Here is a 144179-nt window from a genome sequence, read left to right on the forward strand (position 1 = left end):
TGAATACATATTGTGGCACTTCATCAAAAAATGTGTTTTCCTGCGCATTTGTCATACAAATGCAATTTCAGATTAGATTTCATTCCCCCATTTGACCATAGTTGAGACAACACGTCCAATAAGTCTGTTTTCTCTTTAAAAATGCATGCACGGCACTGGAGAGGTAGCCCATTTCCTATCATTAAAATTCATTGGAGGCCTATGATTTCCTCATATTGAACATTAGGAGGTTCAATAATTGCAACCTTGTTCCCCTTTTGGGTATAGAGAGCCTGTTAGAGGAAAGTCAAGAAAAAGAAGGAAGAAAGGAACGGGAGAGAAAAAGGAGAACAAACGCGGGTCCCAGTGGGAAGCCAGACTGTTGATCTCACGATTTCAGTCAACAGCTAAACAGCTAAGTCACTAAGAAACATTAAAGTCTCTCCCACGAAAGACTTGTTGTCAAGTGGATTCAACTCTCAAATGAAAAGAGAAATGATATTCTTTTCTCTGCAGACTTTATAAATTCACAACAGCAGGAGCAACTACTGCCACTAAGTAGTTGTAATGGTTATAAATGGTTCCTTGTCTCTCCCACTGGACATCATTGCAACAACTCCGCCTGTAAGATTAAAGTAGAATGGGTCAAGCAAAATCACAGTGATATGTGTGTGTCTTGTAAGCTTTTCCTTTGTTAGCTAAAGTTTTCAAAGTTTCATTCAAAGGGCAGTTGTAGAAAGAATGTGAATAGCATATACTCATCCCTCCATATCTACTGTGCCATTTTTCTTGCTCTCCATATCCAGGAGCAGTCTGCTGGAGGATAATGTTTGTGCTCTTTTTTCTTTCTCTTCTGTTTGCATATGTCAGTGTGGATGTGTGCATGTGCAGATGTGTGCATGTGTGTGTGTTTTTAAGCTACCATGTCAGATACTAGTGGGACCTCACATTTCTCACTAATTATGTTTCTGCAATTCAGTTTTAGGCTGAAAGTACACCCTAAATTGCAGTACTGTTGCCAACAAATATATCCTTATCACAAAGGCATTAAGACTACCTTAATATTACATTCACAGTCTCTTTTTGCAACCATTTCAATGGCTGTCAAATAAAGTGGCTCTGTTTTTTAACAGTGTGTGGTTTTCAGTGAATGTTTTTTCTTTTCATAAGCATTTTAGAGGCATCCGTGACCTACTGTGTGTGTGTGTGTGTGTGTGTGTGTGTGTGTGTGTGTGCGCGCGCACGTTAACTTTATTGACTTAATTCTAATAACCCATGCATTTGACTCGCTCAGAGCTGGAGCCATAATGATGACTCTACTTTTCTCCTCCTGATTGTCATCAGTCAGTCTATTCATGTACTATTAATACTGATTGACCTTGTCAGTGACTCTGTTTTTTGGTTGAGAGTTCTGAAATGTCACTCTTACCATTCGCTTGGTCTTGGGGGCAGGGGCGCAGCTAGAAAATTTGGGCCCTACGACAGACAACAAACCCCCCCCCCCATAGTTAATATTATCGGGCGGGGGGGGGGGGGGTGCTCTCTGGGGGCCCCTTTTCAGTGCTGGGACCTTTGAATTGTCCGGAGGGAGAAGGCCTTGGACTCACTCTGTAAAGTATAAAGTAAAGTACAGTATGCGGTGTTCTGTGAAAGTATTCTTTTCCATATGCATTCTAATGACCCATACAGGCCCATGAGAGAAAATGATCGATGACATTGATCAGTTGAGGAGTTACCATGAGACCGCTTTTCACTTCATGATTGTGTTCATTCAGTCTTTACATAAAAACTATATTAGCTGACTTGTTGGCAGAAAGATAAGTCCACTGTCTAATCCTTTCAAGACTCTACTTCATGAATATGGCAAAAGCACCACCACTACAATATTTGTAGATTTCTAGGATATGGACACTGTTTAAATGATTAATGAAGTACCCCAAACTAATAGAAGCAAAGGGACGTGAAATAATCTCATGGTTACCAAATACCTTTACGGTTGACTGGTTTATTGACAGAAACATCAATGGGAATGATAAAACATTTTGAAACAATGAAATACAAACAGATTTTCATTTAAGCCACGGATCTCCTTTGTAGTGAATTTGACTCCCAAATTAATGCATATTTGGCCTTCGATCCCATTTCTCACAGCTCTCAAATATGATCATCTGTCTTATCCCAACACTCTCAGCCCCTCCAGGCACTGGCTTACTTCAGAGAATGGGGGTAACCTGCAGCCAAGTGTTAATTGCTGGATGTAAATGAGAGTTAAATGAAAACGCAGCTCATGTTTAAGCAATGAAATGAAGATGCCCCAAGGACAAACTACTACAAAAAACTAAAAGGACTATCAACCAGAAGATTATACTACCAGAATACTCCTGAAATAAAAAAAAAAAAAAAAGTTTGCAAGAACTCAGCTCTGGCACTGTTGTGCAGAGCTTGGCTAGGATTTAAGAGGATCTGTCTCCCACACTTTTCAATTGAAAGTGAATTGAGACTCGACAGCCACACCAATACTTGCAGATAGATTCAAGACAGCTGGCAAATGGCTCAATGACTTTTCCATTAAAGCGAATAAATACAATAGGCTCACACTCTATTTTACACAAGTTGCAATCAGCCACTTAATCATGCACCATTAAAGCAGTGTGCTATTGATGGCCCCTAAATGTAGAATTGATTATTTAGGGTTGCTGAGTTGATATGTAACACCGAGATCTTCTAAAGATCTGTCCTGTATGTTTTTAACCTCAAAGCCGAAATAAAAAAAGAGTTGATCAGTAATACAGATGCACTGATTAAACCTATTGTGTATTTCTGAGCTCCACAGGAGATGTTTATGTTCTATTTGTCCCTGAAACACTTTTCCTCTCTCTCTCTTTGTTCTCTCTCACTTTCATCTTCAAAGAGCACACACAGTACATTAAGTTGAAATGAGTATCAAGAACAACACAAATCAGGACTAATGCACATACATGTATACACACAAGGGAAAAAACGTTTTAACCAATCCAGCAGCCCCAAACTATTCACAATTTGCTCATAAACTCCATAATCATGGACCATCAACCCCACCACACACCTTATGAACGTCAGATGACCTCTGGTTATGGCTTCTTCAGTCACTGCAATGAGAATGTACAGAGGCCTTTGAATGCTGATGACGCCTGAAATGGCATGTATTAAAGTTTAATTAGTGCCAAGACCAAAGTTTATTGTTATTCTCTAATTTGCATAGGAGAGGTAACCTTCCCTGGCTGGTCTCCAAGCCGTGTAATTACTTCATTTTGTCTTAATTACCTTTAATATTCATTTGAGATAATCGGCCCTACATTGTTCCATTGTTTTTCGGCAGCCTCTGAGAGAGAAAGAGAGAGAAAGAGCTTTATCAGCGGTGCAATGTGACGGCTTTATTATGACAAATAATGGCATAATGGCAAGTGAGAGAAGCACATTTTCTTGCATACAGCTGTCAGTAGAGAAGTTGCTTGTTGCTTAAAGTGCTTGTTTCTAGGCTACAATGATCACTTTTCACACATAGTCATCACATATGCCATTTTTACTTCACTTACTTTATGTATATGGTTGGCAATTATGTGCATGATATATAGCTGGGTGGTTGTGTGTAGTGTATAATATATGTCTGATATTGACTGTCCTGCTTTGATACTGCCGGAGGAGGTTCAAAGGTTATTGGGTTCTTTTATATCTCACTCACTGCTCTAAGGAATCCCTGCTGGGCCCAGGTGATGTGGAGAAGATTTGAAGGCACAGGTGTTTCAAATATTCTCCCCAGCTAAAGCCAAACTCAAATGTTGCAACAGCCAAGGCAGTTACAAAACTGACTAAATGGACTTTAGAAGCTTACACTTCATTAGCTACATAAAGGACAGTGTCCTTACCTTTAGTCATCTTGCTGATGAGGACAAGTACAGGATCATGTCTATAAAAAGCTTTGGTAAATTTGTTGTTGTATGTTATACTCATGGATACTTATGTTATACTCATGGATACGTATGCTCACTATTGCTCATGCATTGATTAGAGGAAATGGGTGAGGTTCCATGATGCTTATTATGTGTCTAAATGTACTTTATTTCTGATTAATGTTCATGCATTAGTGAATTTTATGAACAGGCTATAAACCAGACACCTAACTGGCACGGGAGAAGAGTCAGTGGAATGATCAAAGAGGATTATGGAAATGGTAATTATAGAAAAGTAAACATCGAGAGGGGCAAAATGGAAATGCTGCCCCCCCATCCCCCACGTAATGAGCAATGTTATACAATATTTTTTATTGCAGCAGATGTTCAAAGCACAAGACCTTCAAACAAATTGTCCTAAGTTTGTAAAAAATAATCAGATACAGTATGTCTCTTAAATAAGGCGTACAAAGGTTTCAAAGCTCCTGAAAAAAACATACATTTTTCCAATCATGTGGCTCTAAAAATAAACCTATTTATTTGCAGGAGTATAAACCAAGCTATAACTGAGTTTATGTTTAGAGGTATTCAAGGTTGGACACCTATGTGTGGTGCCTGTACAAGCCATGCCCATTCCTATAGAAAACCTACAACAAAATTGCATGCCCGTGCAGAGGTTATTCACTAATAAAATAAACAAAATAGTTGGAAAAAACATCATTCCAGCTAAACATTCAATAATTATAATAAAACATTCAGTAAACATAATTTAAGCATCATTGCATTTGACATTTTTCATTGATGAAAATGCCAAGGGCCTAACACTAACTGTCTAGAGTGTTGTGATAAAGAAGATGATGAACACCATTTTGTAGAATGATTCATTGTCATATAAAATTTGCCTAACTTTGTCTTTCTGAGGTCAGACATGATGTCTTTTAAAATTACCTCTCGTATTTCACATCCAAAACTACTCAACACTACACTCACGTGTGCTTCTTTCTGTAGGGGTGCACTGATTGAGTGCAGTGTTATGGGGAGAGAGGTGGCTAGAAGGGCAAGAGTAAATACATTCCTAATGCCTACCTTCTGCATTTCTTATCCAACCAGAGTCAAACTTGACACTGCACTCACTTGTGGCAAGTGTGAATTTGCCAAGTGTGAAGTTGATCAGACAAACAGTTCGACATATAAGTGAAGAACAGATAGTCGGACAGACAAACAGATAAATGTGAAGTTGGTTGTATGAATGGTTCGAGAGATATGCGACGATGAAAGAACAGACAGTCAGACAAACAGACATACGGAGAGACATATCTGTAATTAATTGATTATAAAAGCATTAAAAGTATTATGGCAATAAACTGTAATCCATATCTATCTCCTCCTTATCTATGCGTGGAGGGTATATTTTGTCTATGAAATTATGTCTGAGACTGTTAAAGGCTAGAGGGAGGTGTAACTGAAACCATGTATAGTGATTAAATGTTGCTCCTGCTTTATGTCCCACTAAAACTAATGGTAAAAGAATGGTGTGTATATAGAATATTTATGTTACCTCGTAAAAGAGCCCTTCAGCGCCACTTAGCCTGCTAACAGGTCTCACCTCTTTACACTCCTGGAAACCATAGGCCAATCCTCTGGGTGTGGGAGTGTTCTCATTCACTCACACACAGACACACAGACACGCCTACACACACACACACACACACACACACACACACACAGATGGGCTTTTAAAATGTGTTTTCAAAATAATCTTTGAAAATGGACAGAATGCATTTTTTTGAAGTTGGAAGACTGTGTTTAAACAAGTCTTAATGGCTGTGCAACATTTACAAGGGTTTTAATATATTTTTAGACTGCATCCTAAAAAATGTCAGGTGGCGTAACCAAAAGTAAAAAAAAAAACAACAACTTGTTTATTTTTTTGTAAGTATACCTGTCTACAATGCTTAACACATTATTATTTTGTAGTTGACCTTGATATTAAAAGTAGCTTATTTTATTGTAGAGGGCTGGTATTTTGCTTTTTCAACATCCAACTTTATAAAATGTGAATAAATACTTTTCAAATTAGAAAAAGTTTATTTTTATGCCACCTGACGATGAGGTAGTGCCACCTGATTTTTGCTATTAATTTCAAATTATACAGGCATATTCTTGGACATCTATATAACCTTTTGACTTTGCTAGCAAGTTCATCCATTCAATTTTCCAATAAAATGAAGAGTTTTATATTAAAGGTTGTATCAGCGATTGCAGGCCCAAAAAAGGCCCAAACATAAATGATTCATCTAATGTTTCCTAACGATCCGCTAGTTGCCCGCCCCATAATCAGGCTGTCAAAAAACTGTGTCTCTGTAGGCAGCCTAGGCTCTGAGATGTGCACACAAAAACAATGGCTACCAACAAGTTTTGCCAACCACTCAAAGGCAAAATAAAGTGTTCCAACCAATAACCGACGAGATGCGCGTTTAGGAGAGTTTCAATTGCACGGGAGGGAGGGGGAGGGAGTAGCGAGCTAGCTCTCTGTTTTGTTTGAACATCAACAGAAGTGACGTTACCCTGCCATCGCCTTATACAACCATTAAAATAACTTTTTCTTAGTTTTACATACACCACCTGACATGTAAACTGTACTATGAAGAGAAAGTAGCTATTTTTTAAATCAATATTTGAGAGAGATTTACACAAACTTTTCATTCATCAGTAAAGGTCACTTGGTGTCCTCTTGATGAGGCAATATCCTGTTTACTTTCCCCCCACTTATAATAACCGTTAATAAACGTTCTATGAATGCGGTTGCACCGCCCTGACATTTCAGATATGCAAATTTCCAGACAAAAGTTTTTTTTTTTTTTTTTATTCCTCAAACAATTTAAGAGCTATTAAACTAGTAAAGTTTTATTTGAAAGGTCTTCGACATAAAATTACAACACATAATTGTATACACAAATCTGCATGTCAAGTCATTGTCCCACATACTATAGACACACACACACACACACGTACACGCACATGCACGCACGCATACACACACACACACGCACATACACACACCCATCTACATCCAATAACAACCAAACAATAGCAGTGTTGAGGACACCAGACACTGAATCAACAGCTGCCCATAATAAACAAGTTTTTTAGTTTTTTTACAAATATTTATCTTTGAAATCAGTAGAGCCGTTTGGTGGTGGGTGTGGGTGGTAAGAGACCCGTGGATCTCCAGATCCTCAGAGTTTATGGACCTGACAGCATGCAGTGTTTTAGCTCCTGTCCTTTGAGGTGCTTCTTCTGATATGTGTGGAGGAGAGGCGTCCAGTTGCGGAGGATCAGAAAGCGTCGCCTAGGGTGTCAACCCTGCAGGAGGCCAGAGCAAGACAAAAATGCAAAGTTACTCAGTGCTTTGAAAGTCGGGAGGTGATGCATCAAGTCTCAGACTTCATAGTCATATGCACGTGGGTTTGATGGCGTCTGGAGGCTCAGCTCTGTTGGACGTTTCAACAGAAGCTTGTGGAGCATGTTTATTTATTATGCTCAGGAGTTTGCTGGCTCATCCTGAGCGGTCCTGAAGATTATTTTTCCAGTGTGTGTGTGTGTGTGTGTGTGTGTGTGTTGTGTGTGTGTGTGTGTGTGTGTGTGTGTGTGTGTGTGCAAGGGGGTATATATATATATGGATCTATGGTTAGTCCGGTGTGAAAAAGCGAAATTACTACAAGAAAGTGTTTTGCACATCATCTTGATGGAAGTACCTGCTATAAATGCATGAAATTACTGAAGCAGTTGAGCACTGTGTTCAAAACTCCGAGTGAACTTAAATAGCCTGAAACATTACCCTACCATCACCCAGCAGGATTTGCCAAAGACATGGATGAGTTTCCACACTAGAGCAAGAGAGAGCGTACCAATGATCGCACAAAAGCAATTTGTTTGATTCCGGGTTCAAAGAGGGTGATGTCCAATATGCCTTCAAGGCTTTTGGTGCAAGAAGGGATATACAACCCCAAATCAGAAAAAGTTAGGACATTGTGTAAAATGCAAATAAAAAACAGAATGTGATAATATACAAGTCTTGTAAACCCATATTTAGCAGCAAAATGGACAAAGACAAAATATCAAATGTTGAAAATGAAAACATTTGACCTTTTGACTATTTCATGGAAAATAAAGTGTATACAGAAAGTATTCACACAGCGCTTCACTTTTTCCACATTTCGTTAGCCTATGTTTCAAACTCATCTTGAAATGGATTCAATTGTTTTTTTTTTCCCTCATCAATCTACGAACAATACTCCAATACTCCAATTCTCTCAACCTTGTGTCTTAGTTTTCACTCTGACATACTGTACACCATGTGAGACCTTATAAGAGGTGTGTGCCTCTCCTAATAGGCTAATGTCCAGTAAATTCATTTAGGCACAGGTGGATTCCATTCAAGTTGCAGAAGCATCTCAAGGACCATTGATAGAAGTAGGATGCACCAGAGCTCAATGGCTGTGTCATAATAACAAAAAGTCTGAATACATTTTCAACATTTGATATGTCTGTGTCCTTTTTGTTTTAAGTAGTCCTGGATTTCCCCCTGAAATAGGAATCAGGCCAAGTTTGGTCACACTCCCATCAACCCCCCACTCCCGACGAGAGGGGGCCACTAGAGCTTGAAATCTTTTGGTAATATTTTGTGTATCTCCCCTGTTCAGGTCACCGGGCCCTACACAGTTCCTGCACATTTGTTTGTAAAGACTTTTGATGCAAAATATTATCTCACAGAAACATTAGAGAACATTTATGAAAAGATATCAATAGGCAGTTTTTTCAAGGCTAAAATACCTTATTGTTGTCTTGCTGAAAATTTGCTGCATCTCAATAATTAGATTTTAGTCCTCTTTTAGAGGTAACATTTGCTTTTGATGTTTTCTCCGCCGTAATATTAACAGGCAATCATTATTGTATGAACATCAGTGATTTGTTATGACAGACCAGGATGCTGAATGCTTTCAGATAATTATCTCTGAAGACAGAAAAGATCCAATTTATTGCGTAAAACCAATCCTTTCATTACCAAAAAAAGGAAAGCAGAATGAAGGGGGGAAAAAAGCGATTTTTTTTTGTTTTGTTTTTTGGAGAGGCTTCATTTCCCATCTGCGTTGTTGAACATGTGCTACCGGTACTGCGCCTCCTGTTCTTTCCGTAGACCCCTGCTGTTTTCCTCATTTGGCTCCTCCGGACCAGACCTCTCTTTTGCGTTTACAGTGTGTACAGTAACCCACTTTCCCGACACCGCATACATAAAACATACTTTACATCTGCCCTCCATGTGGGGCATGTGCATTGGCTGGCACCGCGGGTTGTCAATAATGAATGCCAAGCAAATTCCAGGCATGCGGGTATGGTGGCTCACATGGCTGGCGCGGAGGCAAGCGCAAGCTGGATTTGATGATCGCCCGAGGGGTAGGTGGTGGGTGTGAGCCCTCCGTTCCACATCTGTTAGGTCGCATTAACTGCTCAAGGAGCCACAAAGTGGCACCACATCCAGTTAATGTGAAAACACTCCAGCATGTTCCCAAATGAATTACATAAAATCACCATAAAGGCTGGAGAAGAACACTCCTCTTACCCAACCAGTGAGGAGACCCTCTGGAGGACTTTGGCAAAAACGACAACAACATGTCTTGCCTGCACCCAAGAGCTGAAGACTGAGTCTACGCCTGAGGTGTGTTTTCAGAACACAGTGATAGGAACAAGCTTGAAATGATCATTAGGTTAGGAGAAGTCATTAACCCTTATTGAATTATAACGGGGTCTTTACATGGCCATAATGGTGTAACAGTGGACAGTTGACCATGTGGCAGTGTTGTTTTAATTAATGATCACAAATGTCGGCCGTCACTTCATCTTCCCCTCTCACCCCACTAATCTGTGAGGCCCTATGCAGTCAATAGCCAGCCGTGGCCAAAACTGTCCAATTAAAAATCCATCAATAAGGTGGATCCTCATTTGGTTGCTCATTAATGTGACTTGTTTTCATCCCCCCCAACACTCACACTCACACACACACACACACACACACACACACACACACACACACACACACACACACACACCTCCTTGTTGAAGCAACTGTTTTAACAACACGTTCGGTCACCAGTCTCTCATGCTGTCGCCACATCTGAGAAGGGTTGGTTGGAGGAAGGGGCTGTCCAAATCTGTTTTTCTGCCCTTGCATGAACTTTGCGTTTGGAGCTCAATAATATCTTGTCCCCAGCTAGGAGCGTTAAGAAAGAAAAAAAAAAAAAAAAAACTTGCACTTGGACAGGGTGAGTCAGTGGCGTATTGCCTATTCCGAAGACATGCCTTGACATTTCCAGGAGTACCCGGGGAATGGGGGCAATGAAACAAAGAGCATGTTTCGAGAGACAGGACTCCGGAGACACATGAGACGACGGATAATCACACGGCCTCTCAAATCGTTAGTCAGGTGGCGTCGTTAGATATGTATAGATATGTCCTTCTTATTCTCTGAACCGCCAAAAGAGGAGAGGATGCGTTCGAAGGGGACAGTGGGAGGTCCCTCTACATCACCAAGAGCACCAAATAGCCATATTTTGATATTCAGCCTTATCATATTAAAGTCATTAAATAAAAATAAAAAAATGGAATCTTGTTGTCTTCTGAGCGGGGGTGCGTATAACAACATTAATTCCTTCTCTTGGCGCTGATATAATGATTACTCTCATTGTGATTCAGACTTAATTGGGAGACGGCAGCTTCTTTGCCCCTTACTTAATGTGCCTCGTTGATTGAAACTGAATTTAAATTTAGATTTGTGCTTACACTGCACACACATTTAGCCAGTCATGAATGCTAATATATTTCAGAATGCATAAATGACACAAGTCTGCATAATGAGGATTTTATGCTGAACAAAACTAATGACTTTTAAACTGCTTATGGCAATCGCCACTGATGGAGTGAGACTGACACTAAGACACGTTGTTTATTTTTGTAATAAGATAAACAAAAGCATATACAGCAGATAATTGCAGTCATTACTTCCCATACAATTATTTGCATAGGCCTACTATAAATTAGTATAACAAATGCAGTTGTCAGATCAATTGACAGGTAGCATCAGACAAAGAGTTAGCTGTGGCCATCATACAAACCCATAGCATACATCCATAACATAACAATAATAATAAATGAGAACGTGCTACAGTTTGTATGATTCTACATAGTTTTTTATTATTTTTACTATAATAATTATTTTTATTATACTTTAATATGGTGGTTTCTTCACCTCTGCATTACTGTAGTATCACCTTTTAAAAAATGACTCTTTAGATGATGACTTGTGGTGAGTTTTGTGGAAAATATACTTTATATTATATACTTTTAATTACTTTTTCTGCTGTTAGTGAATGTGTGTGTATTGTCTGTATGCTACTGAGACCTTGAATTTCCCCTGGGGATCAATAAAGTATATATCTATCTATCTATCTATCTATCTATCAATCTATCTATCTATCTATCTATGAGAAGGGTGGAGAAGAAGCAACTTCACGCAGAGGCTTGGGCTTCAGGGCCCGAGCTCTTGGGTTCAGTAGGCCCATTTAGTAATCCATTTCTGGACATAGACCTGTTGTATGACTCCATTTGTCCCCAAAATGACAAACTACAGTATCTTTGTTAATCTAGAATGCAATATCTCTTTGACTAATTACTTACCTTTAACCATCTTTAACCATTCTCTTCTGCCTACAGGGTTATTGCGTGCATTTTTCTCTCTAGCCACCATTGCATGCATAATGAATATTATACAAGGTTACTGTGACTTGCTGTACCACTTGCAGACCAGTGGAGTCTTTCATGCATATGTTCAAAGTCAGATGTTAAAAAGCCTGGCTGAAATGTGAAGCTATTGGGCACACATTAGATGATGCATTTCCCCTGAATAAGCAGACCTAATATAACCATGAGATTAACATGAATCCAACTGACATTCAGTTTTTTCTCATTTATATGTCAATCATCTAGAAGGAGAACAATAGGCCGCTCTTGTTTGTTGGATGCCATATTTAATGCACCAGATGATCCATTGATGAGATAGAGCCGACTCTCCACCAAGTAAAGATGTTTATGATGCTTAATGTGTAAATCGGTGTGTTACTGGAAATGTTAAAAGCATGTTATGTGTTGAGATAAATAGAGGATTATGAAAATAAATAGATTACACTCTAAGATTTTCAGTATAGTCCAAATATATTTTTAAATACAATCACTGTGAATATCAAATACCTAAATCCTCTTTAGGTCACATGATGCATGGAAAGACTGTTTACTCCCAGAGAGCTTTACTTTGTGATTGAGTTTAACATGATAGCAATTTGTAAAAATGGGCTCAGAAAAACGTCTGATAACCATTGTCCATGTGCACAGTTTAATGCTCCATTCACAAATGCTATAGTGTAAACTCTACCATGCAAAGTAGAAATTTTATTTAGACATGATACAGAAATGTTACTATTATCTGAGCCTGAGCTCATTTAAAATTGACTGAGGTAAAGTGCACAATGGTCCTGTGGTTACATCATTCAAAGTTTGCAATTCTTTTTGGAAATCATGGACTCATCTGGGCTAAAGAGGAGAGAAACAATTAAATTATCCAGCATATTCAGCTTGTTATAGTGCTCAGTTCAAAACCCAGCATCCATGATGGTGTGGAGATACATTGGTGCCTATGGCTTGTTCATTTTGCACATCTGACAAGGCATAATCAATTCTGGGGCTCGTTTCTAGAAAAGTTAGCAAGACGCTTTCTAGAAACGAGCCCCTGAATGATGTACAGAGGGTTTGAGCAACATATACTGTCATCCAGTCAATGGGCCTCATTCACCAATATCTTCCTAAGAATTTTCTTACATTTGTTCTTAAGAAGGTCCCACAAAAACTCTTAAGCAGATTCACAAATGTGTTCTTAATCCTCAGTAACGTTTGCAGTTTCATTCTTTTCATGCTGAATCCCATTTCTTCTTAAATTGACAGGGTGTGTCAATTGTTCTTAATTAGCATAGGTAAATGCCCTATCAATCCCCATAAAAGGGTATGATACTGCAGGGCCATGTTCACACTTATGTGGCTGATGTGCACACAATTGTGGCTGAGGTGCCAGCTTTTTTACCGTCTATTATACACTACATGAGCAAGACAATTTGATTACCGTATATGACACATGCTTTGAAGTGAAAGCACTGCTGCAGGAATTAAACAGTAAATGAGTCGTGATATTTAGTAGTATGAAAAATGAAAAAGTGACCCCAAACTTTTGGTGTGTAGAATGTTGTTAAATAAAGAGGTGAAGTAACACAGTGGTAAAAGTGCCTCTGTCCCAACTTTTTTGAGACGTATTGCTGGCATTAAATTCAAAATGAACATATTTTTTCCAAAAAACAATAAAATAAAATTCCAGTTGATATGTTCTTTGAACTATTGTCAGTTAAATATAGGGTTGATTTGTAAATCATACCATTCTTTTCTTATTCACATAAGTCCCAACTTATTCAAAATTTGGGTTGTATGAACTGGTTATCTCTTTACTATTGTTTAACACCTAGGCTAGATCTTGCACACTTCTACACTGTAGGCCTTTTTCTACCAACTCTCTGTTTAAAGACGTTCTGAACACCATTGAATTGTACTATTCTACAACACCAAACCACTGGTCCTTCCCTTTTGGACAGTAGATTCCAATTAGCGACAAACCGATGTTGTAAGTGCCAATTTATTCTCTTTAAGTGTGAAAGAGCAGTGTGTGGGTTCGTGTCAGAAGCTTGCTAACTACCTCCTTCTCTTTTCCCCCTCCGCAGAGTTGCACACTCACTTCCTCGTTCAAGGTGACTTACAAGTGGAGCAATTACCAGAGGAGCACAGAGGCTCTGATCAGGTCAGCGAGCGTTTGGTGAATTACACCATAATAAAGCCGAACCTTGTTTCCAGGGCCCTGGAGAGTCTGAGGCTGGTTGCGGTCTCTGTGATATATTAAAAACATAATGGAAGGTTATAGGTTTTAATACTGTGAGAGGACCAATCGAACGTGTCTATCTGTGTGTGATTATGGATGAGATGGAGAATGAGATGGAGAGTCCATGTTGAAACACATCATCTTGTTGAATAATGCATCGAAGACAATGTCCTATGGCACATTTGATTAGTTATTTTATATGATCCCTAAGCCATTGTCATTTGATATAAGTGACAATACCTTGTAAACACAGAATACTTCTCCATCTCAACACGACTCAACACGTTACTTCATACCCCAGGCCTATAGGTGGCACTGTTTCTTTACAGAAATTGACCAAAATTTGCGCTTTACAAACAGACAGAATAGGCTAGATAGATAGATAGATAGGCTACGACCAAATGGCTAGTGCAAGGAAACCAGAATTGTTTGTGTGGACTGATGGTGAACTGTCAACTGTAGTCAACTGTAAAACTAATCAACTTTATTTTACGGTTTGTGAAGGGTGCAGTCCCGTCCTTTATTTGGCTAATGCAGGTAGGCCTACTAATCACCTTTACTTTCTTTGGTTGTAGGATAGTCCGTGATTCACATTAGATTCACCGCAATTAGGCTACTAAACACAAGGCTTACCCAAGTTCTAGGCTATTCTGTCGCCACATTTATACTATTGCTATAAAACCCTCGTTTTTCGTCAATACTTTTGTCTGCATCAAATCGCGCATTCGCATTCAGTGTGCTACCATCGGCTTAACGTGAGTTCTAAGCGTCTTTGTATGCTTATATCTGATTTCACTCGCCTGTGAATGCATGTATATATGTTGTAAGACATGTAAAATAAATGAATGACACTGGCACTACGCACAAATTAATGTAGCCTAAACTTACACCGCACTTTCCTAATAACTTAAGTTCTCTCGCGTCACTGACAGTAGCCTAGCTAGAATGCATTAAAAAAAACACCTGGAAAAACAGTGTTCAGTCCACCAAGTCATAAGCTATCGGCGCTGCGTAGCACCAGTTGTGATATGTATCTTACGGAGTGTAATCGTAGGTAATGTCATGTATGAAAACTAGTATTGTTTGGCAATACTATAAGTGCAAGTCCAGGGCAGCTGAGGTGTGGCAATGACATCATCGATACGCAAACAGGATGTGCGGTTTCGCTGTCTAAACGAATTCAAACGGGCTACGGTTTCAGATTTCTCCACTCTGGGACCAGGTTTCAGAAAGGTGCGGTTTCGGGCAGTGCGTTTACAGGATTCGTTTGGACGCTCGGCCAAGACGAAGCAAAACCTCTGCGTTTAACCTAAAAAGCGTCTCCGTGTGGACGGGCCCTTAGATTGGTCCTAGCAGATGGTTTGATATGAGAATGTGTATTGGGCACAATCAACTAGATGCTTGAAGGTGAACTAACAAAGGGAGCAATGAAAAAAGTGTGGCTACAGCTTATGAGCCAACTCAAATTTTGATGTTGTTATTCTTGCCATCCAAGTAATTCACGTTTAGGCTACTTTGTCAACAACCTATATCTCATTATCAATGTGAGGGCTGGTGAAACAATTAGCATGGAAAAACATAATGTTGTTGTATAAACAGTTAAACACTGAAGTCTGCATCTAATTTAATGTCTGTGAGGTTAAAACATTCCTTACACATCAAATGTTGCCCACTTTTGTCCTTGACTCACAAAGCTTTTCTCTGGAGCCGATCTATTTTGATTTTCCTTTAATCCATCTAGAAGTTACGTGTCACCTGCCTTGAAATCATGTGAACAACCCACCCCCCCAGCCCAACCTCACACTCCCCACCTCGAAAATGAAACTGAATGGAAAATTAAACAGAACCCTACCCATTTGCAGTCTCTGGTGACCACCACTAACAGTGTGAGTCCTGAATCCACTCACCCCCTTCCCAATACCAAAAAAGGAATGCAAAAAATATATTAGTAATTGCTTTCCTTCAACACTCAGTGAATTAATTTGCAGCTCACGCAGACTGCAGGGCTCCATGGGACTCCTCAGGGTGGGTTTGCTCCACTGGGCCTCAGTGCCAAGCAACCAGGGTGGGGACTCAGGAGTGGAAAAAGTATATCCTCTGTTTAGCAGATGACAAAATGCACTGATGTGATGTTAACGTGGCTTAGGTATCAGATAAAATCATTTTCATACCTAATGAAGTTTACCTGAAGTACATTTATGAATTACTTAGTAATACATTGTGTAACCATTTTATTGACAACATCTTTAATGGAAAGTGGCCATGAGTGGTCATCACTTTAAAAGTATATTCGATTAAAAAATTGGTTGGATTATCCCTGCAAATTAATTGCAGCAAAGGGGAGAGAGCAGTCACCCCACGCAGACCCTGGTCTCCATGGTACTAAACCTGCAGCTTGACTGCAACTCCAGAGAGTGGGCATGTTGGTATGGCCATCCCACGTCTGACACCATATGTAGCGAAGGGGAGAGAAGAGTCCCCCCACCTGGCCTTAAACCCATGGTCTCCGGGATACCTGTACCTGTAGCCTGAGCCAGGGATGGAGGCAGCATGGGTACAGTTAGCAAATACATCATTTGTTTGGTGCAGTATCCCAGAACCCATGTCTGGTGCAGTATCCCAGAACCACATTTTCATGTTTGCATTTAAATAATTCAGTGATTTTAGTATGCAGGAAAACATATACAAACATATACAAGGATCCATACGTATAATTATTAATGTGCTTGAATCCATAGTTTTCATGTTGAAACCCTATGTTGCAAGTGGTACACTGCAGATATGAGTAGGGACAGTAATCAGTAAACAGAGTATTACTGTCACTGTCAACCCTGGTGACTGCTTCTCTGTGCAGGCTTAAGTATACTCATACCACTGAATTCACTCATGGGAAAAAGTTATTACCCATAAGTCATTTGAAGCTCTATACTGTACTGTGCAGTAAGTGGCTGCGTGTGAGAGCCTGTGTCCCTGAAGGGTGTTAATAAAACAGGGAAGACAGTCTGATGGAGGAAACCCAATACAGCTTCATGAAGTGACTTCAATTATGCACATCATTTATTCATCGTGAGATGTTGCTTGTGAATTTGGGTACCTGCTCACCGCAACTGGGTCAAACACAGTGGCCACCACAAACAGTGAGGTAAGCACTGTATACATATTTAAACATCAGCTTATGCACTGACTTCTTTTTTAAAGAGTAACTTGTTTGCTCACCAACTTTTTGAGGGAAAGTCACAAGTCTGACACCAGAAAGAAAGAGCAGGCAACAAAGGAGGATTCATTTCTAAGGAAGGTTAAAATTATTTTCAGGCAGTAGGGGACTCATTTCATTTTCCCCTCTCTCTATGCAAAGCATCCAACAGGAGAGAGAGAGACATATTATTTCACGGCCTTGTGGCTGAAGCTACTGGATACTGCCACTTCTCCCTATTCTTACTGTGTATCATTGCTTGCTTAAAAGTGACAGTACACACACCCTTTAGGTGACCTGATGAAACTGCTTTAGATATCTTGCATGTGCTCAGAAACCAACAAGTACTGTCCTAGGGGAGGCCTTCCACAGTCCCACTCAAAAGAAAAATAAGGACAAAAGCTCTTTTAAAGTGATGGATCATGACTATGCTCCATGGCCATGCATGATGTCGTCTCATGCAAAAGAGAACCAGTCAAGTCAGCCTGTTTATGTAAATTGTAAGTGGACGTATGGTGGCATGTACAGATGTGTATGAGCAGTAGGTGTTTGCATATTATGTACGTTTCTGTGTGGGTGTAGCGAAGGGAGAGAGGAGTCACCACACCCGGCTTCGAACTCGGGTCTGCGGAATTCCAAACCAGGTTGACTGAAACGCCATACCATGTTACATGACAGATTAATATGGAAAGCAAAGGAGAACAAACAGTACAGTGTCATCTTATTGCAGAATAAACAACCCTGAATCCTCAACATTTAATGTACAATGATAAACATAATATGAAATGATTGTGATTGTGACCTTCTTTGTCATGACATCACTACATAAATTGGGTATATTGTTTGGATTACTACACAACACATCAAGAAAAACTGTGTAAAACAATGCAGTTGTGTCTATCTGAAGCCGTCTGTCACGTCTAACACTCCGTCTTTCCTCCATTCACAGAACACCTGGTAGGAAGCATAATATGCTGCCAAAATGCTATGATTACCCTGGGGGTAGTACTAAGTAATCTGGATGCATAGCTTTTACTGAACACAAGGAAAAGCAAATGAAGTCAGAGGAACACTTACCTTGGGATATGAGGTTTAATTTAGCGGGGTTTTCACAAAACATTAACTGAAAGAAATTAAGCAAGAGTCTGGGACATTAGACAACAAATTGAATTGTGAGTTTTATGTTGTACTTCAAACACTTAAATAGCTGCCCTAGCATTAACCTGAAATAATTCAATGGAATGGAACTGAAATAACTCAGAGACAACTTTCCCCTGTTGTTATATTGTTATCACTGACTGTCACTTCTTAATTGTGATGATGGTCAGTATTCTTGTCTCTGCCTGTTTTGTCATAAAAAAAAATCTACAAAGTTAATCACATAATATCATAGGCTCTCCTGTTGAATTTGCCTGAATTTGAAAATGATTATACCTGTATAATAGTTTCACATATTTTGCCCTGTTCACCTGTATTGCTGTTTCAGAATATTTTTCCTGTGGATGGTCCAAACTGAAGATATACGAGTAGGCAGCCACAGATTGCCTGACTTATATAATGCCTTTGAGGTGAAGAAAAAAATGACTCCCGTGTCTTTGAAGATCACATTTGTCTGTGTTGTTACAAAGCTATGGGTCAAAGTGTAAATCTTTATCTCGCTTCACTTCAGACTGAAACAATCAGTGTCCCTCAAAAAGAGACAGTTTGGCCACCCGCCTTGTTTATGTTAGACTTCTGGTGAACTTGTGAACCTGCCCATTTAAAAAAAAAAAAAAAAAAAAAAACAAGGCGGCAAAACAAACAAAAAAGGGGAAAAAAATAGATGTCAAGTGTTCCCCACCCATGAAATAGGCTGATATATGCACAGTTTTAAAGCCCTTGTGACATCCTCTCCCACAGCCACCTCTGTTGTCTTTACAGATTAGGACTTTACTGAGGGTGTGTGACCCATAGTCTGGCTTCTTCCTGAGTTCACAAGTCACTTCGTTTCCTTCCTAATGGTCACACAGACAGATGTGAATAAGCATAAGCCACCAAGACAATGGAGAAAGACTGATTCAGACATGTAGCCTGATCTTAACCTAGGCTAATCGTTCTGAAATGCTGAACATGTAAGGTTTTTTGAAAGCTGATTGGTTGTATTTACAAAGTCTGGATGTGTAATATATACAAATAAAACTGTAGAACAGCAATAGCCATACATTTTGCTGATAGCCATCAGCTTCATTTGGTAGGTAAACTTACTAAAAGGCAGTGCGCTGAAAATGAACTAGTCGAGTAGCCTAGAAGGTTTTTCAATCAGTTTTCAGTTGAGAAAATTGTTACTGTTTAAAGGTAACTGTAACGTACAGTTCCACTATTATTGGATAGGGGTGGGAGAAACCATCCGTAAGTGACCACCCTGCGGCCCCTAATTGGCCGGACGATTTACTCATCCAAAGGATGAGGGCGTGTCTTCGGTGGAAGAGCTCCAAGCCCACAGATGCAGTCAATTCGAACTTCAGCTGCCCACTGGTGTGTTGTGCGGTGTCGGTGACTTTTGTTGACAGAAGATAAACATTTACCCGACAAAACAACGGATAACCCTCTTGTCACACCTCTCCGCATCGGGACAACTGGATTACAAATTCTTCTAAAACGTTTTTCTTCACACAAAACCAGGAGACAAGGTAAGACTGGACAGCAGCATCGGTTGGCCGCTCAAAAACGGTATTGTATTGCATTGTGCCGCGTAGCTTCCTTCCCCCAGTTTGAAGTTATTGTTGAATGGTGGTCAACGTTGCCTCTGTATTTTAAATGTTACTGCTGTGTGGAAGTGGAGCTCTGCTTTCGAATTGCCTTCTATTCCAGAGCGAAGTTCTGACTGAGTGCAATGTGCTCCAACACAGCAAAAGTCGGACCACTGTGGCTATTGCGGCACTAGCTTTGAGGTATCAGTCAACGACTTGACACGTGAAAATAGGTTTGACATTAACAAAAACTGCAGTACGGAGAAATGTACACCTGCAAGAGGTTTCGAGGACGTTACATGTAAAGACAATCATATTCATCAGCTCACCACCTTCCATGGTCTGCATGCATACAGCATTTTAGGGCATTGTTTCTAGACCAATTTTCAGTCAAATGATTAGTCCTCGCACCGCGATTTCTAAAACAAAAGGAAATGTTCAGAAGAGAACTTCTGTTTACGCAAAGCTTTTTATGTTCTTTTGCACGGAAAAAACTTCGTATGTTTCACCCAAGCAGTCGTGGATGAAGGCAGTTCCAAAATGTTGTGTTGTGAATTGCGCGTGTGTTTCTGAACCCGCTGTGATCTTATCGGTTTCATACAATGCGATTCATCTGTCACCTTTAAGGTGTGTGCTTCTGTGCGGGCGTCAAATAAGGACAATGTTAAATATTCTGCAATCGATTACAGTGAGGAGAAAAGTGTTGTTCCCCCCCTTTGTGTTAAACATGTCATTATATTCATTTCATTGTAGGCTAAATAGCCTAATCTACCATTGCCTCTGACCAACATCAGCTGTCTCAATGTGTCCCCCCTACCACCACATGCCGTAGCCTGCATGTGGCAGTGACAATAATTTAGACACAACAAGAAACTGAGAAAAATGAACACCTCATGATTTATTCTACGCCTACCACGCATATCATGACTTTAAATGAAGTAGGCCTAGTCTAAAGCCCAGCCCTGTTTGATTAATCTGTGAAGAGGATTTCAGCTACGGACGGCTTTTATGATATCACTCTTATTTTGCGTCATGAACAACATGGATAGGGCCCCTGCTGTTGTTTTACATTGCTTTAAGACTTTTATGTCAGATGAGTTTGACATTTTCCTTAAATAAAGTTTTCTCAAGAAATTGTCTTAAAGTCCCGGCTTGGGTGTTCTTTATTGATCATCAGACCCAATGTTATCTGAGCGAATGGCTAGAACAAAGCTAAACCACTTACACCGAAGTGACTGGGATCCCCATTATTTCCTCAAAAATCGCTATCCCGGGACTCGCCTTTGTCTTAATCTTTTGCCTCAATGCGCAGTTCGCAATCAAAGGGCGGATTTAAAGGCGATTTAATGTTGAGCGTCTGGCCATCTGTAAGAGGCTGGAGAAAACAATGGCTTCAATTACTCGCGTAGATGGCTACTGGGAGTGCGAACAGGGCATTTTATGCCGAATACTGTCCTGCGGCGTTTCATTTATCCAGGGCGCGCAGAAGTGTGACAAAAGCCATTCGTCACTGTTTAATTTGTTACTTTGCATAAATACATTTTATGTCATCCTTTGTGAAGCTGCAATAGATATATAGATAGATAGATAGATACTTTATTGATCCCCGAGGGGAAATTCAATAGTTGTGATAAGAGACACGGAGTAAAAAAGGTGAGTGGCTTTGCCATCTCTACCCTAAGTTTAAACCCTATATGGTAGTTTCACTGCCATCCATACACAACTGTAGCCTACAATATGTCTGAGCTGCCTGATTTTTCGACTTCACTGTAGTGCCGCTTGGTTATTAAATGATGGTGGGTCACTGTTTGATCAGCTGTCACTGCCACCTGTCAAGTCTTTTCTTCATCCTTTTGGCAAAGCTTTACATGTTGTCAAAATACCATGATGCAAAACAAATCCGTCAGTATTTTGCGTACTTTGTTCTTTTTTATGTAACATTGTCATTTGTGAGTTACATTGGTGCACAGAGGCCTGATACAAATACAGTGCATAATGCCACACCTTCTTTAATATTATTTACACCCTGACAGCGACCCATTTCAAATGGTCATATTGTAATATGAAATCCTCACCAACAGCACCTTTAAGACAAAACAATGAACAATTGCCTGTCAGTTAAATGTCTGGGCTTCGTATTTCATCCTCAGATCCGTTACCATGGGGGGGTATCTCCCGATTAGCTGAAGCTGGGTGACAAATATGGCACAGTCTGACAGGTATAGTGGGCGATCATAAACTAGGATAGCTACAGGTTGTGTCCATTTAGGTTGTGAGCAACAAGCCCTTTTCTGTCATCTGTTAGCTTAAATCCCAACCATTTTCTCCTACACAGTGAAAGTGCAATCCATTAATAGTGTCAGATGACTACAAAGTCCTTTGGGGATACTAGGTGTCACTGGAAAATTTTTAGTCCAGAACCTCCATGGAGACTGCAAGATGTGGAGTGATGATGAAACACTAGGTCAGTTCTGAATGGTCCATGTATAGACTGCACCATTGTGACAACGGAGGACATCTGGTTTGGAAATCAACATTTTTATCTCAAGCCATATGAACTACAACTCATAGTTTCTTAAAACCTCAAGTCAATAAACATTAATTAAAATGAACTTCCAGTTGTTGCCTAGTGTCAAAATGATTATTGAGTTTTAAAGCAGTTCTCAGATAGATCAATAAGAAGATGGAAGTGTTGTGTCTGCAACATAACTTGGCATACATCAGGAGACTGTTAAAGATTCTCACTGTTAAATCAACTCAAAAGACTAGCGAGACTACATAGACATGTAGTAGCATGACTTTATATAATAGCAAAAAGTGCCTATAAGCTAAATATGTCTATTACAGTGTCAGTAATATGTAATGAAAACATTTTGGACAAAAGATTAACATCTTAACACAACGCCTCGGGCTACTGTAGAGTCTCCATATCCACTTTTTCCCCTAAGACTCTTCAGGCCAAACTAACACAACAGTCCTGCCAAACTCTACAAGGGCAACACTGGCTTTCATGAACTTGAGATTTCCTGCCAAACAGCCTCTCATTCACTTAATGATAGTGTATCTCTTCCTGCTCTATTGATTTGTTGTTGGCAAATAAACAGCTTAGAGGATGCAAGGCTGCACAGTTTTGGAAAGAAAAAGAAGACATATTAGGTTCATAACTTATTGTGTATTGTGTATACTTGTTTGGAGCATGAATAATATCTTTTTTTGGCTGAGATGAGGCTCTTAATAAAAGACAAAACCAACATAAAAATGATACAAAATGCCCTAGATAGTTGCTAAAAAGTTGACCAGGGTAGATGTTGGTTTAGAGTCCATGCATACAATACATACTACCCCCCATGCCACTCGTGGCCCACTGATCCGTGCAGCTTAGTAAAGTTGACAGATGTAATGCAAAGAGGAAGTTGTACCAAACAATCAGTGTCAAAAAAGTGGACCACATTCCGTGGAGGAAAGGAGGCATTTCCTTGAACAGTGTTAAAATAATCCTATCTGTGGTTGTAATTACTTTAGTTTACATTGCTGCCAACTGCTAGCACAACAGCTGCACTGTTCACAGCTTTGTATTAGCATGGGCGACGTTCTGGTCTTCCTTGTCTTTTATATGGCTCATTGGCTCATTTCCACATATGTTTTTCTTTTCCGCCTATTTGCTGATTTTCTAGCTGAGGGGCTGAAAGTGCCTTTGCAGGGCAACTGCGTCGGAACGAAGCGTTCCAAGTGTGTGAGGAATGTTTGAGTAGGAGCAGTGAGAGATGGTGGGGGTCAGCTCGTTGGCCGAGAGATCCCACAGAATTCCAGAGAGTCCTGAACTTACTAACTGAGCGTGCTCCGCAGAGAACAGAGCGAGGGAGGGAACAACTAGGGGAAGAAGGAGAAGAGGAGGAAAGACGAATGAGAGAATGAAAAAGAGCATTCTGTGAAAGAACACTGGTAATTCTGGCAAAAAATGTACAGAGGAATTCATCCATGTAAACAGATTTTCAAACAGTATGTCCAACCACATACATAAGCATTCACTGTCTGTTTTGTACTCCCATGCACAAATACTTTTAGTCTCTAGACTGGTAAAACCTGTGTTTTTTGTATGTGACTGAATCTGTTTAAGCAACATGTTTTTGAAAATGTAATCCTTGTATTAAGGATCAATTTCTGAAACTGGAATATGTTTGCTGCAGAAGCAAACGAACCAGTGTTCAAAGCAGAACTATTGCACTCTATCCATACTCTACATGGACCCCCCCCCCCCAAAGATGTGGTACCACATGCTGGTTAAGCCAACGAGCTATAAGCACAGGTATGAACAAAGGCAATGAAATTACTAATGAAGAGAAAGTAGGTGTTGGTCTTTGTTACGGACCTGACCCAAACATCTGGTTTGTATTCCAATCTGAGGGGGGCGGAGGGAATAAGTCACATTCATGTTCCTGATAGCCCGGTGGGGCTATTTTTAACCCTGTTGGCGTGAGATGGGTGACAAGGGTCAGAGGATCTTTGAGAACCTCCACAGAAGCTTGCCACAGCCTCCAAACAAACATGTTGTTGTAGGCAGTTGGTATTCACTCAAAACCACAGTCCGTACAGGAAGTAAAGCATACATAAAGAGTAGGGAAGGAAGTAAGACACATTTTAAATATGCACTGGTTATAAATGTGAATGTATGCAAAGATATTTTAGGGAATTCAGGACAACAGTCACTCAAAAAAGAAAAGGCGGCCTAGCTCAATGAACAGATGTCTGCGGGAAGTGTTGAGAATTGCCAGAAAAATTGCAATTCACTCAGCTGTGTGTGTGTGTGTGTGTGTGTGTCCGTCCCTCCCTCTGCCACAGCCACACACTGTGCCTTTCGATTGATTCATAATGTATGATCTGGATTAGCCAACACATCACAAGTCCATAGATTGTTTCAGAAAGCAACATCTCCACATGTTGTGCTGTTGTTGGTGTTTGAACCTAGTTTCATGAACTTTTATATTAAAGCAGTGAGTGAACTGGTGGGGGAGGAGAGAGAGAGAGAGAGAGAGATATCAGGCATTGTCTTTGGTGGAAGGTTCGGCTTCAATCTCAGCCTCTCTTGCCCCTGGGTCTGTCTGAGGTCATTCATCGTGGAGGCCTGCTGATGGCGGGCATCAGTCATTCTGGCGCTGTGCTGGTGTGGAGTTCTAATGGCCCCTATCTGTGTGATCATCTGCCTGCAAGATTGCTCCCTGAAGGCCCAACTATTACCGATCAGATCTGATGTATGCACACAGCCCCCGAGAGACGGGATGAGATATGAGGCAGGAAAAGGGCGAGAGACAGAGAGAGAGAGAGGGAGGGAGGGAGAGAGAGAGAGCCCAGGGAGTGAGATGATTTTCCTCTTGAGAACGTCTCACTTTAGAGACATCTCATTTATTTTCACACTGAATCTATGCCTGTGCTTTGTATGCATGTGATGGTTTTGGCAGTGCTTGGAATCTAGTTTTCTTTTAGTTTTGGCAAAGATTCGATGACGCACAGAAGAATTGGGACACAAAAATATAACAGCATTGTACATTTTGTTGAAATCCTTCTGCACATATGTGTATCTTATTCTCTCTATGTCAACAATCCTTAACATATGAAAGCCCAAGACACACCGACATACACCTTGTCTGCTGACCACTACATCTGAGTGCCCCTCTCCCCTCGCTTCCAGCTTGTAAAGCTGAACTGTATTAAATGTCGCCAGTATCTGAGATATATCCTCTGGGGCTCAGTCGGTGTCAGTGTGGTTTGATTGAGCTGTGCCTCCTGCACTGAGGTGAGATGAACAGCCTGTCACTTTCCTCCGACCCCGACCATCTTAGGAGGTCACAGAGGTGGCACTAAAATAAGAATCGGGAGGATTTTGTTCCTGGATGGAATGTTAAAAACAAGTCTTCCTCCCTAAGGTGTCAATTTGAAGATATCTTTGATAGCGTCTCCTTGCCCTCATTAAATATATGGGAGCTTGTCATTGCCTCTTGCTGTTCCAATCAGGTATCATAACGGTTAATGGACATGGACACATGGACACATACCAGAAATACAAAGACAGTGGGAATAATTAATCCATGTGTGTTAAACCACATTGTATAAACTATGTGATATGGAGTTTATTGAAGTGACTGAAAGAACACTATTAAGTATTTGTTGTGTCTTTCCTCTTAGGCCCAAATCAGTTGTAAACAGTGTCTTTTCAGAAAAAAAAAACATTGCTTTACTGTTGCTCTGATGATGACCTTTACATACCAATCCTCATAGCACAATTGCAATCCGTCTACCGTTGAAGCTAGAGTTGATGAATTGATGCCCTTTGCTAGAACAGCCAGATAAACTGAGCACTTGGGCTTTCCCTGGCTGTGGTAAGGTCATTAGGTGGCAGGGGTAAAGCAAGGTGAGTTTGGCAGCAGAGGGAGAGAGAGGCAGCTTTAATCTCAGGCCAGGGCTCCCGCCTGTGTCAGATGGTGGGCTCACCGAGCTGGGACAAGATCAGAAAAGTGGGGGGATATATAGTTCATTATCTCGTGCTGGATAGGGCCAGGAGAAAGGATGGTACCAAAAAAGCACTGTAGTCTGAAACAGACTATGGTTCCTTGATCAAGCGTGGAGAAATCGATTCTCCGTTGCTCTTTCAGTGGCTTTCATTGTCTTTCTCTCCCTCAGTCATTCTCAATCACATTCCTTTTCTTACTCTCTCTCTCTCTTTCTCTCTCTCTCTCTCTCTCTCTCTTTCTCTCCTTATCTGTTCAGATTTGCCAAGTCCCCAAAGGGACTTTGTAGCCCTGCCAATGGTATTATATATATAATCATGAAATCCCCAGGACAGGCCCCCAGGATAGGGACCTCAACCAAAGATCTTGAACGTGTTTTTGCAACATGTGGACAGAGGAAAGATTACATTTGTGCTGGGCTTCTTACAAAGAAAAATAACATCTGCCAGAGATGCAAACATAAACCATGCCACTTTCATGTGCAGAAGTGTTGATAGACAACAAATGCACTTTAAAATGTTGAGTGTTTTCCCTTTCAACTGGACCTCAGACGGCACAGAGACTTTGTGTTTCCAGACTGCCTCAAGGCTAAATGGAACACCTGCTGATGTCTATGGTTATCTGAGGACAAGATACCCTCTTTGGCTTTTACTACGGGTGAATCAGGGTGCCACCCACAGACACCCTCTCTTTCTTTGTTCTCAGGTCATTCGGTATGTGTAGTTGATTAATCGTCCATGTCCGAAGTGGGCAGACTTAGCCGGTCATCATCCAGGATCAAGCAACAGGAGACTGGATCAGTGCTGGGAATTAGGCCTAAAGACTACTATAAAATTAGTGCAATCAGGAGCCAGTTCCAGCATCTCATTGTAATGCAAGAGTAGCAACGGTTTGTTTTCTTGGCTGTCCATTGTTCCAGTTGGAAGGTCTTATTTTCTTTAATGAGGATGAGACACAGGATGTCTCCCAGTCAGAATAGATTTTTATGAGGATTTCCTTCTCAATGAAGTGAAATCCAAGCGTGAACCTGAACTGCACTTCTCTTGTTCACATGCCATTATCCTCAGTTGCGAAACAAAGCAGACATTTCTCAGTTGAAATCTCAATTATCGTTCACATTTGAAAAATATTGGAATAATGTGTGATATGAGTAGCCTTTTGCATCTGTAGTGGAGGAATAACTTGAAAGGTATGCATGGTCCAATTCCATAATTGGTCATGATTCCTTTGTGGCACAGACCCATTTTTGTGGCTTTGTCATGGTTGTAATGGGGATGGTTCTATACACTGTTCTAATGTTAATGTGCGTGTCTGCTTTTGTGTGTGTGTGTGTGTGTGTGTGTGTGTGTGTGTGTGTGTGTGTGTGTGTGTGTGTGTGTGTGTGTGTGTGTGGTAAATAATAATGTGATTTGGATGTTAGAGATTAGTCACATATTTGGCTTTGCTCAGATCTGACCCTGAGTGAGCACACCTACGAGCCAGCAGCAAGCTTAATCAGAACATTCCAGAAGCTTGGCTAATTGTGAATTACGAGACCCCTCACTGTTCTCCGATGCACAGATATGGGCTTTCACCAGGAGGAAGCAGGAAAAGACTCTGTCGTGGAAACAGAGCCACAATCCTGTAGTCTTTTATAACCCATCAGACCAGATCCCAAGAGAAAGGCTAGGATGGTTCCATTGTGAGGGTTGTTAACCTGCTCACCCTAGACATGCACCTTAGGTGAAAATCACAGATGTTAAATACCACATCTTGAAAGCAGGACAGACCAAAATCCAGCACATTGCCTCCCAATGGACTCTAGGCTGCTATATATTTACAGAAAGATATTTTCTGCTTTGCGGAAATTTCTGTATATTTAAAGAAACCTTTCTCAGGTTTGACATGTAAGACTGCTTCTACAGGCAGCAGGGTGCTGCTCCATCCTGCTCAAACAGATACCCTTCTTTTCTAAATCCAGTGAGGCAAAAAATTATGAAGCTTTTGAAAACGAGAATGCTTCTTGGTTGAGGAACTTCTGAAGACAGACTCAAAGGGAAATGATAGCCAGGGCACTAAAATCAAAACACTTAATTAGCACATGGACGGGATTGACCACTGAGTCAAGCAGTGCAGAGCTCAAATTGGATGCATGCAATACGTGTACCCTTACAGAAAAAATACGCTCTTTGTACCACAGAGAACAGCTATAGAAATAGATGTGAAACAAAGATTGAAAGAGGCACACAGCAATTAATCCTATGTAACCTTTAAATTGCTGGAAGCAATGAGTTTTCTCCTTATCTTCCTTAGTGTGCTGATGCAGTGTCAACGAAAAACCTTTGAATAAGAGCCTCAAAGAAGTAGAGTAGTTTGGAAGAAGAATATTTGTTGTTTACACTTTAAACTGAGAGGATTGATATCTGGGATTAAGATGCCATTTTTTTTATATCCCTGTCCTAATATGGGAAACCACTCAAATTGATCTCATTCTGTCACAAGCAATATATTCCAGTGTGTTTGACCTTATTTAACCCTTAATTGCCATTTATGATGAAGTCAATGGTAAAAAGTCCAACTAAAATGGCTGCCTATTAAGAGGAAGATTTAATGGCTTTGATGCCTTTTAAACCTACTGAGCCATATGGACTAGGTTTCTATTTGTTTCCCAGCTCCTTTTTCATCCATCCAGTATAGCAAGGTAAATGAATACAAGAAACAGTTAGACACATCTGTACCTAAGACATATAATTAAATGATGTTGTGTTCTGCTAATGGCTAGACATTATTTGTATTGACACAGAATTCTCCCAGCATGCTTTAACAATGAGAGTGGGAGACAAAGAAGCTGAACATCATTTCACTCTAAAAGTAGGCGACACAATGAGAACAGCCGTGTAAATATTCCCACAGGCAGTGTAGAAGAAAGCAGCGTCTAACAGAATAAACTCAATGATTGATTAGGCTATTTGTTTTTTTTTCTGTTTAGATATGTGCTGATAGTGTCTACCACACTTGTGAACCATGATTTATTTCTTTAAGGTTAGGGTTTAATGGAGACTGATGTAGACATGCTGCCTCTCATCCTTCATGATGCAGAGTTGCTCACAGACCTTGTTGCCTCTCTTCTTGTGATCTTCATTTGGCAACAACTCACAAACCCACACATTTGATATTTTCAGTCCACATTAAGGGGTTTGAGGCATATTTTTTTCTGTTTCTTCTACATTTACTGTTCTGCCGTTTCCCATGGCCTGAGCTGCCTCCCTGTCAGAGCTCATGGGGTTGATCCCTCACTGTTCTGTTCCAGGGGCCGCTGTCTTCAACAGAGGCAGGCCTGAAGGAGTCATTTCCTCTGACTCAGATGCTGAGTTTGTCCAGCAGTGTGTGTGTGTGTGTGTGGGTTTGTGTGAGAACTCCTCTCCTCTTTTTTCCCTTCCCCCACCTACCCACCCACCTCCCACACCTCTCCCCAGAACAGCTGCATCAAAGTCCCCCTAGAAACGTAATCAGGAAGTAGTCATAGGCAGGCAGCCTGCCTCCCTGCAACGCGAGGGGCTAACTGCTTGGCCCAGTGAAACACCTTCTGGAAACTTCAAACAAGGCTGTGCTGCCCGCTTTGAACTCCATATGGTGTGAACTCTACATTTTGTTGGGCCCCTGATGTTAACATGGAGAGAGGGGATTGCACAGGTTATTTGAACTGAACTCTTTTCTTAAGTTTTTAAACAAAATAAAAACCTACCCCTCAAGAAACGGTTGTGACCGTTAAAAGGGGTCAGTGAATTGACCTACTGACCTCCTTACTAAAAGGGCTATTCAGTGGAGAAGTAAGTTGGATTTACGCTAATGGTGAACATTTGACCTTAATTGAATGAAATGCTGGCAACTGTTGGACGTAGGGAAACAAGCAAGCAAATACCTCATTAGCTAAAGCTGTTCTTTCTTTTTTTCTGACAAGAAAATCAAGCTACCAGGTCGACTGCAAAGCACCCTAGCTCTCTGGCAAGCAGTTTTATCTGAATCAATTTTTCGATCCATTTTGTTTCCCTGTAGTGCTACAACTGAACATATTGTAATTCTTTCCTGTTCTATGCCACTTTTTCCACAGACATTGTCACGAAGTTTAATGCCCATAGACCTGCATTTCGGCGAGGATAAAGAGCTCAAGATCACCCCGCTCGTGGCTTTCGCAGCGTTGACAGGCTAAGGTAAGGACATCCAAGATGCAACATATGCACATGAAGCATCTAAACCAGAGATGTTCAAAGCAGAGAGGTTTTATGGAAGGGGCAGGCGGTCCATAGACCAAAAGCTGGGATTGCCAAGGAGTCAGCAGGGTGTCATATAAGGTTAGAGATTATGGTGACAACTCTTTAAGTTACACTGCAGAAAAAAAAGACATACATTTGTAACGACAGGTTGTTTCATAGGCCTACGTACATTATCCGCTTTTTGTAATCCGGACGCATAAAGAAGAACACGCCACCACGGTCCACACACTAGTGCGAACGTTTTTGTTTGTGCTGTGACCCCGTCTCTCTTTATCACCGACGGCGGAAAGTTTCTAATCGTTTCTTTTCTTGTGTGTGTGTGTGTGTGTGTGTGTGTGTGTGTGTGAATGTCTGTATGCTCAGGCTCTTGTTCTTATCTAGGGCGATTGTTATTTCAGTGCAGTTAAGTACTTCTCTCAGGAGAACCACATGGTCACCTCTACAATCACACACACACACACACACACACACACACACACACACACACACACACACACACACACACACACACACACACACACACACACCCTTAACTCAAACACCCATGCAGGAACTTTGAAAAGAAACGAAAATGGTGACGAGAAGCACTGTTGAGAAAGCGGGTTGATGTTTCGTTAAGAGTAAAGAGCATAGCAAACCTGCCTGAAAACCTCTTTGGACTTTTCAAACTAAGAATAACTTGTTGCATCACACGAAACAGTTAATTATTCAAGGCTCATGTTTATTTTAAAACATTTGTGCTGTCTACACGTGAGGTCAGCTTTTACCGGACCTACTCTTTTACGCCAACTCAGCTGACAGATTGTGTTAGAGGAAAACTGTATCAACCCTTGAAATATTGAATCATTTAAAATAGGCCCCCTCTGTATGAGCCTCAATGGGGTTGGTTTCGATGCAAGACGATGCTGGCAGGTCTGTTCACAGAAATTGAGTTTAAGTTACCGAGCACTGTGGCTCCTTTGGCATTGCCTAGAGAGAGAGAGAGAGAGAGATGAATCTATCTCAATGACAGGTTTGATTTATTTCTTCAATCACATTGCGGCGGGTCGGCACGTAGGTACAGTGTGCTTAGTGATCTCTGCTGTTCTATTGTAGAACTGGCGCAAACTCTCAGCTAGAGAGAGAGAGAGAGAGAGAGAGAGAGAGAGAGGCTTTCAAAAAGCAAACAGTTCATTTCAGAAAGTGCTCCTTTTTGTGAAAAGCTTTGCAGAGCCTCCAATTTGCCTTATTGTGCAGCCCTTCCGCTCCATTGCCACCCCAAAAGCCCCGCTATTTATTTAATTGCTCCATTGCACACGCAGATTGACTACAGAAGGTATGTCTACACTGGGGTCACCAAACTGTAAAAAAGTATTAAATTAAACATCCCGTGAAGATGGAAATCTCTAAAATGGTGAAAAATGTGGCTGCTCGATGAAGGTGAACCTTTCTTTCTTTTTGTTTAAACGTTTCCTGGAACGTGTTCCAGCTCTAATCTCATTTCAAAGAATTTGAGGTGGCCTGCCTGTGTGTTTAGTAGATGCAGATTTTGCATACAATTGCTGAGGTAGACTGTTGCTACTAGCAGACGGACATGGAATCTGAGGACCAGGGAATTGTTTTAGCTTGTGTTTCGTTCTTAATCAGCTCGACTGAAGGGAGGCTGCTGCTTGTTATTCAATTCCTCCGGTGATGAAAATAGTATAGTCTACACTTAATTGTGCTTTCTACTGTTTGGGTTCATACAAGGTCTGTTGGGGTATATTTTTATTTAAATCTGGTTGGTGTTTTGTATTGCCAGGCCTTGGGAGTGGGATAGAGGGGTGTAAATGGGGACATGGCAGGATTGTTGTGTGGGACTCACATGACCCCAAAGATCTTTTTAACGGTTAGGAGATTTGGGCCCTTGCTTTACCAACTGGACCAATCAGATGCACAGTGTCACACATAGAGGTTACGGGGTGCATTGGTTAGCCCTGTTGTTTGGTCAGTTGTTAATTGGCACAGACATTTCTCATGAATCTAGAGGTGAAAGGTGAATGTGACAGAAAATGCAGGAGGCTTTATCGGAAGGTCCCTGTTGTCACTGCTAGCCAATTCCTGTCAACTGACACTTGTCAACTGACTCTTTTTTAGCTTGCCTATTTCTCCTTAGATAACATTTCACGGCTCCAAGGTACCAGCTTTGTCTTCTTCATGCTAGTGCATTATTCATAGGTAATCCCGAGCCCTTTTTTATTTGACATTATGAAACCTTACTGCAGTCGATGCATGCTCCAGTGCACATGTCATGTACACAGCGGAGAGGTTGTTTGTTGGAGGTGCATCAATGTCATCTCAGTAGCCTGGGCATGTCCCGAGAAACCATATGCTCAATTTGATCCCTGGCCTCAAATCTGGCCAGGGAGGGTAATGGGATGTAGGCTATGCACTGGTGTCCACGATGCTCTTAAGCCCATGTGGTTCAAATGCAGGGAGGACTTAATCCGACAGGTCTGGATGGGTTTCGGGTGAAGGAAGGAGCCCTCGGTGCGCACGGGTGGGTGGGGATGGGGAGGAGGGGTATCGGGGAGGGAGGGAGGGAGGAGGGGTATCTTTCAACTGTCTGTGGATTAGACAGGATTTGATCAACCCCCCATTCAGCATGGTAAACCTCCCTCCTGTAGCCAGATGGAGAACGTCCATGTGAAGGTATTTCCTTTAATTTGAAAGGTCATGGGCAACATTAAGAGAGATAATAACAGAGCTCGTCATGCTGCACATTTTATGTGTATTTGTATTCTAGCACTGCGTATGGGAATTCTAAAGTGCCGGACTGTTGTCAGTTGCTGGTTATATTATTCAGTCATTAAGTAAAGATGGACTGCAATGTTATACCAAGTGACCAGTGCACCGGTTGAATTAATAGTTGACTAATGGAGTAAGTATAGTTTTGAGACATCAGACCATGACAATATAATGATGAAGACCGTGCGAGTCTGTGCGAGTTGAGTCTGAAAAAGGAGTACATGAAAAGTCAATTTAAATAGAGCAGTAGACTGTGTATGAGAGTCCTTAATTAGATATAACAAGGAGGCCATTAGAATGAAGCTGAATACGATAAAGGGTGCATTTAAGGATCCTTTTACGCTGCATCGATTTCTGAGCCATTTGTTCCAAACCATGTGCATTCCGCTCCCCTCAAGTCAACCTCAGAGAACATGTGCAACTCCCTACCCTGCAAAGTGTTGTTGTGAATGGATCATAATGACTCAAATGGCAGGCCAGGGTAACACCTGCTCACTTCCTGAGTCTGAGAGAGTAAGAGAAATGCCATGAAAATACCCCCCCCCCCATCCGTAAAAGGGTTTTTACCTCCTCACATTAGCCTCTCCATTAATGCTATCCTGTGTGCTTAGGCATCCTTAGGCCATGACTAGTGATATAGGGGCTGTAATTCCTATGGTCTGTATTCTGTTGCAGCAGATTCTGCACCATTCCTCTCTTTTTGGCGTGTCATGCCGGCCTTTAAGTCCTGCCAGCTTCCAGAACATGTGCTTTGTAGTTAGGCTGTGCTAAAAAATCCAGAGAGCAGTCTTTTGCTGGGTTACCTGCTTTGATGGAAAAGCAAGGTACTTTTGCCTTTTGAAGTTCTTGGTTTTGAGATTATTTCCTGCAAAATAGACACAAGATTTTTAGAAACTAGCTTTACTTTTTACTTTTTACTTTATTGTCATAGACATAAAACAATTCTCTGAAATAACTTCTGCAAACAAATAACTCTTAGATTGTTTATGTAGTAGCAGATTGTAGATGGACCCCTAATGTGGTCAGCATCCACCACTACCCACTCAATGACTTTGGTTGCGGTCAGGACCGCAAAACTGTTTCCATAATGACTTAAGCACTGAACGGAACCTTGGCATTAAATAAGTTCCAGTTCCACATATTGGCGACTCCTGTCACCCGTATCATCCGTTGCCAGGTGCACATCCGCTGCCAAGGTTCATTCTGATAATTAAAATCAGCAGAACCAGGTGATGTGGATTCATACAAAGCTGTTAGTGGGATTGGATGACACACACTGACACCTTGCCAAAATTGAAGTTGTGAATGCGGTGTTTGTGGGTGTCAGGCTTTCGGTGTTGCATCAGATTGTTTTTTGCCATTGCTGAGGTCTGTGTGTGAGTGTTTGTGTGTGTATGTGTGTGGAATGTGTTAAGATTTGCTAATAGTAGTGGTAGTTCAAAGCAAGTCAGCGTCATAGGGAGCTGAAAGCTGTACTTTAAACCATTTTTTGTTATTCCTGTAAGATCACAGACCCCTCTGAGTTTGGAAAGGCAGGTAAAATATCTGATCTTTCATCTATTTTCAATTTTTTCTTCTAACGTTTTTAAAGTTAATTACAGAGATTTTTGTTATGGAAGTTGTCTGAGGACTTGCACAAAAGCCACCCATTATTATGTGTTACCATGTGAAACTCTTGCCTCTCATCACTCAAATGTTTTTTAGATAATTAACTAAAATGTGTTGCTCACATATTGTTATTAAATTGGTCTTCACTAATGAAATCTGTCAGTGGACGCATAATGGTGGTCTTTTTTTGTCTGTACTGTGAAATAGTTTTTCTCTCAGAGGAGGATGGAAGAGGATGGAGCTTGAACCGTATTCAAAGTTCGTTCTTTATCTGGGCTTCAAGTATGAGAAAATTTGTGATCTTCTTCTCAACTCTACGGGAGCCTCCTCCTGTATGTGGGATAAAGAGGGTTGGGAGGGTTTGGGGGATGGGATGTGTGTGTGTGTGTGTGTCTGTGTGGGGGGTCCTTTAATGACTGCCACTGGTGAATTACTTCTGACATGCCGTCACTTGACAGCATCAGCCCACCAACTTGAGTCCTCTCGCCAAACCAGTTCTTTCCTTCATCTCGGCTCTGTCAAGGTAGACACTCGTTTGAGTTTGTTTAATGGAGTAGACCTATTTGTGAGCTAGCAGAAGGTTGCCTGTTCATTTAAAAAGAAAAAAAAAGGAAAAAAAACAATCAGGAGAGCAAATGAAAACAAAAGAGCAATTAGACATTGAGAGGCCATTACCCCCCTCCCCCAATCCCACCTACTGCCTCAACCGACCCCACACCATGTGAAAGCTTAGGCCATCTCATTTGTCTAATGGAAGGAAGCTTAACGCACCCCCTCACCTCCTCCTAAAATGTCATTAATTACCCAAAGTGGACCCCCAGGGCTCCGTGGAGTATTTTCTCTCCTCTTCCTCTCCTCGTGTCTTTTTGGGCGCACAAGTGAAGATGCTTATGAAATCACTGCTCTCACTGCCGAATCGAGTGCTGGTTTGAACTGTACTGCACTGATGGTTCTCTCTAGGCTGAGCTGATTGAGAACGAGTCGAAAAACAAACCAAAGCACTTGATACCCGTTGGTTTTTCTCAATAAATCAAATGTTTTTTGTCTAATGTGCGTACTGCATAGCACTTAAGTCCCCTGCAGTATTTTGGTCTGTGCATTTATTTAACTCATAGACACAGTTATGAGTCATTCGGTAGGCTGAAAACCAGCAGCCCCCGAGAAGAGCAACAATTCAATTTCTTTGCGCTATATTGTGTAGCATCACTGTGACTCGAAACCCTTTCCTCCATTTTTCATGTCTTCCGAGAAAGCACTCTCCATACCTGCTCATTTTGCAATGGAGGCCTTTTGTCTTCTTCTTCCCAGCTCTGCGTCGTCTCCCTGTTTCCTGTTCAGTGCCTTCCCATCTAGTGATGTTTCATCTGAGCGGTCGGCCCTGTCACCAAGCCTCACCTTAGTTGACAGGTGACAACTAGGTGTTCCACCTGTTATCACTCCATCATTCCGGGAACACGCCTGCTATTGTGGTGCTGCTGTTTTTCCTCGGCGTCGCCTCCTCTCTTGTTTGTTGATGCAGTTGCGTCACCTCCTGCAACAGAGAAGGAGTCGCTCCCTCTCTGTCTTTCTTTCTGCCATGCACGCAAAGCCGGTGTTAATTACGGAGTGACACCAATACCTGACAGGGCTGCCGATGAAAGGGTCACTGAAGGAAGATGAGTGACTTTGCTGTAAACATACCGCTTAGGTGACGGAACGTGTGCTTAAAAAGCTTAACACTGAGAGCACAAACACTGACGTTTCAGGCTGCGTGTATGCATCTAGATATAATCACACAACCATTTACAAACAGACACACACACACACACACACACCTGATGTCTCAAACTGTGTGTATGCATTTAAATATAATCACATGTCCATTTACAAACACACAGACACACACACGCATACAGACACACACACAGACACACACACAGACACACACACAGACACACAGATGGACACCGACATAGAAATACCCGCCAGTCCGTAGACTCTCCCCTGCTGACTCACAAACACAATGTACTTGTTGTGCCTTTTATTCTAATTACATTATAGCTCTCATCTCAGAAAGCCACAAACATGGCTACTTCCCCAGGAGGACTATGTTATTTGTTTCCATTCTTGTTTTTTTTTTTTTATCTCTCCTGGTAAAGCAATTGGCCGTTTCACAAAGCTGCCTGACCAAGTCTCGTTCGCCAGCTAACCGCTGTACATGCTGTTCTCCGTCGTGCAGAACGGGTTCTCAGCTGTTGTCAGCCAACAAACACAGTCCACTGATTGTGTGTGGTTTTGATCCTTGTTCATTAACAGAATAGGGCCCAGTTTTCCATTTGAATTGTTACTTAACCTGTTTGTGTGAAACATCCCCTAGAGAAACACAGGAAGGGTGGTCTACAATGTGCCTCTTGTTATTTGTCACCAAAAGCGTCTCAGGACATTACCCTGCTAAACCAGGTCAGGAACACATGGTTTGAAAGGCACATTTGAATAGATGACGAGTCAAATTTATTCATGCTGATTTCACACTGAAAATAGCAAGCCATGATGCTGGCCATTGTCAGGTGGAACTCATTTGTATGAAAATAAGTGAATATCAAATCTGACCGGCTCTATATGTGCATTTTGCCAAGCAATTTTCTGCAAAGGTCCAGCTATTGTCAGTCCGTTGTCTATTGAAAATCCATCTGTTTTGACTGTGTTCCAGCTCTACTTTGTAGAGCACCACATATACCTGTTTTTTTGTTACTGTTGCTTTGTCTGTTTTCTTTCGACATAGACTGATGAATGCAACTTATGCAGTGTGGGTGTACACACAATAATGCAAACATGCACCCAAGCAAGTACCTCCCCCCCCCAACCAGCCACTAGCCCATACATTCTTCAGCAGATCACCCAGTGTGTCTAAATATGGGCAAGTTTTCACTTCCAGAGCGGAACTGCAGCTGGGGCTACAGCTGAGCAGCACAGAAGCCGACACCCCTCTCTCTCTCTCTCACACACACACACACACACGCACACACACAGAAGGTCTCCCAACACTCCACTGGGCGCCAAGCCTGGGAGAGCCGTTGAAATGCCTGCCTGGAGCCAGCCTCAACCCTGCACGAAAAGCGGCTGAGGTCAGACTCCAGACAGCACACTGTTTAGGAAAATAAATAAATAAATTATCAGGATTTTGTCAAAATGGTCAAATTTCTGCCACTAAAAGCACACACACACACACACACACACACACACATACACACACACTTATGCATATACACACAAACTCGCGTGCATGGACGAGCTGACCCCAATTAATCTCCTGTCCGGCCATTTGCAGATAAGCGTCATCGCCTCGATTTCTTTGGTCACCCCAGTTCCCCCGCCCCCACAGCCCCCCTCGTTTCCAGTGGAATTGTGGGAAAAAATGTCAAAGTCAACACTCGGCCAATCTTTCTGCTATTTCAGACAACCATCACATCAGCCTGCCTTCTGTTTACTTGGCTCTCTGGGCAGCTCTGCAGATTCCTGAGCAATAAGGAAATTGAGAGCATATTTTTAGACGTGTAAATGCCATTGCCTAACATGTATATTTTTGGGTTTAGTCAGTGCCTTTTCAAAGGCCAGTCTATTTGACATCTTTTGAAGTGGGAAACGCAAAAATAGACAATTGTTTAATATCAGAGTTGTTGGGGATGGGATGCTTTTTATAAATGGTAATAAGAACATATTTCCCTTCATCTTTTCACCTCTGAAGTGCTAGTGGATTGTTAGTGGGAAACGCATACATTGAGGTCGCCTGGACTCCATTCAGAGCTCTGCCGCCCACTCGGGTTGTCCTGTGAGATGCTAATAACACACAGCAATGGTGTGTGTGTGTGTGTGTGGACAACTATTCTCTGGGTTTTCCCATCTCTTGTCACCACAGATGACACACACACACACACCCACACACACGCACAAAGATGAGAGAGAGAGAGATTTTTGACACATGAAAGTCAGGCTTCTCTCTATTGACAAAAAAACATGCTCTCTCATCAACACACTCCCAGGCACTTACATATGCTCTCTTACACACACAGACACACACACATACACACTCAGCCCCTTCACTGTACTGTGTACACACACACCCTCTCCTGGGACTGCAAAAGTATATTCGGTTCTCATTAGACCTGCATGAATAAGTAAAGCTGGATCAATGGCTTCTGGCCTGTTGGCCTCAGATCATGGGAGACTCATAATGGGACTGTTTCACCAGAGCCTTTGGGGACCAGTAACACCAGGCAAAGCCCACGCCTCTGTTTGACACACACACACACAAACACACACACACACACACACACAAAAATACACACACAAAAACACACACACGCACACACACGCACACACACGCACACACACACACACACACACACACAGGAAATCTCTTGTGAACACCTTCACAGCATGCAAGTATAATAGCTGAACACTGCTAATACATGTTTTCACTCCTCAGGCCACAGGCTTTCTTAAGGTAAGTGAACCATGGGAGTTTGAACATGCAGTGCTGCCTAAACCAGTGAGAGAGCCCTTTGGGCACTGCTTAATCATGCAATTAATGGCCTGATTCTGGCCTAACTTCCTGCAGCAAGAGGAAATATTAGACGCAATATAGAAGTTTGTTGGTTCTTGTTTGGAATTAAGGTATTCTGTCGTTTACTTACTTTTATTTGGGTCAACTTATGAAACTGTATCTGCCAGGTCATGAAATGTTGAATATAAGACATGACTCCAAGAGTATTTAAATATTTCTATTGCACTTCTCGGGGAGTGGTGCACTTCTCATGTCAGTTAGAGGGAATACACAACCCCATTTCAAAAACGAAATAAAAACAGAATGTGATAATCTGCAAAACACATCAACCCATAATTAGTTGCAAAAACAACATAGACAATATAGTATGTTGAAACTGATCAAGTGAAACTATTGAAAGATGAAACTGTTTTATGAAAAATATATGCTCATTTTGTATTTGTAGGTATGTAGAGCACACATTCTTTTTGCAATCATTTTGAAAGGTTGGAAGATCCTCACTAGAATCCACAACTTTTCAATATGAAAACTGTGACAGATTTTGCACAATTTATTTTGAAGAAAGGAATGGACTTTCCAAAAAATGCTGTTGTCAACTGGAAGCACCTGGCACTGCTTTTATTCCATCACACATCATGACTTAACAAAAGGCTCTTGCTGGTAAAGTGGTATCAGTATCAGCAAGAAATATTACTTTACTATCTCATAAACATGTTTACGTTTGTTCATTGATAATACCCCAAATGCTCCAGTGGCTGTGTAGATGTTAATATAGCCATACCATGCCAAGGTACACCACAAGCCTGGGATTGTGGCATTATCACCACCGTGTGCATTATATTCTCCTACATGAATGCTGTGTCGCCCATTGTCCCTTAATTCCAGCCTGACCATAACAAGCCAGTGCTTCAGGCATATGCTTAGCTTAGACTGATATTTAAATGAATAGAATGGGCACTGTTTACATGTGAGTAACCTCATTAGCCTCTTACTCACAGGGACATTGGCTGTTTTTAAATGAGTCATTATAAGTCATGTTGATTTTACCCATGTTTTCCCTCCACCATTGCACCATTGGTGCATTTCCATGACTACTATACATTTTATTTCTTGAATGGTGCACACAAAATTTTTCAGTGGCTTCAGGCAAAATACTTGGACGATTAATCATCAGCTCTCTAACCTTGTAATCGGCATTTATCATACTTTACTAGTGAAGCACTCTTTTTGTAGGGTTATTTCTGCAATATCAAAACAGTCAGATAAATGGTTCCTTTTTTATTGCCCACAATGACAGAACCTACCGAGGTTTGTTTTTAAGGAAGTCGCCACTAGCATATTAACCAATACATCTTTCAGTGAAAAAGTCATATCTGTCAGCATGTTCTATAAATGGTTGAAGGTGAAGCACTGTAATCACTATTGCATCATTTCCTACAATAGCTAACAATAAAATAGAAATTTCAAATGCCAGTGGCACTTAAATTGCACTCTGTGCTATTCCAGTATGATGAAACAACATTATGAAAACAGAGGAGTTTACGTGAGAGATTCTGACTGAACCCTGCTCCTCCCCCCCACCCCCTGACAGCAAGATATATACACAGATAAAGACATGGATAGCAAAGCGGAGGTATTTGTTCCCAAAAAAATATGCCTGCTGTCAGTGAAGCAGAGGTATTTGCTCATAAAAAAGTACCAGTCCACTGAAAATCAGACAGAAATAGCATCCGTATTTTACTAATGAGATTTAAGTCTTTTTTTACTTCTCTTTCTTTGTGTGTGTGTGTGTGTGTGTGTGTGTGTACGTGTGTACGTGTGTGTGTGTGTGCTTGTCCCATTTTTTTGTGATCCTCTTTCCCCATCTTCTAACCCTCCCTATGGTTTCCCACTGCCTCATCCCATCTCTCCCCTCCTCCATCCGATCTCTCCCTCAATTTCCGCGGCCTATTCTTCTCTCCTCACTCTGCCGTCCCCACTAATTGACTCTTAGCCTCCCGCTCCGTAATTGACTTTTAATCACACTTTTACATCATGTTTTTATATTCAAATTAATCATGTCAGTTGTGGGAGAGATGAGACTCCCCCGGTTCTCTCCCCCTCTGCTATCTTTTTTTTGTACGACTATTACATCCCGCGCTCTAGCAATTTATCACTTTCGTAGCCGCTTTCCAGCAGAACATTCACTCTCAGTGCCTACTTGATAAACAACAAGCTACAAGCTATTTTTTAAATATCATATCGCTTGTAATAGGCTGCATTGCTCATGAAATGAGTGAGAAAAATGGTCGGAAAGTAATAACATAATGGACCTAACTAGAGAAGAGATGTGATTAGTCACACTTCATTGCACTCGCCGCCATATGTGTTTGGGGCTGCGCATACTTAGCTGTTTGTAATCCATCTGATCAGAATCGGTATTTTCTGAATTGAATGAGACTCTCCAGAAATGAAACATCTTGTGCAGACTTCCCTTATCTGCAGCCTCACAGAGTACCTGTTTTGCAAATCAGCTTTAGCTATCGTTGGCGTGTCTTGAGAGATTTTTTCAGTAGTAAAAATGAAGCAGTAATGAAGAAAGGTCAGAGGAGTTCCAGCCATTGCAGTGCTTCAAGCATTTGAAGTACATTAGTGCAGAGAGGGGAGGACAGTATGAGAGGCTTATCAATTGGGGAAGCTAGCCTGCAGACACAAGCCCTGTCAACTGAATTACTAATTTCCTGCATAATCTGGCTGAGGTGCTTGTTGTTGTCGAACATGTAACAGACAGGGAACAACAACAAGTTGACAGCCTTGCAGTGGGTGAAAATCCTGGGGATTCGCCGGAGCCTAGAGAGGGGGATTCAGAGACTGAGTGAGACGTCTGCAGGGCCTGCAGGGTTGGATAGATTTTCTTTGCCCTCTCGGAATGGCAACAGCACAAATAATAACATTCTGCTGCCTACATCGCACTGCACTGCTTACCATCTCTCTTGGTGCATTTTTTTTTATTATTGTTTATTTTCTTTTTTAGTCGATTATCTATGTAATTCCCTTCCTGCCAACCGTCTTTCATTAATTCATTTATCTGTCTTTTAACTCGTACAATATGCTATTTCTCCCACATATTGTATGCTTGCATGGCCTTTCTCACTTTCTGTCTCTTCCCCGTTGTCTCTGTGTGTTTTCCATTCTGCTAATTGGCTTTTGTGCATCTGTCCTCTGTCCTACTCCCCCCTCCCCCCGACCTTCTAACTCTCTTGTACGTTGTAGAAATATTTGCTTGCCACTCAAATGAGTGGTGACAAGAAACAGCGAGTAATGACTTCTGAGAGATCCAGGCTCTGGTGTTTTCCCCTCCCAACAGTAATCTTTTCGACAGGCCCCTCTGGCCACCCCCAGGGAAGTGGGACAGGGACAAAGGAGAATATGTCATAAAAGAGACACACACAACCCATTCCTCATTTAATTACACTATATATGTGTGTGTGTGCTTGTGTGTGTGTGTGTGTGTGTACACATTGAGTTTTATTCGTTGAAGATTAGCACACAGACCTTCATATGATGATATGTGATGTGTAGATTCATTCTTTATTATAGATGGCTGACATAAAATAATATAAAGCCTGACTGACCATATTCATCTAGCTGTGTCTCTACAACTCATTTTATTAAAGGAAGTAATTTCATTAGTGCAATTCATCATGCAGGACGTTTTATATATATATATATATATATATATATATATATATTTGTTTCTCCAGGGACCCACCACACACTAAAGAGGGAGGAGACTGCTTAACACATTTCTGACTGTTCCCATTAAGTTAGACTTCAGTAATTATGTCTGTGATGTGTTCTTAGCATATGAATCAGGAGTTGCGTTTTCACTAGTCATTGAGTCCACAAGGGAGTATAGTTAGGGAACATGGTCTTAGATTCAGTGAAAGAAACTTTCATCTGATGTATGGGGAACCTGATCAGTAAATTCAGTTTATACTAGAGCCAGAAAATTACCAAGGTGAAAATCATCATAAATAGTAGATGAAACGGAATAGAAAGGCATGGCTACTAAACTAGGACACTGTGGTCTTACTGAACCTTGCAGTAGCTACTCTTGTTTAAGCATAGTTTTAATTGCTTGTTTAAATGCAGTTTGTGTAAAGATAGTAAAATTATAGATTTGAGGGAGGAGGTTTGATGGTCTGGTGTTGGGGTTGCATCGTCATTTGATGTACACATAATCCCATCATCCAGGATTATGCTGCGGGGAAGATTCTTCCCTCCAATGAAACACTATACTGTTCCTCTGCCATTCACAGCCTGTCCTCTCCGATAACTGGGCTCCTTGGAACAACAGGGGGTCCCCAGCTCCGTACGCAAATCCTTTTTTAGCCATCTGCTCAGGCGAAGCTTGCGCCAAATTAATTTGTTTAAGACACTTAATTTATTTAATCTTTAAAAAGTACCCATTAGTGTCTCTACTGCCAGCCGCTCTTTGAAGCACATCAAGGAAATGAGTACACGATGCTCCGTTTATCTGAAGCAGATTGATTTGAGTGTTAAACTTTTCCTGGAGAAGTGCATCTACCTCACAGCTTACAACCACAAATCACCTGAATCACCTGAACTCCTTACCTTACCTGTGCAAAAGACGAGACTAATTAACACTGAAACACTGTTTTCACCTGAACACCTGTGCGGCATGTATATTTAACTGTAGTCCAATTACCAAGCGTTCATCTACCTGGATTTAAGGCTTAATAATTAGCCTACTCCGACTGACTCCCATTCAAGGACCGGAAAGGTCTGTCCCCGCAAAGTCTCTCTTACCTGGGCTTAAGACCCGACTAATTACCCCGCCGGAACGCTCATTCACCTGGGCTTATGGCCCATCTAATCGGCCTTAAAGCTGCCTTTCCCTCTTAGTAGTAAGACTCATTACTCTTACCCTCACCTGAACTGTGTTCAGAGACTCCTTTCGAGTGGCAGACTTTGTTCTTCCTCCATGAATGAGAGTGGAAAATGGTGTCAGAGTGTCGCGCCAGGTGTGGGTGTTATCTCTGGTGTGGTGTCTTTTGGCAGGGTGTGAGCCCACGTTACCCTCATGCAGTGGTGTCTTATCTTCACAGAGAAGCCCACATCAGACTGCAGTTCTGCAGATGCTGAAGAGCTGTCTCTCAGTGAATCTGACAAGGGCTTTAGACTGTTTTGTTAGGGAAACACATTAAGGATGCTTTAAAAAAAACATCTCCCTCTCAGATGAGAGGAAGGGCATTTTGTCAGTCTTTTCGTTACCCTCTTTTTACTGAAGGAACTGAATTGAGAGATTCAAGGTTATGTTTTCTTTTCCTAGGAAGGCCCTCAAGTGAGTGTGTAGTTTGTTTTGTGAAGCTTTTTGAGCAGAATCAGATTCTGTCCATTAATAGAGAGACGTTTGCTGCCAGTGAAGGCAAAGGCGTATTCAGTCACTGAAAGACACTCTGAATATGGTATTTTTCAATGACCCTTCACAGAGCTCTCAGTGTATTCTGTAAAGAAATTTTATCAGTGAACTGATAGACTGGCTTTCCTTTCTAGGTAAAGACTACCCCAGACAGTTTTGTGCTAGCTCAGGTCTGAGATGGTCTTTTTGAGGATAATAAATTGTGGGCTTTGATTATTAGATTTTCTGTTGGTCCAAAAGAAATGACGCCACCACAGCATTCCTCTCAATGGAAACTGATATCTGAAATTGGATTTATATGGAATTTCTAATGGGATTCTTATAGGATTTCTGGTGGGATTTTTCTAAATGGGATTTCCAGGGGCTTTGGAGAAGGATCAATAAAAGGTGTGAAAGCCAAATAATTCTCTTCATGTTTCAAATGCAGTATAGGGTTTCCTCTAATCTTTCCTTAAGAGAAAGATGTCTCTCACCCTTGTCGTATTAAGTACAGTGGATTTGGTTCAGTTTTTGAGCCTAATCACATTCCATAAGGGCGCATTTCGCTATGTTATGTGTGGTCAAGAGGTGTGATTTTTTCTTCTTTTCCTCTCTCTATCTCTCTATCGCTCTTGATCTCTAGGTGTGTGTGTGTGTGTGTGTGTGTGCCCGCCCACCCAGAGTTTGGTGTAAAATCCACTCCGTTGACCAGCTGCGGCGATGGTCCTCTGTGGTGTGACAGGATATTGTTATCATGTACTTTGAAGCTAACAAGGCTGGTTTGAGATAAGGAGCCTTGTGATGTTTGCTTGTAAAGATCATGCTTTTTCCTGGGGGCTGTTAGAAATGGGTGCTTGTGAATTTGACAAAGAGAGAGGAAGAAAGAGAGAGATAGAAATGCAACTTTTTGAGCATGCAGTGGTCTGCTTTGATGCGGCGCTTGGTTCCCCCTTGTCAAAATGTGTGAGGGAAAGGCTTTGTTCACACTTCTGTGAGGACAAAACCTCACCTCTCTCTCTCCCAATTCTGTGAGGACAAAACCTCACCTCTCTCTCTCCCAATTCTGTGAGGACAAAACCTCACCTCTCTCTCTCCCAATTCTGTGAGGACAAAACCTCACCTCTTTCACTCCCAATTCTGTGTGGTTGTGCTGTGCATACTCCTGCAGGTTATAATTTGGCTGGGGAGTTTGTGTGTGTGTGTGTGTGTGTGTGTGTGTGTGTGTGTGTGTGTGTGTGTGTGTGTGTGTGTGTGTGTGTGTGTGTGTGTGTGTGTGTGTGTGTGTGTGTGTGTGTGTGTGTGTGTGTGTGTGTGTGTGTGTGTGTGTGAGCGAGAGCTACCTATCCTCTACTGCCGAAACCAAGGAGCAAAATAAAGCCCCAGTGTTCTGGACATTCCTTTGAATTTTGTAAGACAGAGGGGGAGGAAGAACTGTCTTGAGCATATATAGAACACACACACATTCCAGAGTAGAGTAGGGAATGTTGCCTGTCAGGAGTGTCTCTTTGCGGCTGACCCATGAGTAAGTCAGCGTACCTGTCCTGGAATGTCATGTCTATGCCTCACTGATTTCAGCATGTAGCTGCAACATGCAACTGCACTGGTGTCCAGGAATGGGAGGATTGGGTTGTGTGTTGTGTAGCTTGACTGAGGGCCAAGGAAACACACCTCGCAAAGACGTATCTTGCATAAGACTCTGTTTCCGTATCCGTATCTCTCACACACACACACACACACACACACACACACACACACACACACACACACACACACACACACACACACAGAGTAGTGGTAGGGAGGGAGCTACAGATGCAGATTTTGTAAACACCACTGTTACCCTTTGGCCCCCAGTGTCAAGCTTCGAGTTGACTCAAAGCTGACCTTTGACCCATGGGAGATTTAGGCAAATCTCAGGAATTCCTTGTGTCAGTGAAGTTGTTCAGGTTGTACCACGCCCAACAGGAGACCAGTCAAGCATGTGTGGGCCTTGGCCCCAACAGACCCCCATCAGATAAAATGTGGATTTGGTCCCTGAGAGTGAGAGAGAGACAGAGAGAGAGAGAAAAAGCATGGTTACGACTAGAGGAAAAGCTGCGCTGTTGTTTTTATTTATTTATCCAGTGTTCAAACAGATCTCAAATCACGATGGCGTCGTTGGGTACAAAGTGGCATGCCTGCTGGAGGAATAGAGGCGAGAGATCTGAGAGGTTGGAGATGCGTGTTTATGTCTGTTAATGAAGAGAAATCTGACAGAGTCAAAAAGAGAGGGGTGGGGGGTATGAACATGGGAGGTAGAGAGAGATAGAGAGAGAAAGGAGAGGATGTAAGAGGTTTGGCCAAAAAAGTTTTGAAATGGAGCTTATGAGTCAGACGCAAGTCAGAATGCATCAGGGATAGAGAGAGAGGATTTAAAGGGAGAGGAGGAGGGAGAGAGGAGGGAAGAGAGGAGGAGATGAAGAGGGAGAAAGAGCAGGATGTGTTGAGACAGGAAAGGGAAAAAAGGATCATTTTGTTTATGGCAGTAGGGGACAAGTGGTGGAAAAATCAACACTCTTAAGATGAGATCTCAGCTGCGGCTTTGCTTAAAACCAACTGATTAGCCACTGAGGGTTGTTTGGCTGCACCCACATAATTCTTTCTCTACCCCTCATACGTGTGTGTCTGCCACAACACATCTGTATCACGAAAACATTTTAGGTCTTCAAAACATTTTGATATCAGGCCTGTCATAAAAAGTTCACAATCTTATCAGTGTCAGCAGCTAAAGAATTTTCATATGATTCTCCATTGTTTTACAGTGGCTCTCAATATGATGACTTAAAAGCCAACAGACACCCCTGATGACAGAGAGAATGATGGAGAATGAGAAAGAGTGAGAGTGTATCTACAGCCCATATTTATCAACAGTGACCAGTGTTTTTCCAGGTGAGCGGTGCATTGTGGGTAACCGGTTGTGCGGACAGGAGCTGGGCAAACAGGAAGCGTGTGATGACCACCGGTAGGTCCAGCCAGGGTCCAGTCCGGGAGTGTTTTTGAAGGATATCCTGTGCTGAGGAGCGAGAGGGCTGTGTGATAAGGCAGCTAGACATCAGCACACAGGGGCACCCTCGAAGGCAGATAGCATGAGAGGCCTCAGGAAGCAGTGTAAAGGCCACACAGCAGCTCTCGTCTGCTTCTCTCTCTCTCTCTCTCTCTCTCTCTCTCTCTCTCTCTCACGCACACATGTACATGTACACACACATGTACACAGACACACACACATACACACACACACACACACATACACACACACACACACACACACACACACACATACACACACACACACACACACAGACGCACACACACAGACAGACGCACACACAAACACACAAACTGCAGACTTGTCGTTTCTGATACTTGCAGACATGATGTTTCTCTAGAAATAGAGAGACAAAGAAGAAACAAAGGCAAGTACACATGGGGTAATTTGGCTGGGTAGCCACATAACCTGTTCCATTTTTTTTTGTTTGGATGATTATGGCAATTTTGCCTATAGATGATGAAAGTTCTCCAGAAAAGACATTGTTGCCCAATATCAATGGGAATGTGCCAGAACCACAGTAGAGCAACTTTTGCTCTAAACGTTGCCTTGCGCATCATCAGCTTTAGAGGAAGGGACTTGGTGAACGAGTGTCCGGATGAAAGACGGAGGAAAAACAGACAGGAAGGGGGTGTGAATGAGAAACAGACAGCACTTTTTCAATTGACCTTGTTTAGACGCGGAGACATCACAACAACGTATGACTGATGGGTGGTCTGGAAAATACTGTGAGTCTGCTGTTACTTAATGAGTGTGTGTGTGTGTGTGTGTGTGTGTGTGTGTGTGTGTGTGCTTCCTTCCCATTGTCACAATCCTTTTTTTTTTACCCAGACAAATGTGTTAAGATTTAGACGTGTTGTGACATCTCACCACTGTCTCTGGCAAGGAACACCAACAGCTTTGGGTTGCTAGGGTGGCCGAACACATCAGGCACCTACCCACCACAGCCAATTAAAACCACCACAGAATGCCAAAGGAGCCAATTACAGGCAGCCTTGTGTTCTGTGGAACCCATTAGGGCGTGTTGAGAAACATAAGGGTCGGTGATAATTGTTATGGAACTGTGACAGGAACAGATGAGACAGCTAGGAGAGAGGTCCTTAGAGACAGGGGCTGAACACCCTGTGTGTGTGTGTGTGTGTGTGTGTGTCTGTCTATGCATGTATGTGTGTGTGTTTGTGTTTAAGTGTAAGTGTGGAGCTGAGGGATTTGAGACAGATTTAGTATCTCCAGATGCTGTCTTGTGGCCTCGGACATCTTGGAATCACCTGTGGAAGATTTCTCACCCACTCGCTCTCTCTCACTCCTTCACCCCCTATTTCTTCCCCTTGCTCTCGCATTCTTTCTGTCTCGCTATCATTCCCTTCACTCATCCACTCCCTGCAAGTGGCTTATGCGTCTCAGCGTTCGGTGAGAAATTATGTATCCATTCGTTTGAGGACAGGTTGGATCAGCTCAGCATCAGTCGAATGTTGTTGGGAGCACACAAATGATGGCGCACAGCTTGTTTTGGTAAGCGGGGAAAGTGCGTGCGAACGTTCGCTCAGATTAGTCTTAATCGCTACAGCAAACATTTACTGGTAACCATTCAGAAATGTTCCCGATGGCACTGCTTGTTTGTGTTTGGAGGCCATCTTGCATGCAGATTGCGTTCTCTCTCTCACACATGTCGGCGCGGCAACCTAAAGTCACAGGCAAGAGAGGCTGATTGTGTGTGATTGAAGAGGCTTTACCTCGTGTGGAGAGTTTCATCAACTCTTTTCAGGCTTGTCTGCCCGGGGGTACTGCATGAAACCTCACACACGAGTAGACTGTACAACAGAGTATGTAAGAGTTGAGGAAGAGCTTCGAGAATGTTTTCTGGAAAATGAAATATAGAGACAATCGAAGAGGATTGATGGTGCATCTGTGTGCATTTGTTGGGCATGAAGTGCACATTCTGGATGTGTTACAAATTTGCACAGGAAAGTACACACACACACACACACACACACACACACACACACGCGCGCGCACACACACACACACACACACACACACACACACACACACACACACACACACACACACACACACACACACACACACACACACACACACACACACACGCACACGCACGCACGCACACACACACACGCACAAGCACGCACACATACACAATCAGCCCACTGAGTCACCAATGACATAGCCTCACAAATACTTCCTGTGCATCTCCCACAAAACTTGTATATAAACACATTTGTAATCAGCTGCAACAACTCCATAACCACACAAGCACTCTTCCTATCACATGCGCACGCAAACACACAAACACACAAATATATAAACACACATGCACACACACACACACACACACACATACTCAGCATAGACACACTTCAGTTATCCGTCTTATTCAATTAGCTCATTCCATCTCCTGCCATTAAGAAGAGCGCAGACAGCCGTGAGCTGGTCGCCTTCGGCAACGGCAAGTAGCCTGTAGCCACCATGGCGGCACGTCTTCAATTAGTTCTGCCTGCCTGCCTGCTCCCCCCCCCTCTCTCTCTCCTCTTTATCTCTCGTTCTCTGTTTTTTCTCTATCTCTCTCCTTCCCTCTCAAACCTGCCTCACCTCATTTGTAGCCATGTTTGACTGAACACTCAGCATTTATTTTATTACAATTCTCAAATTCAATTGTTAATGTTATATGTCTATTCTATTGTGCCTTGATCTGTTCTACCCATGTTTTATGGATTTCCAATCCACCCCCTTTCCATTTCCTGTTTTCTCTCCCATGTTTACACATGATGCACACACATATTGTGGTTGTGTGCGTACAATGAGAATTCGGGTGTAATTTAAAGAGATCACTTCCCTCCGCAGCACTAGGCTGCTTCCGAGTCAGTCTATTTCAGTTGCCGCCAGTGTAACAAGGCCGAAGGGACCAGCTCCTGCTAGTCACAACCTCATCATTATCATGCCACTGCGACTAAATGTGATTAGGGTGGAGGTCAACAGCATCTCCATGGTAAAACTGTTCACTGACTGCAAGACAGAGACAGAGAGAGAGAGCAAGAGAGAGAGCAAGAGAGAGAGCAAGAGAGAGAGCAAGAGAGAGAGAGAGAGGGAGAGTGGCGAGAAATGTATGAACATAATAGTCTCACTATTACCAGACCAAGCTCAATCTTTTAAGATTGAACATTGGTCTGGGGAGTCTGCTATGTAATTTCTACTGCACAAGAGGTGTGTTCAACGGGCATAGTTCAAATGACTGTACTCAATAGTCATTCACCAATCTGACCAACGAACCAGGTGACTACTGCAGAGCAATGTGAAAACTCCAGGCAGGAAACTAGATACACTTATGGGGTGGGGGATTGCGTTTCTTTAGAGATCCGCCGTCTTGGTTTGTATAGAAATGAATATTAAGCGACACATACACATAAAAGGGCGGAAATAGGTGACGTTCCATAGTATTTATCAGCGGTCTGCAGAAGCAGCAATGGCGTCGAGCGATTTTTGCAGGTTGTGCAAAAAAACATGGAAGTGAATGGTATTTACACCCACTCGATCGATTTGTTTGCTAACCTAAAAAAGACATTGAGCATCGCAGAGAGGTTAAAGGGAATTGGATTGATGGTTGTGAGAGAGACTTTGCCATCACTTCTCTATCGTCATTGTTTTAAACCTACCGATAGTGCGCCAGGATGAGTCAGTTTCTGAATGGTTCTGGCAAAATTGTTACAGAAGCAGCAGAGAAAGATGCACAGGTTTCCAGCCTAAGCTGCAGGTTGAAAAAAAAAAAAGCTGGCAAATCAGGCTGGGTTTACCATGTTTACAGTCGACTTAATTAGTGGACTAGAGACCTATGCTTTTGTGTCTGTCTTTAGTTAGTATATAGCTTCCTAAACCACAATGCACATACACATACTGCACACACACACACACACACACACACACACACACACACACACACACACACACACACACACACACACACACAGAGAGGTTGCAGAGTGCCCTGCAGCACCAAGCAGCTGTCAAAATACTCAACACAGGAAGTGAAAGTATTGGCCTTAAGGAGGTTTGAATTGGCTGTTTGTCTTCAATTAAAATTTCAAGCTGTTTGTCAATTACTATTGATTTTGTTGACCCACACCAGGCTTATTCCAAGCAACAGAGAGAAATAGCATTCAGTCACATTGATAGATTTGGAGGTAAACATATAACTATGTTGTTTGTCTATAATGAACTGAAGTGGACCTTGTATGCCTAATTTGTTCCATGTACACCAATTGGTGTAGTCTTTGAAAGGCAGCAAATTAGAGAGACCTTCTTACACAGAGGAACCTATGGTAGACAAAAATACAGTGGTATAAAGAGAACAAAATATGTTATGGGAAAAACACAAGATGGAGGGGAAGATAATGGTGGACGAGATGAAGGGGAGGAGAGAGTGAAGAGAAGAAAAGTGAGAGAGGGGGTGTGGGGCTAGAGAGAGAGAATGAGGGATGATGAATACAAAAGACAAGAGGAGAGAGGGAGGGAGGGAGTGGAAGCACAAAATGGACAGATTGAGTCTGGGTAAAAAAAAGAGTAGAGAGATGGAGAGAGTAAGAGCATGGTTTGCACATGTGAAGGAGGGAGGGAAAGAGAATGTGTGTGCGTGTGTGTGTGTGTGTGTGTGTGTGTGTGTGTGTGTGTGTGTGTGTGTGTGTGTCTGTGTGTGTGCGTGCGTGCGTGCGTGCGTGTGTGTGTGCGTGCGTGCGCGTGTGTGTGTGTGTGCGTGCGTGCGTGTGTGTGTGTGTGTGTGTGTGTGTGTGTGGTCTCGAGTTTGCTGGATGGGTTCACATCCATTAGTCCTGATAAATCCCTCTCTGTCATTGTCTCTCACGCTGTCCCTGCTGCTCCATTCCTCTGTATTCACACATTTTATTTTTCCTTAGTGAATTTCCATCTCTTGAATTTTTCGCTCTGGCCTGCGTAACAGACACGTGGCTATAGGCAATAGCAGTGAGTTCTTATATCAAGTATATATGCAAATTGTTTTGTGATACGTTTGTGTGCATTTCATTTTTTCACACAGAGTAATAACTGAAACCATATCATATCCTGGCAATAAGTAAGCACACACACACACACACATACACACACACACACACACACACACACACACACACACACATTTATGAGCCCCCAACCCCCAACTTCCTCCATCTCCAGACACTGCATCTAGTTATCTGTTGGGACACCATCTTGAGATTGTAGCATAATGTGCTTTTGCATGACGTGATGCATATTTGCAAGCATTTCTTAGCTTCCTTGCTCTTATTTCTGACAGTCCGTGTAATCTCCACATCTCATAACACCAACAAGCAAACAAACAACACAATTTAATGTGCTGAGGCAATGGACCAAGGATTATGAGTCATCTTTTTCACAAAGCAGATTAAAGTTGTGACCAGCGGACATGAAGAAAGATAGAACCCTATTAGGAGGCAAGAAACAATGGACGGATGGGCGTGGACCGAAGAAGTTTGTAACTTTTATGAGCCTCCAGAACAGTTAAGATGTCAAATGCCTCTTTTATCAGCTTAATCTATTAATTGAAGTGAACCTGTTTCCTTCCTGCTTCAGGGCTATTGCTTTTGTTTCCCCCCTTGTTTTATTTGAGCTGATATACAGCTCTGTGGAGTTGTGTCTCTTTAGTAATCCGCTGGCTTGTGCGTTTATCCCTCTTCCTGCCTTGCTTTTTTGGGAAGAAACGCCGCAGTGCAAAGCCTCTACGCTTAGCATTCACCTCCCATCTCATCTCTCAGGATAAAGGAAAGTAATACAGCGAGAAAAAGAAAAGAGAGAAAAAAGAAAGCAAAATAAAAATGCTTTAGGCTAATTTACCACACCTGCCAGTGAAAAAGGCAGTGTCTTACATGACAAACTGCGCTGTCCACGTGGCATGTGTTGGAGGTCTGAAGCAGAACCACCTCGGGCATTAGATCATGCTGGTGAGAGCCGGGATGCGGAATGCATGTCTCTGCATCCATAAATGCTCGTGACTGGGGAGCACATCATTGTTGCTGTGAAAGTCTGAAAGCAAAAGCCCTCAGAGACTTGTGTTGTTTTTTTTTTTTTTTTTTTTTTTAAATCATCCCTGGGTATTCTGACGCTTTGTTAGTCTGCATTATCTGGCTGGTTGGTTGGTGGTTTGCACGGTGCATTCCACTGCGATCCCATTTTAAACATCTGAATGTACTTTTTAAATAAAACACACACACACACACACACACACACACACACACACACACACACACACACACACACACACACACACACACACACTCCAATGATGGAATGTGGGAGTGTTGGAACGGTCAAAGTGTAAGCAGAGGGCAAGGACACAGAGGCACAAGAAAGGTAGGCAGGCCTGTTGGAAACCAGCTGATTTACACCTCGGCTTGTGTTTTTATGACCACTACCACCTGCCGGCATGCCCCGCCGGGCTGTTCGTCCTCCCTCACGTTTTCGCCTCCCCATCCCCTCTTCCCTCTTCTCTCCCTCACGTTCCTCCCCTCCAGGGGATGTTGGGTTCGTGACAGTGACAGCATCAGTCAAGGTTGTCAAGGGTCACGCTAACCCCCCAACCCTCCCCAGGCTGAGTCCCAACAGTAATACGATCGGAGCCTCAGGTGGCGAGAGCAGCGCCAGAGTGCTGACCCCTCGGAGAGCCGCTGTAATGCTGTAACGCCAGGGCCTCAGTCTCAGCTGGAGGAAGAGGAGGAGGAATGGGATGGAGGAAGGAGGAAGAGGGGGCGGGTGAATTGATGGGTAAAGCGATGAAGAGGCGCTGCTGATCCCAGGCTGTACAAACGTTGTGGTGGCTAGTGCCCGGTGTGTGCTTTGTGTGCTTTGTGTGCGTGTGTGCGTGTGTGCACATGGGTGCATGTGTGTTTGTGTCTTTTAAGTTATGGGATAAGTGAACAGGAGAAAAGAGAAAATGAAAGTTATTGATTGAATGTGTGTGTGTGTGTGTATGTGACTGTGTTTGTATGTATGGATGTGCAATACTGCGTGCAAGCACACACACACACACACACACACACACACACACACACACACACACACACACACACACACTAATGCGCCCTTCCCCCTGTGGACAGTAGAGAATGGATCGATGGTTCCAGCTGGAGAGCAGTGATGGCTGATTCCTCTAACACCCCGCTAAAGCTCTGCAGCCAACCCACCTGTTACCAAGGGCATAGAACTGACAGTGAGATCGCAACAACAACACCCTTCCTTCCCACACACACACACACACACTCACACTCCCACTCACACACACACATCCCAAACTCCACACTCTTTCATCACCACTCTCAAACACAAATTGAATACACCACGCCTCGCAAAAGTTAGCTTTGATATTTTAGCTTAATGCAGCAAAATGAACATCGCAGTACAGCGCAGCAGCCACTGGCTGAAAGTCAAAGCGTGATGTAGAGCAGCTCAGGCCTTGCTTCCACCCCTGGCTGTTCCTTTTTCGTCTTTGGAAAGCCAGAAGTGAATGAATCACCATTTAATCACGGACAGTTCGCCCAGCGCCAGAGCCGCCCAGCCAGACACGCAGCCAGGAGGTGGAAGAAGGTGCTTTGCTTTCGAGGTGGAGTGAGGTGATGAGTCTTCGTAATCAGAGCACGAGCACTTGTCACCTCTGTAATCAGCGGTCGCATCGACCAGACTCACCAGGGGGAAGGCTGCAGACGTAGTTTAATAGCAGCCTTGTGCCAGTTGATCCATATGTCATTATAACCGCATAAGTGTCTGAGCTAAAGGTCGTTCGGTATCTCCTTGAACGTGACTCACATACCTATGAGGAGCAGATTGGCCACTTAGTCATCCCACACCTTGCATCTTACAGTGGCTTCACTGTAAATATACAGTATATGATAAATTAATAAATAAATAAATATAAGTTCCTGAAAGCTTGTCCACAGGTTTTAACAATCAGGTCATAATGCTGGAACGGATTCAGTTTTGTGCTTTTGGTCTGTCCATTTCCTCTGCTCCTCTCATCCTGAACAGCAACCTGCTCACTGCATGTCTCTCCTCCACCAAAGCACATCCATCACTCTCTCTTTTCTCATCTGCAGTGGCCATCAGTCACTCTGTAATTCAGCCCTGGCCTTCTACTGACCTAGTCGGCCTTAACCTAATAAGCTATAGGCACTACCAGTCTGATTCTTTATTTTTTCTAGCTACTGATTCAATTTAGCTGTTGCCCAAATGTTCTTCTGGCTCCTTGGTTTGACTTTTGCTCTGAATTCTTGTCCTTCGTTGGATGTTTATCACTAGTGTTGGTGGGTATTGGCTGCGTCTGAACATTTTTCTTATTCATTTTAGTTACTCAGCACTCCATATTCCATGTTATGCTAACAGTTTATTGACTTGTCTTGCTTAGTGTTTATATTATTAGAATCTCTACGTACAAAAACATATCATCATGGACACTCTTGCCAGCACACAGTCAAAACACTGACAGCACAAACGCTCCCAGACAATTGAACAAAATGCACACGTCCATGCACATGCGAGGGGCATATTATCCTAACTTTGTGTGACAGACTGAGACATGCATGGTCTCACTCACACACACACGGAAACCCACACGCATGTGCACTCTCTCACACATCCACATCCCCCCTCTCTCTCTCACACACACACACACACACACACCGACACATGCACACACACACACACACACAGAGAGAGAGAGAAAATGCACGCACAAACACACACTGACATCTCTGTGACATGTGGATGCCTGGTTGCTGAGTGGAACCGACTTGCATGGCTAGCAGCAGCTATCTCGCAGGCTCCCACAGGCTCTCATGCACTGCCACTAGCCCCCTGCTGTAGATGATTTTAGCTGCGGACAAGGTAGAAATGAGATGTGCAAAAAACATGACTCTGTCACGCAATGCATTTGTTCCTAGGGAAATGGCTTGTCTAGCTTCAGTTAGTGGGCAGAACAGGATTCCCATTGATTTCAGTCCTCTTTGTGCTGAATCCATAAGGCATCGTGCCGCAAGGTATGATTCTGTTGTTTCACATGAGTAAAGGCATACGAAACACTGGCAGAATGAACAGTAACAATTTAGGAAGCACATGAAGGAGGCTTGTTGATAAAATATGCAAAGTGGTTGATCCTTTCATTCTGCCCATTGCCCAATTTGACGAACCGTTAACCAAACACCTCCTCTATTGATCCCCTGGTCAGATGGATGGTGAATTGGTCACTCTATTCATTACGCTCTATCCATAACTCACTGGTCCTTCAAACCATTGGACAAGAGTCTGATCATCCCACAAGTTCGTTAATCACTAGCGTGGTCGATAGCTATCGGACAGCGCTCTATGGAGTGCCTTTTTAAGTAATCGAGAAGATGTTGCTCCGCAGTCTGAGGGAGACAAATGGATAGTGTCTAACGATGGAAAACCGGACCGCTTGCCGGATGAATGATGCCAATGACATAATCAGAATGCAGGCAGGGATCCAGCAGCCAGGCTGACAGCGGAAGAAGATAAAGTGGTAAAGTAAACAGAAAAGTAATAATTACAAGGATTACCGCAGCATGAGCAATGCGCATCACCCAATGCGATTAAACTGACAAAAGCAGACATACAGCTCCAGGGAGCAGGCCAAAATGTGATGAGGTGATGGTTGATAACATTGTTTTGCACCCGAAACAGAGAGCATTACAGGAAGGCCAGATTCACCATCAGCACTGCGAGAAATAATAGAGGATGAAAACATGATGGAATTAGGAGCAATCACCAGGGTCAAGGTCAGAGAGTCATCACAGGGAAAAGCTGTTGTGTCGTCTGTTTCGTGTGTGGTTGCTAGCAAAAAAAAGGTTGTTTTCATTTTTTTGTCTCATCTCTGATACTGTGGATTGTCATGTTATCTAGCTTCACCGTGTTTTTTTATGTTTATTCTATGGCGTATCAAGCCTTCATCTTTGACAGGATAGTGTACAGCAGACAATAAAAGAGTTCGGGAAGAGATAGGGAGGAGGACTCAGGGGTCCAGGTCCTCTTGGACACTCTGGCTTGCATGCTGTGGTATGCTTGGCCATTCCATTAAGCACCACTGTGCTTTTTGTTGCTGGAATAATTGATTCAATTTCAACAATAATTACAGTCCATGTTAATAAGGCGGATGAAAAGGAATACGCTTTTGAAAATGTGAGACTCTTTTACACCCTCCAGGGCATTACTTTTGCACACATGGTCACAAAGCAGATTTGGAACTGGTGCTCAAGAAGTGCAAGCCTTAGGAAAAGGTTTTTGCAGAGACTTGCCCCTATATTTAACTGTCATAACCATTTCTGGACTGTTGGGGATTTTTTTTGTGTGTTTTGGACAGTGTGAAAATGCCTCAAGCTCAGCCTCTGCTTTCAGAACCTGGGACTGAATTGTTACTCTCGGCTTTGGTCTTTTTTCCCCTGGATTTTGTGCGCACTTAAGATTTTTTGACCAAGCACCCATCACTCTCATTGTACCAATATGTCTGCGGGTATTGCATTAGGGGCCTGCCTCCCTCGAACACAGTCACAAGCCTCAAATCAGAGAAGAGGGCACTCATCCAGGCCACTGACAGGGAAAGGGAGAGGATTCAGTCTCAGATTCATTTGTAGTACATAAAGTACAATTACAAATGCTTTTATCATTTTTTTTTCATTGTTCACTGTTCAGCCCAGACAGCATAATAGACCTTGCCAGAATAACAAGCATCCCTGTAGGTTATGTCTACTCAATAGTTCCTGCAGGTTTCCAGATCAGTGTTGTCGGGTCACTGCACTAATCACAACGCTAATTTGCATCTGGTTCTATGTTAGTGTTTCAATAACAACATCTGTAGTGTTGCCAGGAATCTTGCCTGTGGTTGTGTTGCTTGGGATGGTGAAACTCTGCTCCAAGTGCAAACACACACACACAAATATTTAGCCGCTCAAGTGCTCTCAGTCATTCACTCTTTCAAATAAGACATCCTCCCACACATGCATCTGCCTGCAGCTGCAGTCAGTGGGAAGTCGGTACATTTGTTTGGGCACAGGAAGAAGCTGTGTGTACATGCAAGAGCAGTGTTGGGGGAAAGATGAAAATAATCTCTCTTCTCTTTTTTTCTTGATAGGAAATGGCAAAGTATCAACCTGAGGGGGTTTAAGCCCCCCCCCCCCCCCCATCTTCCCTTAACCAAATGCCTCATTCTCTTCATCGCCTCATGGACCTTGAGACCTAGAGGGCGGAGCTTTTGATTGGAAGTCTCATCCATCCATCTCTGGGGACACAATTGGTGAGCGTGATAGATACTGCCCCACTCTCCCTGCCTCCTTGGCTGTCTGCATGTAACAACTCATTGGTTTGCTTCCTTTACATTCAGTCGAGCAGGGGACAGCCCCTCCTCCCCCCACCCCAAAGAAAAAGATCCTCGGTGTTCTTGCCAAAGACCGATGATTTATTTGCCATTTTAGCTAAGTGCTGTTTTGCATCAACAGCAATATACCATGTTGCCGTCACAAGTGTTAACATCAGGCATCATCAGTATTAGCAGTGGCAGCCGTTTGGCAGGCCCGTAGCAACAGTGCTCTAATCCACATACCAACCCCCCCCCCCCCCCCTCCGGTTCGGGCTCACCCAGACAACAGCCGACTTTGGGACGGACTGGGGCCGGTTCTAACACTTACTCGGAACAGAGGCAGATCCGCTCCAGAGTCAGGCGCCACCAGGGAAGGATGGTAATAAAGAGTAAAGGTTGTGTTCTCCTCCTCCTCTTCCTCTCCCTCCTCCTACTCTATCAGTGATGCCCCTGTGCTTTGTAATTCTACTCAGACACTGTTGTTCTGGGAGGAGTAATGCTGCTGCCAGTGTCACAGTCCTGATGCACTATTTCTCAGTGGTAGCAGCGGTACCGCAAGCTGAATTGGGCTCGCACACTCCGCTTTTTACTAATAGTATTGAGGCAGGGCACTTTAAAGTAGCAATGTGATACTTCTAAGCCAAACATCAATCTGTGTGAAAAAACCCACTGAAATGTCTGTCTCCATTTGGAAAAATCTGGCATTTATAACACAGTAACTGGATCAACAGTCTATGCCCATTTTGTGGCATAATTCAGGGTTAAGCACCTCAAGGTTATACAATTTATGCACGTAGTCACTTAAGATAAGAGTATTTGCTGAATAATAAATACATGAATAAATTAATATGGATCCTATGCATTAGCAGAGAAGTCTATTGAAGGGTCTGTTTGAGGAAAGAGATAGTTAAAGACAGAGAGGGATGTCTCATCAGAAGTGGTATTCAATAAGACAGGTGCAAGACAGTAAGACAGTATAATGGGATGAGTATAGGAGAAGTCTTTTGATGCGGCATGGAACAATTGTGAGGGTGCTTTTGTTGGCAAGGCAACGGAAGGTACTGACAGGTCACCTTATTCTGTCAGAGCCAAGTCTATTTAACACTGTTGGTCAGGCATATCACATTAAATATAAAGGAGCCTTTGTGTGTGTGACCACCACCAAATTCAGAATGCCCATGCTTTATTTTATTATCTCGTAGTTTTATATGTCATGATTTGGAAGTAACAGTTATATTTATTAGAAGTAGAAGTTATATTTATTTAATCAACTTGACATATTAAATTCTAGGCTAGGAGAGTTGGATGAAATGAACAATTAAATTAAATGATTTTGCAAATGTGGTTACACGTTGATAACCATTTAGATTTCTTTACAATTTAATTTACATGTAGATTTGAAATGTACAGTTAGATAGTACCTGTATATTAAAAACCTGGTCATGGTCCACATATATGGCAATGTTTCAGTGTCTGCCTGTGGATTTTGCATGTTGGCCGGAAGTGCTTGCGCCATCCTGCTACAGAGGTGACACCAAATCGATCTTGCAGACTTGGCTTTTTTTTTTTTTGGGCGGCAAACCTGACAAAGGCAATCAATGATCACTGTGGTCAAGCCACAGGAAATGTCACTTGGCCAGCCGCATGAATGGCCGTCAAGATTTAACATATCGATCCCCCAACCCACCGGTTCCCCCTCAACCCTATGGCCTGACAGTGGGTGCATGTGGCCTCTGGTGTACTTTAAATGGCTCTGACTAGAGCTACACTTGGGTACTTGTTCAGTTTCTTCACAAACCTCTTGCACATCTCACCCTACCACACACACATACATACATTACACACACACACACACATACACAGACACACACACACCTAAATTAAACATATAATTACTGTTCCCAAGCAGGATTGTCCTTCTGATTAACAATAGGTTGCTTTCATTATGGTCTACTAACTACTTTATTTTTCCAAGACCGAGCAAGAGAGCAATCACACAGCTGTTGAGAAGATTGTTGATTGAAGCAATCAAAGGGTTCACATTTCACAACCTAAGATGTCTAGATTTTTTTTTTTGCTCTTTTCTAAAGGCCCTTGCTCTGCTTCGAAAGACCTCTGACATGCTTTTAAAGAGATGAGTTCACTTCACTTATTCAAGTGGCTCCCTATTGATCTTGAAGCAGCAGCAGCAGCCTTAACTGTCATCAGGTAATAGCCCCCTGTGTGAGGCTCTGAAGGTTAAGAAGCTGAGACTGTCGATAGGTCTGTTCAAATCAAAGTCGAAGGGATGAGTGACAGAAGGAGCAGGAGAGGAAAAAAAACAAGAAGAAGTGACAGAAGATGTCGAAGAAGACAATGAAGAAGAAAACAACGACAGGGATGAAGTAGAAAGGAAAAGATGAAGTGGAAAGGAAATCAGGATTGGAGAGTGCTAAACCAGGGACACTGATTGAGTTTGAGAGGCAAGATCAAAGAAAGGGAAAAAAGGTGTAAAAGGAATTACTCTTTGTCCATTATTCCAGTGCCAGTAGCCCAATGGCGATCGATTACCCTAGCAGTAGTAGGATCTGGGGATGGATTAAGGCCATCAGGACCTCACACATCTACAAGGATGTTGTGCTCCTTGCGCGACTCCCCCGCCATTTTCTCTCTTGACGTGCTGCCATGGCTATTTTTACCCAAACTGCATCTGCCAATGGGCACTCCGTTGATTGTTCATCTCGACCCTCTGTTGCATCACCTTTGTTTCTCTCCATCAGGTCTTCAGCTTTTTTTTGTTTTCTTGTTCTAGATCTTTTGTTACTTCATCCTTGTGAGATGGCTTTAATGCAACCCTCATTATCCTCGGCAGACAAAGATAGTTGTGGGAGAAAATAACGTGGAACTTTGTTGAACTTTGAAGATGTTATGGGGAAAAAATGGGCGAATACGTCATTGTCAGCTGGGAGAAGAATTAATCGTCTGCTTTCTGTGGAGCAGTAGGGGGAATGTGAGAGGAATTGGGGGATTTTGCACGCAGACAATCCCTTGTGGACCAGTCTGTAGCGGATGAATAATATACCGGCATGGGAGACGCTGCTCAGCAGAACAGTAAACACGAGACAAAACACAGTCAGAAAAAACATTTTCTCCGTCTCCGGTTTCCTCAGAAACATAGGAATTTATTTATGAGCGTGCAAATTGTACAGAAGCAAAGCAAACACCTGTTTGTGCTGTTTTTTTGTTTATCTCGCTGTCCTTGTAGCCCCCATGTTATAGGTCTAATAAGCAAAAAAAAAAAAAACACTCACAGATGCATTATGTTGTCCAACACCTCTAATGCATGCCCACTCAAAAACACTCATGCATCTAAATTGGCTATGTCATAAGCTTATCAGTAATATTCCTCTCCATATGTTTTGAGTTCCAGTAATTATTAAGCCTTTCAAAGACAGAGATGGATAACCCCCATATTAGAGCCCTTAAAACATGAAAGCTGAATTAGACAACTGTGTTATGGAACACCACAACACATTCTATCCTATTGATCTGCCTCTTACCAATCCAAGGGTAATGCATCCCTTACTCCCATAATGCCTTGATCTAATCTGTAGTTCTTGTACCCTATACTGTCCTTTTGTTGTCTTTGCGCTTTCCTGTTATTATATATTGTATAGCTATCATGTTATCATACCGTAAATCTCTTCCTTATGCCCTTACATGCTGCCATGCATACTGAGTTTTATTATTGTTTTCACAAGATGGAAGGAATTCTTTTTTGAGCCGAGTGGTAACACACAATAGATGCACAGTGGCCATTTTGGGCTCTATGAGTACTCAATTATGTTGTTAGGGTACTGTGCGTCAACAGAAGACAGACAATTAAAGAACACCCATCTTTCTCTTTCACACTCCCTCTCTTTCTCGTGTGTCCACTGAGTCGGCACACACGCACACACATACACACACAGTGAGAGAGAGAGAGAGAGAGAAAGAAAGCGAGAAAGAGAAAAAAGTCTGCCATTCTCTCATGAGCAGAGTAATGAGAACCTCAGACCTAACGAGTTCAGTACATTTATCACGCGCCTCCATCTAATGGTTTCTACGCCAAGGCTGAACATGCATCTAGCCAGACAAATAGGGCTGTTTGTCTCCAGAGGCCTCTGACAGGTGTGTGTGTGGGGGTGGGGGGGGGGGGGTTGCGGGTGAGAGTGAGTGTCTGTGTCTGTGCATGCACGCTTATGTGTGCGAATTGAGGGGTGGGCGCTAAAAACAAATCTGTTGTCACTGTTGATTATTCCTTCCCTTGTTCTCTCTATCTCCCTCCCTGTTATTTTGCCCTCTTTTACCTCCCTCCTTCCTCATTCCCCAACTCCCTTCATCTTCATCTGTCTTCATTTCACTCTGTGTTCACCTTCTCTCCCTCTCTCTCTTTCTCCTTCTCTTCTATTCTCATCTTCTCTCTCCACCATTTCTCATCCTCTGGCCCTCTTGTCTTCATCTCTCTTCCCTCCATCTTCTCCACCTTCTTGTGCTCCATGACCCTCACATCTCTCCATCATACTCTCTCTCTCTTTTTTTTTTCTTTCCCTCACTCACTTCTCTCTCTTCCGTCACTTTGTGGCGGCAGCGTCTGCAGTGTGTCCTTCAGTGTGACACCCAGAGCAGTGTGAATGATGACTGCAGGGATAAGCTGTCGTGATGAAAGCTTATTCTGCGTATTCCCGCTTTTCCCCCCTCCCTCTATCTGATTCACGGCCTCATGCGCTCTGCCTTGTCGTGCCTCCGTTTCCCACTTACTCTCTCTCTCTCTCTCTCTCTCTCTCTCTCTCTCTCTCTCTCTCTCTCTCCAACTCTTTAACCGTCTTTCTTTCACATTATCACTCGTTTCGCCAGTGTGTGATCACCCGCTCTTTGTATTCCGAACAAGCGCAAGAAGGATGGAAATGATCCCGGAAACAAGGTAGGGGGGGGGGATTCGATTCCTATCCCAACAGCGGGGCCTGGCTGTTGCCGTTGCGCTGTTCTCCTTGAACATGCTTCTTTTTTTTTTTCTTTCTTCTCCCGTATCATCTGGAGATGAAAAGCGTCGAGGCGACAGGAGTGAATAGAGCGAATAGAGCCTCGGGATGCTGCGTCAGCAGGTTTTGAGATACAGTGGCTTTTGTTGTTCACCTCAGGTACTGAGGCTGTCACTGAGCAGTGACAAACAATATGGCTGAGGTCGCGACCGTCCCCCTTGTGTCCCTTGTCTGTCGGGGTGTGCCACTGGTGCGGTCAGACACGGCAGCCACATACATTGACCTCTGTGTGGGGCGGGTTAATAGTGTTTAAGCTGCAGCAATCTGGTGGTCAGCAGACACACTGATTGAGAGGCTGATTGGTGACTTGGGGTGTGTGTGTGTGTGTGTGTGTGTGTGTGTATGCGTGTGTGTGTGTTTGATTGAATAGCTGCACCACTCCTCCTCCCCACACACACACACACACACACACACACACACACACACACACACACACACACACACACACACACACACAAACAGGTTAACATAAAAACAGTATACACAAACTCATACAAAGCCACATCAGAAATGTTTACAGCATGAATGGGAGACAAGGCCAACTGTGGAGTACTGTGTGGGATATTGGGACGATAAATCACAATTTCCGGTGGTGTGTGCATTCAAGCTGACATCATCACACTGGCTTTCAGATCCTCCCTCCTCTCTTCCCCCTCTTCCTCTCTTCCCTCCACCTCCCTGCCCCCTCCAGCCCAGTGCTCTCATGGAAGACCTGGTCAAGCCACTGCCCTTTGTCAGGAAAACGACAAGCCAGCACAAAATATGAACCCACCTTAAAGACGCTGAGCTGCAAGGTTTTTCCCCCCTTTTCCTTTTTTTCCTGTTTTTCTTTTTTTTTTAACACAAAGCCCCCCTCTAACCTTCACTCCTCCTCAAGTTTCCGCTCTAATCAGTCATTCCTCTCCTCTGTGTGTGGGGGTGGGGGGATGGGGGTTAGTGGTGCGGTGACGCATATGTGCTAAAGGCACAGAGCAGTTTTTTGGCAATCACATTTTTTTTTTTCAAGCCTTCTGCTCTTAGTCTCCGCCACCACCACCACTGCCGCTGTTGCAGTCAGTCAGACAGGCTCTGGAGCTCGGGCCAATTTTCTCACACTCCACCGGCACCTTGCTCCCAGAACTCCAGCACTCATGCATGCATAAACCATGTCTGCTGGTTGCAGCGCACTGTATGCCCACTTGATCCACAATTATGTGGGCAAATTTGTACAATTTGAATAGTGTTATTCTCCCTCGCACAGAAACACCTTGGCAGTGATGACCTGCAGGACTTAGTTGCACTCAAAAATCCTCATTTATTCTGTCAACTTGACTCATTTCCCAGACTGTTTCAGTAACTTAAATGTTTATGTCTTCAAAGGCTTACTGGGATGCTGCCCAGAGAAATGGCACATCATGGGACTACAGTGCTGTGCAATCTACACTGCCATGCTGCACTGCAGTGCAGATTAGGGTTTGAGTGTAGGCATGAAAAGCTTGCGACAGATGATCTGTCAGTGTTGCTCATTTTTTTTGCGTGCACTCTAAACCCCTGGATTCAGATAGGGCAATACGGCCACCCAGATGTTCCCAAGATAATGCCTTGTTTGACCTTTTTCATAGGACATCAAAGTAAAATCACATTCCGAAGCGATAAGATAAATTTTGTGGAACAGGATTAGACAATGTAATTTGCTGTTTGCTGTAACAAACTGCAATCCTCTTTGCAGATCGGCTTGCCAAATATAGGCCTAGCTGTTTTCTAATGCAGTCTAGTGGACTGCAGTGTGTTTTCGAGGTTGTGTGTGTGTGTGCTAATACCTCAGACTGGATACTGTCCAACTTCACTTCTAGCTATAATTATGACATAATACATTTAAACTTTTCACCACACTGTAATGCTATACAATGCAGCTATATTAAAATGATACACTGCGTCTTTCAGTAACTCGTCACACTGTAATAGTATATGCACAGTCCGCAAAATGATTACCCTTGGGGTCAGAATTGGGTAATACTTATTATTCAGTGGTTCAATTTAGCTCCTACACTCACAAAAAAAAAAAAAACATTAATCAAGACCATCGCCCAGCATGAGGTGTCATCTCAAAATTCTCCAGGCGTATTTGTCCCCCAATTAGCATGTGGTCTGGTCCAACAGCTGTGTCACTGTAACAGACCTGTTTGTTCGTGGTGTTAATGCCTTAAGACCTCTGCCTCTCATTGGTAAACATGGCCAGCACAGGCACACAGCCTAATTAGCACTTCTGTCTGGATGGGGGCCCAAGCTTCTCATCATGTCTCGTCCGAGTCTGTCGGCTGTGGAGCCTGCGGGTTCTGGGTTTTATTTTTTTTGCAGTGTCAGCCGTCGTACAGACGCTGGTTTTTTTTTTTTAGGAATGTCGAAGTTGTCCTGTTCATATCATATTTTCAGCTAATTCTAGAAAGTAATGCCATGCAAATCGCGTCCTCAAATAAACTGGTCTTGACATGGATCGAGGAATCTTCATATTGCTTTTGATCTTCAGTCTTGATGAGTCATAGCTAACATTTCCTGTCTGAACAGTTTCCACCATCAGTGACAGTTGCTGTTTAGTGTAGAGTCTCACTGTTACTCTTACTGTAATCAGGATGTCTCCATTTATGGGATGGCCTCCATTTTATAATCTGAGATGCAATAAATCCACTTTATGGTGTTATTGTTATACACTATCCACGCTCGTGCCAACAGATATATTGACTTTCACCCTCAAGCAGCATTGTTGCTGTACAAAGTTTCCCTTGCTGACTTTGGGTAAAGTAAACTTTCATCTCCAGGGATCATTGGTAATAAAGGGCTTAGTCTACGCATACCTTGGATCACATTTGTCTGACGTTTGAGGTCCAGTGCCACACTTTGTTTTGAAAATGGACACACATTTGAGGACGTGCCAGGTCAAGTCTGGATTAACTCAAATCCGGAAACACAAGAAAAATAACACCCTCTCCGCCTTTGTGTGTGTGTGTGTGTGTGTGTGTGTGTGTGTGTGTGTGTGTCACTTCGCCCTTACCGGTGTCCTGAATTGAGTGAAAGCATCTGTAGAAATCCTCTCAGGTTGTGAAGGTTTTTGGCAGACGAGAGGCTATTGTCATCACTGGACCCTGCCTAAGTAAATAGATCAGTCCTTGTCCTTCAGTAACCTTCAGTCTCAACGGGGTGCTGCATGATGGCCACCTTGTTAACGCTTGCCCCAAGCCGTCTGTTGCAAACCTCGGCACCAATTCCAATAATTGGTCTAAATCACCCTCAAAAATAACCTTTTATGTCGACGATCCACAGGGCTTTTTTTCGACCACTGAAGGTGTCCTTTCGTAGCCGGCAGTCTTAGTTGAAATGAGATGTGAACACATCTCTGCAGCCATTGTTAGCTTGCCGAGTTAAATTGCATTCAATTACTGTTGTAAGTCAGTTATGAATCAATAGGTTAAAAATGTATTCTATAATGTTGTATTGTGATTGGATTAGTCAGTTTGATATCTAACTGTACGCTGGACGCTGATAAATTCAAAGTCATTTGTGTCATGTGTATTTTCTGAGTGTCCAATCTATTTGTTGCACTGTGTGTGTGTCTGTGTGTGTGTGTGTGTGTGTGTGTGTGTGTGTGTGTGTGTATGTGTGTGTGTGTACACTAATCTGTAACCATGTGACAAAGGACACCTGACCTATTTTTGTGTAATTAGCCATTCTTGAGCCGCCCGCGCGGCAAGGTTATAGACATTCCGCCCAGCGAACAGTACTGCCCTGTGTGCCCCTGCGGCAGTGCGCCAGCTTAGACATCTCAATTTACCGCTCTCTCTCTCTCCCCTCTCTCCTCCTCGTTCCGTTTACTGTTATTGGACTCACATGGTGACCCCATCAGGCTCATTTTTTAACCTGTGTCAAAGCCTCAGAAGAACACCCCAACTCCCCCCACCCACCCACACACACACACACACACACACACACACACACACACCATAATGCTTGGTCGGGAAAGAGCAGGAAATGGAGAAAATGAGATAAATGTTATAATCTCCTCATACTAAACTCCGCAGTCCGGAGGTCAAGGCCCCAAAGCAGAGGGCTGAGGTTATCAGTCCTGCAGTAAGTCAAATGTTATTTGTTAACCAATTTCAGCATTTTATTATGCAGGATGGGAGCGGTGGGTGAAGCACAAGTTAGGTCCTTTATGAGGTTATAAAATCAACTTTTAGAATGGGCATAGAATAACAATAGAATATTGTTAAAATTCTATGAACCAAATAGACTCATAGGCTACGTTTATACGGTGACGATGAAAAGAGAAGACGCAGAAGTGGCTCGTTTAGACGAGCATTCTCAGGGGGAAATCTTTGTTTATATGAAGACGCAAGAGTATGTGATATTCGATTGGATATGCATTCTAGACCGCTGGGTGGTGGTGTGATAGAACCCCGGTACGTCACGCGCAGACATTCTAATTTGACAGTTTAGCCAGAGAGGTAATCAAGGATCTTTGGTTTAGACGGAGACGCAACCCGGGTCGTCTTCAAAACGCTACACTCCGGAAGGAGTCTTCAGATTTTTGCGTCTTCAAGCCCCGATGGCGGGGTCGCCGTGTAAACGAAAGGCACTTATGATAAAATATTGCAATCGTCCTCGTATAAACGGCCCCATAGTCTCTCTCTATGAAACTATCTGTCTACTTATATTCTATAGATAGTTTAGAAGAGAAGGCTGGAAAATGTTATATACCTGCTTCTTTTTACATATAAATGTAGCTAATATGGCCAGTGTAGAGGTGCACATTGCTGTTGTGCCTGGCTGTAAGAATTTAAATAAGTGGTCTCATGGTGGTTACATGTCAGAGATTGTGTATGTGTGCTAATGTGAACTGCAGTAACCCATGTAACCCATGAAAAACACCCTGTCAGGTTTATGTTTTGTTGGCTCCAATTGCGATTTAGAAATTGCTTCCCTGCTCCCTGGCCACAAGGCAAACGGAAGATGAATACCTCAGTTACTCAGCCTCCTCTGCCCTGACTCATTCTGGCTCTCTCTAACCTTAACAGTGTGTGTAAAGATGGAAACTTGGAGGAAACCTTTCATTTTGCATTTTTACATCCGGGGGGGGGGGGGGTGTAAACCCACTTTAAAGTGCCATGTACCATTTTCATCAAATACTGGGGAAATGCGTCACTGTCAGTGAGTACAAGTTAGCCTACAACCCTCTGCCTAGTCGTTATCTGCCATATGATGTGTTTCTGTTGCCTCGTTCCTTGGCAGTTCATGAAATTCTCCCCTCTAAAAGCTTGCTCGGATGAGACCGCTGTATTTTTCACTCTGGAGTGGGCAGCTCTTTTAAGCCTTTGTGTTCTCACATCCCCTCCACGCACCGAAAGGGAACATAGTCCCTCTCAATCCCTTATGGACGTTAGAGGGTCGGCAGACCAGTGATGGGAGCCATCATGGGCCATCTACGAAAGACCTGCTCTCGCTAGAGAAAAGTGGCGACAAAGGTCACCGTGCCACATTTTCAATTTTCTCCCTAGCACCTCTCAGCCCGAAAGCAATTTTCTTGACCACAGACAGACTGCATGGCCCACAGACAGTCCATCTCACTGTTGTGCCAGATGCATACTGAAATGAGCATGTGGGAGTGAGCCACTATCACTGAGCCCTTGGAGTGAGCCAAAAAAAAAATCCACCTCGGCATTCCATAAAGGTGGTTATACTTTATGTATGGCGAACTCCTGTAGAAGCTAGACTTCAAAAAGCCAAACCCAAAAGAGCTTTAAGCACATATGCAGCAGATGCCAAGAGTCCAGTCATTCAGTTTCAAAGTCTTGTCAGTGATCCATCTCCCATTTTCCCCCTCAAGTCAGTGAATCGTAAGAGATACTAAGAGGACAGCTGTGGAGGCAAGAAGAAATGACTAACAGATCAAAACTGCGTCAGATTTTCAATGTTCTTGAACATTGCAGACAATAGAGAAAGAGATGTGTATCGTAATAAAGAATAAAGAAACCAAAAGGAACCAGAATTATGTAATGGTTAATTTCTCACTTAATTGTTCTGTATTATATTTAGCTAATTTGATCAAACAGCCAAATTGGCTTCCAATGACTTCTCAATGACGTCTCAATGTCTTTATTTTGTCCTGACAAGTTGCACTGAGATTAGAATCTTTTGTTTCTGAGAGAGCCCCGGCCAAGGTAGATGTCCCTGGCCTTCTGGCACGAATGCAACATCGATAACAACAAAACAAAGACAAAACAAAGGGATTACTGTACCTCACAGGAACATCATGACAGATTATTAAATCAAACTTTTAAAGCCTTCATGCATGAACACTTTTTGCTGATCAACAAATCACAAGTATCACACCACTCCAATTGTTTTGTCCTAAACAAACACTGAAGGCCAATAACAGATATAAACGTCCAAAACTGTACACCTCCATCCCACAGTCTGACGGAGTGATTGACACCGGCCGCTTGAGATGCATAAGCACGCCTAGCATACTCTCATACTCGCACATCACGTTGACCTCCACCTAATCGTCTTGACGTTTGGTGCCCATAACTGGGTTTGTTTAGGCGGCCTCCACAGTCTTGCCTAGGCTGTCTGGCTGCCCGCCTAATCCCCCAGGAGGCTATGCATCTGAGCGATGCTGGGCTGGGCTGGGCCGGTGGTGTTGTGGGGGTTTGCTGGAGAGACATAAACATCAGCAGCCAGCACTAATGATAATCTTATTTTAATTTATGGCTCTGCAATGGCTGCCTGACCTCACGGCTAAGTGCTCGCGACCCCCTCTGCATCCTAAACGAGGCTTGCGAACACAAGCCGTTATCAGTATCAGGGGGTTGGGGTGGGACTGCATCTCTCATTGGTGCTGACTGGTGCCTGCATTAGCACGGCTAATCCTCATGCCTGGCCCTGTAGAGTCGTTCACTTTGTCCTTATCTCAGTATGGTCTCGGCCTTGTTTTTGTATCTCCCCTCTCTCTGCCTGTCTCTGTATCTCTCTCCCCGTCTCTGAGTCTCTCATGACTCTCTTTCTCTCAGTCTGTTGTATGTCTTTGCCCTTTCGAAACTCATTGAGCGACGTCCCATCTCAATCTTGGCCAATGATGAACTGAAGGTGCCAGTTCCACTCGAAAAGCGATTCTCTCATTGTGGTAGCAAAGTCATCTGCATGTACATATTCAGCCCTTCCTATCGGTGGCAGTCAGGCCATGGAGTGATGTGGCAGTGGATTGAATATTGAATCAATTTAAAATTTAATACAAAAAGGGAATGAGGAGAAAATGAAATACAGAGACAATAAATGCCAATGCTGGACACAAAATACAAGACAGGTGCTTTTACAGGTGCCATTTATTGAAGGGAGTGGTTTTTGTCACGCTAAAATAATAGAGCCAGACTTTTTTGCCTTCTCATTCCCTTTTAAGGTGCTGTTACCCTTTTGTTTGATATTTACTAATGCTGCAGTGTTTATCCAGAATCGTCAAGTTACTTAATGCCACAGAGTCAGAATGATTTTAAGCCCAAACAGCCCAAAAAAAAAACAAAAAAACTTGTTTGATTTGTGAGGAGACAAGGGCAACAAGATATGTCAAAACAAAGCGCTTAAAGGATAGCTTGCATTGCTTGACCTTTGACCTTCAGTTCCTGTTTCTGTCATCAGTCTCCCTTTAGGTATTTACATGGGGCCAGGCAGATGTTTACATGAATGTCAATGCAGCCATGTGGCTCAGCCATTTAAGCCTTGGGCATTGTTAGTGTATCTGACAAAAGCCACAGACAGATGAGCTAAAATACAGTTAGCCTTTAGTTGTCCTATATTGATACGAGTTTTGCTGTCCATTTTTTGCAAACGTGGTACATAAGTGTGTGTAATATATGGTTTTGTTTAGGGTATGTTTCCTTAATAACCAAACTTATTTAATACTATTAGTAAATAAAGAATAACAAAGATAGACTAGTGGTGTCTCATGAGTGTTTAACATTGATGGACCAGTGTTTGAAGCTTTTGTTAACCTTGGCATATTGTGATCTTTGGTATTGTTTAACTTTCATTTTGTTTTTGTTTTTTCATTTTGTTTTTTGTTTTTGTATTTTCTTGTATTGATTTGGATTACACGGCATGCACAGGTATGGATTGTGGTGTGAATAGGTCCAGGGTTAATAGCAATTTCACAAGAGAGTAAGTGTGGTTCAAAATTCACCAAAAATTGCATTGTTGCAGACTCATCAAAGCAAAAAAATAAATCAATAGTGAGTTAAGTGAATTAAAAAGCTGAGCCTGAGAATCTTCCTATGGTCATACAGCCTCAGCCTAGAGTTTGCTCCTGAGGAGTTGCTGAGTCAAACAGTATTATACACTATTATACACCCCAAAATACATCTTTAGTTATTGAAGTTACAATTACTATGATCCCCAAAATACATGTACTTGAAATTGGGACAGAATAGAGAGACAGAGAAAGAGAGTGTTTGAGAGAGTGATGGAACAAACGATGTGTAGTGGTTGGGTTTGTGGTTTTGAGTTTACAGAGGACGCCAAGCTACAGGTGACTTCCTCTTTAACTCAGTGGCGAACACAGAAATGAATAACCACAAACTCATCCAAGTTAGATAGACAAAGCCCTAAATGTTCAACATACTCTAGCTCTTCTTTAAACCCATACAGATATAATATGAAACCTATACAAATATAATTGCTGAAATTGAATCGAATGTAGAGTGAAGACAAAAAAAAAAAACAAAAAAAAAATGGAAACATTGCATCAGAGATATTTCCTACGTAGGCTTTTTCTGTGGGTCTTCCACTAGCATCAGTGGAATGTCTAACTATGATATCACCTGAGAACACCACAGGGGCTTCTGATCAAGTATAAAAACTCTGAATTTTGAGATTGGTATGAGGCTTTCAGAAAGCACGGTGGATCTTGTCAATTCAGCCAGAGATTCTGTCGGCCCTGCAGAAGATCAGTGCTGGTAGAGGTTCTGATGTAAGACAATTCTTTAAACATTTCAATTGGAATTGAATGTCTTCACTACATTTAGAGAGAAACTTTTTGGAGTCTGTTTATGTAGTCTGTTCTATATAAAGGCAGCCTTTCTCTTTGGAGAACTTCCAAATTGTCTGGGCTCAAAGATAAACTCAGAAGCCAAATCACTCACTTTTTTATTATCACTTTATTGAGACAATTATTGGAACCAGTCATTTCATTTTGACATATTTTTAGATACATTTAGGAGTTTCTGTTTGCTACTGAGAATAGTAGCAGTTCTTGGTCATTTGGCTAAGTTAGATGTTGAATATGACTTTGATTAATCATTATAATGATTATGGCAATACCCCCGTAAACACACACACACACACACTCACAGACAATGTATATAACCTCTGTTCCATCATGAACCTGCTGCTATGATTGGGCTTAACATAAAATGGTGGTTTAAATGCATTTGCCTCCAGCTCGTTGCAGTTCATTTTTATTTATCCTGGCATTAAATCAATGTAACCTTAAACGAATTACATTGATTTTCATATCGCATGGAGTGAAATGTCAGCATGTCAGTGAATAATCTGATCAAAAAAAACAGAAATTCTCAAGGGCCCCGATGTCTCTGAGAGAAAGTCTTAATAAAACATGTACCCTTAAACAGTCTCTTCCTCTGCACTATGTTGGGTTGTTTCCTTAAGCCCTCTTTCCTCCTTCTTTATCTGACAGGCAGCGGGTGGGAGACATCAGCAGGTCTGCGCCATGCCGTGCTGAAAAGCCTTCGACAGACCCTCCCCATCCTCCCCTTCATCAGCCACTCGAGATGAGCAGCTCCGCGGCCACCCCGCGGCCCCTCCAGGTGGCCACGCTGTCCACCTTCCTCCTCCCCCTCCTCCTCCTCGTCCTCTGTCATCAACCCCTGGCCTCGGCGTCGCCCTCCCCCTTCCCCAAGGACCTGGTGCCCCTCAACGTGGTGGGCCCGGAGCGTGAGTAGAATACCACTACCTGCTACAAGATCGGCTCAGCTGGGGGGGGTTAAAAGATCAGGGCCGGGTTAGCGGGTCATGGGTAGGGGGTGATGAGGTCACAGCGTAGGAGGTACTAGATGGTTAAGAGTGTGTGTGTGTGGTGTGTGGAGTTTGGCAGTATTATTGCTGGCGTTAGCGCTTTTTTCTTGAGCTCCAGGAGGGATTAGGGACCCTTCATGCAAGAACGTGCGAGCAGAGGAGTGAGCTGTGGGCTAATCCACTTTCGGCATCTCACGCTCACACCCTCCGCATGCCACGTCGCACACAATACACACAGTGAAACATACACACATACACATACACACAAACACATGTACACATACATACTCGCACTCCGTGGGACATATGCAAACTCATTTACAGCATATTTACAGATATTTTAAAAAATGCACCAGCGAAAACAAATGCCATCCAGTATTGACATAAAACGTAAGCCCAGCTGATTTATAGGCCGCATTCCTAACTGCTTTGTGGACTACATCACTTGCGTTTCATTTAATCACACTGTGCATCACAGAAAACAACTTTACAGTACACAGAGGCAGAGACCATCATAAGAGCCTTGAAAGCACTTATTGCTGGCTTCTCTCTTTGCTCTTAACTCTTCAGGCCCCTTGGTGTTTGAAATGCACCATCAAACTATGGTCTAGGGACCAATTCTTGAGTTCAGTTCATTTTGAGCAAGCCTCTGGACTTTCGTCTGATAAGAAAAATAAACATGACATTCACTTAAGTGTCTAGTCCAATCCGAGCACAACTCACAGACACCTTGCTATCTATTTCCCCCTGCTAAACCTCTCCCTGTTGCCCTTCCGCACTGTATCATTTAATTAGCCAAACAGTGAATATGATGACGCTGCGTCTTTGCACGGCTCTAAATTGCCGCCGCTGTGCCAGTGGAGCGAAGCCCGTGGTGATTATTCGGTGTGTACTTTCCCTAAGTCGTTTAAGCAGGAGCAGAGAGGAGGCTGCAGGGAAGGAGCATCCTTTTTTTTAAAAAGAAAGAGAAATCCTTGTCTCCTTAGCTTAGGGACAAATAAAGCAGGTTGCAGACGTAAGCACACACACACACACACACACACACACACATATATTGGCATTCAGTTTTGCTTAGTATTATGTTACATGCCCACACACACTCCTACATACATACACACACACACACAGTTCAGTTTAAGTTTTGTTTTCACTCACTCACTTCAGCTTGTACTTACTGTATTTATTATGACCGCCGCTAGCGAAGCTAGCGAAGCGGTCATATAGGGATTGTCAAAGTTTTTTTTTTTTTTTTTTTTTTTTCCCTCATCTACTTCCTGAAATTTTGGTCAACGATACCCGGGGCACCGAAACACCAGGGCACATGAAATTTGGTGGGTATGTAGCCCCACTAGACTTTTACGGAAAAATTTCGTTTGGTCCCCGGGGGCCACTCCCCCTCCGCGCTGGGCCCCCCGAAACCCAAAAAATGCAGTTTTTCCTCAATAACTACCTGAACCGTGGCACCGAGGATGAAGAAATTTTTATGGTATGTTGGTCTCAAGGGCCCACATCAACTTAGCCCATAATCACTCATTTGTGATTTGCACCCCCCCGGTAAAAAATGAAAATGCAATATCATTCTGCTTTAATCGCCCCTCTCTTCAGTAAAGACGTTCAGAACTGCACCAAATTTTATGTGTATGATTAACCTGACATTCTCTGGGGGTATGCCAAGTTTCGTAGAATTTCATCCATGGGGGGGTCTAAAAAATTAAGTTATGTGTACATTTAGTGACTCTACACTCATTGGCCTGTAGATGGTGGTGCTCACATATACACATGCACACACACACACAGGCACCCACATACTATCGGTATTAGAACGGCCGATACATAATTACAAATTCAGTAGGATTAAAAGAAAGCCAAAATAAATATTCATCATCATCATCATGGCTGCATTTCCAGTATTGGCGATAAGTAGTCGTTTGTCCACTAGATGGCGCATCGTTGCAGTGAGACGTAATTTTGTTGGAAGTTAATCTTAAATGGGTTGGAAAGACACTATGCTTCCTACAAGGACAAGACTGTAGGCTACAGTAGTTTACCGCAGAGAACGTCTAAGGGTAGGATGATTTCTGCATGACATGTAATTCCCATTTCCTCTTGAAGCCGAAATAAATCTGAGAATGTTTATCGGACATGCTTGTTTTTTACTGCAGGTAGGCTACGTTAATCCTATCAATAGCAGAACGTAGGTAAAATAATGTTACCGTTAGCATGGTTGACTGATGGAGGCCAATTTGATTATTGATGTATTTGTAGAAAACCATAAATGCGTTTATAAGCTACCAAGCAAATCGATAACAGCACTAATTGTATCTTTCGACTGTCATCTCATTTGCTTATGACCATAACCTAGGCTACTAACAGGAGCTAAGTGAGTTAGCCACAACACGTTCGCTACGTGATGGTTTTTTAATGGAAAATATATAGGCTACCTGAAAGATAACCTGTCTATGATCCCGTGATGATCTACAATCTCCATTTAAACCAGATGTTTTAGAGCGCACGTTGAGATGTATTCAGGGCAGGGCTGTACCTACACATATTTGTTGCACGTGCTACAAAAATCATTCTTTGCGATGAATGATTTAGTACCAACGTTACAAGGGTCAGATACAGTTTTGCCTATGGCTATTCCGTGAGACTGAGGCGCTTTTTGTTTGTTCGAAGTGCGTGTTTAGGGTGTGAGAGGGGAGTCGATGTGCTTTGATTCCAGCTTGGTAGTTGTAGTCTATGCGATTAAAAAACACGTGTGTGTGAAGTATCCAAACAATGATAACGCTTTCATTATGGCTGCTTTAGCCACAGACCTTGAGCTACTGTACAGTGGGTTGGGTTCCGTTTAGAAGTGTCCACTTCATTCGCCCTTTCCGTGATTCACAGCTACGTGAAATGTATTACTACTGATATGCAAAACTATTAACTTTTTCGCCAAGAGGTGGCAGCTTGATACTGTAAGGTGTAAGCCATTGGTTCCAACGGATATTTTATTTGGGTCGCCAGCATAGCCTAGCGACAATTTGTGTTGTGTAATAGGCCTAGCATAGGGCCTACCTTATATAGCTTATAGTTTGTTAACAGTCACGGTTTTGTCATAACTCCCTCTATGCATTTTTGCATTTAGAATAGCTCTAAAACCGGGGGGCGAACACGTCGCAGGGGGGGCGCCAGTGCGTGGATATCTCAATCGCAAAATTAAACAATATTTCTATCGGGCGCCTACCATGGACTAGGCTGGGTGAAAATCAAAAGATTGCGTCAAAAGATTGAGCTTAACCATTGACCTCATGGTTGCAAAATGCAAGGGAACATGAATCAGCATATTATTTGCACAAACAATAACGGAGAGTAGCTCTTCAACTTTGCCCGTTAAAATGTGTATGAACAGTCTCGCAACGCATTTCATGAAGGCCCTTTGGACATGTCAGTTATTTGCACCACTGGGAAAAACGGCATTTTGTTTTAGACTACTGGTATTTCATTTGTGCATTGACAATAAAGCTGAATATCATTTGAACTAGATGACTAAACTTATGCATATGTAGAAGAAGAAACATTCACAAAAATCCATGACATGACCTCTCTTCTTGATAGCTGTTGAAAACTGCATGGAACTGACAGGGATTGTTTTGTTTAATAATAAATAAATAAATACATTATGCTGCTACCTTCTGCTTTTCCCAAATACAATGTAGCCTACAGGTGTACCTTTCATCATTCCAGTTGCAATGGATGGACTGTGATGAACTGCCCTACTTGTGATTGTTTAGAGATTTTAAAGGTTTTATAACAATGTTACAGATTTTTTGGCCCAGAAACAAATCTATTCACCTTTGCAGCGCCAGTAGGCTACTTTGTGTGCGGAATGTGTGCAAACACACATTTCAAACAAGCATACACAAAAGTTTCAAGAGTGGGGAATGGAGTAGAAGATGGAGACAAATTCATTAATATGATTTATTTTCGCAGAATGGATGTGCAGGACTGAGCGGCGGTCATATTTTGTACCGCTACGCGGTACATCTAGTTTTCTAATTGTTTACGGTTGACCACAGACATTTAGGCAAACTATCAGCCTCTGTTCACACAGATCATGAGATTATATTTCACTGATGTTTAAATAATTGAACATGAATTGAAACATATTATTAAATCATTTCACAACAAGTGTAATGCGAGTTGTGAGTTATTGCTCCTTTTAATTATCCTCGACAAATGGATTGTTTAATAATAAAGTTAATCATGTAACACGTTTTGGAGTAGACAACAAAAAAAGAAAAATGAAAACAAGCATGAAAGAAGGGGAGAGAAACAAATAACCTTATGCCTATTGAAGTATAGAAAAACATAAACCATCCTCAGGTGACAAGGGCTTTTGCGCTAACATGAAAAATGTGATTTCAACTGTGGGCACAGGATTTGGAGGCTTACATCAGGGAGGCAACATCCCATAGCTATGCGAGAACGGGGGAGACATTTATCTAGCTAGTTGAGAAACCGTACTTGAAACAGCACACTTAAGTTTGAATTCCAAACTCTACTGAGTACCCAACCCAAGCACTGATACAAAGCAAAGTCATTTGTAACAATTCTGAACAGTATATGATGAATTATACTTTAATGTTTGAAGTTAAAAACCCCTGTTAGCGCTCTGTGCACCTCTCCTCCCTCTCCATCTGGGTCTGCAGAAGTCGGGGTTGTTTTGAGACTCCTCGACAATCTGGCCTTCACATCTTTCTGCCGCTCAGCACAGCTTGTTGATGTGAAAGGAAAGGAATGTGTTTGGACTAACTTCTCCCAATCTCTCTATGCTTGTTGTTGTCAGACTCTCTCTTTATTTTGGATATGTATCTGATAAGGAAAGAAAGCGAAACACAGAGAGAGAGAGAGAGAGGGAGAGAGAGTTTGCAAAAATATTGCCTGACGAAAAAAAAAAAAAGAAAGAAAATAAGAGCTGACAAGCCAACAGAAGACAGCGGGATTGTGTGATGCCCAGTCTGAAGTGCCATGTTTTGTTCCCTTGCAGAGTCCTACCTCTACCCAGGCTTCCAGGGGCTAACCTCAGATAACGATACAGTGCGACTGGGCCTGGACTTCCAGCGGATGCTGCGCATCAACCACATGCTCTACATCGCAGCCAGGTCAGCCAGTGGGCATGCAGTAGCCTTACCATGAGCATATGGGCAGTGATGCAGATAGCTGAGTTAATGGAGTTTTAAAACTCATCTCTGCTCGCCTAAAACTACAAATATATCTAGATGACTAGTAATTTACTCATAGCTGCAGGTCATGGGAAGGTGTCACTCAGACAATTACAGTGATTCATTGTGCTGGTTAAAAGAAGAAAAATGAACGACATCACCACTCACTTCGTTGAAGGTGACGCAAAGATGGAAAAAGTCGGCCTAAAATTGAAACCATCATGTCCTCCCCCCTTTTTCTCCTCCTCCAGAGACCATGTTTTTGCAGTGAACCTCACCACCACCACAGAGCAGATCGTCCCTCAGCAGGTGAGTCAGCAACACCTGGTCAAATCCCCACTCTTTTTCTCTCTTCTCTCCTCTCTCTCTCTCTGTCTGTCTCTCTCTCTCTCTGTCTCTCTCACTCTCTCTCTCTCTCTCTCTCTCTCTCTCTCTCTCTCTCTGATAGCTCTAGCACACAAACCACATATTTTCAGTTGTTGTTTTGAGTCAGCCTCTGGATTTATCGAAAGCCCAAAGCAATGAAAAGAAAAGCTGATATATGCCTTGCAAATACACTGTGACTGATGATCAATCAGCTTACTTTGCATGGAAATGTAGACTTGTAAGATTAGATGCAGTAGTATATCCATAGATGTAGATCATGTTATATTGGAATGTACATACAGTACATCTTCTGTATGTACATATATCTATTATCTAACCGTGCCTATCTTGTCCTTGCATTGTTTTCTATGTAATACATTTGCCTTTGTGCATTCTTGCATCACTTGTCTACCCCGTGCAGCGGCTGACATGGAGGTCGAAGGATGTGAAGATGTGCGCGGTGCGCGGGAGAAACAGCGTGAGTCTACCCTATGACCTTCCGCCACCTTCAACGCCTCGATCGGACGTGCCACTGCTTGCCAACGTTATTTAAATATGGGCCTGTGTTTGCCTGTTTGTCCTTGCGCTCACGAGTTTCTCAGGCAGCCAATGAATTATGTATGTGAAACGGGCTATAGAGAAGGAACATATTCAATTCTTCCCCCCCCCCCCCAATGCTTCTGCCTTGTGTGGTACGGTGGTAACCATGTGGTATCGGAGCCTAGCATGAGAGTATGCAGTCAGAAATGGCACAATGGCTCTCTCAAGGAAAATTTGATTAGATATGCAGGGGATCCGCACACAGAATGCCATTTGTGTGACTCTTCTCTCTTTTTTTCCCCTCCAGGACGAGTGCTATAATTACATCAAAGTCTTGGTGCCCCGGAACGACGAGACTTTGTTTGCATGCGGCACCAATGCCTTCAACCCCGGCTGTCGCAATTACAAGGTAGCTACATGGTGTGTGTGTGTGTGTGTGTGTGTGTGTGTGTGTGTATCTGTGTCTGTGTGCATGGATAGTGCTATAGGCTACAGTCTGTAGTGTCACAGTGCTATGGATGTGTGATAAAATGAAATGTCCTTTCCAACTCCTCCTCCTCCTCCCTCGCACGCGTTCACCTTAAGAAAGGAGGTTGAAAGGGAGAATAAAAAGGCCCGAGCTGGCATTGAGGGATGGAGAATGTCATCCCATCCCTGCCTCCCTGCCGGAGAAACGGGGGGTGATTAGAGCCACTCCACAGCAGTGGGAGAGCCGCGCTGCCTGACCAGATGTTGTTTTCACTGCAGCTAGCTGGTGTATTCACGTGTGTGTGTGTGTCTGTGTGTGTGTGTTTGTGGCCATGTGTGTGTTTGTGGCGGTTTGCGTGTGTGTATGTTTGTGGCTGTGTGTGTATGTGTGTGTTTGTTTGTGGCTGTGTGCATCTATCAAGGTGTTTTCTGTGCCTGTGTGGGTGTGTGTGGCCATGTGTGTGCGCCTGTCAAGGTGTGTTTCTGGGCCTGTGTGTGTGCTCATTTATATACAGTCACATCTGTGTCTAGGAGTGAGTGTGGGTGTGTTGCTATTTGTCAGTGTCTAGGTGTGTGTATGTCTGTGTGAGTGTGTGTGCTTGTGTGTGTATACTGTACGTGTGCATATGTATTCTGTGTCTAGATGCATGTATTTGTGTGTGTGTGTGTGTTCATGTGTGTGTGTGTGTGTGTGTGTGTGTGTGTGTGTGTGTGTGTGTGTTCGTGTATACTACAGGAAGCGCATGGCCGCATGACAAAAAAAAGCCGAGTCAAAGCGCCTCTTTAGTCACACGCAGATCCCGTCCCTGGGGATGAAGGCGCGGTGGCAGGTGATTTATAGGCGTCCAGGCAGGGGATCAAGCGCGCCCGTGTCTGCAATATCAAATGGACTCGGCTGCAAACGATCTTAACGGGCCTGCGCGCTGCACTCATATGCGGCATACTCAAGCATTCAGAGCTTTTCACAGGCTCCAGTTGCAATGCCCTTTAAAGGTTTCAGATAGTGAACTGCTGATAAAAGCACTGGGAGCTAGAGAGTATTTGTTCAGGAATAAATGTGTGGTAAAGCATGGAGACATTTCACATGTTGGCCTTATAAAAGACTTTAGTGTTTCCATTCAAGGTGTTCATTTAATTGGAGTGGCATGGAGACTCGTTTTACAACCACAGTTCCTGAAAATCCTCAAAGCTTTTTTACATTTGTCGAGCCATTTTGCATTTTACTAGTGAATTATACAAACAGCCTATCAATAGTCCTTACCTCCATTTTTGACAGCAGTTTGAAAAGGATATTGGATTGGATTGAACAAATATGACCTTTATTCTTAATAATGTAAGGGTATCATCAAGTTAAGTTAGGGTTGGGGGGTTCAAAGGGGTTGTCATGGCTACTAATGATCAAATTTGTTAACCGACCAGCAGCTTGTCAAATAATTAAATTTTCAATTAAATCAAATTTTATTTGATTATATAGCGCTAATAACAAATTCTACTGTCTAAGGCACTTCACGAACTTGTATAGTAACTGCCCAGTCAAAAAAAAGGCAGTTTTGCTTTTTTTCTGGTGTGATGTTATGCATATATTCAAATATGTTGTGTCAGTATGGAGGTCTGAGTGGTCTGAAATGATGTGTGGACAAGTCTGTCGCAGCTGAAGATTTTTGTGTGTTGTTTGCGTGTGAGCTGTTGTACCAGTCTCTCTGTGTAATGTTTATCTCTCTCCCTGCAGATGGACACTCTGGAGCAGGTGGGAGAGGAGCTGGTGGGTCAGGCCCGCTGCCCGTTCGAGTCCCACCAGTCCAACGTGGGCATTTTTGCAGGTGGGCTTTTTTGCAGCCCCTTTGGCCAGGGCTCTTTAGCCAAGGAGTGTTATAACAATCAAACTCAAACCCAACTCTGCCTGTCCCGATTAAGCAGATGCTGTTCACATTTAGTTTTTTTGTCAGTGGAAAATCTATCCTTGTTTATCATGTGCTGCAAATATTTCGGTCATTTTTGTTTGTTTGTTTGTTTTGGGCGGCTTGCTTGTTTGTTTTCCTGTGTGTGACTGTGGGCGGCGTTAATCCATCATGTTTCTCTAACCAACCTGCTGTTCCTCGTCACACGCTCAGGGGGGAACTTCTACTCAGCCACCATGACTGACTTTCTGGCCAGCGACGCGGTCATCTACCGCAGTCTTGGAGGAGAGGGCAGCCCGGTCCTCCGAACGGTCAAGTACGATTCCAAGTGGCTCCGAGGTGGGTAGTCCTCAACAGTCCTTTCAATCATGAACAGATAAATATATTTCAATACGAACTCATGCAATTCAATTCAGTACAGTTTAATTCAGTCTAATTTAATGCACTGCAGCATAATTGTGTTTGTTCTGGCATTTTAATTTAATTGGTATTGTCACAACGATTGAATTGAAAAATTGAACATTACTGTGACCCCAGTGCACCTGATGCCCCTGCTGTGCTCATTGCACAACACATGATCTCACTAACATTGAAACAGTAAACTAGTGAAACTCAGGGTACTTATTCTGACCTGTGTTTCTTTTGCTGTCCCCCAGAACCTCGCTTCCTCCATGCCATCGAGTATGGCAACTATGTTTACTTCTTCTTCAGCGAGATCGCAGTGGAGTACACCTCCCTTGGCAAGGTGAGCACGAGAGGGAAAAAAAATAATAAAGATATGACAGATTGCCTTTCACAGATCTGTGGCATGTGAAAAAAAAGAATAAAAAAAACTGTTGCCCTTTCAAAAAAGCCCAACAGTGCGCAAACTACATGAAAAAAACAACAACAGCGACAGACACTCTGCACATAATGTCCATCCTTGAATAACGCACCTCATCTCGAATAGTGCACCTCATCAATGCTATCTGCACAGCTGCTGCTTCCTAAACAAAGCAGAAGGCCACTTCAGAAGGGGGTTTATCGGAAGCTCGTCCTGCCAGACGGAGCAGGCTGTTAAATGAGCCTGGCGCGCGGAGGCAGCTCGCCGACCAGAGGAACAGGATTAATGATGGAGGCTCAAGCCTCCGCCGCCACGTTCACGCCGGCACAACACACGTCAGAACAACAACAACATCACCTGTCCGTGCCGAGACGTATCTATAGTTAATCATTGAGAATGCTGTTTGTCGGGACGGACACACTGTACTCGGTTGGCGGTTTTTTTTTTTTTTGGGGGGGGGGGGGGTAGCTTCCATCTGACCTGGGCACTGGCGGCTCTGTGTCTGTCTGCCGCACTGAGTCATGAGAACAGATCTGAACTGTCACTGTCACTCCGCTCTCTTCACCTTTCATTTGTCTACCCACTCACTCCATGGTTGTCTCCTTTTAACTCACGTCCTCTCAGTCCGTCTCTTCCTCTCTCTCTCTCCCTCTTGGCACGCACGCACGCACGCACACACACACTGTACACGTGTGCACACACACACACACACATACTGTGTACACACACACACACACACACACACACACACACACACACACACACTGTACACGTGTGCACACACACACACACACATACTGTGTACTCACACACACACACACACACACACACACACACACACACACACACACACACACACATACTGTGTACACACACACACACACACACACACACACACACACACAGAGTATGTGTTTGTGCCTCCATTTCACCTTCCTTTCTTTCTAATTGTTATCACTCTCTCTCTCTCTCTCTCTCTCTCATACACACACATACACACAATATGTGTTTGTGCCTCCCTATTAACTTACTTTCTTTCCATGTTCTCATTCATCTCTGTTTATCCCTCTCTCTCTCTCTCCGTCTCTCTGTCTCTATCCTCTGTGGTATGTATTCAGGTGGTGTTCTCGCGTGTGGCACGCGTGTGTAAGAACGACGGCGGTGGCTCACCACGGGTGCTAGACCGCTACTGGACGTCCTTCCTGAAGGCGCGGCTCAACTGCTCGCTGCCCGGGGACTCCTTCTTCTACTTCGACGTCATGCAGTCACTGAGCAACGTGCTGCAGATCAACCAGCGGCCAGCCGTCATCGGCGTCTTCACCACACAGATGAACAGGTGAGTGAACCACTCATACACACGCACACACACACGCACGCACGCATGCATGCACGAGCACACTCACGCACACACACACTCAAACACACACACACACACACACACACACACACACACACACACACACACACATAAAATAACACTCATATGTACACACACACATAGACATTACCTGACAGTCAGTTTTACGCTCTGTTGGAAATTAAGATAGAATTATATTCTGTCACACATTGTAGTTCATGGAGGATGCTGGCAATAGATGCACAGTGCATGAATATGAAGCCTACAGACACAGAGAGCCATGTAGATCAGCCATCTGACAAGTTCATTATCCCTTGCAGTATACCCGGCTCAGCTGTTTGTGCATTCTACATGGACGACATCGAGAGGACCTTTAATGGGAAGTTCAAGGAGCAGAAGACCAGCGAGTCAGCCTGGACACCAGTGGCCGAGGAACAGGTGCCCAAACCCAGGTACGAGGCCCCTGCCAAAATCAGTGCCCAGGGGGGAAATAAAGCACTGAAAAGTGCAGCACATAATGTTCTTTTCCCATTTACGAGAAACGCTTGTTCTCTCTTGTCATAAAGTACTCGAGAAGCCATGTAGACAATATTTTTTAAAATTGAACATCTTAAGTGCTTTTGTTATCATCTCTTTGTCAGATATTATTTAAAATTTCAGCTACCTCAGTGATGTGTGAGGCTAAACCGCTAATGAGGAAGGGTTTGCATAGCACCTCTCTCTCTCTCTTAGAGCACATTATATGACAAAAGAGAAGCTTAATAAGTTGTCGGTTTAATGCTCATAATTTCAGTCATGCTGTTATGAGGTGTCACTTGAGTTCACTGTTAATTCGCTAACATCAGACTTCAGTCACCTTTCAGAGGAACTTGGGAATTACATACTCTGGTTTAAATTTGCCTAAGGGTACATTCGGGAGTGTCAAACATTTATTCCTTTTTACACCTACACCCTACACCCACCGAGTCGGGTCGCATCGAGTACATTATTCAGTGCTATGTTAATCGCTTGGGTGATCACATAAAAAAAAGCAAAACAAGGGCACTTCAGCAACTATATGTATATATATTTTTGCTTTTGTTTAAGGAGGACACAAGACTGTCGGTTCAAACAAGACCCAAGTGACACAGGGACAATTAGCTTGATTACCAGGGAGCATCGCTTGTTGTCAAAATATATACCCTCCTTGTTTGTAAGTGTCTGCAAAGTAATTGAACGTGAATGCCCTGTCCAGCAGGCTGCAGGCTAAACACAATAGTGGTCAGATCCTGTCCTGGTGTCCGCAGAGCTTTAAATGCGTCGAGACGGAGCTGAACCGCGGCCTCCCGAGGCTAATTGCGCTGTCATTATTTAGGCCGTCAACATTAAATTACAGTGATTAATCTTGTACGCTCCATTCTTTGACCATTGGTAATTGCTGATTGAGAGATTGTAATTGAGAACAGCATGCAGACAGCTTCTGTGTCATCCTTATCGAGATTAATTTGCGAAGAGCGCACACAGAGAATTTTAAACATCGGACAATGCAATTCTGGCACTGCTTTTGTTTTGCCGTTTTTCTCTTTAACAGATTAGATTGTATAGATTTATGTCTCTTCCAAAATGAATATTACTTGATATGTGCTGCCAGTACAACAAATAGATGTACTATTGAACACTTTTTTTGGAATAATAAAGTGATTAAAGATCACTTAACCCTAAGCTATTTTATTGTCATATAAAGTAATTCACTCATAGGTTGATATGTTGCTTTTCCTTAATCTGAATGTGTCCAACTTGCCACGTATATGATAGGACTAATATTATTCCTGGAGAGTATTCAAGGCAACTCATATGTTTGTTCCACGTGGTGCCGTTGCATTTTTCATTCTGCCTCTGACATCATGCGATGACCTCATTTCCTGCTTGTCCGCCCAGGCCTGGCTCATGTGCGGGAGACGGCCCGGCGGCCGCCTACACCTCATCCACCAGCTTCCCCGACGACATGCTGACCTTCATCAAGTCTTACCCGCTGATGGACGAGGCCGTGCCCTCGGTGGGTGAGCGGCCGCTCTTCGTCCGCTCCGCCAGCAGGTAGCCGTGACCTCTCTCTCACTCTCTCACCACACACACACAGATCTCTCTCTCTCTCTCTCTGTTATGCACATACACACATACACACCTGCTACCTGTCCCCTGCCCAGTAACTCCTACCAGTCCACTCTTTTATCTCTCGCCACCACCCCTACACACACACACACACACACACACACACACACACACACACACACACACACACACACACACACACACAAACAAATACACAGATCTCTCTCTCTCTCTCTCTCTCTCTCTCTCTCTCTCTCTCTCTCTCTCTCTGTGTCATGCACATACACACATACACACCTGCTACCTGTCCCCTGCCCAGTAACTCCTACCAGTCCACTTCTCTTTTATCTCTCGCCACCACCCCTACACACACACACACACACACACACACATCTCTCGTCACCAGGCCTAACTCTGCTCCTGTTGCTCCTGTCCTAGGGAGGTCATGTGAGCATAGTATTCTCTGTGGAGTAACCATAGTAATGCTCAGCTGTTGTGTGATGTCATGGTAGAGAGAGCGGTTTTCCTGGCACTGCAGTACTCCTGGCATTGCACCCTTTTAGACTGCATCCTCACTTAAGCCTCTCTTAGATCTTTGAAAAGAGTCTCCTTATTAAGGTTAATAATAGCATTAGCTATGTTTGTTGTCATTATTTGTAGAGCAATATTTAATATTTAATATTGCAGGGATCCCACGGGTCATGGAATTTCTGGAATATCATGGACATTTGATAGTCTATTCCAGACATGGAAAGTCATGGGATTTTATCAATTTGTGGGGCAAAGTCATGGAATATCAGGGGATTTTGTTGTAGCAGTTTAAAATTGACTTGCCAAAATACATGAATGCAAATATATGTCCACGCAGAATTGATGCATATCTGGTAATTAGATTCATTCTATAGTAGGTCATGAAAATTTATTTTTTTTGTCAGGGAAAAGTCATGGAATTTTACATCTGACTTAGAGTGGGAATATATAATATTATGTATATTTCATGCATACGGTATGCATCATGATTGTGTTATAGATATATTGTATATGTGTCTTTTAGCACTATGAATATAGTTTTTACAATCTGAGAATGTCTTCATCTTTGCAGGTACAAGTTGACCCAGATGGCGGTGGACACATCTGCCGGGCCCTATAAGAACCGCACCGTGCTGTTCCTCGCCTCCGAGGACGGACACGTTCTCAAGGTCTTAGCGAGCACCGACCCCAACGCCACCTCTGGCTCCACACTGCTGGAGGACATTGATGTGTATAACCCCTCCAAGTGAGTTTTCACACCTGAGCTTGTGGCTTAAGGTTGCGCCAGGGTAAAGTCGTAGCACAGCTGTACTGTCCACCACACAGTTCTCAGTCCCCACGGGGCTCCAAGTTCGAATCTGGCCAAGTTCGAGGTCATTTTCCGAACCCATTTCTCTCTCCAACTCATTTCCTGTCAACTTTTCACTGCTCTGTCAAATAAAGGCTAAAAGGTCACAACATATAGCCTAAAAAAAGGAATAACTAGCCTGTAGAGGAAGGAATCTCAGTCTGTCCGTCTGTGACGCAGTGCTTGCCTGTGTCATGAAGTCTTTACGCTCTTTGCGAATCCTGTCTGTCCAGATGTGATGTCCAAGGGGACGACAGGAGGGTCCTGGGGCTTGAGCTGGATAAGGAGCACCACGCCCTGTTCGTGGCCTTCTCCACCTGTGTCATCCGAGTACCCCTCAGCCGCTGCAGGAACTACGGCACCTGCAAGAGGTATGGAACTCCATGAAAAAAGTCCATGAAATGACTGCTCATGTTTGTGCACTTTTAAATAAATGAAGGTTCCATGGGTAAACAAACCCCTGAAGAGCCCAAAATCTGTATTTATATTTATGTATTTATATTTGTCATGATGATATTTGGCTTTATAAACATAATCATAACAATGTTCTGTTTCTCTGTGTAAGAACTTTGACAATCAAGATGGCAAACACTTTGTCATTTAGAACACTACTTTGTCATCTATTAAGAAACAGTGGTTTATGTGGCTCAGTCAGATTTCATTTGAATATTACTTTGTGACTATTATATTCTGTCACTCACTACAGCTTCCAGTAAAACTGCCAAATCTCACTTTTTTAAAATCTCTCAAAACAAGAGTGGGAAGGGAAAGTTTATTTATGATGTGCTCGTTGTGAACTTTCTTAAAAGCCACATAGAGCTTCCAAGAACCTTCCTGCTGGAAAAGGCAAGATGTGTGGGTGGGGGCTCGTGTGTTTGTCTGTGTGCATGCATATATATGTGTGTGTGTGATTCTTGAGGGGGGGGGGTGGGGGGGTAGGAGGTTGGCAGTCGAGAAGAAATAGCTTTAAATGACATCTGAAGACGAGATGTAGACAGGAAGTCACTCGACAGACAGCAGCGTGACAGGCTCTCTTGCTGAGAGGTCTCTGTTGTCTGTGTCCCAGACGAGCTGTCAAGGTAAGCTGGAGGAAAGAGTGGTAGGCGGAGGAGAAAGACAAGGGACTAGCTCGCTAGCTCGCTCGCCGTTTCCCTTTTTTTCTCCGTTTCCCGTGTCGTGCGCCAAGAAATACATGTGCCCATACATTATTGTCGTTATACCCTCGGCTGCCTATTGTGAAGAGATATGGAGCCGTATAAAATGGATTCCCTGGTCCCAGGGGTGCGTTTACAGGAGCTGGGTGGAAACACTCAGACGAGGTCCCCAAAGCATACATCATGTTTTATCTCACGCATGCAAGCAGGAACACACACACACACACACACGCTCTCCAGCGCGCACACACACACACACATGTACATCCCCAAAGACACACCCACACACACCCACGTGCATATCCCCAGACACACACACACACACACACACACACACATTTGGCCAGGTGGTCAGACTCCTGGCTCACCACACTCCCAGCAAACTGAGCTGACTGAGCATTTGAATAGACCACAGTGGCGGGCTACCAACCTCCCAAGCACGGCCCCTCTCTCCAGATGTCCCCTCACCGCTCTCTCTCTCTCTCTCTCTCTCTCTCTCTCTCTCTCTCTCTCTCTCTCTCTCTCTCTCTCTTCCTCCCTGTCTATCCTGTTGTCTCAGGAGCTGTTTGGCCTCCCAGGACCCCTACTGCGTTTGGCTGAAGACGGGGAGCTGTGCCAGTGTGACCCCTGGCTTTAAGTAAGTGTGACCTCACTTCCTGTCACAGTGAACAGGCACGTCAAACTGCCAGCACTGTTTACCACTCTTTACCCTGGAGACATTTGAGTTTGCCTCGCAGAATAGATGCTGATTAGTGTCTGAGCAGCTGTCTGTTTTGGTGAAGCCTTCCCTGGGGTTCTCCAATGTGTTTATAGAAGCAATCTGGGTAAATCCAGGTTTCATTTTTCACTTTGTTTCACCTATCTGATACATTGTCATTGGTTTGTCATATTCATTTTCATTAGGATTTTATTCACTTGTCATTTTATTTGAAAACAATTGAAAGGGGTGAGTGGTGTGTGGGGTTGGGGGGGTAATTTTATGCTAGCTTTAATCCTGACAAATCCTGTATGATGAGTCTAGGATTACAGAACGATTTATTTAAATTCTGATGGAAACTCTTCTGTAAACACATTGATCTTAATCTGAAACAGGCCTGTTTAGACTTTCAATAGCACATCAGTTTTCAGAATGAATGAATTTGAGTTATTAGCCTTATCTTATTTTTCAATAAAGAGAGGAGATCAGCTGTGGCTCTTAATACACAACCTTTACCTGAATAAGATAATTGATAATAATAATAATAAAAAGGTAGCTGAAATAAAGTGCTACTTTAACAGATTTTGAATATAATGCACTGTAACAAACTAAGATAAACACACAATACACTGTGCATTATGTACCAAGCACTCTCAAGCACTCAGTAGTGTTACCTCAGAAATCAAACAGTCCAATCTGCTGTATGTATGAAATGATAGCCTACAGTCATATTTATTTATGATAATGTATAGTTGGAGTTGTGCTAGGATTTTAAAGAGCATTAACTTGGTCCTTGGGTGAATCCGCAAGCAGAGAGCAGAGCCACACCTTCAGACTACATTCATTTCACAGCGACAATGCATGACTTTAGTGTGAATGAGTTGGAGCTGTATCATTGATCGGCCAGCCAACCATAATTGATTGATCTGCTCTTGTAGGCGGTGGACACATAAGATTATTGATCACGGGGTCTTTCTGTCAACTAGCAACCTTACAAGAGCCAACAGCCAATATGTCTACCACTGTGTGCTCTTCTTCCAAGAGGTCTCCAGCCTATCTGCCTCTCTCTCTCTCTCTCTCTCTCTCACTCTTTCTGTTCCTCTATTTTCCAGACACACACACACACAAAAGGCTGCCTTTGACTAAATGATTTATAACATGGAAAGATGGAAAGTAATGCACATTTATATAGAGCCATATGGAGCCACAGTCTTACTCTCCCCCAACCTTGGCCTTGTACTCTTTGCATGACTGCCTACTCTATGGCTTACTCCCTCTTTCCTCCCTTTCCTTCTTCTATTTCCCCTCCTTCATCTGCCTGAAATGCAAATACAAACCCTACAAACCACTGAAATGCAAATACAAACCCTAGTTTTGTCTCAGACTTTGACTGTGAAATCTCCTTAGACTTTTGTTGTTTTTCGAGTGTGTTGTTCCCGTGGTTGCTCTCAGTTCATCATGAGCGTTATCTAGATCCCCCACCCTCCCTCAGCCTCAAACCTCCGTGGTATGAGGAGTTACCGCGAACAGAACAGAGTGCAGATAACGACGGTCACCTTGACCCACGCCGCAATTACAATTCTCCAGCTGTGCGCGCTAAACAGTGCAGCATAACAAACAAGATACAGTCGTTGGAAAGGTCACTTCATCTGTACACCTTTAGCGTGCATCCTGGGAGGAGGCCGCTCCACTGCGGCCACCGCAATGAAATATTAACGGAGCCAGAGGAGTCAGAGGAGGTGAGTTTAGCAAAGCGCCCCTTCTGCACATTTCTGGACACGCTGGGAAGCACGTCATGTGGAAGACGTCAGCTTAGAGCTTGTGCCGGAGGAACAGATGGGGTGTTTAGTTTTGCTGCCAGGACGCGTGAGGGGCTTTAGTCCAGAGGTGAAGTGACACAGACCAGTTGGGCAGCTCACAAAGATCAGAGAGAGAGAGAGAGTGAGAGAGAGAGAGAGAGAGAGAAAAAGAAAGAGAGAGAGAGAGATTCCAGCATATTTTCCCCAGAAGAATGTTTCATAAGAGGAGAAAAGTGTGGAGGACTTGAATGGCCCTTATAGATGGGGCTGAGGTTATTTCTGTGTGATTCTTGTGCTGACACTGCATATGCATGAAGCTGGATATATGAATGTGGGAGTATTGCTTTTGAGGTTGAACTGGGTGGCTGCTCAAAAGGATTTGAAATAAGCCATATATGCATGCAAGAGTGTGTGTAGTGGGGGGAGGGGGGGCATGTGTTTTTATGTGTGCGTGCGTGTGTGTGTGTGTGTGACAGTGAGTGTGTCTTTGTCGATCTCCATGACTGACAGAGAGAAGACAGCGCTCTTGTGTCAGTCTAATGAATAACACTCAGCCTCGCCCCGCCTCACTGGCCTCATACCTCTGAGTATATTGAAAATGGGGGAGGGTGTGTGTGTGTGTGCATGCCTGGTGACACTGAAAGAGTGTGGAGGAGAGAGAGAGAGTGCGTGTGTGTGTGTGTGTGTGTGTGTGTGTGTGTGTGTGTGTGTGTGTGTGTGCGTGTGTGTGTGTGAGCGTGTGTGTGTGTGTGTGTGTGTGTGTGTGTGTGTGTGTGAGCGAGAGGCGGATAAAGGTGCAGTGAACAAGTGAAAAGAAAACTCAGTGGCCGGAGCACACGGTAAATTGAGAGGGCTGTAGTGGAATGATTGGGTGCGACAGTCCTCCAGGTTACCCCCCAGCGTAGAGACACACCACACTACCTGTTTCTGCTTCTCCAGCAGCACCAATGGGGAAGACATCAGTGTGTCTGCCAGAACAAATTTGGGAGACTGTGAAGGGATGAAGAGTTTTTTTTTCCTCCAAGCTATACTTAGAGGGTGTCTTATACATTTTTTTACACTCAAGTGGTTATTTCTTTCTCGATAGGGATTTTAAAATGGATAGGATTGATTAAAAAGTGAGGGACATATTGAGTGAGATATTTTTTGTAAAAGCAAAATAGACAAAGAACAAAGCATAGGACAACTGAAATGAGACATCTCTGAGATCTTACACTATAGGTTCTGTGTCATATTATCCATAAAATTACATTTTCAGTGATTTCCTAACTCTCTCAAGGCCAGTTTTCATTTCCCATACCATGCACTTGTAATAAGGTGAGCCTCTGTCCATGTGCCTTGCTGTCCATGAAGGGTGATTTACGGTTAACCTTTCCCCACCACCGCCCTTCCCTGAGCAAACACAAGGCTCTAATTGGACCGCAGATGCGATTCAGACTTCATTAATGGCCTAGCACAGCAGATATCTCTCCTTCTCTCTCTATCCCTCCATCTCTCTCTTCCTCTCCTCTACCCACCCCCCCCCCCCTCTCCCGCTGTTTCACCCCTCTTCAATTCCACGGGGACTGGCACCGCCACCACAGTCTCCGTGTGTGTCGCCTCACTAAAGGTGTTTGTTTATTTGTGGAAAAGGCATATTATCTTCCTATCAACATTTTGGGAATAAATGACTGAGGTTCAATTTAAAGGGGCTCAGTCAGTGTGTGTGCGAAGCACTGGCATCCAATGGTGACCAAAATGATGTCTCAACCTTCCTTTGTTTTAGACTCCTTCTCACCTTCTCTCTCTCTCTCTCTCTCTCTCTCTCTTCCTGGCTTCTCCAGGGCTGGATTTGAGCAGGACATCGAGGGTGACCACTCAAAGTACCCCGACACCTGTCACAGTAAGTCTGCATCGTTGTCATAGAAACAGGCCAGACTCACTGTGTGTTTTTCCCCCCAAGGAAACGCAGAGGGAATTCAGCACAAATCACACCTGAAATTAGATTAGTGACTGCGTATTTGTTTCTTGAGGAAATAAGTCCGATATGTATTTACCATGCCTCTTGGTGTGTAGATAGAGTCCAACTGTAGTTTTATTCACTCAGATGCTGAAACAGAGAGGAAATTTTACCTATGGATGGGATGTCTAAGCAGCCTGGAAAATTTCACATTCAAAATTAAAATTGCATCACTAACATACCCTTTGCTATTCTAATTGCGTAGCCTTTGCTGTTTACATGGTGGTGTTCCTGGTGAGAAAACAGGGTGGAACTGACCTTTCCATTCTTAAAACACATGCAGCAAAACCAGGATGAAAGCAGCTTGCAGCTTGCAATATAATTAAGCTTCTCTGACCCCTCATCTGTGTTCTCATTGGTCTACCCTCATTCCCACACAACAATTGGTGGGTGTCACTCACTCCTCAGTAAGCTTCCTGACACAGGGTGTCTGAGCGAAGCCCAGGTGCAGACCTTCCCTTTGTTAACATGATGACAAATTCCATTTGGAAGATTACAGTGACTGCATGTTTGGCTGTCGCAGCAGCTGCTTTTGTCATATGTCTCATACTTTCGGGCGGGATATTCTAGAAATTCCTTGCAAATGATATTTTGGATTCGTTTTGGTGTGCACTTCAGAATCCCAGCTTGAACCTCTCATTCCACTGGCTCCCTTACACCAGTGCCTCGAGGGCTCGGACTTCTAAAGCCCCGGCCCAGTGTGTGTGTGTGTTGATTACAGCTCAGCGTTTGATTCAGCCTGGACCTCAAAGCTGATTTTATGACAAGGTCTGGGACTCGAGTATCGATCCACACCTTCGCACTGGGCTCCATATTTGTTTCCTGATGGCTAACGCCTGGGGAAGATAAATGACTTGATGTGAAATGGCAGCATTGGCCCGGGGTGATCGAGCTGCTGCTTGGCAATCTAAGGGTTCCTGCTTTGATCCTGGCCCTCCCTGGCTTCCTGTCAAAGTGCCCTTGAGTGTAACCTAGCTCTTGCTGGGCAGGCTTAATGTTTTTTATGGCCACCTCTGCTGTGCACTGCAGTTGTGTGTTTTAAGCCAATAAAGGTGAATGTTTACCATGATGTGCTTGAAATGATTGGTAGAGAAGAACTCAAACTGCCCTTGAAATGTTGTCTCTTATTTTTCTGACCCCATGATTGTCACATTAGGTACCCAAACGAAGTGCCCCCTACCATGGCAATATGTTGACATGGTGTTTCTGGGTGTTAAAAAGGTTATTCACAGCCAGATAATGAGGAGAATCGACTCCTCTTTGAGAGTTAAGGTGTTTGAACCCGCATAGAGTAATTATGTTACAATCTCTGATCTTCGCTTGCCATTTGATCATAGTATTTGAGATGATTTTAGCAGTGCCAGACAAATCTCTGCGGTGTCTGCAAAGTTGCTAGTCAAGCTAGCGAGCTCCTCATCAAGTATTCACAGAGGCACTGCTTTCACCATTCATTTCCATCCATGGTGTGCAGGACACAGCAGTGTGTGTTCTCACCTCGGGCTCACCTTGATGGAGATGCCCCCCAACACACATGCCAGAATCAGAGAGGACCGGTTTGCCAGTTAAAACTGCTATCAAATACAGTACGCCCCCTGAACCACCAGCATGTGTCGAAGTTACTGAAGGGGTTAGCCAGAAATGCTAATGGGGCTAATTAACTTAGAATCCACATCTGTGTTGAAACACCTGCTAGTGTAAACAGCTCATTATCTAGGAATTTTATCCTTTGTCTTGATTTATGCTTAATGAGATATAGCGTGACTATTTTTGGTTCATTTTGGTTCATTGGCATTCTATGACCCAATGATAATCAAAATAGAAAGCTGATAGTGTCTGTATTCTCACCCACCCACAGATGTGTTGGCTACTACTCGAAATCAGAACTCCGCAGCAGACTCGGCTTATGGTAAAGCTCTCTTCCTTATTTTCTTGTTTATTTGGCAGGCTTACGCTTTTGAACCTGAACAACTGAAGCTGTAGGCTACAGCATTGCATGTGACCTTTCAAATGCTCTGGCATTAAGGCCAAAAGATATCTTTTTAATGCTTTTATAGCTGATGCCACACATTATACAAATGTTTATAAGCTATAGACTCAGACCCTGTGATCCACCACCATCGGTGACCTTTTTAAAGGGTGAAATAAATGAGAGGTAAGTTTCCTATGTAAAATGTTGCAGGAGTTATGGTCTTTCTTTTGGACGTTGTCTTGCTTGGGAGGCGTAAAGTTCAGCTACACTCCGGCCTTGTTGGCGGCAGTGGCTAAATCCGTCACATGGGTGTCACCCGCCTTAATTTAATTGAGACATTTAAAATCAGGCTGTGCTAAAGGCCCTCCGTATTAACCTCGGCCATCCGGTCAGCCAAGCATGAAGGCGGGTGTCAGTGCAAAGAATTCTTAATTATGGCGCCTTCAATGTCTTGCTCAGTACCGATGCAAGAGCATTCATTGCAGCCTATTAAACCACAGGTCACTGGCTACTACAAGGAGTCGACTAATTTAAATTAGCACTTCATTGAAAATGCATTTTTAAGCTTTTCCTGTCGAGATCAAAGGATGTGTTAAAAACTCTGTTTTATTGACACAGTTGTGTGAAAGCCAAGTGCAAACCAAGCTAATTAGTTCACAAAATGGATGAAACGTATACGTGTCTATTTCCGGTTCTGCACCTGCATGCAAGAAAGAGAATGTAATTTTGAACTGTGACAAAACCCTCATTCGCTTGAACATTACCATTGTTACTTCAAGAGGAAACCAGAGGCTAAACTGTGAAATTGTCCCTGCTGTTATTTCTGTTTGTGACAGCTTCTAGCTCATAGACCGTGGCCAATCTATTTAAGCAGCTGAACGCCTTCTGTGGAGTGGTTTGTTTCTATGTCCCAAAGCCACCTAACTCCAAAAAGGAAAACGCACAAAACAGATCACACAGTAGCTATTGGTGGTTTGCTCAGGCACTCAGAGAACACAGCATAGGCTTTTCCTCTGAGGCATAGAGGAAAGACAGTGCGCTCAATGACCCACAGTCGTCATCACAATATGACCAATCTGTTTTATGCAGCGGAGGCCGCACAAGCTTTTCAGGCTTGATGCTCATTGTTCAGTCCATTGAACAATGCTTTTTAAATCATAGATCCGTACATGACCTGAGGTAAAAGGAGTTAGTTTGGCTTCCAGCACACATTGCATCCAAGGGGGCTGCAATGACCCAAGCCCCAACGTACAGATGGCTCGGCGTTCAGAGTGGCATATTTTCGGGGGTAAACTTTTTGACTGAGTCCCGCAGGCGCAATCTGCTCGGGGTCACTCTGGCAGCCTCATTAGTGATAAGCATCAGTCCCACTCACATTTTTCAGTTGAAAGAAAAGGCCTCTTGGTGTACAGGAGACCATGCTGAGTGAGTTGTAATCACTGTATTTATTTATTTATTTATTTATTTATTTTAAGAGTTTCTTTTCAGACCTCAGTAAAAGCTTAGCAGAAATGTCCCTGATAACAGCAGCATTGATGGAGAGCCCAGTGAAGCATGCCAAACATGTGCCCAGGTAAAAGAGGTCGGCACGACCGATCTCCAAACGCCTTTGAAAACAAAGTCACTGTTGTCGCACTGAGACTTGCCACATAGCGCAGTGTGGAGGAACTTCACTCGCATAATGTGAGAGGCCTGACAGAGCAAGCTTTGAGTTCGATGAATTTATCAATCCCTGGGAAGCGGGCACCTTAATTATTGTTTGTGACTGCTACAAGGCGATAAGAGAGCCTCAAAGTCCCCACTCCTGAGAGTGGAGTTAAGTGCCGCAATAAACACAATGTGTAGCTGATCGGAATCTCTACAATATATGGCGGCAATGTTTGGAGCAATATTAGGTCGACCTCCCCAGGTTATCATGCTTGTCTTGTACGGCATGTAGGCATAGTCTGAGCCCAGAGTCTCTGAGCTGTCTGGTGCTGCAGTGAGTACATGTGTTCTTGTTCATTTGTTTCTGATTCGCAGTACTGCTTCTCATAATATCTCTTTCTGGCCCTTGTGTAGGACTTTGATTGCTTTTTCCGGTAAAGAGCTTTAGGAATATCTGTAGACCTTCTCCACAGTGTGTTACATTCCTAATGTTGTTCTGTTTCCGCATTCAGACCTGGCCGCATTCTTGCAATTGAACTACAGCATAAGAGCCAATAGATACGTGCCATAACATGTTTTGATTTGAGAATATTTGCCCCCATGCTAAGCTTTATTGAAAAGCACAATAGTGGGAAAAAAAGTTTTTGTTCTAAATGTAAAACACATGGCGGAGGAGAGACCCCTGTAAATAAGCATAATGAGCTGCAATTTTAGGCTTACCTGGCGACGAAGGATGTTGTGAAACTGCTCTTTATGGGTTCAAAAAAAGGAGGCGGGGCTGCACTCCATATAACTGAGTGTTTCAACTCATTAAAAAGTACTTTAGACACTTCACTGAATTATCGTCACCGGTGGTGGCATCCAATTATAGAAGTCAGAGTCACTGAAATTGCCTTTAATGGTCTTCATTTGCATGCAACGGGTAGGCTACCTTGCTGAGATCACCCTCTAAATTACATTTACAACAGCTTAACATATTTTCCGTTAGACAACTGTCGTTTATCACCCTCCATACCGCGCACCGTGGGTCATGCAACAGCTGGGTCGGGCTCTATCAATAAGCCACAACTGTCAGACAAGTAAATGGAAGTGTTCCACTCATGTTGCATGCTAGCTCTGTGCACATGCGTGGCCCTCACTCCCCCACATCAGGGATTCCACTTACTTTTCCCACCGGTGAATTGCATTATGGGAGAACCGTGTCAATTAATCAATGTTTCCTCCCCTTGTAGCAAATGGTCCATTGATTGGCACTCAAGAACCAAACAACAAGATATATGTGTGTGTGTGTCTGTGGGGAATCCACAGACAGACGTGTTGGACGTCAACCTGTAAGGAAAGGTCCTTTACTTGAACAGAGGAAGCTTTTTGTTACTGATGGAGCTTATCTTAAATAAGGGGTCAAGCATGAAACAGACAGTGTGTGTGTGTGTGTGTGTGTGTGTGTGTGTGGTGTTTGCCTTATGCGTGTGTGTGTCTGTGTATGTGTTCAACCTGGGAATATGCATACAAGCCACTGAAAAATGGACCTGTTCACTTTTATTCCTCTGGTTGGCACAGTTTCTTATCGAAAGTCAATTGCAATTACAATTAAACGTCTTATTGCGGCCTCTACAAACATTACAACAGTAATCTCTACTGTATGTTCAGTTGAGGTCTGCATGACAGCCAGTTTTTTTTTTTATTGTTTGATTTTTGTTTGCTTATATCAGTCATTCCCATGATGGCATGCAGTGTTATCAGTGCTTTTCTATCGACACTCGATCAGCACTAAGCCAATTTTCATATTGACCTGCCCTAGCAGAACTCTGCTTTTAACCTACATGGAACTTGTGCTAAGCGATCTTCGTGATTCAGCCTGTCATTTTTTCAAACATCACTCTGTTGGTTTGAAGCGGTGAGACACTATTATTATTCATGAGTGCCTCAAAAATTCTAGGTGACAAAAAAATGTGTGAGTCACAAAAAAAATGTGAGAGCCATTTAGCCAAAAAGCTGTTGAGGTCAACAAAATGACGGGTCAAATAGTTGTGTAACATTGGGTGTGCTGATTGAACAGATGCTCTTTTTGGAGCGACCATCAAGCAGTGTGGGTCAATATGAAAGCACATTCCATAAAGCCTTTTCGGATGTGTCGCTGGCTCAAAAAATGGCTGATGTGATGTGAGCGCTCTAAAGGTCATTGGTAATCCTCCTCTCCAAGGATGAGTGACAGCATTTTGCTCAATTCGGTCAACACCATTACAGAACACAAATAGATTATCATATCCCTTTGTGAATTTATGTAGTGGCTGTGACTATGGGCTGGAAGACATATCTTACTATTTTTTAATGATCATACAGTTATCATCCATTTACCTTAATTCGCTAGATGTGAATGAATTATTCTGCATGTGTTTTGGCTGCTTAATAGCTATGAAAATGGACATATGAAAATGTTGCTGTGATTTAAGTGGATCTGAAAAGAATCAGAAGGAGATGTAAACAAATGTAGCCAAGTATAAGCATACCAAAGCATACCTAAAGCCAGTCATGTTTGCCTGTGACAGTAAGACAAAACAGAACTAAACAAAAGGCATACAAATGCACTCGACTATTCATATAACTGTGGGGAGCTGTTGTTACACCTAAGGAGAAAGCCTCCACAGGTGAGGGGCTCTTGCCCGACATTTCCAGACAGCCAGGAGAAGGTCAGCTGTGTTTGGTGGTCCATCACAAAGGTAACCTTAAGACCTTTAGCAGAGGGTCTGTTGAATGTAAAAACAGCCGCATGTTGAAAGGAGCGTAAACATATTCCTGTGGCCTTCTCACATCTTTAGTTGTGTTGTAGTGGCACTGTTGTAGTTCAGGTATATTATTTGATGAAGAATATTCCTAAAAGTTTGATTTTTGCTTTTAACATCTGCCATATTATATTTCTAAAAATACAAAAAAAGCTCTTGTGGGTACCTAAAGTAATTGGCATGTGGAATCTATTCAAGCATCTTTGCTGGTCTTGTGTTGTGTTATCTGAGGCCACACAGCTCTGGCAGTGCACCGGTTCCTGCAGGAGGTGGCACTGATAGGCTGGCCCACTGCGCCAGGGCGCTTTGGTCCCATTAGTGGCACTCAAGTCCACCGAGACCAACTGTCTGCAGAAACTTCATGACCTACATAAAAGTGCCTATTAGACCCACACAGGAGGGTCCCGCTCAACAGCGAGCAGCTTGAGAAACGAGACGGAGACAAAGAGAGAGAGAGAGAGGGAGACAGAGAGAGAGAAGGAGACAGAGAGAGAGAGAGAGAGAGAGACAGAGAGAGAGAGAGAGCGAGCGAAGGCGAGAAAAGAGAAGGGAAAAAAAATCACATCTTTTTTGAGTCTAATTACTATCTCTGCTCTGTTTCGCCTTTGTCTATTTTTACACCACAAAGAGAAACAATGAGATGAAAGCGAGACGAAAAATGTTATTTGGTTCACAAGGCAGAGTGCAGCAGTGGGACATAATGTTTGTGCATGTTTAAGTGGGTGTAAAAGCGTGTGTGTGTGCGCACATGTGGGTCTCGGTGTGCGTGTGTGCATGTGTGTGTATGTGTCTGTGTCAGGATACGTCTGTGTGTGTATGGTGTATGTATGTGTGTGTGTGAGTGTGTGTATGTGTGTGATCAATCTGCTAAGCCTCCTCTGTTGCTTTGTCTTGATGTTTTTATACCAAAATAAGCAACAGTTGCCCCTGCAGCCACACAGCTTTCATGAATATCCAGATCCAAATTTCTGATCTGTTTATTTTCCACCAAGCTTCACAGAGAACATTTGCCAGTGCATTGAGCTTCATGTTATCAAATATAAAGGCTCTGTGGTGTGGGCTGTTACACTTTAAACTCTGCTGTGAATACCAGAGAAATTGCCTGGTTAATTTTAGCTGTAAAATATAACCCATAAAAGTGTAGCACAAATCTAGATGCTAAATTGGTGAAAGGACACTTTGAGTGCTCTTGTCATTTGCCTACACACTGAAATTCTAGGCTTTCTATTAGACATTGTCAAACTTTATGACCCCACACATTGAACATTTCCCTTCTTTTTTTTCCTTCTCCAAATGTTCATTCTCTCTGTCCACAGGTGTCAAGGGAGCCCCGGAGATGGATAAGGCCAGCCACAGTGTCCACTACACCCTCCTGATCGCGTGCGTCCTGGTGGCCTTCGTGCTCGGCGCCTTCCTCTCGGCCTTTGTGGTCTCCTGCTACTGCAGCCACAGCGCCCACCGCCACGGCCAGCAGCTGGACAAGGAACCCGAGACACCCCTGCCCCACGCTCTCTCCCTGCGGAGCCTGGCCAAGCTCAACGGCCTGCTGGACACCCAGCCCGGCAAGATGGACAGCAAGATGGACATCTCCTCGCCTAAGGTCTACAACTCCTACATCCCCAACGGCAAGGAGCACTGCACCCCCGTTAGCCACGGTACCCCGGGGGCCGAGAGCCGGGACCTGAGCCTGCACCAGGGGGAGGACCTGTCGGGGCTGCCCACCCCAGACACGACTCCCGAGCTGCCCATCAAGAGCATGAAGGCCTTCCGGAACCAGTGGGAGCGTAATCAGAACTGCAACAACGCCAAGGAGCCCAACGTAGCGTCCCTGGGCGGTGGCAGCGGCGGTGGCAGCAGCAGCATGTCGTCCAGACCCTGCTCAGGGCTGACCCAGCAGGTGTACCCCTTTTCGCACAGCCTGCCCAACGGCCAGGGCCCCGGACTGTCCCTGCACCTGCCTGAGGAGCGGAAGATCTCCAACGACGAGCGCGCCGCCATGGCAGGAGCCACGGCCGCCCCGTCACCGGCCCAGCCCTACTCGCTGGGGCCGCAGTCGGTGGTGGACGTGTCCACGCTGGACGAGCTCCTGAAGCACATCCACGAGGCCAACGCCAGCGGTGCGGGCGGCGGCATCGCCGTGCTCACCTCCGCCCTCCTGCCCGGCGCGTCCAGCCCGGGCTTCTCGCTGCACCACGCGCAGATCCCCGAGACGGAGACGGCGTCGTACTACAGCTCGTCCACGCTGCCCCGCGACGGGCTGACGCGGCGGCTGGACGTGCCTCCGGAGTCGCTGTCGTCCGGCGCGCACCCCTCGCACCCGCAGCTTCAGCAGCAGCATTCGCACCACCAGCAGCAGCAGCAGCAGCAGCTCCAGCAGCTGCAGCCCGTGCCGGAGCGGTCAGTGTCCCGGCAGCCGTCGCAACGCCAGTCCCTGATCCGTATGGGCAGCAGTGCGGGAGCCGGGGGCGCCATCCCCCGCCAGCGCAGCAGCATGAGCCAGTGGCCGGCAGCGCAGCAGCGGCTAGTGCGGGTCAGCTCGGGTTCAGGCGGCGGCTACGAGATTGGGGAGGCGAGCCGGCCGCTCATCCCCGGCGCAGGTGGCGGAGGCGGCGGTACCTGCCTGACACGGCAGCACAGCTACAGCGAGCCGCCTCACATGCACCGCGCCGCCATGGTGAGGCGCACGGCCTCGCTCAAGCCCCAACTGCCGCCCAAACCCCTCCTGCTACCCGCCTCCTCGCCCCTCGGCCAGCAGGGCAAGTTCAACTACTGACCGCCCCCCACTCCCCCCTCCTCAAGGACCAACCTAGCGTCCTCTCCTCTCCCCCCTTTCTGTCCAAGGATGCACACCACGGAGCTGTACAGAAACGAACGGTTGACTCTCGCTCCAGTGCAATCCTCACACTGACTGATCCTCTGGGACTCCGAGTCATGCTTGGCAGAGGGAAGAGAGACACTCCAAAGCATCTCTCCCTTATGGCAGCTTGGCCAACGACCAAGATGTCTCTGCGCTATGAAGGAGATTCAAGCCCCTGTCAGTGCTTAACCTGCAAGAAAATGAATGTTTTTTTTTTGTACCATATTGGTATTGGTTATCACAGTCCACACCGAGGATCAGGATCAGGGACGGAAAGGTCACACACAGATCAAGGCGCTGTGCTAAGTCGGACGTTGCGCTCATCGGTCGTCTTTCCCAAGAGGCCCTGGAATGTAAAACCACAACCTTTGCGTCCTCTTGGGCTTTTGTCTAATGCTAAGCAGCAGACGAGACCACATTCGGAATCAGTACACAGCCACTGTCACGGTTCCTTGTGCAACTTTGTTACACACTGCATACTGCATATGTGTAAAGACAAGAGTATACTGAATGTGTGAGAAGTACAACGACATCAGTCCACGTGCATTAATTCTACAAAGCAGCTGTGTAAGCGTTGAACAAGTGGACTCGGCCTGCCCTTTATGCTGTCATGGAGGAAGGAAGACCCTCAGAAATGCCCGTCCAGCCACAGATAGACTCTTTCGATGGTATTCAGCAATAACCCAGCAACTGATGACCAACACACATCCACAACCTCTCAATCCTGCAGTCACATGCCTTCAAGAGAGGCTCCTAACAGTTAATAACTGTAATCTAACCAGAACAGTTGGGATGGTAATGCCAGCTGGACAGAGTGGGTCTTCACCATGGTGCTTTGTCAGTGCAGGCCCAGCTTCAGTCAGTTTGCAGTAGTACACAGAGAAAGCTTGAGAAAGAGAGAGGGAGGTTTTCCTTTGAATTTGGTCTGTGCAGATAGCAGTAGAGCACAGCTCATGACGACCTGGGTAAGAAACCACCCCCTCCCCAAGCTATTGTATCTCATGGTTATGTGCACAGTTGGCTGAAGTTCCCTACACTCTGCTCTTGTAGAGGTACCACAGTACCCCCTGGTGGACTGAAACAGCAACACAGCCCAGTACAGCAACACGCTAGAAGTTTTGCCTGTGTTACACCCCTAGTCATAACTGTACCATTGCTATATATTTTGTGAACAAATAGTGTACATAAAGATTCTGTGTAATAACTACTAGCCAAACATTTCTGTATGTGTAAATGTGTGCCTTATTTAATATTATGTGATAATGGAAAAGGGCAATGAGTATGTGTTTGCATAATGGGCACTGCTATGTTTTCTTAGTCCTCTCCTCCCCAAATTCCCAAAGCAGTGTGTTAAGGCTGTTGTGTTAGCACTTTATATGACACCATCTTAGAATATTACACCTGCAAAATGTTGACCAACAATGTAGGGGTATGATGTGAGCATTCAGGGCAATGTTGGTATGAGTCGGAATGCATGAGTTCAAGTGTTGAGGTGTTCAACGAAGTGAAACCACAGTTCATTTTAAAGTTTCATTCTATACAGTGTTGTCCACTTGTCTTATTCCCATTTAGTATTTTATGTTTATATTGTTTGTAAAAAAAATCCACTTAGTCACAGAGGAAACCAATAGCATGCACAGGGGTGTAGTCCACACTGGTATTGAAAAATGGTCATAAAGTCGTCATATTAAAAGAAAATCTTGTGTGTGTTTTCTTTAATGTTCTGTCATGTCTGGGGTTTTCAATTGAAAATGCTGTTCTGAATTGAACTGAAAGGTAACATCAGGGGTTGTGAAGCAAAAGAAAAAAATATTCCTACCGTGAAACATTATTGGATGCAAGGGCAGTATTGTATAATCTGCAATACCATCATTGACCACCAGTGGGCCACAGTGAAAACCACTGTTTTATGTTGACGTGTGGGAGTGCGGATTTCATTCTTGAGGTGAGACAAATGTGATTTAACCAAACAGCTGCAGTGTTGGCATAAGAACTGTAGGTTGTTTTGGGACCACTGAATGTTGAATCTGGGGAAGCCAACATTGACTAAACTAATTCCATTAGATTTCTGGAAAATGCAGATGTATGAAATGGCTGTCTCTGAGTGTGTTGTAAACTCAGAAAGATCAGAAAGCACTATTGATATTGATATATATTGATTACATATACCGTAGTGCTTTCTGAACTTTCTGAGTTTACAACACACTCACAGACAGCCATTTCATACGTGTATATGCATTTCCGGAAATCTAATGGAATTAGTTTAGTCAATGTTATATGTTAATAAAAGAAGTTTAGTGACTAGTTTAGTCAATGTTATATATACATGTCAATAAAAGAAGCTCACAACTCACACACACAGTCAATTAGAGACTCAATATGCAGCATGGGTCAGTGGAAAATCACAAGTAGTTTTCCACAAGCTGATGACATATTGTGTGTGTCACATAGATAACCGCAGACACCTCCACACTTCCTCTCGTCAGGAGACTTGGATGAGGATTTGTCATGCATGCTCCTGCTTTTCCCACACATGCCGAGTCCGCATCCATGAGGCTCAGCCCGAGCTGTGTACCAGTGATGCCACACATAGGGAGTGTGTAGTCGTGTGGGACGGGAGGAACACGCTACTGGGAAAATCGAATCGTTTAATACACTTCCACCGAATACCATTTTAATGTTCTGTTTTAGTACAATTAGTCTTACTATGAAATATCTATTAATATTAGATGCATTCTGATACTGATCTTTATCTGGTTAATAGACCTATTAGTCAAGGAAATGTGTATGAAAACGTGCAGTTGGTTTAGTTAGTCAAATAGTTGAACAATGTTCCACCGGATATCATTTTAATGTTTTCTTTGTTTAGTGCAATTAGTCTTGCTATGAAATATATATTAATATTAAACATATTCTGATACTGTTTTTAATCTGGTTATTAATAGACCTATTACAGTAGTCAAGGAAATCTGTATGGAAACATGCAGTTGGTTTATTTAGTTTGGCTGATACCAATTGTTAAGAACATTGTATAAGTTGTCTATCAGACTGGTGAGTTTAAAGCATCACACAGCATTTTAAGAATTGACAATTGAAATGGGAGAAGTAACTGAGCAGCATAGCTGTCTAGTTTTCTATTACAGATCTAAACATTCCACTAGTTTAAAAATTACCGTTATGAATATAGTCCTGCATCTGTGTCCCGTTCTCAAGTTCCCATGCTGTGACATTGATGCATTTCAAAATAGCCCTCTAGCCTACAGTATACCATGAACCTGTATAAAAGTGCATTGGGTTCCTAAAGTTTTTGTATATAAATGCCATCCAGCATCTGTGCATCAGTATAGTAATGTTCAGAGTAATACCGTATAAGATTAAAGAAAAGCAGTGCAACACCCACAAATGTAATAACTTCCCAAAATGTCATAAACCACAATAGTAATAACACATTTTTACTTTTCACCTACATGTAGACACAACAATTATTACATTTGTAGGATGTTGTTTCTGGGAAGGCAAAAAAAGCCATTAGGCTACATTAACTTCACAAAAATAAATCTTTAATTTAGTGAAATTTGATCTATTTTATCAGTTGTAAGAGTAGCTTATGTCCTCTAAACAAATTTGGACTATATAATCCCTTCCCTTAGATTAATTAATTAGGAGCCAAACAGTAAAGCTTTGAAGACCCCCACTGTGTTTCTACCCTCACTTAATATCCATTAGTGGCCAAGCAGCAAAGCTGCATAAGCACCCATTATGTTTCTTCTTTACATATGATTATTATGTCTCACAATTGCAGATTTAAGTTATTGTGTAGTTATTATATTATATTTAGTTGAAGTTATTGCATTTTACGGGAATTCAATGTTTGTGGGTGTTACAGAGCATAATAGTCTGCATGGTCTGCAAACAAAGGTTAATGTACATGATCTTGTGTATATGAGACATTTATACTGGTGCAAAACAAAAAGAACTCAACACAAATTGCACTGATATGATTCACTGAGCTATTTGTGGTGTGCAGAGGAGGCTCATAATGGCTTTATTATTGTCCTTGTTATCTCATTGAGTGCAGAGATGGTCCTGCTTTTTCCCACGCAATGTATAATGCACTACATATAGATAATTATTTGAAAATATTTGCATGTGTGTCTGTGCAGAAGTCAGAAAATGAAAGGGTAATTAGTTTAAAAAGAAAACAGGTAATCCTCCAAATTCAGCACTATTCAACACATTGATTTACTGTAGATATTTATTTAGAATGGATGATAATGCCACGATTATTACTGAAATAGGTTTACAGCTTGATAGAGATGGAGGAATTTCTCTCAAAATCATTCAACCTATTTAAAAATGTGGAAGTATAAATGGCAATACATAATCAGGTATATTATTTATTGGAAGTATGAATAAGTAGAGATTCTTGATTATAATTTGGATTATAATTTTTCTTATAGATGGACCCAGCCCAAGATAAGGTTCTGCTTTCTCGACTCCTGTGGAACAGAAATGACAGTTTCAGAGTCACATAAGAAACAAACCCTAACAGGTGTTTGGGTTTAATATTCTACATGTAGGGAGGTTTGAAAGGGTTAATTACTTCCTCAAATTTAGTTATGATCTTACATTAGTCTCAAATCTAATGGTCTACTCGATTGTACAATCTGATCCAGGTGAAAGTGTAAAAACATGTGTCCACTTATCACAACTTAACAGCAAATTAAACTTGCCATTCTGACACACAAAGTCTATCAGGTTCAGCATTATATTTCTCCCATCTAATCTGCAATTGTGATATTTCTCAGGTCTTATCCATACCATGGATCATGATATGAAAAGATAGATTAAGATGTCACGCAAAGTCATAATGGTGCTCGCTGATCAACTCCCCCATAGATCCAGGAATGTAAAACCACCACCATAGGCTCATGACAGCTAAGGTGAGGCTAAGGTACAGTGTAACAAGTTCAATGGAATATATGAAATTAAAATTACTGTGAATTGTAACTTTACCTATTTGTAAAGCTGCCACTGGGAACACTCTCACCCCTAGCAGGTACTGGGGTCCCAGGTGAATCTGAAGTTCACTGCAATGCTGGGGGCTGTGTAGCCAGGTGTGGGCAGGTAAGCAGGGTTGGGGGCCTCCCTCTGGAAACAGGTCAGTCTGCTCTCTTCCCACTGCTCACAGCACTTATGGGGCAGGTCCTTCACCCCATACTCCTCATCGCAGAACACGTTGAGTGCATACTCCCACTGTGCACAAATGAGACACAACTTTTACAATTTGTAACATTATTACAAAAAACATAATTGCATAACTTTTACAATTGGTAACATTATAACAAATAACATAATTGCAACATAATTGTAACATTTCACATGCAATAATTTCTCTATCCTTCATTATTTTTGTTTCCTTTCATAACCCAATAATATTGTAGACATTGATCAAATGTAGAGCTACAGGTAATATAGGTAAAGTACAAGTTTTGCTGGTCTAATTAATCATCATTTTTTGTTTTGTTTCGAATTCAAATCTAATTGGGGACTGAGATAGAGGATCAGGCAAATACATTGTTGTATTTCCTTGTGCTCATACTCTCTGTTCCATATGGAAAAGTTCAGCTTCAATGGCAAGTATACAAGTTATATTTGGATGAACAACTATACCCATTTTGGTGAGGACACACATATATAAACATGGACTGTCTTACAAGCATCCACATACACAAATATGCCCTTTTTCATCCCACAAACACACAGACACACACACACATACATAAGTAAGTATAAGTATATATACACTCTTTTGATCCCGTGAGGGATTTGGTCTCTGCATTTATCCCAATCCGTGAACACACTCAGCACACAGTGTACACACAGTGAGGTGAAGCACACACTAATCCCGGCGCAGTGAGCTGCCTGCATCACCAGCGGCGCGCGGGGAGCAGTGAGGTGTTGGGTGCCTTGCTCAAGGGCATTTCAGCCGTGTCCGTGTTCGAACCGGCAACCCTCTGGTTACAAGTCCGAAGCGCTAACCAGTAGGCCACGGCTGCCCCAACATACACATGTTACACAACCATGTGCATATTCAAACAACCATTAGCCGTCTCCCTGCCTCTCTCCGTCTCTCTCTCTCTCTTTCATGCTCTCACACACACACAGAGAAAGAGAAAGAAACACAACTTATTTGTTATATACATGTACTGTATGTGTGTACATGTATATATGTGTACACAGACCGACACACGCACAAACACACACACACACACACACACTCAAATGCTATTATTTATTTTATGTTCACATGTTATACCCGCATTGCTGTATGTCTATTTTCTTTCTTTTTTTATTCTACTGTGTTATCTGTAACACTGGCTTTGGCAACACTGTATCCAAACAGTCATGCTAATAAAGCTCCTTTGAATTTGAATTTGAATTTGAAAGAGAGAGAGAGAGAGACTGCTCACCGCCTGCGTGGCACAGCACAATGCCTGCTCTTGGGCTTGCCCCGGTGCACAGCACCTGCTGTACCAGGCCTCCACACGGTTCACTGCGGAGCCACGACGACGTTGGTGGCCCGGTACCGACTTCGCGAAGACACTGCTTGTGAAGCGGGGGCGACCGCTCCCCTGTGTGCAGAGAGCCTGCAGGTTGGCCAGAGAGGGCCTGGCTGGGGGAAAGGAGACATCAGGCTCCGAAATGTGACCAACAGAGCCTGCAAGAGAGCCAGACATGGAGAGAAACTCATGTAGTTTTTTATATGAAATAGCTGGAGCAGACCAGATACTGTTAGATTTCAAATACTAAAAACGTCACATATCAACATAAAACACTAAATAATCTGAATGAATAAGAATTGAGTATTACTTTACAATTTAGGTTCAGCAGTCTGAAGTGATATCAGCATTGTAAATGCAGTAGACAACACCATGCTTACCTCTTATCTCCACTAAAGTCAACATCACCATCACACCGAGGGTAAACATATTTGCACAGATGTTTTGTCTCTCTACCACTCTTGTACTCTCTTGCCTTATCCTTCAACACATCCACCGCACAAGTGTAAAGCTGCAAATGCAATGAACCTGGAGCTCTGGTTTGATTTTTTTGTCTGATGGCTGCAGGCTGGGACGCTCTTTTTAAATCTCAGGGGTGATGGGACACAAGCTGTGGGAGTGTGTGGGGGTACGCCAGTGCGGTGCACCAAAAGATATCGGAAAAGGGGAAAAACAGCTGACATTTTCCAACTGACTCAGTCAAAACAGGATTACTCAAATAAAAAACAAGACCACAATACAAATGGTCTCCCACTGCATGTGGCAGTACGTACAATCTAACTCCCTAATGGCTGAACTTGGTGTGTGGGGGTGAAAGAAATGTTTCGGTTGAATAGAGTGATTTAATAATTCCAGTGTACAGGTGGATCAAGGCAATACTAGCTAGAAGATACATCACTAAGGAGATTTGAGAGTAGATGCAATGTGTCGATTTATTGTATTTATTTAACTATTATACTGGCAAAATGGGAATAACCCATAGAAAAAACATTGAAATACCATCTTCTGCTGAGAACATATAGGTCTATTAAGTGTTTATATTTAATTTGTTTGTTTTTAGGTATGTGTAAAGTGAATTTTGTAGACCTATTGTGATACTTCAAATCATTATTTTATGGTGGTTCACAAACCTGTGTTACACCCCTTCACACCAATATTATTTGTGTGGTTAAAAAACACAGATTGCTGTCAAACTGACTCATTGCTTCTTCATGTGCTTTTTTTGGCTGGGAGACATACCAGATTGTGTTTCATCTAAGAATCGTTTTCAGTAACAACAACTTTATCCTTATCTCTGTACACTTCCAGAATGTTCTGAAATGTCCACAAATAATTTGCGCCAGTGCGGTGCACCAAAAGATATCAGAAAAGGGGAAAAAACAGCTGACATTTTCCAACTGACTCAGTCAAAACAGGATTACTCAAATAAAAAACAAGACCACAATACAAATGGTCTCCCACTGCATGTGGCAGTACGTACAATCTAACTCCCTAATGGCTGAACTTGGTGTGTGGGGGTGAAAGAAATGTTTCGGTTCAATAGAGTGATTTAATAATTCCAGTGTAGAGGTGGATCAAGGCAATACTAGCTAGAAGATACATCACTAAGGAGATTTGAGAGCAGATGCAATGTGTCGATTTATTGTATTTATTTAACTATTATACTGGCAAAATGGGAATGACCCATAGAAAAAACATTGAAATACCATCTTCTGCTGAGAACATATAGGTCTATTAAGTGTTTATATTTAATTTGTTTGTTTTTAGGTATGTGTATGTATGTATTGTGATATTTCAAAGCATTATTTTATGGTGGTTCACAAACCTGTGTTACACCCCTTCACACCAATATTATTTGTGTGGTTAAAAAACACAGATTGCTGTCAAACTGACTCATTGCTTCTTCATGTGCTTTTTTTGGCTGGGAGACATACCAGATTGTGTTTCTTCTAAGAATCGTTTCCAATAACAACAACTTTATCCTTATCTCCGTACACTTCCAGAATGTTCTGAAATGTCCACAAATAATTTGCGTCGTTGAGTGGGAGCGGGCGGGCCTGTAAGCTTCACTGGTCAAGGACAAGACAAGTGAAAATAGTATGTTGCCGGCAAACTAATGCAGGCAGTTATGATTATTACAAACAAACCAGATTAGTTTTAGCTATAATTTTACGATTTAATTGAATTTGCAAATTGAATTACTCATAGACACTTTCTGTTTTGTCATTCCGACAGCCTAATTTCTTAAATAGCATTTTTCAAGTGAAAAGACTGACGGAATGGATCAAAGACAGGGCTTCTTCCAAAGGTAGATGTTACCACTGAATAGCCAAAAAGATGACATGAATTTGTGTCATGCTGAAAGAAGAGGAAATAATGTGCACCCAGATGACTTTCCTGTGAACATGTTTTTTCAGAGGTCACAGCGACCTACTCAGCACAGCACAGCATGATCTGGTGCAAACAGCTGGTGAAAACAGCCTCCCTTTGGAGCCGGCTTTGTGGCACTTCATGATGTTCTAACCTAGCCTGCTCAGTGTAAGGAACAAGCCCAGTGGTGCTCTAATACAAGTAAAGTGTTATAGTGACATTACTGTGACTATAAAATGCATGGTAAAGTACAACAGCCTTTCCTGCATGAAATTACTGGAAAATGTTAAATATACAGCGCCCTCCACATTCATTGGCACTCTTGGTAAAGATGAGTAAAAAGAATAATAATGATAAAAAAAAACATTGTAATACTTCCTATGAACCCAGTTTTCATAAAGCATTATAAATACATTCATAAAGGGTTAAGCTAGTTTAGGCTTTTTTGACCTAAACTAAGACAAAATACCCTTTTACTCATCTTTACCAGGGGTGCCAATACATGTGGAGGGTGCTGTAATAGTCCATGTATTCACAAGGAGGAATTCAAATGTCCTGGTGGTCATTTCTGTGACATAAAAATAAGATTTTACATTTACAAGTTGTTGTTGCATTACATTTGGTGTTTATGGTGTCTTGTTGTAGCTGCCTGCACAGTCCAACGGACATGTAATCTTTCAGCATCATTATGTGCAGAATTACATGGGGTAGCCCTCAAGAGAACAATACACAATGTCTCAGCGTCATTTCTGTCATCTCACTTTCCTATTAGTTATTGTTTGGTGTCAACCCGGTTGCATTAGCACTGCTCTCTGTCATGTCCTTATAATAAATGCTTTACAAGTTGATTTCTTCAGACAGAGCTGTTGTGGTTGTGTTGATATTAAGGGTGGTGTCTGGCTATGTGAGAGAGCCACTCTAGTGGACACTAGCTTTCTATGATTCCAGTTGGCAGCTTTCATTCGGCATGTTGCTCTTATCAATAGCCAGCTTATCATATAAAAGGGCTTGGAATCACAGGGAACCTTTTAATAAACACTGTGTTACATAGTGCACTAGTGGTTGGTAGAAAATGATTTGCTGTTTTTTAGGAAAGTCAGATTGGAGTTGGCTTGTTTCCTGTCACGCTATTTCCTAGCTTTAATACCCGCCAATATTAGTAAATATACTGCCCCTCAAAAGATTAAGACTAACTGAGTTCAGTTGTTTGTGATGATTGGTGAAAATTAATTTTTGTTTTGAATTCTCATGGCTTCACTTAAGCATTCTTAAAAAAATCTAGTTGCTTATTAAAAACCCAACAATGAATCATGTGTTTATGATGCTGAATTATAGTCATTGCAATGCAAACGATTTTAGGCAAAAGAAATATTAGGCTACTAAACACTATTCTGACAATAAGGCAGCTCTTCCCATGTCCACCAAATTCTGGGAAACTGAGAAGCTCTTTTGTTTTAATATGGCTTCTTGTTGCTTAAAATTATGCTTGTCTGAATTCTTCCTGGGTTTAAGGTTCCCCTTAAAATGGTCTATACTTGACGTTCCCTAAGTGTACCCTTCCATACATTGCACTACATGTGAGAAAACATAAAGAAGTGCCAACATAGGTGCTCCAAGGCCCGGGGTGGGTAATCGGGAGAATCGGGAGAATTCCCGGTGGGCCGCTTCACTTTTGGGCCGGTCGAGGAAAAAAATATTGACATTTGTCACGTTAGTCTAACTTCTCTTAAAGTAGGCTACACGTTCCTCATTCTGTGCATGGCACCGTTGCCTCTGCATGGGTTGTAGCCTACCGTGTGAGGGAGTTCTCCCCTCCCAAAAAGAGTTGGTTGGGTCCATTTAGCCCGTCTTTTCCAAAAAAGTTTTCTCAGATACGGATAGCCGGGCCGGCCCTATACAGTACAGTAGCCATAAGCGTCAGGGATGGTAGAAAGAGGCCAGGAGGGACTGAAACGGCCAGGTAGATGCTGCTAAATGTGCCAAGCTTCTAGATTAGGCCTACAGACAAAAGGTAAAGAGAGATAGCTATAGGCAATGATTATTAGCAGTTATTGGGCTAATATTGGACGTTTGTAACGTTGTCAAGCTATTTGCAAGCAACATATTACATTTCTTAAAATATTAGCCTTTTGTATCCGATTCATAGACTTTGCAGTATGCAAATATTAATAACAAAACTGAAGTTTGATCTGTGTAGGCCTATGCGGTAAAAATTGTAGCCTCTGAGCAGCAGATCAGCAGTCGACCACTGAAAATGATGAGCCCAAAATTAGTGATAAGGAGGCCATGACTACAGGGACAAGTAGAGAGGATAAATTAAATTAATTTAATGTAAGAAAGAGCCAAATATGTATGCTACATGATGAACCTATATGCCTTGTTTGCTTAAAAGAGGGTGTAGTAAATCACCAAACAACAATATAGCCTACCCATGCAAAAAACATGTAGCCTAAACATTAGTTCAATATGCGTCTTTGTGGAAACGTGGGATAGGCTACATTTCAAAGGCTTTCTTTCTTTCTGTCTTTCTTTCTGTTTTTGTTAACTTGTGGAATAGTGGAATATTTTTGTTAACTTCTCAGTTGAAGTGAATTAATATAACCTTTACACATTTGTTGAACCATGGTACTAATAAAAACTACAGGATAGTAGAGCTGAAATGTTGCTTCATTTATTCAATTTCCACCACTATGGAAAACGTGGGCCGGTCTTGCCTGAAACTCCCGGGCTGAAAAGTGGCCCCACTCCGGCCCTGGGTGCTCCTGTAATGGATAAAATGTGATGCAGTGAAGTAAAGAGTGTCCCTGGGCAATTCCATGGAAAATTACGTTTTTTGTAACATCCATAACGCCAATAAAATGTGATGGTATTGTATGATGTGAATAATTACATGAAATTTGAGCATTTGCTATTTTTGGCTGAAGAATGTACATGAGAAAAAATGCACAAAAAATTAATGTTATCATTCACATCATACAAATGCCAAGGCATTTCACTGGCGTTATGGATGTGACAAAAAGTCAATTTTCCATGGAATTGCCCCCCTACATCCTAATGGATGCCTGTCCAGTGGAAAACATGTGATAGATCCCCTTACAATGGTGATGGAAGGAAACAAAGTCATGAAGTGCCCTCTTTTAGATAGCACTGCGGCACTGTAACATTCTGGTTATTGTCATGGAAACATGGGCATGAGTCACTCTTTGTCATGCTCCTCAAGATCCATTTCACAGGGATCCTCATTTTAGACCTACACTTTGAAGGAGGTAGTCTGTGAATGAGTGACTGCACAAGAGGCCCCTGGTCCATTCAGTTCTGCCATCTGATCTGACACAGAGATATATGGGTTTTGCTGTTGATAGTACCCACAAAATACTAAGATAATTTTTTTTTTTTTTTTTCATTTTACTAAATGCATACAGCGGGGAAAATAAGTATACTTCCAATGAGGCTATTCACATGAAATTTTCACCGGACATTGGTATTAACTTAGGTAATCCACACATATATGAAAATCCAAACATTAATGTCTAAAAGTAGAGTTATGAGTAAAAAAGTGGAATGGCAGAGGGAAAAAGCAATGAACACGCTAACAAAAAGCAGTACACAAAGGCAAGGAATGGCAAGGAACAAACTGGAATCTATAAGTAGTTAGAGAAATTATCCCTCCTATCTGTGCAAATTGATATAAGCTGGGTTAGTACATACTGGTGGGCTATAAAAAGGTTTTTTGTCACCAAGGTGTCACACAAGAAACATTTTGTGATTGGTAAAAGCAAAGAGCTCTCCCAAGACCTTTGCAACCTTATTGTTGCAAAACATATCAATGGAACTGGTTACAGATGCACTTCAAAACTTCAGAATCATCCAGCAAGCAGTATTGGAGCTATTATCTGCAAGTGGAAGGAACATCACTGCATCATCAACTGGCCATGCACAGGATCTCCTTGCAAGATTTTTGACCAGGAAGTCAGAAGAATAGTCAGAAGAGTAGCCCAAGACAGTTGAAGGAATGATGAATGGAGTCATTTTGTTCCAGGAGAATCTTTAAATCCACCAGGATGATGAGGATGAGACATGGCTAGACCTTACAGCAGGACAATGATCCAAACCATTCAGCAAAGGAAACTCTCAATTTATTTCAGAGAAAGGAAATCAAGGCCCTGACTTCAACCCGAATGAACAGTTTTGGAAGTTAACTATTGACATAAGAGTGACATGACACTGTCATGAACATATGACACTGTCATAACACATGAACCCTAACCCTAACCCTAATTTGTTATGACAAAAACCGAATGTCACTTAATAACAGAAGTGTTATGTCATAAACGTTTATGACTTGTTTATGACACATTCATGATAGTGTCATGTCACTCTTATGTCAATACTGTCAAGTAAAGTGTAAACAATACTTTTTCCCTGTCATTCCACTTTATTACACATAACTCTACCTATGGACTCTAATGTTTGGATTTTTGGTAACACTTTACTTGACGGGTGAGTTCATAACACATTCATAGCAGCTGTACGGCTAGTAGGCTAGTTTACCTCCCAGTGTTAAACTCAGTGATTACGAATACATCACAACTTGTATAGTAAAGTGACATTCGATGAAGACTTCATAAGATATTCATGAAATATTTACAAAGGCTGGAGAGATTAAATGAATTAATGGTATCCAGGTTACACAAATACGGGTCAGCTGAATGTAGGCTAGTTTACTTTTGTAATTGTTGGACTTTTATTTTGACAAGTTCTTGTCGTTCTGTCTTCCACATTCATGAAAGGTTTGGTATGAATGTTGAGTCATGTCTCATGTCTCAAGTCATGAATGCTTTATGTGCAGTTTATGACAGCTGCTATGAATGTGTTATGAACTCACCCGTCAAGTAAAGTGTTAACGTTAATACTAATGTCTGGTGAAAATTTCATGCAAATAGCCTCATTGAAAGTACACTTACTGAAAAAAATGTTGACGTGTTCAAAACTTATTTTCCCCGCTGTATATGCCTTTGATATATCAATTACTGAGTCGCACCGATTGGAACACCAGAAATCACGGCAGCGTCATCCTCTTGGCATGTACAAGATAAGACCCAGGATGCCCATGCATGCCAGTGCCCTACCAATATCAATATTAGATCTGTAAACATGCCCTCAGGAGACATGCGTATGTGCCCCACCGCCAAGTTGACAAATTACTGCTGATTGGCCACCACAGCATCTCTCCCAGAGGATATAAGCCTGGCGCACCAAGGCACCAACAAGCTGTTGAGCCTCTGGGACTATCACTCAGGTAAGGGGCAAATACACACCATGGAAAGTATATATATATATATATATATATATATATATATATATATATACAGTACACACACACACACACATAATTATTTCACTTAAGTTTGTGAAAAATAATCATGTAATTCCAGTAATGATGTTTAGCATTGTAAATTGTGTGACAACTTTCTTACTAGAGATTTTACTTTATTAGATTTGCTTTCAACAGCCATGATGATGATGAGGAAACTATCATGCCTGGCAATTTTGCTGTTTTGTGGTAAGGCTTCCACTACAGAATCCTACACATCCTATGTAAAAGCATTGCCCATTGGTCTGTGGTTTATACATCTTTCACATTTCACACTTTTAAATCTGGTCAAGAATGACAAATATAAAACTTACATTTGTCAGGTGAAAGTCTCCCCTCTGAGCTGCAACTACCTAACACAGTATATTTTTTAATGCTCTAAAAAAATCACAAACCTGATATTAAACTGGGCTAGAACAGTTCAAATAGACCACGGTGAATTATCATATATCGGCTCCTCATACATAATCACCTATGTTTGTGTTTCAAAATATTAACTTATTTTTGTTTTACTTTTTCCTTAAGCATTATCTGGGTCTCACAGTTGTGTTTCTTTCTCCCAGGGGTCTGTGCTGCTGAGGGAGAGCAGAAGCAGCTGACTTGGCTCCAAGAGAACATCTACAGCAATATGGGCATCTGCTGGATCATGGGCAACCCCCACTACCGCACCTTTGACAACCACTATTACAACTTCATGGGCAACTGCACCTATGTCATGGCTTCCAGTAAATGCAGTGACAGCGGTAACATTCCTTTCTTTGAAGTGGAGGTCAAAAATGAGAACCACCCAAAGTCAGAGATCCCTGATGTAGAAAAGGTTGTTGTCAAAGTCTATGACTACACCTTCACTATTTACCGGACAGAATATGGAATAGTGAGAGTAAGTGGAACATTTTTTGTGATCATGATTACTCTGCTTTATGTAACTTTTTATGTAAACTCTTCACTAAATTCAGACAATTACAATGTTTGTTGCTTTATATAAATAAAGTTTGTTTTTGGTTTAGAAAAAATCTAAAATGGCCATGTCTTTTTTATTGGTTTATTTCAGCTCAACGATAACCTGTGGAACCTCCCAATGTACCTTGATGATAGAGTGGCCGTGCTTCCCAGTGGCATGTCTGTCCTGCTGAAGACCGACTTCGGCCTATCGGTGCAGTATGACTGGCAGCAGTACCTGGTGGTCATGGTGCCCGATAGCTTCAAAGGCATGACCTGTGGCCTCTGCGGAAACTTCAACAGCAAAGATAGCGATGACATGCTTCTGCCCAATGGCAGCCCCGCAGGCAGCACTGCGGCACTGGGCAAGGGCTGGAGAGTGCCAGGAGTGGCCGACGATGCCACCTGTCGGGATGAGTGTGACAACCAGTGCGAGCAGTGCGAGCATGGCTCCTTCCTCGAGCACGTGACTGGGAAGGTCTTCTGCAGTCTCATGACACAGGTGATGAACGGGCCACTGAGTGGGTGCAGTGCCGTCATCCCAAGGAACGTCTACAACAACTACTGCCAGTATGATGTGTGCATGGGAAAGAGCATGAAGAAATTCCTCTGTGACACCCTGCATGTGTACACTGACGCCTGCCAAAGAGCTGGAGTCAAGGTCCTCAACTGGAGAGGATTGGTTGGTTGCCGTAAGTAATAATATAAGCTACAAGTGAAAATAAAAAAGCATTATATCAGTAAATGAACGACATCTTACTGATGAATGATCTTCCATGAAAATGGTATATGTTAAAGAGAACATAAGAGGACATTAAATATGTTTAAGCATACTATCAATTTCCTGTTTTAGAATTTCTTCCAGTAAGCTTGCGCAAAAGTATGTCTGCAAAACTAATTACAACTCCTGTCTTGAAGGACATTTGAAGGACATTTGAAGTAAAACTGTACTGCTACACCCACATGGCTTCGGTTTATAGAAAATCCTTGTAGCTTGTTTCATGACGGCAAACTAATGGGGATGTTGTTCTGCTCTTTACCATATCAGATGATCCCCAATGCCCTAAGAACAGCCACTATGAGCATTGTGGTAGTGCCTGCCCAGCCACATGTGACAACCCAAGGGCTCCATCAGAGTGTGGTGGGCGATGTGTTGAGGGTTGTATGTGCGATGACGGCTTTGTGCTCAGGGGCAACGAATGTATCCCCCAGTCCCAGTGTGGATGCCTCTATGAAAAGACAGGAAGTTATGTGAAACCTGGAAAGTCCTTCTGGACAGACAACTGCCAGAAATTCTGTACCTGTGAGCCCAGTAATGGTCAATTGGTTTGCCAATCAGAGGGGTGTTCAGACGGACAACAGTGCAAAGTGGTGAAGGGGATCAGAGGCTGCTATGCCTCATCTAACGGCATTTGCACCATCTCAGGAGACCCCCATTATAAAACATTCGACAACCACCTCTACTCTTTCCAAGGCAATTGCACATACACTGCTGCCAAGGCCACCCACATTGAGGGCACACACCTCCATCCCTTTACAGTGGTGGTAGAGAATGAGAAGTGGCAGAATACAGAGCTTACTGCTGCCAAAGCTGTTGCTGTGGAGGTTTATGGGCAAACATTGGTACTGAGGAAAAACCAAATTGGAGTAGTCATGGTAAGGTGGAAAGTTACTTTGGTTGTTTTCGAATGCTACAAGAAATTCAATTGTAAGGCAAATTGCAAGACATACTGTAGAAAAAGACATGCTACAAAATAGCATGTTGCAAAAAGTGTATTGCTGTTGTCTCTTCTTTATTATTCAATTTCCATGTTTATTCATGGTTTCATTTTCAGGTGGATGGTGTTCTTATGAATTTGCCAGTGAATCTAAATAATGGCCAAGTGGAAGTTTATCAAGATGGCAGCTATGATGTCATCAAAACCGATTTTGGCCTCATAGTGACATACGACCTGGTATACCGCGTCACTGTAACTGTTCCTGGCTCATATCATGGTAAGACCAGTGGCCTGTGTGGCAACTTCAACGGTAACAAGAATGACGAGTACCTGCTGCCTGACGGCAAGGAGACAAAAAGCATCAAGGACTTTGGTGCAGCCTGGAAGGAATCTGTGCAAGGTGTGGTGTGTGATGATGGCTGCACCGGTGATTTCTGCCCCAAGTGTGCTGAGGATAAGAAACGCATCTTTGAGGCTGACTGCAGCATCATCAAAAATGCCAATGGCCCCTTTGCTGCCTGTCTCAGCGTCATCGATCCAGAGTCATACTTCAGGGACTGTGTCTATGATGTCTGCATGGGCAATGGAGACCGCAACATGCTCTGCCACAGCATTGCTGCATATGTGTCTGACTGCCAGGACTTTGGTGTTGCCATAAAGGACTGGAGAACCCCAACCTTCTGTCGTAAGTGTCTCTTTTAGATTAGATGTATTTGATTAGTATTTGATAGTTACAATTATTTCTGTAACTGTCTTTGCCATACAAATCATAATCTTCACTCAACTCCGCCTCCTCTTTTCCAGCCCTGTCCTGCCCTGCCAACAGTCACTACCAGATGTGTGCCCAGACCTGCAACTCTCCCTGTCCTGGCCTCGCAAATATTGTCAGCTGCCCCAAAACCTGTGCAGAGGGCTGTGCCTGTGACTCTGAGTACTCTTTCAATGGGGTCAGCTGTGTTAAATCAGATGAGTGCAGCTGCTACTATGATGGACACACATACAAGGTGAGATTGAAAACAGATCGTTCTTAATCAATTGTGAACTTCAGCTGATGCAGATCCTGTAATCTGTCTAATCAGAAGAAGCAGAGGATAGAGCTCAAGAAACTCTAAGGGCTCTAATTAGTTATGACACTCAATGCGCACCGCGCTACACAGCGCACAGACAAGGAAGTTCTTAGTACATTATTTAATTTAATAGTTTCCTAGCCTAGAAATTTAGGCGCACCCTAGTGGCAGCAAATGTAATTTGCAGCCAGGGTAGTCTAGCAACTCTCCGTTGGCTTGCGAGCTGGAAAAACCAAACTTCGGTCAGGCCAATCATATTGTGTATAGAGTCGGTGGACGGGCTTAACATAATGACGAGTTGCGACGATTCCGCGTGAATTCCCTGCTACTTGAAAACAAAGAAAATGGATGCTGCTGCTGGCGAACAGTGGTCTTTGAATGGCAACTCGAGCTAAGCTTTTTTTTTTTTAAGTTGGCAAAAGTTTGAACAACTAGCCAATTAACTCCGCTGGTGGGAAAATGCATGGGATTCATGAGTTGTAGTGCTATCCTATTGCATGCAGAGGGAATTTGAAAGGCAACTGTTTATCCCGCCCCTTGGATTGAGCACTGCCAATGGTGAGTTCCCAGACCCTACATCTTAGTGTGTGTCTGGCTCATCAGGCTAACAGTTTCCATGAAATGTCTGAAAATCAAAGAAGACAAACTCTAATTTAAACTCAACCTCTATCATATACTCTAGATGTTGAATAAAACATGACAATTGACTCAACTGACTTCTGCCACACTGATTTACGAAAAGTGAATAAATTTTAAAATATTGGTATGACCGCCTGTTACCATTGCGTGGTTTCTGCTACTTGGTAGTGGTAGGGACAGTGCTCTACGAGTTCAAATTAATGTCTTAAGTATTAATGGTATTCACCATACATACTCTACTACTTCTACAAAATCCTGATCATTACAGCCTGTAAGAGATTGCTGAATGGCTCTCTCACTTTTAGATTGGTGAGACTGCTATCAGCGACGACTGCACTGAGCGCATTACCTGCCAGTCTGCTGGTGTTGTGAAGCGAGAAAGCATCCACTGCAAGAGCGACGAAATCTGCAAAGTGAAGAATGGTGTCCGTGGTTGCTTTAACCCCAGCTGCGTCTATAATGGACACACATACAAGGTGAGATGATAATGTGCTTGTTGCAAAGTGTTGATCATCTTGTTGTTGCAAAGGTGACGCAAAAGTGTGGATCATCTTGTTGATCACCTCAAAACTGTTGACCATCTTGTTGGTGCAAAGGTGTTTCTTCATATTGTTGATCACCTGGACTAGGTAAACACATTCTCAGCTGTTTTCTGTCTCTCTCCCTCAGAGTGGTGAGTCTGTGGTCAACGAGGACTGTACTGAGCGCATTACCTGTCAGGCCTCTGGTATACAGCACGAACGCATCCACTGCAAGAGTGGCGAAATCTGCATGATCAAATATGGCGCCCGTGGTTGCTTTTCCCCCATCAGCTGCGTCTATAATGGACACACATATAAGGTGAGATGATAATGTGCTTGTTACAAAGTGTTGATCGTCTTGTTGATGCAAAGGTGACGCAAAAGTGTTGATCATCTTGTTGATCACCTCAAAACTGTACGAGGCAAACACATTCTCAGCTGTTTCCTGTCTCTCTCCCTCAGAGTGGTGAGTCTGTGGTCAACGAGGACTGTACCGAGCGCATTACCTGTCAGTCATCTGGCATTGTGCAGCACGAACGCATCCACTGCAATAGCGACGAAGTCTGCAAGGTGAAGGACGGTGTCCGCGGTTGCTTTACCCCCACCAGCTGCGTCTATAATGGACGCACATACAAGGTGAGATGATAATGTGCTTGTTGCAAAGTATTGATCATCTTGTTGTTGCAAAGATGCCGCAATAGTGTTAATCATCTTGTTCATCACCTCAAAACTGGACCAGGCAAACACATTCTCAGCTGTTTCCTGTCTCTCTCCTTCAGAGTGGTGAGTCTGTGGTCAACGAGGACTGTACCGAGCGCATTACCTGTCAGTCATCTGGCATTGTGCAGCACAAACGCATCCACTGCAATAGCGACGAAGTCTGCAAGGTGAAGGACGGTGTCCGCGGTTGCTTTACCCCCACCAGCTGCGTCTATGATGGACGCACATACAAGGTGAGATGATAATGTGCTTGTTGTAAAGTATTGATCATCTTGTTGTTTTGCAAAGGTGCCGCAAAAGTTTTGATCATCTTGTTCATCACCTCAAAACTGGACCAGGCAAACACATTCTCAGCTGTTTCCTGTCTCTCTCCCTCAGAGTGGTGAGTCTGTGGTCAACGAGGACTGTACCGAGCGCATTACCTGTCAGCTATCTGGCATTTTGCAGCACGAACCCATCCACTGCAAGAGTGACGAAATCTGCATGATCAAATACGGTGTCCGTGGTTGCTTTTTGCTCCCCATCTGTGTCTATAATGGACACACATACACTGTAAGATGATAATGTATTTGTTGCAAAGTATTGATCATTTTGTTGCTGCAAAGGTGCCACAAAGGTGTTGATAATTTTGTTAATCACCTCAAAAAATGGACAAGGCAAACACATTCTCAGCTGTTTCCTGTCTCTCTCCCCAGGTTGGTGAGTCTGTGGTCAATGAGGACTGTACCGAGCGCATAACCTGTCAGCCATCTGGCATTGTTCAGCACGAACCCATCCACTGCAATAGCGACGAAGTCTGCAAGGTGATAAATGGTGTCCGTGGTTGCTTTAGCCCCGCCCAGTGCTACTATAATGGACGCACATACAAGGTGAGATGAAATGTGCTTTTAGCAAAGTGTTGATCTTATTGTTGCTGCAAAGGTGCCGCAAAGGTGTTGATCATTGTGTTGATCTCCTCAAAACTGGACAAGGCAAACACATTCTCAGCTGTTTTCTGTCTCTCTTTCAGATGGGTGAGTCTGTGATCAAAGAGGACTGTACCGAGCGCATTACCTGTCAGTCCTCTGGAATTGTGCAGCACGAACCCATCCACTGCAATAGCGACGAAGTCTGCAAGGTGAAGGACGGTGTCCGCGGTTGCTTTAGCCCCAACAGCTGCTACTATGATGGACACAGATATAAGGTGAGATGAAATGTGCTTTTAGCAAAGTGTTGATCATATTCTTGCTGCAAAGGTGCCTCAACGTTGTTGATCATCTTGTTGATCACCTCAAAACTGGACCAGGTAAACACATTCTCAGCTGTTTTCTGTCTCTCTCCTTCAGAGTGGTGAGTCTGTGGTCAACGAGGACTGTACCGAGCGCATTACCTGTCAGTCCTCTGGAATTGTGCAGCACGAACCCATCCACTGCAATAGCGACGAAGTCTGCAAGGTGAAGGACGGTGTCCGCGGTTGCTTTAGCCCCAACAGCTGCTACTATGATGGACACAGATATAAGGTGAGATGAAATGTGCTTTTAGCAAAGTGTTGATCATATTCTTGTTGCAAAGGTGCCTCAACGTTGTTGATCATCTTGTTGATCACCTCAAAACTGGACCAGGCAAACACATTCTCAGCTGTTTTCTGTCTCTCTCCCTCAGATTGGTGAGTCTGTGGTCAACAAGGACTGTACCGAGCGCATTACCTGTCAACCATCCGGCATTTTGCAGCCCGAAACCATGCACTGCAAGAATGACGAAATTTGCATGATCAAATACGGTGTCCGTGGTTGCTTTTCCCTCCCCATCTGCGTCTATGATGGACACGCATACAAGGTGAGATGATAATGTGCTTGTTGCAAACTGTTGATCAATATGTTGCTGCAAAAGTGTTGATCATCTTGTTGATCACCTCAAAACCGGACCCGGCAAACACATTCTCAGCTCTTTCCGTCTCTCTCCCTCAGATTGGTGAGTCTGTGGTCAACGAGGACTGTACCGAGCGCATTACCTGTCAGCCATCTGGCATTGTGCAGCACGAACCCATCTACTGCAATAGCGACGAAGTCTGCAAGGTGAAGGACGGTGTCCGCGGTTGCTTTACCCCCACCAGCTGCGTCTATGATGGACGCACATACAAGGTGAGATGATAATGTGTTTTTTGCAAAGTGTTGATCATCTTGTTGCTGTAAAGGTGCTGTAATGGTGTTGATCATTTTGTTGATCGCCTCAAAACTGGACCAAGCAAACACATTCTCAGCTGTTTCGTGTCTCTCTCCTTCAGAGTGGTGAGTCTGTGGTCAACGAGGATTGTACCGAGCGCATTACCTGTCAGTCATCTGGCATTGTGCAGCACGAACCCATCTACTGCAATAGCGACGAAGTCTGCAAGGTGAAGGACGGTGTCCGCGGTTGCTTTACCCCCACCAGTTGCGTCTTTGATGGACGCACATACAAGGTGAGATGATAATTTGCTTGTTGCAAAGTTGCTGCAAAGGTGTCGCAAAAGTGTTGATCATCTTGTTGATTACCTCAAAACTGGACCAGGCAAACACATTCTCAGCTGCTTCCTGTCTCTCTTCCTTAGATTGGTGAGTCTGTGGTAAACGAGGACTGTACCGAGCGCATTACCTGTCAGCCATCTGGCAGTGTGCAGCACGAACGCATCCACTGCAATAGCGATGAAGTCTGCACGATCAAATACGGTGTCCGTGATTGTTTTTCCCTCCCCAGCTGCGACTATGATGGACACACATACAAGGTGAGATGATAATGTGCTTGTGGCAAAGTGTTGTTCATCTTATTGTTGCAATTATTGTTGCAAAAATGCCGCAAAAGTGTTGATCATCTTGTTGCTGCAAAGGTGCCGCAAAGGTGTTGAGCATTTTGTTGATCACCTCTGAACTGGACAAGGCAAACACTTTCTCAGTTGTTTCCTGTCTCTCCGCCTCAGATTGGTGAGTCTGTGATCAACGAGGACTGTACCGAGCGCATTACCTGTCAGTCATCTGGCATTGTGCAGCACGAACCCATCTACTGCAATAGCGACGAAGTCTGCAAGGTGAAGGACGGTGTCCGCGGTTGCTTTACCCCCACCAGTTGCGTCTATGATGGACGCACATACAAGGTGAGATGATAATTTGCTTGTTGCAAAGTTGCTGCAAAGGTGTCGCAAAAGTGTTGATCATCTTGTTGATTACCTCAAAACTGGACCAGGCAAACACATTCTCAGCTGCTTCCTGTCTCTCTTCTTCAGATTGGTGAGTCTGTGGTAAACGAGGACTGTACCGAGCGCATTACCTGTCAGCCATCTGGCAGTGTGCAGCACAAACGCATCCACTGCAATAGCGATGAAGTCTGCACGATCAAATACGGTGTCCGTGATTGTTTTTCCCTCCCCAGCTGCGACTATGATGGACACACATACAAGGTGAGATGATAATGTGCTTGTGGCAAAGTGTTGTTCATCTTATTGTTGCAAAGGTGCCGCAAAGGTGTTGAGCATTTTGTTGATCACCTCTGAACTGGACAAGGCAAACACTTTCTCAGTTGTTTCCTGTCTCTCCGCCTCAGATTGGTGAGTCTGTGATCAACGAGGACTGTACCGAGCGCATTACCTGTCAGTCATCTGGCATTGTGCAGCACGAACCCATCCACTGCAATAGCGACGAAGTCTGCAAGGTGAAGGACGGTGTCCGCGGTTGCTTTAGCCCCACCAGCTGCGTCTATGATGGACGCACATACAAGGTGAGATGAAATGTGCTTTTAGCAAAGTGTTGATCTTATTGTTGCTGCAAAGCTGCCACAAAGGTGTTGATCATTGTGTTGATCACCTCAAAACTGAACAAGGCAAACACATTCTCAGCTGTTTTCTGTCTCTCTTTCAGATGGGTGAGTCTGTAGTCAAAGAGGACTGTACCGAGCGCATTACCTGTCAGCCATCGGGCATTGTGCAGCACGAACGTATCCACTGCAATAGCGACGAAGTCTGCAAGGTGAAGGACGGTGTCCGCAACTGCTACCACGAAGTCCATCAATGCACAATAGCAACCAATGCAGCTCTCACCACATTCAGTGGGAGTGGCGGTGACATTGATGTCTCAGGGGCCTTTGACATTGTGAAAGTGTGTGACCGGTCTGTGGTAAAGGAGTGGTTCCGTGTGGTCGTGAAGCTCCAGGAATGTGGACATGCTGGCCTGAGGCGTGTTGAGGCTGTCTATGTCTTCTTTGATGCTCTGGCCATTACTGTTAATGCCAAGTACCAGACTTGGGTGGGTCATGTTTTTTTGTGTTTACTGTGGACCTTTAGCCACACAAATACCAGTATATCCCAAATATATCACCAGGAGATTTCACTACTCATATTGTCTTGTCGTAAACAAGTTTTATTTTATCTTATAGGTTAATGGCAGGAGAGTCAACCTGCCTAGTCTGTTTAGGAACGAGATCTCAGTGAAAATCTCTGAGAAGACAGTGGTCATTGAGAAGATGTCAGCCCTGCGTGTGACCTACAGCATGACACAGGATATCAGCGTGACTGTCAGTGACCACTTTGCTGACAAGGTGTGCGGAGCTTGTGGGAAAATGACTGGAGATGTCAGCATCACAGTTGACAGCAAGTCCATCAGAAAGTGGATGGACTCCTGGAGAGCACCTGACTTCCCAACCTGGTGAGTTTGCTGGATGTTGAAGATGGCTCCTTCACTGAATTAAACTGAATATTGAAATGACTCTGTGGTAATTCTTGTCTCTCTTTCTCTCTTTTTTAGTGAGCAGTAAATCAATGGGATCCAGTCCGGTAGTCATCGACAGTACTGACATTTTCATCCACTTTTTCGCCCATCGACAATGAATTGAATCAGTTCACTTCCATTGTAAATGTAATTGCAGTAGTTACCTCCTCTTTAAAAGCTATTTCACTGTAAAATATGTGCCACTGTCTCAACTGCTTTCATCTCAGCCACTTGTAGTTTAAACATGTAAAATATGATATAATAAAATATACCAGCAAATAATACTTTGTTCTGCAAGTGTTTCTTTATAACAAATACATGAACTCTTCTTCATAACTCAATATACATAACTCAAATACATTTTGATAACTCCAATACATGAACTATTCTTCCACAAAATAATATCACAGTAAACTGTAGTGTAGCCTAGTCTAACATATTTTAGATCAACCAAACATTATTTAAAGGAGAATTCCGGTGTGATATTGACCTAAAGTGTATTGAAACATGATACCGAGTGTGAACGTATGTCTCATAGCCCATCTCGGCTTGTCCCCTGCACTCCAAAATCTGGCGCTAGTTAGCCGATGCTACCAACAGCTTTTTCAATAGTGGTGCTTCGGCATCGGGCTAGCCATGCAAATAAATCACTGTTTTACACCCATTTACGAGGCTCAATGTATCTCCACACTTCATTGGTAGACTTCCGAGGGCCCTGACATTTAAAACGAGACATTGAGAACTTTGAAAAAGCACTGGTAGTTTACTTACAAGACGATTTATACAGACAGTATCTTCACAAAGTTTAGCGTATGCAGCCATCTTGAATTTAGTCACGATAAGTCGAGCGACGAGTAAGAATGAACAGGTATGATAAGGGATCAGATTCCAAAAATAATTCAGTGGAAATGCATGGATTCCAGTTTCTTCCAGTAGCAGCAACTGGAATCCATGCATTTCCACTGAAAAGTGTGATGCAGATTAAATGTATCTTTATGATGATGCGCTGTTAGCAGGCTACGTAAAGGCATGCTGCACATACTTGTTTGGGCTTAGGAGCTGTGGTGATTTTATTTGATCATATACATGTGTATGTATGCTGATTTGATTTACCAGAAAATTGATGTAATACTGTTTGTACAATCAGTGTTGGGAGGGTTACTTTCAAAATGTATTCCGTTACAGAATACAGAATACATGCCCAAAAATGTCATTTGTAACGTATTCCGTTACGTTACTCAATCTGAGTAACGTATTCTGAATACTTAGATTACTTCCGCATTGAATTGCATTTTATACGTGTAGGAATGCGGCCATCAAATCCTGCTTAGGCCTACTAAACAGGCCTATTCTGGTGTGTTCTTCTGTTCCAAATGGCTGAAGTGTTAGGCCCACATAGGAGAAAGTAAAGTCAACTAAGCTACCTGATACAACTTTAAAATAGCAAGGTGACCACTAAAACTACAGCAGGCAACTAGGCTAATTAAAACAAACAAAATAAATAGGCTACTTTAACTCATTGAATTCCAAGCTGTTTTCGGGAGCTTTGTCCTAGTCCTTTGACCATTGTTGATGATTTTTGTACAGCCACAGCATATTCTGTGTTATAGCTATGAACACGTAGAATAGCTCGATTAAAAGGTGAGACTTTAAGCTCTGGGTGGGTGCAAACCGTGTATTTCTACATGCCTCTGTTCCTGAGAAATCCCAAGCTAAACAGTGGCTAGTTTTCATCAAAATCGCTGTTTTTTTCTAGAAATGGAGATATAACGTCTTTCATGAAATATGGTGTTGCCTGTTACTTACTTGTGTAAACATTCCGGGAAGTGATCAGCGAGACTGTCACCTAGTGATAGCCCCACGAAAATGGCCTGGTTTTGACCTGACGTGCATGCGTCACTGATTCGACCCAAAGCGGCAACTGAGTTGAAGCATGGGAAGGAAAGGGCACTCAATGAGTTAAGGGCATAGCCAGAAATTATAATTAAGGTGTGCCTGTGAGATTTTTCGGTGGCATCAACCCAGTACAAGTGAGGGGCGCATATGACAGGTGGAACGTTAATGACCTGTAAATGTAAACACTATAGGCTACTGTATATCAGTGCTCTCAAAATGAACGTGATCGCGTAATGACAATCAAAAAACGCACGTTAAAATATGCTACTTGCAAGAATAATTCTTCAGAGGCTGCACCATATAATTCATTTTAAAACGTAAATGTAGATCTAATTAGGAAAAAAAATAATCCATAAAGCTATTTTAAGTTAGAATAAAAAAACTTGCAGTGCCTATTTTAGAGATTGGTTTTATTGTAGGTCTACAGTAAATCAACACGTTAACTAGGCTTTGTTTATGGATTAGCAAACTGTGTAACCGATTGGCCGAAGTAGCCTGAGCTATTAATACTTTGGAAAATATCCTTTTAACAGACATCAGGAACCACGATCAGTGAGGAACAGTAGTTACCTCCACTTACTTTACTCCTAATTTGCTGTGCAAACAGTCATTTCAGGGTCTCCGATGACGCGTCCATAATGCACGCTGGCTGCGTTTTGAGGCTAGTGCAAGATGGCGGGGCTTGGATTTAAACATGTAAACAATCATCATAGATTGCTTTCAGGAGCTTCTGGGAAATGGAGTCGCCTTCATTTATTTAGAGAGTGAATAAACTTATGAAACAGAAGTATCGTCATGTAATCCATTGATTTCAACAATGTAACTGTATTCTAAATACCAACTATTTAACTTGTAACTGTATCGGAATACAGTTACTCATAATGTGTATTCTGAATACGTAACGCCGGTACATGTATTCCGTTACTCCCCAACACTGTGTACAATGTCATGCAACATTTGCTGAAAAATTATGAGACTAAGGGCCCGTCCACACGGAGACGCTTTTTGGGTTAAACGCAGAGGTTTTGCTTCGTCTTGGCCGAGCGTCCAAACGAATCCTGTAAACGTACTGCCCGAAACCGCACTTTTTTGAAACCTGGTCCCAGAGTGGAAAAATCTGAAACCGTAGCCCTTTTGAATTCGTTTGGACAGCGAAACCGCACATCCTACTTGCGTATTGATGTCACCGCCACACCTCAGCTGCCCTGGACTTAACAATTATATATTATTGCCTAACAATACTAGTTTTCATTCATAACATTACCTACGATTACACTCCGTAAGATAAATATCACAACTGATGCTGCGCAGCGCCGATAGCTTATGATTGGTGGACTGAACACTGTTTTTCCTGGTGTTTTTTTATGAATTCTAGCTACTGTCAATGACGCGAGAGAACTTAAGTTATTAGGGAAGTGCGGTGTAAGTTTGCATTAATTTGTGCGTAGTGCCGGTGTCATTAATTTATTTTACGTGTCTTACAACATAAATAAATGCATTCATAGTGAAGTCAGATATGAGCATACAAAGACGCTTAGAACTCATGTTAAGCCTATAGATGCGCACTAAATGCGAATGCGCAATTTGATGCAAGCAAAAGTATTGACTGTTACTCACAAAGGTATTATAGCAATATTATAAATGTGGCGACAGAATGGCCTAGAACTTGGGTACGCCTAGCCTTTGCACTTGCGGTGAAAACCAAAACTAATGTGAATCGCGGACTATCCTACTACCAAAGAAAGTAAAGGAGATTATTTTTTACCTGCGTTAGCCAAATAAAGGACGGGACTGCACCCTTCACAAACCGTAAAAAATAAGTTTATTAGTTTTACAGTTGACTACAGTTGACAGTTCACTATAAGTCCACACAAACAATTCTGGTTTCCTTGCACTAGCCATTTCGTCGTGGCCTATTCTGTCTGTTTGCCTACAGGGCAAGATTTGGTCAATTTCTGTAAAGAAACAGTGCCACCTATAGGCCGGGAATATGAAGTAGCGAAAAACGAATACAGGCCCTACCTAGCAACAAGTAATTACACATAGAACCTGGCCAATACATCTTTTTAATGTCTAAATGAGGAGGAGTTTCCACCAATATCTCAAGTTCGAAAAGGCAGGACTGTCTGGAAATCATGAGACTAAGTCATAAGATTGAAATGTCAAGGCAGGTAAAAAGAGGAAGTAGAATTAGGTGAAAGTGACACACAGAGCCAAAACGAATACATGCCCTACCTAGCAACAAGTAATTACACAATATAACCTGGCTAAGTGCATTCTGCTGATTTTATTTGATCATAAATACATGTGTGTGTATACTGATTGATTTACCAGAAAATTGATGTAATACTGTTTGTGCAATGTGTGGTGATTTTATTTGATCATATACATGTGTGTGTATGCTGATTGATTCACCAGAAAAGTGATGTAATACTGTCTGTGCAATGTGTGGTGATTTTATTTGATCATATACATGTGTGTGTATGCTGATTTGATTTACCAGAAAATTTATGTAATACTGTTTGTACAATGTCATGCAACATTTGCTGAAAAATTATGAGACTAAGTCATAAGACTGGACTGTCTGGAAGTCATAAGATTGAAATGTCAAGGCAGGTAAAAAGAGGAAGTAAAATTAGGTGACAGTGCTTCACAGAGCCAAAATGAATACAGGCCCTACCTAGCAACAAGTAATTACACATAGAACCTGGCCAATAAATATTTTTAATGTCTAAATGAGGAGGAGTTTCCACCAATATCCCAAGTTCGAGAAACGTTCTGATTGGCTAAAAAGGGGCCTGGGTTCTTAGGAGAAAGAGACATCTCCCAGGCCCCTAGAAACATAAAAGGTAGAGCACAGGCACATTCAGATCAGATCTCATCGGGGAAGCAGCTGTTACCCATCGCTCTCTTGCCTGACGGTCCAGTCCTGACGCTGTTAGAATTGTATCTTCACTGCAAGACGGCAAATAAAGAATCAACAGTCTTCAGCATCTCTCGTCTTGGTGTTCTCCTTCGGGTCCTTTGACATCAGAGTGCTTATTGAGATTGGAGGTTCGAGAAAGTGGTTAATTTTCCACGACAGAGCATAGACAGTAAAATATATGGACAGAGTCATCACATAGACAGACGTCAGTTGAGACGGGTGAAGCAAATTTCAACCGTTTCCTGTTGGTCGACGAGGCATTCTGCGCAGGCTCAGGGGACGTAGTAACGTAGGCACGTAGTCCGACTCATGTAACTCTTGTGATAGCTGCACCGAGAGATTATGTAGCCCCTTACTTTGTTACCACCACGTCTACATTTACTTTTCTTAAAGCGATGGTTCGGAGTAATTTCCTTGTGTCCTTTGCACCATGACCCCCCCGAGCCAAACACCCTCCCAGAACCTGTTTTCCATTGGTCGAACCCTGGTCGAGTAGCACTGTCAGAAACTAATGAGTTTCTGCAGTCGTAATGGTACCAACTTTTATCTCGTAAATTACCCCACTAATAATGCCCTGAATGGTACGAAACTTCTACAGTAGTACAACTATGTTCTTTACTCATAAAACGAGGCATTGAAAAGTTTGTAAATACACCAGGAGTTTATTTAAATAACACTTGCCTGATAGATGCTACTATCTGCTACTATACTGCTGCGTCGACGTTACTTCCATGATTTGGGAAAAGCCCGTAAATGTCCTGGCAGGAAGCATGCATAAGGATGTAGATCCAGGAATGCACTAATATTTTCTTCGTAGTACCAGTTTGCAACAATTATTAGTTAACACTAAGTTGTAAACACTTCGGAAAAAAATATTAAAAACTGTATATACCAAAAAACATTGATGTAATCGCTTCCTGCCAGGACTTTTAGATTTTTTCACCGTCATTTGTTCTGTTATCAACAATCCTCCTTGGCTGCTACTATATTGACTCTTTGGCTTTGATGCACCGTTTCTTGTCCTCCAACTGCCAGACACTTCCTAGCAAATATTCTAAGAACTTTACTTTCTCCTAGTCCTCCTCCAGTAGTCATGGAGATCATAAACTCCAACGCAGTTCTGACAAGGGGGCAGGCGAATGTTCGGAGAGCGTAGACACTAAGGCGGATCTGAGGCTAAATAGTAGACCAGTTCACCTAGCCATCCCCATTAAACCCCATTCAATTTTGGCGCCACTTTGACATCAAATAACATTACAGCTGAAGTGTTTTAAGCCTTTATATGAACTTTTTCTATTTTCTGAGTAATACAACATTGTGTGATTGGAGTCATAACCTCGTAACTGACTTACCGGCTGAGTAATAAACTTTTTTCCAAAATCAATGCTAAAGTGACGTAATAAGCATATAACCAGAGCGGGTGAAAACGTCGCACAGGAGCAAAATAACCGTATTCTCTGGATAAGAACGAAAGCATCGGAGCACAACATTTCAAAGTTTTGATGGATTGACAGTAGCCTAGGCTATGAATGTGGCGAGTGCTGTTTATATTAAATCACATTTATCTACGAACAACTAGGACATTTAGAACAGTAATGTAGACATGGTGGTAACGAAGTAAGTGGCTACATACCCAATCTCTCGGTGCAGCTATCACAAGAGTTACACGAGTCAGACTACGTGCCTTTGTTACATTTACGTCCCGAGCCTGAGCAGAAAGCCTCGTCGACCAACAGGAATTGGTTGAAATTTGCTTCACCAGCCTCGATTGACGTCTACGTGATGACTCTGTCCATATCTTTTACTGTCTATGAGTTCTGAACTCCCGGTCGGCTGAATGGTGTTTTAAATTGCTGTGGACACCGATGCCGACATGAGTGCCATGCACTCTGCTTTCAACATTCATTTAGATTCCATTCTTTTCAATACAACTCCGCACACCAGCATCGCACTTTGCCACCGTGTAAATCACGATTCAGTTATATTTGGTCGACGCTGCTCCATCAAATCCATTGTTCATTCAGTGTTTGCCTGTTAAAAACTTCAACGCTAATGTGTGTGGCAAGTGACAGTGCACCATAGACTGTAGGCCTATAAAATAGCAGTGCACTCATGTCGAAAAGTTCCTTATTTTCAACTGAACTCAAAGATAATGAATATAGTATGAATATAGTATTTTCTGTTTGTTATGCCCTTTATAATGTGTGTAGGCCTGCATTTTGTGCATGCACTTCTGCGGTAGCATTGATTTCAGTTTATGAGCTATATTTCTTAAGAATATATTGTGTTGCCTCAGGTCTGCTGCACATCTTTTGAAGTTTCATTTGAAATAATCAAATAGACCTACGTCTTAAAGTTCAGTTACGGGTAATACAGTAACTTGCTTTGCTTTCATTTGAATCCCAATCAAGATACACAAAAATTGCTTTATATTGTTAATATGGACTCCTGGAAAGTTCAGAAATGCAAAATAATAGAATTTTAATCATATGATAAAATATGTGATTAATCGTGATTAACTATATAACTAAATTGTAATCGTTTGACAGCACTAATGACTACCCTTTATTACAGTTTTTCTCAATTGCTTAGATGCACTTAATGAAACTGGGATCCCCTTGATTTCACCTCCCCTTAGACTTCAACTTCTTAGCACAGCAGAAGTAATCTCTTATGTGTTACAGTTTTTCTCAGTGCATTTCTTGAATCATGAACATTTGCACAACAAGTACATTTCTCAAAATAATTAGTGCAAACTGCATAGTGGATAACCTGCAAAAGCTGTATTTTGTTTATGCCTCAAAACCAAATATCTACGAAACGGTCAGTAATCTAAACAAACGTAACGTGCACACATCCAAAAACAGGTGCTGGATAAAAAAGTAATGCCATAGAAAATTGCAAGGAATATCCACACACTAGCTCCTCCTTTTTACTTGTTTATTAGAAATACACCAGAGGTAACATTTTGAGGCTCACGCTCTTCACGAAGCTAATAGATATTGCTTGCAAAATTATGAACTTGTAATGTCAATGTGTAAATCAGCTTTGCATAATTTTTAAATCAGCAATCATTCATTATCCATTAGAGATATCATGACTGTTCTGTGTTGCTATTTGCAAGTATGGATCTTGGGCACTGTATTGCCTATTTTGGTGAAGAAAATAGTAGCCTACAAAAGCGGACATGTCAACCTTCATGTCCCGCCAGAGATACCTCAGTAGGGGATCTTCTGAGAGCAGCCTCACTTGGTGGAACATCCCACGTATATCACTACTGAAGGCGATGGTGTGCTCTCGAAAGCGTAACAGGACAGCCAACAGTGATGGGCCTAAGGTTGGGCCAGGGAGAAAGAGCTCGTTCAGGTTGTGGCCAGCATGCATGAAGGAGCAGTTGTACACAATTTTGTTCTTACCATAATGCTGAACCGATGTGGTATATACCACGACTCCTCTGACTGTTCCATCTCATCTGGTTGTAGCCTCTCTGAATATCTAGCCTGTAGTAGCCTCTCCATTTCAGCTTGGTATGCAGCAGCCTGTTCAGGATTTTTGGCTAACTTGCGCTCAGTACTTCTTAGTTGGGATAACACAGCCTCTCTCCGTGCGTGCAGGAGCGGCATGTCCTTCACACGCAACAATGGTGTTGCATAGCGCATTACCCCATCAACAGCCACCCTCAGAGTTTTCTCTTTCAGCAACTGGACTGCCTCCTGATCCTGTTTCGACCTAGCTGTCTTCTTGCTGCGATATGGCAGTACATCCATCTGCCACAGGCGTTCAACCTGGACGAACAGGTCAGCATTGGAGGACGTGGTGGTGAAGAGACAGTGTTGCTGATTCAACCCTCGTCTGAGTTCATGAGCTGGACCTTGCAGTGTCCACCCCAGGCGGGTCTTCACCGCTGCTGGTCCACCCAGACGGACAGGTTCTATGGGAGTAATGAGATGTGGGCAGTCGGATCCAATTAAGAGAACTGGTCGTACCTTGTTAAGTGGCTGCAGAGGCAGTCCTGCCAGATGTTTGTACTTCTGCTGCAGTGTGCTGGTATTGTGGGTTTGCTCTGCCAGGCTAAGTAGTTCTGCTGTGAAAGCACCACTAATGCTGAACTCCTTCTGAGGCTCTGTGACTGAAGCTACTGTGAAGGACACCGCCGCCCCATGAAGTGCCTGTTCATCCTGTCTCACTGTCCTGAGAATTAAGTCCTCTGGCTCTCCCGTGAGGCCTAAACGTTGTGCAGCGTCATGAAGGATAATGGTCCTCTCTGACCCATCATCCAAAACTGCATACGCCTCCAGTGCCTTGTCTCCATTTCTTAGTAGGACTTTGCTGACTTTCAGTAAGACTTTACGACTGCACACGGGTCGATCTGCATAAAGCACCTCATTTGTTGTGCTCACCAGACAGTTCTCTGCTAAGCTGGCCTCAGCCTCCTTCACTTTCCCTCGGTCATTCACATCATGGAGGATGAGCAGGTGTTTCCTGTTGCAGGTCTTGCACAGGGCTTTCAGTGTACACTTGGATGCATGATGGTTACGGCCACACCGCCAGCATCTGTTGTTCTGCTTGATCCATGACTCTTTCTGCTCCTTAGTGAACTCCTTGAATTTGTTACACCCATTGAGAAAGTGTTTATCGTTATCACAGTAAGGGCAGTAGGTTTTGAATTTACCTTTCTGTGGAGCAGGACAAGCTGATATCTCTGGTGTGGGTGTATAACTGCTGTCCACCTTCTCTGTGCTCAGCAGAATGGTAGTGGATCTACCTGCAGGCCTTGTGTCTTTACGGTTCTCTTTCTTCTTTGCTGAAGAATCCTGCTTTGAAGAGCTGGGCAGCTTCATGCTGTCTTCATGCACTTGCAGCTCATATTCCAGCCAAGTCGAGAACTCACAAAGTGTGGGTATGGCTACTCTCATGGGATGGAGGAATCTCTTAAAGCTTATCTTTAGATCATGTGGTAGTTTATACATGTGACCCACAATCTAGCTCTGCACGTCCCTCTGCTCCCAGTTGCTCCTGCATACTGACCAGCGAGTGGACACGAAGAGCAAACAGGCAGAAGTTCTTCTCATCATCATTGCTGATGTTCGGGCCATCCATGACCTCAGCAATGTGGCGGAGGACCAGCTTATGAGGTTGCCCATACATCCTTGTCAGGGCGTGCATGGTGTCTGTGTAGGGGTGCCTTGAGTTGCAGTAAGAATCTGCAATTAACTGTGCTTCATCTAGCTTCAAGTGATCACAGAGAATCTGAAATTTGAGCAGATTCTCCAGCGCCATCCTCAGCCTGTAGAACTCTCGTGGATCTGGGGATGAGAAGTGAGGGATGCTTGGCTTCGGACCTCTATACACCCGCTCTTGTGTACTGGTAGGTGAAACTTGTGGTGGCATAACTGGTCTGTGAGGTGGTCTGGAGCTCCCATTGTCAGCGTATAAGTATCCACTGGGGCCATATGATGGAGAATACCGCCCACATTGACCACTCTCCCTTTCCTCACCTTGACGCGCGCTCTGATGACCACTGACAGGGTGCAGTGGTTGAAACCTGCTACTCTCTTCATAGAGCCCAGGGCCACGTTGCAGGTGATGAGCTGCTGATGACTGGAGCCTCGGTTCAGTATACTGCTGACTGGTCCTCTGCCCTGTTGTCTGGAAGCTGGAACGTGATGAACTATTTGGTGGCTCATCTGACAAACTGAGGCCCCTCAATTGTCCTGCCAACTGTGTGTTGGGCATTACTGGATACTGGCGCTGTGGAACAGGCGACACTGGATACTGTTGGGACGACATAGCAGGATACTGGTGATGTGCATACAGCGATTCTGGTCTGGTTGGAACATGAGGGGAATAGCCAGGCGCTTCTTGTGACTGTAAGGCATAGGCTGGAAGAGACTGTGTCACTGGCTGTGTTGGTAATGTCGGTCGCTGTGCTGCCAGCTGCTGGAATTCTCCTGTGACAGGCTCTTCAGCATCGCCATGATCTCTGGAACGTGACGCACGTAGTTACGCAGCTCCTCATTCTCCCTTTTCATATCCCTCCAGAAGGATGTCAGCTCAGGCAACTGACCAATATGCTCGTGAAGCTCATCATTTTCTTGGTGTAATTCATCCATAGTGAGCTGCCACTCTTCCCTCAACAATTCACTCCTTCCTGATACCTGGCTTATTGGAGTAGGATTTCTCGATACTTGCTCTGATGCCTGTGCTGCGTCGTCTACTTCAGGATCTTCACATGGAAAAGATGATGGATGCTCCTTTGCCGGGCCTAATCCTTGGACAACAAAATCTTGCAGATACGCAGGCTGCTTCACCTCGGGCTTGGGAAGGGCGTCTCTCTCTGGATTAAGTTCGGGCATCAGTCTGTAGTGCTTCACTGAATCCGGCTCGAAGGACCATAATGAAATGGAGGAATACTAATTTAAAGGACTGTACAAATATTCTGTTCCGGAGGTAATTTGAAGTGCTACAGCCAGTCGGTCAGGATTGCTAAACTAATCTGGAATGAGACGAGCACCACCTATTCCAAGTAATCTTTATTGAAGCTGAGTTGAGATACTTTGTTGTGTGGTTCTGAAATAAACCCATACAAAAGGGGAAAGGAAAGTATAGATAAATGAAATACAATACGTTCTGACGTTCAAATCTATCAGTAGGCTAATGTGTACAATGTGTATTACGCAAGTATGACTGCACATGCAGAGCCCTCATGGCCATTAACATCTTATACACACACACACAGTGTCACCCTTTGCAGCTCGCTAACAGCTTGCTAAATTAACAGAAGGGCGCCACAGCCACTTTGATAATTAACGCATAACGTTATGCATTATAAAATACAGACATATTACTGTCTCTTCCAAAGAGACAGTACTTGACAGGAAGCTACTGTAGGCTACATATGTTCAAGAACCTATCCACATGCTAAGCGGAGAATTAGCATCTTCACTTAATAGTGCTGAGAACAACTTACAATGCTAAAGTACAGGTTCCTATAAAGTTGTCACTTACTTTGATTCGTTACGCACACATGCAACTTCCAGAAAGGTGATCTGTAACTTGTAACAGGCACATGAATGTCACGTTTACACACATTACTCAGAGGCAACAAACTCCTCACAGTTAACGCTGAACTCTCAGTCCCCAAGACCCCAGACTGCGCGAGGCTGCTGGAATTTCCCTAACTATGTGAATCCCGCCCTCTGATTGGTCCATTTTCTGAACATTATAGTGGACCTTTTTAACATGTAGGATATCTCAATCTACAAATTCACTCTTATGAGTATTCAGTTCAGCTAAGTTGTTCACGATAGAACTGAAATCCAACTTCCTATCAAAAGGTTAGATGAACACCCAAGCACTAGCCAAGCAATCATATAGGAACGTCACCTGTGGGCGTGGTTTGGGTAGGACTGTATAGTTTCAATAGTGGGATAATGTTCGCCGGTCAGAGCATAACAGGAGTCAGTCTGAGGTTACTTCACTTTACTCGGTATTCAACTTAGCAATACACAGGGGGGTCAGTTCACTCCAATAGTATTAATCAAATATGTGCAGGGTGTTGGTGTGGATGTATGTGTGTGTGGTTCTGTAATGAACAGATATGGAAACACAATGAGCAACATTCACTACAATACAATTTCCCAATACAAATAACAAATACTTGGTGGGATATTGGCAATTGCAAAGCATAAACATATACATTCAGCTACCTATCGGAACTCCCCCTATTACCGTCGGTCCCGTATTTCCGCTGTCCTGCGTGTATGTGTCTCTTAATATCCATTTCTATACAAACCAAGACGGCGGATTCCTAAAGAAACGCAAGCACCCACACCATAGGTGTATCTAAATTAGCTATGTAGGCTACCAAAAATGACATTTTACCGTGACTCGAAGAGCTGTAGACAGTGTTGTAAGGTTGCGTGTACACATCCGCTTGGAGCTGCAGTGGAATTTTAACTTCTTGACGAGAATTCTCGGTCTAACCGTTCATGTGCCATTGAAACGGCGTAAATAGGCGACCCATCAGGCCAGCACTATAACTCCAAGCGTAGTAAACAAAATCGGATATTTCAGGCAGTAAATGCTCCCGTTAAGAACCAAACCAGATTTTGTTCAAATCTACACACCTATGGCTATTGAAAAATGTAAGGTTCATTTAGCAAATGTAATTTTGAAGTGTTAAAAAACATCGTTGTTTTAGAATTTCCGAACAAACGTGGTGATAATTGGGGGTGTTACGACCAGTAGGCTACACAAATCACATGTACTGTAGCCCTTGTGGCTATGAGAGGAATGACACCGCAAGCTACCATATTAGCCAGATATGCTGACTAATTTCTCATTAATGTCTAATAGCTCAATATGCTACATAGTTCTTCACATCTTTACATGAAATTATAACACTATGAAATATTAACAGTGAACTATACACTATATTAAACAAATGACATTATGTGCAGTGCAGGAAGAAAGGCTCCCCGAGCGCTGTTGTTGTAGCAGGCAGCTCACTGCGCCGGGATTAGTGTGTGCTTCACCTCACTGTGTACTGAGTGTGGATTGGGATAAATGCAGAGACCAAATTTCCCTCACGGGATCAAAAGAGTATACATACTATACACTTATACTTATACTTTGCATCCTAGTGAGTAGCCTATGAAGCAATGATAAGTTGTTGGTTGATGTTGGTTGGTTGGTCTAAGCTGTAGGTTATAACCTTGCCATGTTGCAATGATAAAGATAATCTTCAAGTTAACTCTCTGCTATGCATCCGATATAGCCTATGCTGGTGCTTTGCAGATTGTTTAATGATTATTGTTCAAAATGGCAACGAATGCCAAGTTGCCAACATCACAACAACGTTACCCCACCGGCCAAAATAGCGTTGGCCCAAAGTCAGTAAACGTCATGCCAACGGCTGCTATACCGTTGGGCCAACGTGGTGCCAACCAGGGTTGTGCAAAATTCGAATTGCAATTCTGCTTCCTGTTTCTCAATTGAAATGCAAGTGAATTCAAGAATTGAATTGTAATTTAAGAGCCAGTGTCAATTCAATTCTGAACCCTGGTGCCAATGTGTGCTTGCAATAACAGAGTTACTTGAAATGTTTCTGTAAAAAAACACATTTTAATTATTATTTTACATTGGCGTCCATGTTCTTTCCCGACTTGTGTAGTGATGCCCACAAAGACAAATGGGAACGCTATAAGTGCTAACATGCCAGGAAACTCGGGCGGATGGTGTACAATGCATCTGGAATGCGGCATAATGGTGCCTTCATGCCACATTGAATATTCGTAAATTCCGACCTCCGACAGAGGAAAAATGTGGCGGCCTCCCTTGCAACAACACAAGAGAGGAATCTCACTGTCATTACAAATAGGCAAGGTCGCGTCCTAAAATAGCCTCTTTTTACGCGCTTCATTCACACTTTTCAGTTAGGCTACGTGTATTCTCTCATTCCTGCTACTGTCATGTCACACCAACAGTGCGGAAATCAAGGCGGCCTTATGAAAGAGGTGTGATTTATTTAACATAGAACCAGACTGATTCACCACCTCGTTAATTTAAATTGATATAAAAACGCAGAATATAGACTTTCTCATTGACCCTCTGAATGTCATTTAAATCCAGAAAGAACACAAACCAATCTTTGATTTTGAAAACGTAAGCATGGTGAACTGAATAGCGAACGGCCTACAGTGAAATGGTGTCATCACATAGCCTAACAAAGAACTGACTAAACAAAATTTCACTTTTGCTTTGAGGTTTGTTGTCAAGACGTGCTTGAGATTCATAATTTAAAATGCCAATTTATCAATGCCAACGAAGCTGTAGACTGACACATGCAGTGTCGAATACAGTAGAGAGACAAGCTTAAAGGACAACTCCGGCGCAAAATTAAGCTAGGGGTTAATAACACATGTTATTATATGTTTTCATTCTAATCGAACATGACCAGTTTTACCACAAAATATAAAAACAATGACATGATAAGACTACATTAAGAAAATATCAATAATAAACAATAATGACAATTTAATCAATTGCGTTAGAAGAAGAATAATAAGAAGAAGAAGCCTAGGAAGAACAGTACAGTGCATTTTCTGTGCACTATTGTATACACTGCACTATATATCTTATAGTTTATGCACCACCTGCCTATACTGTGTATATCACATTGCACTTTTCTGGTTAGATGCAAACTGCATTTCGTGGTCTCTGTACTTGTACTCTGCACAATGACAATAAAGTTGACACATTAGGCCATGCTGTAACCCGACCGACAAATGCAATAAAATAATATTAATCATATTTTAGTAAGTATTGTGAATATAAATTGGCTACAAACAAACATAGGTTACGTTCTTTCTTTTAAATAAAAACCTGTGGCATCATCTATGATTAAACCATTGGTTTATGCATGTCACACTACTATGGCCTACATTCGCTTTGTTTCATTCACTGTCTGTATGGTTCACGCTTGTCTGTAATGATGTCTGTGTGCGGCTGCATTAGGCCTAAAGGAAATGTTTGCGGTTGTGGTGAGAATTAAAAATGACATGGAAGCAAAACCTAACTGAGATGTGTTAAGAAAGGGAACGCTCCCAAGGTTTATTACAAGCCGGCTCGGAGGAGAAACAAGAACCAAGTTGCCTCTGTTCAAGTCACCTCACGACTCTCGTATGTCAATGCCTTTTATCCTGTTAGTAGGCTCTTTGTCTGCTCCAGTGGAAAAGTTCAGACATGCCCCGGACCTATGCGTGCTTAATTGGCGCCGACCTATGGTGAAGTCTGGCATAAGACAAAAGCTGGGCCGTCGTACATGACAAAAGACTTGATTTGCAAATGGTCGAGGCGTGTCTTCACCAGGCACAATCATCAGTTAATGCAAATATGAGGCAGACAGACTGATGAAGTTAATCACATTCATTTACAGTATGTACTTACAAATAATTTTTACTACATGGTCACCGTTCAAAGTAATAGGCTACGGGTTTAAGCACCCTAATACATCTAAAAATGCATTAAATCATCTCGACACCGCTTTAACTTGGTAAAATGCACTTTAGATCAATTTACGGATGATTGGGAGTACATACGTTGAGTTGACATCCAAATCATGTCATTTGGATGTGTTTTGAGAAAGTTCGATGTTACCGTTTTTAGTC

At 43.0% G+C, this 144179-nt stretch overlaps 2 protein-coding genes across 3 annotated transcripts; one reads left to right on the plus strand and one right to left on the minus strand.

Moving 5' to 3' along the window:
- Positions 1 to 19635: 19635 nt before the first annotated feature.
- LOC143140828 (semaphorin-6D-like) lies at positions 19636 to 105265 on the plus strand. The gene is made up of 20 exons (XM_076301946.1): positions 19636 to 19797; positions 30451 to 30550; positions 59193 to 59354; positions 74196 to 74452; positions 79566 to 79680; positions 79992 to 80049; positions 80528 to 80584; positions 80954 to 81055; positions 82844 to 82934; positions 83226 to 83351; positions 83669 to 83757; positions 84954 to 85171; positions 85513 to 85644; positions 87110 to 87265; positions 88383 to 88556; positions 88892 to 89029; positions 90372 to 90449; positions 94132 to 94190; positions 96163 to 96213; positions 102023 to 105265. The coding sequence occupies exons 4-20, from the start codon at positions 74290 to 74292 to the stop codon at positions 103477 to 103479; spliced, it is 3264 nt and encodes a 1087-aa protein (XP_076158061.1). The 5' UTR covers positions 19636 to 19797; positions 30451 to 30550; positions 59193 to 59354; positions 74196 to 74289; the 3' UTR covers positions 103480 to 105265.
- A 2336-nt stretch (positions 105266 to 107601) lies between these two features.
- Positions 107602 to 110659, minus strand: ecm1a (extracellular matrix protein 1a). Of its 2 annotated transcripts, none has more exons than XM_076300979.1 (4): positions 110507 to 110659; positions 110037 to 110284; positions 108614 to 108819; positions 107602 to 108062 (listed from the first exon to the last, which is right to left on the minus strand). In XM_076300979.1, the coding sequence occupies exons 1-3, from the start codon at positions 110553 to 110555 to the stop codon at positions 108616 to 108618; spliced, it is 501 nt and encodes a 166-aa protein (XP_076157094.1). In that variant the 5' UTR covers positions 110556 to 110659; the 3' UTR covers positions 107602 to 108062; positions 108614 to 108615. The 2 variants fall into 2 exon arrangements, with proteins under 2 accessions (XP_076157094.1, XP_076157093.1); XM_076300978.1 differs by having other exon boundaries at positions 108580 to 108819.
- Between the last annotated feature and the right edge of the window lie 33520 nt (positions 110660 to 144179).

The sequence above is a fragment of the Alosa pseudoharengus genome, unplaced genomic scaffold, assembly GCF_046254945.1.
Source record: "Alosa pseudoharengus isolate Yale_2024_CS ecotype anadromous, Long Island Sound unplaced genomic scaffold, YU_APseudo_1.1 YU_APseudo_1.1_scf_23, whole genome shotgun sequence".
In the NCBI taxonomy this organism is placed as follows: domain Eukaryota; kingdom Metazoa; phylum Chordata; class Actinopteri; order Clupeiformes; family Clupeidae; genus Alosa; species Alosa pseudoharengus.

Coding starts and splice junctions, on each gene's coding strand:
- LOC143140828 (XM_076301946.1), top strand. CDS start 74,290: ATGAGCAGCTCCGCGGCCACCCCGCGGCCCCTCCAGGTGGCCACGCTG. Junction 83,352..83,668: donor CGATTCCAAGTGGCTCCGAG/GTGGGTAGTCCT, acceptor GCTGTCCCCCAG/AACCTCGCTTCCTCCATGCC. Junction 87,266..88,382: donor TTCGTCCGCTCCGCCAGCAG/GTAGCCGTGACC, acceptor TCATCTTTGCAG/GTACAAGTTGACCCAGATGG.
- ecm1a (XM_076300979.1), bottom strand. CDS start 110,555: ATGTTTACCCTCGGTGTGATGGTGATGTTGACTTTAGTGGAGATAAGA. Junction 110,285..110,506: donor GACTTTAGTGGAGATAAGAG/GTAAGCATGGTG, acceptor GCTCTCTTGCAG/GCTCTGTTGGTCACATTTCG. Junction 108,820..110,036: donor TGTGCTGTGCCACGCAGGCG/GTGAGCAGTCTC, acceptor ATTTGTGCACAG/TGGGAGTATGCACTCAACGT.